Consider the following 142,404-nt stretch of genomic DNA (forward strand, 5'->3'; position numbering starts at 1 on the left):
AACTATCAAATTAGTCCTGGCAGTGGGTGACAGTGCCCGGTTTCCTACATCCTCAGCAACACAATATCAAACTTCATCATTTCTGCCAATCTGATGGTTGAAAAATATTACCTCATTGTGGTTTTAAATGTGTTGCTCATATTATTAGTGAGATCATCATTTTGAAAATTTTTTTTTTTGGTCTTTTTGTATTTCTTTTTCTCTGGATAGTCTGTTTAAATATTTTGCTCTCTCTTTCACCTTTTCTTTTTCTTTTTTTTCAGTATATCCTGGATCGTTAGCTCTGTATGTTGCATTTCATTTTTCTCTCTTCTGCCACTTGTCTTTTAATTTTACTCACTATACCCTCTTTACTAAAGAATTGTTTTTTAGATTCTTTTCAAAATTTCATTTTCAATAACATACAATATTTTATTAGTTTCAGCTATACGACATAGTGATTACATTTATATACCTTATGATCACCGCGATAAGTCTAGTACCCAGCTGACACCGTACAGTTATTACAATATTATGGACTATATTCCTTATGCTGTACTTTACATCTTCCTATTTTTGTAACTGGCCATTTGTACTTCTTAACCCCTTTATCTTCTCCACTCAGCTCCCCAAGTCCCCTCCTATCTGAGGGGCATCAATTTGTTGCTATAGCTTTGCAGTATTGTTTGATATCAGGTAGCATACCTCCAACTTTGTTCGTTTTCAGTATCGCTTTGGGTATTTGGGGTCTTCTGCGGTTCCGTATAAATTTTAGCATTATTTGTTTTAGATCTGTGAAAAATGCCGTTGGTATTTTGCTGGGCATTGCCTTGAATCTGTAGATAGCTTTGGGTAGAAAAGCATTAAGTTTTGATGTTGTGAAATGCATTAATTTTTCACATTTTTTCCTTTCATTTATGTTTTGTTAAAGACAGGTTTGCCTACTCATAGTTTTAACACGTTCTGATACAGGTTACAGTTATTCATATGGAAAATAATGCAATAACTAATAAATAACACAAGAATTTCATGCACCCAAAACTGTAACCTACTTTTGCCTCACCCTGTATGTTATGAGACTTCTATGGTTTTCACATGGCTAGTTCCCTAGGATATGTGGAATTTATTGTTGTGAACGTGTGTGAGAACTGTGTGAGGGGGGCAGGATCTAGACCAGGGGTGGGCAAACTTTTTGACTCGAGGGCCACAATGGGTTCTTAAACTGGACCGGAGGGCCGGAACAAAAGCATGGATGGAGTGTTTGTGTGAACTAATATAAATTCAAAGTAAACATCATTACATAAAAGGGTACGGTCTTTTTTTTTTTTTTTTAGTTTTATTCATTTCAAACGGAAGATGTAAAGTACAGCAAACTACGGCCCGCGGGCCAGATCCGGCCCGTTTGAAATGAATAAAACTAAAAAAAAAAGACCATAGCCTTTTATGTAATGATGTTTCCTTTGAATTTATATTAGTTCACACAAACACTCCATCCATCCTTTTGTTCCGGCCCTCCGGTCCAGTTTAAGAACCCATTGTGGCCCTCGAGTCAAAAAGTTTGCCCACCCCTGGGCTAGATTTTTTTTTTCCCACGTGGATATCCTAACACCACTTATTTAATGGTTCTTCATTTCTCAGCTGGTTCGAAGGGCTCCCTTGATCCTACACGAAGACTCCCCCCCCCCCCCCCCCCCCCCCCCCCCGGCGCCCGAGAATGGTTTCTGGTTCTCTGATCTATGCCAGCTGTTCAGTGTCTCTGTTCGCACGCCAGCTCCAGCTACACTGTTCCCTGCAGCCTTATGACACAGTTTGAAAAGGCCAGCTCCCTCATTGTTCTTTCTCAAAATTGTCTCGGCCGGCCATGGCGCATTTTCTCTCCCAGGTGCATCAGCTTTTCGAGTCCCGTGAAAAATTAGCTCAGAATGTTGGCTGAGAGGACACGGAAATGACAGATTAATTTGGGGGAATCTTTTGTGATATGGAGCCTTTCCGTCCATGATCGGGGTATTCCTCTGCATTTATTCAGCTTCTCTTTAACGTTCTCCAGTCAAGTTTACAGTTTTCTTTGTAAAGGTCTCACCCATTTCTCAGTGGAGCAATTATTGTACCAAATTCTTTCACGTTTAGAACCTTCTCTCATCCCTCCCTCCTTCCGCGGCTCCTCCACCCTGACAGGGCCTCTGCTGCCCCCTTTACCCACAGGTACTGTGTCAGGTCGCACACAGTTCCCAGCGGTTCTCAAGTTGCATCTTACCAGTGTTTCCAATTCCTAACTGCACGGTAAACCCCTCAGGCCAGGCCGGGGACATGCATGAGCTGTGGGGAGGTCTAATGCTAACAAGGGAGGAGGAGGAGGAGGAGGAGGAGGAGGAGGGGGGCGGGGGGCTCCACAGCAGGGAAGCTTAAGGAGCCCGTTCACTTGGTCTTTGGGAAACAGGAAAAAAAATGCCGCCCTCTTGGACCTTCAGCCTGTGTGGCAACCTGGCAGGTGTCAGGATCCGAGGCTTCTGCTCTGGGAGGAGGTGCAGCTGGCCTTGATGACACTGCGGGGGGGGGGGGGGGGGGGCGGGTAGGGTGCCCCCACTAGCCCACAGATCACACACCACCCTGAGAAGGCACACACTCAGTCACGTGGCCCACGGTACAAGTACTTTATTTCAATTACAATAGTGCCACACCACAACTACAGTAGCACAAGACGTTAAGAATACAAAAACCAGATTCCCAGCCCCAAACCCACGTCCATGTACCTGCAGACAAGCCAGCCCAAGGGCTCCTTGGGCTTCAGGGCCAGGGTCTCCTCCCTGTGCCCTCCCCGTCCCCCCCTGCCACTCACAGTGCACCAGGGAGCAACGGGTGCAAATGACAGTCCCTCTGGCTGGACCCTCGGCTCTAGGACACCTGTTTCGGCTGGGAGGTCCCAGTCCTTGGTGCTGACAGACACTGGACTCACAGGGAAGGCTGGAGGACAGGGGGGCACCAGGACTGGGACAGCCTGCTCCAGCTCCTGTCTGGCTCCCAGGCCTGCTGCTTGTGGGGCTAGAAACCAACTCTGGGGCTGATCTGAAGTGGGCGAGGCAGTGGCTGAGCTGTGGTTTCTGCTGGGCAAGGACGACCTGGCCTCCCGGGCCAGGCGAGCGCCTGCGGGAGCGGGGCCTGCCAGGCGGCCTGGGCTGCGGAGGTGGGAGAACCGTGGCGGGCACCGGCTGCTCCTGCCTCCGTCACAGGCACTGCTTCCCCAGAGGGCCAGAGTGGGGCTCCCATGAGCTCCACCTGGGGGGCTTCTGAACTGTGGCCTCAGGGAGGGGTCAATATTCCTGCTCCCCGACACCACAGGCCAGCCTGACCAGGTTGGGGGATGCCCCCCAGCACAGCCTCCCACGGCTGAAAGCATTTCCCAAGAAGGAGTCCAAATAGCTACAAGGATTGTCTGGATTCAGCCCAAGGGGCTGAGGGTGCGACGGCACTCGGGGCAAGTCCAGGGGTTCCTGACCCGGACCCGGTGCACTGACCTGTAGGCAGAGCTCTGTGGGCACTGGGAGGGGGGGTATGGCCTTGTGTTCCAGTCAGGACACTTGGGGGCTTCACTGAGGAGGCCAAGGGACCCTGGGGGTGAGGGCTGCCTCCTTGGGGTGTGCCCAGGGTCACAGCCTCCGATAAGGCACCAGAGAACAGAGGGCGGGGGCTGCGGCCGGGGTGGAGGATGGAGCTTAGGGGAGGGTCTGGGGCCTGGGGGAGAGAAGGGCTATTTCCTTTTCCTCCTCTGGGGTGGGGATGCTGGAGAGGCCACGGGCCCCCAGGACAGACATGGGGGGGGGGCAAAAGAGGGACAGGAGCACATCTGATGGGGTGCGGGGTGTCACAGGGTCCTGTGGTCCAGATCCAGGTGTTTGGGCACCGGACTGGCTTTGAGGGCCCTGCCCTGGCCTCATGCTGCTACAGCTGTCAGTCCCCTGCTGCGACTTGGGGATCAGACCTTCCTCACTGGGGTTCCCGCTGTCGGGCTCTGGGGACAGAGTCAGGTACGCTAAGAGGGGTGGTGCCCATGAGCTGGGCCCCCCAAAGCTGGCCCCTTCCTGGCTGGCCCCCAGGCCTCTCCTCCCTACACCAGGCGATGGAGGCGGAAACGGTATACTCCAAGGGCTGAAGACCTGCTCAGGGGCCCGGGCGTCGCTGCCCGGGCTCAGCCTTGCGGCCAGTGAGGCGGAGAGAGGGGTAGATCAGTGGGGCTTCCCTTGTCCACAGGTTATTTAGAAAAACACAACATAATAAATATACCAATCCTTTCCTTAAAAAAAAAAAGAAAATGTGTTTTAGATGCATTATTTCCCTGAAGATTTCCAGTGTATTCCACAATGCTTAAAAAATAGTTTCCCCAAAAATATATATTTAAAGCATTTGACACAGTGGCATATCTGGCGCTGGATGTGGGCGTGGGGCTGTGCCCACTGCCCTTGTCAGCAGGGGGCCCAGGCCTGGCGAGCCACCAGCCTGACACCCAAATGCCCTTCAGAGTTGGTGCAGGCGCGGCTGGGGTGACAGGGTCTCCGCAGGGGGTCGAATCTCGGGTTATGCCGAGAACCCACATCACAGGCTCAGTTCCGGCTGAGAACCCTCCAGTGCGGGGGCGGGGGCCCTGGGCGGCCGGGGGGGCTGGGTGGCACCCTGGGCACTGGACGGAGGGGGCAGCCTGCGGGCTCCACCCTGCGGGTCATCTTCAGCCCCGCCCCGCGCCGCCTCCATCGTGGCTCGCGGTCTTCGCCCCTCACCAGACTTCGCACTTGTGACGCGGGTTCATGGGTGAGCCCAGCGGGCAGTGGAAGTGTTCCGAGAACTCCTTGGAGTTGGAGACGGAGCCGATGACCCGGAAGCGGGAGGGGCTGTGGGGATCCGTGATGAGGCCCTCGTGGGTGCTCTCGGGCGTGCGGACGGAGCACCAGACCTTTGTGAGGGCAACAGGGGAGAGGCCGGGTCACTGTGGGGTCCAGAGGCGGCCGGGCTGCCCCGTGTACAACAGCAGAGCAGTGAGCCCCCGCCTGGTTCTAGGAGCCCCAGGGGTCAGCCAAGTGGCCGAGAAAGAAACAATGGACTGGTGTGTCCCCCGTCCCAGCATCCTCTGCTGCAGTGTCTCCTACTGTGCTCCTGTCCGTGCCGGGCGTCTGTGCTAGATTTCATCTGAACAGAGGATTCGGCCCCCAAACCATTTGGAAAACCTCGGACTGAGTCCATGTCACTCACTTCCCGGACAGAACAACTGCCTAATGGCCTGGCAGCTCTGAGTGCCAACGGAAGGCTCTATCCTGAGTGCCGGCTCCAGGACAACCGGGGGCATACTGAGTTTAAGAAACTTCTGGGGGTTAGAGAGCCACCAAAGGACTTGTACGCATGCATATTAGCATAACCAATGGACACAGACACTGGGGTGGTGGGGGCTTGCCCCGGGTGGGAATGCCTGGGCCGGGGGGGGGGGGGGGGGGGTCAATTGGGGGAAAAGGAGACGTATGTAAAACTTTAGACAATAATAAAAAAAAAAGAAACTTCTGGAACCCAGAACCAGAAGCACCCTTAGTGGTCACCTTGTTCTCTCTACCGGAGGCAGCAGTGCCTTTGCTAGCACGCCTGGCCCGTCCCTGAATCTCTCCAGTGAGAGGAAGCTCGCCTCTCACCGGGCAGCTGCCCCTGGGCGGTCCAGTGGACTGGGGGGGTTCTCCATGTGGGGGAGCTTGCCTTTGGCTCTCAGAGCCCCCGGAACGGCGAGACGCCCGCGTTTGGCTTTTTCCTAACGAACTCACCTGCGCGAACCCCAGGAAGAAGAGCTGGTCGTTGGTGAGCCCCAGGGTGGGCAGCGTCTGCTCGGGCCCGTTCCGCTTCACCCAGTTCTTGTAGGCCTGGGAGGAGAGGACACAGTTCAGGCTCCCAGAACACGGAGCTGGCGGGGCGGCGGCGGAGGGGCCAGCGCGGGAGATCTCGGAAGTTCTACCCCTGACAGCCGGTTTCTGGGCTCTGGCGTCGGCTCTGCCGGCCCAGCTCAGCCCAGGGGTGCCGGCTCCTTTCCCTGCACTCATTCTGAGGCGAGCACATCCAACCCCGTGGCTTTAAATACCGTCTCCATGCCAAAGGCCCCCCGGTGCATCCTTGGTATATTCAAGTCCCCAGCTGGACCTCCAAGACGCATCTCCAACTTAACACGGCACAGACAGAAGGAAAGGGTACACACACACACGCGCGCACACACACACACACACACACACACACGCGCACACACTAAGTGATATTGAGGCCCAAACCCCAGAACTCTTCTGATTTTTCTTTCAACCAAAGCAAACACCCCAAATCTGACCGTTTCTCACACTTCCCATTGCTCCATCCCATTTCGGGCCTGGACAACCTCACACAGCTTTCTAACTAGCCTCCTTGACTCAAACCAGTCCAATTCCACCCCCCCCCCCCCCACACACACACACCTGACACAGCAACCTAAGCCATCCTTATAAAACCGGTTGGTAGGCTTTTTCTGTGAAGGGCCAGAGAGTGAACAGTTTCAGCTCTGGAGGCTGACTGGCCTCTGTTGCCACCCCTCAGTCCTGCCCCCGTAGCGTGAAAGCGGCCACAGACAACGTGGAGATGGATGGGCCTGGCTGCAGCCCCCCAATATTTACAAAACCCCGCTCAGGGCTGCGTGTGGCCGACAGTCTGTAGGTTTGCTGACCTCTGTTTTAGAGGATGAATTGGCCCATGTCATTCCTCTATTTAAAAACCAGGCAGCGACTCTCACTGTAACCAGAATAACACCCCAGCTCCCTGCCCTGGGCCCAGCTGCTCCTCCAACCTCCCCTCCCCCACTCGCCCTGCTCTCCCTCCACCTCCCCCTGCTTCCTGCCCTTGAACTTGCCCAGCTGTGTGTCCATCTCGTGGGCCCTGCACTCACTCTTCTTTCCCTGCCTCTTCCTCATCATTTAGGCCTCAATTCAAATCCCAGCCCCCAACCACGCTCCCCACTGTCCTTGATCGCGGAGCTCTACTTGAAATGATCTTATTTGTTCCGGTGGGTATGGCCTTTCTGTCCCCTCCCTGTCCCACTAAAATTGTGACTTTATGAGAGCGGGACTCCTATGTTTTGCCACAGAAACACCAGTGTCCACAACAGCGCACGGTGGGGGAAGGCCTGCGATACCTAGTCACTGACCAGTGCACGTCACACAAGCCACCGAATGTGTCTGGGCTGTTCCCTCAACTGAAAAATGGGGGCCCTGAGACCTACCTGTAAAGGTGTGGGGGCACACAGTAAGGCCTAAGCAAACGGCACCTCTTAGTATTTCTGCTCTTACTACCTGGTGAGGAGGAAGCGGTCGCTCTCTGGTAAATGCCTCCTCCTTTTCTCCCGTGACCTGTTGTCTCTCCCACCCAATCAGCTTCCATTCCTGAACTACGCCCTGGATCAGGCCTGTCCCAGCTGTCACATGTCACACCCCAGGGACGCAGGGTTCAGCCAAGCACCCCGAGGCTCGGAGGTCAGGCGACTTACTCCAGAACCAGGACTCAGGCGGGGACTGGCTCCATGGCCAGGGTCCCTGCCCTCCCTTCTGGGCCCACTGCTGCCTGAATTAGCGGCAGCCTCCCCTGCGCAGGGAACAGGCAGGACGTCGGTGGGTCCAGCCAAGCCCTTTCCTGACTCTCTCTGTTGGGCTGGACTCAAGAGCAGAAACCCTAACGTGTGCCCAGCTCTGTGCCAGGTGCCTTCACGGACACCCTCTCCATGAGTCCTCACTATACCCATTTCACAGATGAGGGAATGGAGGCTCACAGCGCAGCTGCAGCTGGCCCCAGCTCGTCTGCAATGACCCAGACCTGGGCGGGCCCGGGCCGTGTGTGGGGAGTGGGCCTCTTACCCGATAGGCCGCCTTGAGGCCCCCGTTATCTGCGATGTTCTCCCCGAGGGTGTGCCGGCCGTTCACCGGCTCCCCGTTCACGCTGTAGTTGCCGTACTGCTGCACCATGCACTCGGTCTGCCGCTTGAAAGCCTCCACGGACGAGTTCTTCCACCAGGGCCGGAGGTTCCCGTCCTTGTCATACTCCCGTCCTGCAGGGGCGGAGGGAAGCGCCAGGTCAAGGGGAGGCGGCGGTGGACTGGGACCTGTTGCTGCTGCTACACATGTCCTCCCATCTGCCACTTGCGCTGGGGAGATGTGCCGCTGAGCCTAAAGAGCCGGGCGAATGAACCAATCTGGGTGGGGGCGGGGGATGGAGGAAGGTGATCCAGGCAAAGGACCAGCATGTCCAAAGTTTCAGTGGACTCGCTGTCAAGGCTGCTGAGGGCCTCTGACCCTGAGCCACAGCCTCCGAGGCCCTGCCTCCTCCTTCTCGGCCTTGGGGTCCCCCAGGCAAGAGGCAACGAGGAGGATTCTGAATGTTAGTTGGTGAGGAGGGAAACCTCAACTCCTTTGGCTGTGGTCAGACCAGAGAAGTCTCTGGAACAGTGGACAAGTGTACGCTCCCACTCACTACCCACCCCTGAGGACCGGACACCTCCCTGGAGCAGGTGCTCCATGGTGCGCCTGACACAGTCCACAGTCACCATCATGCCCATTTTACAGACAAGGAAACAGAGGCCCGGAGAAACGATGGGACTTGCTACAGTTCATGCAATCGGCAGGAGGATTTGAAGCTAGATCCTCTGTCTCACGGCTAAGTGAGACCCTTAGAAGTGAAGGAAGCAAAAGCAGAATCAGTGGGGCCAGGAAGCTGAAGGGAACCCCAAGGAACTCATACCTTGATCATCAAAAGCATGAGTCAGCTCGTGGCCCACGACGACACCGATGCCGCCAAAATTTAAGGCCCTGGAGGGGAGGACACGAAGGTGAGAGTGATGCCCTGGGGGGTGGGGGGTGGGTCTTCCGCTTCCCAGGCCTGGAGACACAGCAGAGGCCCACAGTGCTCTGCGGGGACATGGCCGCAGCCTGAGCCTGACACCAGTCAGAAGCTGGGTGCGTCGGGTGTGGCCAGCCTGTGCCCACTGGGCGCCAAGCACTGGGCTAGATGCTCCACAGAACTGCACTGTCCTCTTTGGTCATCGCTAAAGAGTTAGGAGTGAGTAACCAACTCTACAGATGAGCTAACCAAGGCCTGGGACAGTGCCCTCACCCTTCCCAGTGCCCCGGCTGCAACTGCCCTAAAACACCGTTAGAGGCACATCCCCCCGAGTTCCCGCTGTGCAGGGGCTTCCAGAACCAGGAGACCCTGGAGGGAAGCCCAGGGAGTGGGTATGTTCTCTCTGAAACTTCTCTGAATGTCCCAAGCTCCCTGGTGAGTGGGGCAAAGGGCGCTCAGTGAGACCGGTTTGATTGTGCGGTCAGCTGTGGGCCACGGGGCTGGGCTGGGGGTCCGGTGAGGGGCGGGAGCACCAGGAGCATTGTCCGTACATGGGTGAAGAGCGGGTGTAGAACGGGGCCTGCAGGATTCCGGCCGGAAACACAATCTCGTTCTTGGTGGGCGAGTAGTAAGCATTCACCATGGGAGGGGTCATGCTCCACCTGCAAGCAACATGCACATGAAAAGTCAGGACAGCCTGGGGGAGGGCACGGGGGGAGGGGCAGCCCACCTGGAGGATATCAAGAGCCGTGAAAATGTGGATTCCCTTGACCCCAGGCCCAAGTGCACACAAGTACAGGGACATCCATAGCAACACTGGTTTTGAGAGGGAAACCAGAAAACACCTAAATGTCTATAAATAAGGGATCGGCTAAATCTAACATCACACCACACAATGCAACACCGAGGCTCTTACAAAGAACATGAGCCCGGCCGGTGTGGCTCAGTGGCTGAGCATTACCTATGAACCAGAAGGTCACAGTTCCATTCCTGGTCAGGGCGCATGCCTGGGTTTCGGGCTCGAACCCCAGTGTGGGATGTGCAGGAGGCAGCCGATCAGTGAGTCTCTCTCATCATTGATGTTTCTATCTCTCTTTCCCTCTCTCTTCCTCTCTAAAGTTAATAAAAAATATATTTAAAAAAAAAAGAACATCTTGCCCTAGCTGGTTTGGCTCAGTGGATAGAGCATCGGCCTGTGGACTGAAGGGTTCCAGGTTCGGTTCCGGTCAAGGGCATGTACCTTGGTTGCGGGCACATGCCCGGTGGGAGGTGTGCGGGAGGCAGCTGATCAATGTTTCTCTCTCATCGATGTTTCTGACTCTCTATCCCTCTCCGTAAAAAATCAATAAAAAAAAAAAGAACATCTTTAGTGATGTAGCCACATCATTAATTTAATTAAAGCCAGACCCTTGAGTACGAGACCTTCAATACTCTGTGACCACATCTGTACCCGAGAGGACAACTGACAAACTGACATTTCAGACGTGGGTACTCAGCAGACGTTTTCTTGAAACTGAATAAAATGAGCTTGTCACCTCGAGGAAAATAATTGACACCATTTGACGCCAACAATAAAAATTCAAGGTTAAAATATAACTAGATGTTTCAAGCAAAAATTAAAATCCTAGAAAGCTTGTCTCAGTCAGCTTCCCGGCCCTTAAAGGCTTTTCTCGGCAGCTCAGTGGTGTTACTATCAGATGTGGTTTTTTTTGGATATTGTGTCATCAAAATGTCACTATTTGGAAGATCTATGAAACCCAGCGAGTCACTGTTTTCCAAACGACCAATGTGTGATGTTAAAAATCACGGGTGGGTAAAAGACGGATCAAAGTGCCAGACAGACCGATGACTTTTGGTATAATGAAGTCTGAAAAGTTCATGGAGAGAGTTTCTGATTCCGCAGGGCAATTAGCCTTTAAGAAATTACCACTTCATGAATCTTGGTTTAATGTCAATAAAGAATGTGCCCTCGTCTGAGGAAAGACTATTAAAATACCCCCTTTCCAACTACATATCTGTGTGAGACTAGATTTGCTTTATATAGTTCAAAAAGCAATGCACTGTTATAGGTTGAATATAATATAGAGTTAGATTGTATAAGCAGATTGTATGTAATAAAGGAACAGATATGAGAATCCAGATGTCTATGATTAAGCCAGAGACATTAAGAAATTTGAAAAAGTAAAACAATACCTCTTTTTTCCTCCTTAAACTTATAAAAGTCCCCCCCCCCATAAAATGTGCATAAAAATTGATGTAACTTTTATAAAAAAGCTCTCTGGGTCCAGTAGTTTTGTAAGAGTGTAGAAGGGACCCTGATGGTATCTGGTACTGAAACATTCGGCCCCTGGATGATGTTTCTGGTGTGAGGGGAGGGGACCATGGGGAGCAGAGCGAGAAAGGAAGGACAATCTCTCTAAGGGCCTAGACGGTCACTCTGTCCCTCCAGGTGAGCCCCACAGAGATGTGTTTAAGGGGCACCCCATGAAAGGAGACGGAGAACCTGAAAACATCATATTTGTATCCAAATAATCATGAATACATAAGTGAGGTAGGAAATGACACTTCAGTGAAAAACTGTAGCCTAATTATAAAAGACCAGATAAATTCAGGGCCTTGTGGCAGTACCTGTGTCTTATTCTGGAGAGAAAAGACTGCCTTCTTGTGCATTTTAGAGGTACCCTGGTTGTAGAAGGGAAATGTAGAAGAAACAGATGCTCAAAGCCCTGCTGTCCACGAGGGGGCACCAGAGGCACAGCGAGGTTGCTTTTGCCTCCTGGTAAGCTTTATTCTGCAGAATGTGTTAGGCACAGCGGGAGATCAGTCTGAGAACTAGCACTGGGCTGACTGCATCTGAGCTTTCTGAGGAGACTATTAAAACAACAACAGATACCGGGTCTCACTCCAGGTGATGGTGGTTTAAGAAAGTCTGGGGGACAGGCCAGAAAGCTGTCTTTTATTTTATCCTTTTACTTTTTAATGTTTTAAGAGAGAAATAGAAGGGAGAGAAGAAGCGGGGTGGGGGTGGGTGGGGAGAAACATCAATATGAGAGACACATCAATTGGTTAACTCCCGCATGCACCCTAACCAGGGCCAGGGATTGAACCTGCAACTGAGGTATGTGACCTTGACCAGGACTCGAACTCGCAACCCTTTGGTCCATGGGCCGATGCTCTAACCGGCCAGGGCAGAAAGCTGTCTTTAAAAAAAAAACTCCCCAGAGACTCCTGATGTGCAGTAAGGTTTGGGAACCACAGCTGTGGGGGCCTATCTAGAACCTTCCCCAGCCTCTGGGGAACTGCCCTGGGATCCACCGCTCCTGCTGGTGGGGAATTGGAGGAAACGAGCCCTCTCGGAGGGCCTCCTCTGTGCGGCGCCCCCAGAGGTCCTCACACTCGGTGGTCACACCAGCTCCGAGTGCAGAAGTGGTGCTGGGATGTGATGCCAGGGCTGCTTCCCTCGAGGCCGGGCTACTCTGCCAACAGCCTGGCGCCGGGGGCACAAAGACCGGCCGAGCCCAGCTCCTGCCTCGGAACACTTCCTTCATCCTTGGGCTCCTCGTCCGGAAAGTGGATGAGGGCCCTTAGGACAGTTATATCGGCACCTGGTCCACAAAGGTGAGCTCAGCCCTGAGCACCCCACATGCTAGGAGCCGGGAGCCAGCACCTCCCCCGAGGCCCGGACTCACTGGTCTCTGTTGGGAGCTTTCCTGAGCTGGTCGGCAGTGACCCTCCAGGAGAAGTTGGAAAAGCGCATGGCGTTCTCGAAGTAGAGGTCCGGGACTGCTGTGTACTGGACGAGAGCAAAGCCACAGGATCAGAGCGGCCAGGCCGAGGCGCTCGGACCCTGGAGCCCAGACCTCTTCTGAAACCGAGGAAACAGAGCCCGCGAGGTTAAGGGATTGGTCTGCAGGTCCGAGGCCAGAACGGGCCTCCCTCGGCCCTCCCCCTGCTGGGGCCTGGCACCTTCTCCCCACAAGGACACAGAGAGCCTGCCCGGGGCCCCTGACACCAGCAGACACCCCGCGGCGCCGCAGGCCCTGCAGCAGCGCGCTGTCTGGCAGAGCAGGCTGCGCTGATGGGCACGTTTGTGTCTGTGCTTTTCCTGTTAGACACTGGCCACATGTGGCCGCCGAGCGTTTCAGATGTGGTTAGAGTGGCTTTTAAAGTTAATCTAAGCTTTTTTCCTTTTTAAATTTAATTTACTTTTAAGTCATTAGGTTTTGATGAATTAGCCATCTATGGCTAGCGGCCACCATACCGGACAGCAGAGATCTGGTAAATCAGGCTAGATCCAGCTCTGAAGCGGCGGGGACAGGCATTGCTGGGCATCTTCCTCCCCCTCGGCCCGGCCTTCCTGCTCCTTCCAGGCTGGGGTTCTCCCTCAGATCCCTCCGGCTTTCTAGCTTTACAACGAGGATCTAGGGGAACGCTGGGCCCTGCGGCAGGCCTCCGTCCTCAAGTCCCGGAGCCCCTGTCTCCTGTCTGGACACGCTGGAGCGCCTTAAGTTACTCTCAGGAAAAAAGGCTGCAAAAGGCACCTCGCATTCTCAGAAATGATCTCAATATCCTTGGGTTTTAAATATGACCGTGATGAGACGTTATTATAATTGCAAAAGTGCCTGAGTTTACGAGTTTCAATCACAAAGAACATAAAAATGGACCATTCAGGGCAGAAGCACGATGCGTTGAAAGGAGCAATTTGTAAAAGTTCTAACTACCAGGGACACGCCAGCTACCTCTGTTGCCTAAATGAAGCTTCAGCGTGCCTTTGAGATTTATGCTTCCTTTTTCCTGTTAGCATTTCAAGGGCCAAACCAGGGGTCAGGTTCCTCTGGGAAGGTGGGCAGGATCCCGGGACAGGAGGTAACTGGAGTAGGGAAGGAGGAGGCAGTACGAGGGGTTCACGCTGAACTCCTCTGATGTTTTAGGGGGTGTGCCAATGCTCTCTGCACCTTCTAGGGCAGTGGTCGGCAAACTGCGGCTCGGCAAACCGCGGCTCGCGAGCCACACCCGGCTCTTTGGCCCCTTGAGTGAGGCTCTTCCACAAAATACCGGCTCTTCAACAAAATACCGACTTCTGTGCATGGGCCACTAAGTTTCAATCGCACTGTACGTGCGCGCCTGCACGTGGTATTTTGTGAAAGAGCCACACTCAAGGGGCCGAAGAGCTGCATGTGGCTCGCGAGCCGCAGTTTGCCGACCACGGTTCTAGGGTGTTTCCTCCCACTGTCAGCGGGGCACGTGGCACTGTTCTGGCACTGACTGCGGGGCACTGGCTGCTGGTGGCTCCAGGGAAGGGAGCCTCGGGCTGGCCCAGGAGGCCAAGGAGCAGGGAGCAGCTTCCTCGTGCCTGGCGCATCCCCAAAGCCCACAGCTCACCATCTCAAGATGTCTTCACAGTCCCGGTGCCTCCAGCGCCCCATCCGGCCCCAGCCTGCCTCTCCCCTTCCCCAAATGGGGGCCCCGGGGGCAGCTGGGAATGCAAGGGGGCAGGCAGGAACCACTCACATCGTTGAACACTTTGTCGAGCTCCTTGGGGTCCATGATGAAGTTGGGGTAGCCTATCATGTTGTAGATGGCGTCCGCCTGGACGGGGAAGACACAGAGAATAGGCAGTGAGTGCCCAGCCATGCTCCGTGGGGGCCGGGCTCAGGGTCTGGGCCAAGGGGACACAGGGCCAGGCGCCTCCCACCCCGGGGCTTCCTCATCTCTTTCTGGAAAGACTCCTCTCCTGTGTAAATTCTACTTATCTCTTAGGTATCACTTAAATGTCACTTCTTAAGGAAAGCCTTCCCTGGTCCTCGCCCACCGACCACCTCAGGCCCTCCACTCTCCATCAGACACACAGCATCTCCCTGCACGGCTCCCTCGCACCCTCAGCATGTCATTTCCACACAGTCGTGAACGCCACCGCGTGTTCAGGCTGTCCCTCCATCCCGCCGGACTGTCCCCCCGAGGGCGGGGCAGCATCCGGATGCGGTCTCTCCTTCCCCCACCCCCCCTCAAGCTCCTGGCGGGCCTCGCCTTCTCCTTGGCTGATTTCCGCGTGTCTTCGTCCATCCACTTGAGGGTGCTCAGGCTCTCCTCAAACGCCTTCTTGATCTCCAGGATGATCTCGCTGGCCTGCGGAGACAGAGCTGACCCTGAAGGGCGGGCCGTGGATGGGTACCCCACGAGGGAGGACGGCGGCAGGCAAAGACTAAACTCTGGTCTTGGCTCAAAGCCTCAGGCTCTCAGGTGCTGGGCTGAGGGGGGAGAGTTTTAGGAATGTTCTGCCCAGGCTGGAGAGGAACGGGCATTCTCAAGGGCAATGTCACAGGCAGACCAGGCGGTGGAAGAGTCCGGACCAGGGGAAGGCGGAGTTTGCAGCAGGAAGAGCAGAAGGGCTGATGGCTGGTAGAACTGGACTCAGATTCTGCACCAGGCAGGCCACTTCATAGGGTTGAGTCTCCGCTTGCTAACCTTTGACTGCAGGTAACATCCATGTGTTTAATATTAATAACAGAAACGATGCAGCAGCTACCTCTTATGGAACCCTCACTTTGTGCCCGCTGCTCTTACATGTAGCATCTCATTCATCGCCCCCTGTGGGATGCGCACATTACAGGTGAGGTGAGGATATGGTTCCAAGCACCCCCCCGCCCAGGAACTGGCAAATCCAGGGTCGGATTTGGTGCCTTCACATGCTTAGCCACGATGCTCCTCTGCCCGTCCAGAACACACCTGCCGCCCTCGGAGTGAGGAAAACGTCAACCCTCGGCCTAGAGCTGCTCTCCCAGCCTCATGTCCCTGGCCCTTCAGACCCTTGGGAGTGGAGAGGGCGGGACCGGGGGAGGGTCAACCGAGATAACACAGCTAAACGGCCTGCACTCAAGAGCAGTAACACTCACGAGTGACTCTCATGATTTAGGGCAGGGGTCCTCAAACTTTTTAAACAGGGGGCCAGTTCACTGTCCCTCAGACCGTTGGAGGGCCGGACTATAGTTTAAAAAAAAACTATGAACAAATTCCTATGCATACTGCACATCTTATTTTTTTTTTTCATATCTTATTTTTAAGTAAAAAAAACAAAACGGGAACAAATACAATATTTGTATTTGTATGTGGCCCGCGGGCTGTAGTTTGAGGACCCCTGCTTTAGGGCTTTAGGAGACGAGGCCTCGGAGTTAAGGCTGGAGCCCTGGGGAGGGAAGGTCCAGACCAGACCAGAGTGGGGCTGCCAAGCTCACGAGCGGCCATCGCTGGCGTGAAGCCACAGCCTGCGCCCTCGGGGAGGCACTTACTATGTTCTTGCTGTCCTCGGCGAAGGTCTCTTTCACAAACATGGGGCCCAGGGCGAACCCCAAGTTGTTCTCCGTGTCACTCACGCACAGCTTCCAGCGAGGAAGGCAGGTCTGAAACAGAGGGAGGGGTTACCGGGCCCCGGCCTCCCTCCCAACCCCTGACTGTCTGGGAGGCAGCAACAGCTGGGGCCCCTGCTTCCTTCCAGAACGCCAGGGAGACCTTTTCAGACCCCGTAGGAGTTCTTTTAGACACTAAACCAAGAGGCCACAGAACGGCCCTCATCACGGCCATCTACTCTTTCCTGAATGCGGGCTCCGTGCACAGCACTTCGCAGGTGGTATTCCGTGTGGCCATCAGAATGACCTGGGAGGCAGGGGCGGGCCCTGGCCAGGCGAGGAAATAGACTCAGCACAGAAGAGTCTCTGGTCTAGGGTCCCAGTGACCAGAACTCGGTCACGCCTGACCCCACACCCGACGCTCCCCCCTGCCCTATCTCCTGGGGGAGGATAGGAATCCTGGTGACAAAGAACCTCGGGAAGTTACCTTGTCAACCCTGAGTAGCAGGAGGACCTTCCCAGGAGGCCAGGACCCAGCCCCACTTAGAGCCTCCCGAGAAAGAACTGTCACGGCGACGCTGCCAGACTCTGAAGCATCCCCTCGTGCTGGCCTCACCCTCAAGCCCAGTGGCCTGCAGGACGCCTGTGCCGCTGAGCCAGGCACCCGGCTGCAGCCTCACAGAGCGCGGCTTGGGGAGAGCATGGCTCGGGAAGAAAGCACCGCGGCTAGTTTTGGCCCCACCCGCTCCCCTGCCCAGCAGCCCTCTGGGGACAGTCTGTATGACCTAAGTGGGGGCCCCACTCCCATAAATCCGTCGGCTGCAGAGAAAGCCAAATCCTCTCAAGCCTGGACAACAGGTGGCAAAACCCACCCATGTCAGGGCAGCCTCCTTCATTACAGCCCTCAAGTGAAAACCACCCAAACTCCCACCCGCAGGCGGAGGGAAAACAAAAGGTGGTGTTTTCATACAACAGCACACGACTGGGCAACAACAAGGACCAACCCCTGACACATACAGCACAGATGCACTTCACAGACACGCTGAGCAGAAGCCTGACACAAAGAGCACCTCGTGTCTGATTCCGCTTCACCCTTCTGCACCCGCCTGGGGGTGGGGGTGGGGGCTACTGTGAAGGGGCACAGAGAACTGCTGGATAAATGGGGCGGTGGTTACACGGGTGATTTCATTTGTCAAAACTCACTGAACTGTGTATTTCATACATTTCATTGCATGTAAGTAATACCTTCATTAAAACAAAAAATATTTCTTTCAGGCCAGAAGTGAGAAAGGAAGGCAAAGGCACTGTAACCTTCTCTAAGTTTAGTCGCCCAAGTTCTTTTACGCTTTCCCACCCAGGTGTCTACCTGGACATCTCCCCTCTCCCCCATCCCCACCCAGCCTTCCCCGGGGTAAGGCCTCCTGCGTGCTCAGGGACACCTGGGCAGGCCTCTTCAGTGGCCCTCTTTATTCTCTGCCTCTGCCCACCTCCCTCATGAGTTCCATGCCCCTGGAGGGCATCGTGGTCATGCCAACCCCCAACCTAAGGCCTGGCGCACGGTAGGTACTCAACCTGTGTTTGGGGGTGCATAGTAACAGGCTCACCTTCTTGGTTCCATATATGATTTCCATCAACTTCTCGTCGGCATCCTGAAAGCGCTGATCAAGGAAGCCAGTTGTCTTCCGCACCAGGGTCCAGATCATGTAGTTGTTCAGCAGGCTAGGGCGAGAGGAGACAAGACATGCTCAGAAGCGCCTGGGGCTGGCAATGTTGCAGCACTCCCCCCACTGACCTCTAGGGTGCGCTCACATCCAACATTCAGATCCCACCTGCTCTTTCCACGGCCCGTCTGTCAGGTAATGAATGCTCTCTAAGCACATGGACTGTCACTTCCAGGGCAGAGCCTCGGTCTGAAAAGCCCTCAGTGCCTAGTGCAGTGATGGCGAACCTTTTGAGCTCGGCGTGTCAGCATTTTGAAAAACCCTAACTTAACTCTGGTGCCGTGTCACATATAGAAATTTTTTGATATTTGCAACCATAGTAAAACAAAGACTTATATTTTTGATATTTATTTTATATATTTAAATGTCATTTAACAAAGAAAAATCAACCAAAAAATGAGTTCGCATGTCACCTCTGACACGCGTGTCACAGGTTCGCCATCACTGGCCTAGTGCATTAATCTGTACACCACAAGTGCTCAATAAGTGCTGTGAGCCTCCAACTGGAACCAGCAGGGGAAGGGGTGAGTGAATAGCCATCAGTTTTCTCAGTGGAATACTATGTAGCCATGAAAAAGGAGGTCTGCAGAGTGTTTGGGATGACATGGATAAAATGCTTATGATAAAAGTCAAGGGAGTCCTAACCGGTTTGGCTCAGTGGATAGGGCATTGGCCTGCGGACTGAAGGGTCCCAGGTTCGATTCCAGTCAAGGGCATGTACCTTGGTTGTAGGCACATCCCCAGTAGGCAGCTGATCGATGTTTCTCTCTCATCGATGTTTCTAACTCTCTATCCCTCTCTCTTCCTCTCTGTAAAAATCAATAAAATATATTTTAAAAAAAAAAGTCAAGGGAGGCCCTGGTCGGGTAGCTCAGTCAGTTAGAGCGTCATCCCCATATGCGAAGGTTGCAGGTTTGATCCCGGTCAGGGCACATACAAGAATCAATCAGTGGATGCATAAGTAAGTGGAACAACAAATTGATGCCCCCCTCCCTCCAAAAAATCAATTAAAAACTAGTCCAGGGGAAAGCAGACCATACCTCTAGTCACAATGACGGGGAAAAAAGGGATGTGCATTAGAAACCCATCTCTGTCCTTCTCTCACATACATGCTTTCTCTCTCCACATGTGCACACCCACAAACACACACATCCCATAAGCTCTACATTCGTATTTTGGGTAAATATAATTTTTTTTCTGTAGCTTTCAAAAATTTCTACAACAAATCTTTAAAATGTAAGAAAACATCATAAACACTAACACGAGCTAACCTTTCCTGGGTCCATTTCGTGTCAAGGCACTACACGAAAACACGGCACATGGGTTATCTCACTCAAGTCTCACCACAGCCCCACAGGGTAGGTGCTACTTGTACCCCCATTTTATGGATTCGGAAAATGAACCCGAGAAAGGGTAAGAAACGTGCTCGAGGCTATAAAGCTGGCAGGTGGGGGAGCTGGGATTTGAACCTGCGTTCATAACCACGATGCCCTGCTGCCTCTCATCAGAGCCAATGCCAGGGCCCACTTTCCTGAGTCAGCCTGTCACCGCTCGGCCATGCTGCCTGAGAGGAGGCCCGTCCCAGGCCGCCCAGCGCCCTCACCACTTGTCAGTGTTGTTGATGAGGGCGGAGACCTGGCTGAGGTACTCCTTGTCATAGACCACGATAGGCTCGGACGCATTGATCTCCACAGGGGAGAAGATGGCGTTGAGGAAGGGCAGCCAGTTGATGGCGGGCGCCAAGGCCTGGAAGAGAAGAGAACAGCGTGATGCAGAGCCCAGGTCTCCAGAGCGTGTCATGGTGCCTCCATCCTTGGACAAAGCAGAGAGCTGGGAGCTGTCCCACAATGCACTGGGCAGATGTCAAACGAAGGCTGCCTGGCTTCCATCAGAGATGCTGTACGTAGAATTCTTTTTTAGAGAATATACTCACGGGATATTTTATTGACTGACCTCTCTGAAACATGTTAGAACTCATACGGCTAGTTGCTCAATGTGACAAATTCATAACCAAAAAGATTTTAATGTAGGAAATGAACATGTGAACATTACATTTAGGTGGCAAAATTCAAGATGAACATCAACTAGAATATTTCTGGTTTAATGGAAAACAACAGCATGAGAGTCACGCTTAACACCTTGGTTAAGTAAAGAGAGAAATGCGCAGGGGTGTCAAAGAGGTATGTACCTAGGATCCTAAGGGCCAAAAACTGAACGTGATGTGAAACTAGAATGGGATAGAGGAGACTCAGCAGCAGCAGCAGCAAGAAGCTACTGTTGTCCTAGCCAGCTTGGCTCAGTGGATAGAGCGTCAGCCTGCGGACTGAAGATTCCCAGGTTCGATTCCGGCCAAGGGCACATGCCTGGGTTGTGGGCTCGATCCCTAGTAGGGGGTGTGCAGGAGGCAGCCTATCAATGATTCTCTCTCATCATTGATGTTTCTATCTCTCTCTCCGTCTCCCTTCCTCTCTGAAATCAATAAAGAAATATATTTTTTTTTTAAAAAGAAGCTACTGTTGACCAAGCCCCTCCCATGCCAGGTGCCATGCTCATCACTCACACATCTCCCAACTGGTCCTCACGACAAGCCTAGGAGGCAGGTACTGTTATCCCCAGTGTATTGATGAGGAAACTGAGCTCCGACGGGACTTTATGGGTAAATGTGTAGAATCTGGAACCCAAGTGCCTACGTTCGTACTCCAGCTCTCTTACTTATGAGCTGTGTGACCCTGAGAAAGATGAGGAACCTCTCTGTGCCTTGGGAATCTGGAAAGTGGGGATCATCATAGTAACAGAACATACGTCATAGGGTTAGTGTGAAGATTACATGAGTTAAGATTGTCTGTTAGACTCAACATGTCGAACACCGATTGTATTCTGACTGGCCTTCCATACAACCGGTAAATTCAGGAATGACAGCCGTGCCCCGGCCGGTGTGGCTCAGTGGATGGAGCAGCGGCCCAAGCACCAAAGGGCCTCGGGTTCAATGCCCGGTCAAGGGCATGTACCTGAGTTGCGGGATCAACCTCTGGCCCCGGTCAGGGCGTGTGCAGAAGGCAACCAATCAATGTGTCTCTCTCACAATGATGTTTCTCTCTTTCTCTCCCCCTCCCTTTCAATTTTTCTAAAATAAAAAATCATGTGTAGAATGATAACCTTCAGCAACAAAGGAAAAGCCCTTAGCTCAGCTGATGCGCCACAGGAAGCCCGGCAGCTCTATTTCAAGATAATTTAAATTGAGCACCTGCGCAGGGGCTCCCTCCCCACAGAGGCACAGCCAGCTCTGTGCAACTCAGCTCTTGGCAGGCTGCACTTGCTCCTGGCCCACCTTGCGCTCCCCCAACCCCCCCCCCCCCCCCCAAGCTCAGAGCTACCGTTCATCTGCAGGGTCTTTGTCCACAGCCAGTATTTCCGCTTCCCACCAGGCAGCCTCCAGCCAAGCTGTGTGATCTCTCCAGGTTCCAATGATTGTTTTGTGAGTGTTCTGATTACAAAGTTAACTCAACATTTTTTAAAAAATTGTGGTAAAAATACACATCTAAAATGAACCCTCTTAACCTTTTTTTTCAGTGTGCAGTTCAGTGGCATCGTTAGGCAACCATCACCACCACCCATCTTGCAGAAATGAAACTCGGTACCTATTAAACAGTAACTTCTCCCAGCTCCTCCTCTGGCCCCTGGGAACCACCACTCCACCTTCCGTCTTTATGCATCTGACTCTGACTGCTCACGTAAGTGGAATCACACAGTATTTGACCTTGTGTGACTGACGTATTTCACTTAGTACTGCCCTCAAGCCAAGCTGCACAACTTTTGAGTGGTCTGCTTTAGACCTGTTTTCCCATATGTCTTGTTATTTTTAGTTATCTTTTTGTCCTGTAATTTTACAGAATGCAACGTTTTTTGGGACTTCATGTGTGTCTTACAGCAAAAGTGCCTGTATGTGTCAATCACCTAGGTCCTAGGATGGTATCTGGCGCTTCGCAAGAGCTCAATCGATGTTAGCCATTGTAATCACTGCTCCAGGTCTCCCACGAGCGGGCCTGGGCTCATTCAATTCCAAATTCTGTTTTGTTCCCTCGAAAAAGTGCAAAATGCAAGATGTAGGAAGGTGAGAGAGGCATCATAAATGGCCTTCGTATGGATCAATAATGTGAAATCTGCCCAGCAGGTGTGGCTCAGTGGTTGAGCATTGACCTATGAACCAGGAGGTCAAGGTTCGATTCCCACTCAGGACACATGCCCAGGTTTCGGGCTTGATCCCCAGTAGGGGGTGTGCAGGAGGCAGCCAATCAATGATTCTCTCTCATCATTGATGTTTCTTTCACTCCTTCTCTTTTCCTCACTGAAATGAGTAAAATATCTGTTTTTTAAAAAAGGTCTTCTTTTAAAAAATAATGTAAAATCAGTCTGTAACATCAGCTGAATCTATAACCTGTTGGAAAATACCTACGGAGCCCTCCGTGAGAGAGGCAGCCGTGAAAACCCGCCGTGTAACGGACACTGAGCGACAGTGACTTTCCTGAGGTCACAGGGTGAGCCAGTGACTGTGCAGGTCTAAAACCGGGGTGTACTCATGTGTCTGGTTTGAAAGGGCAGCTCAGCTCAGCTGCTGGGGAACAAGGACCTCAGAGGATGGAGGAGGGCAGCTCCCGCAGGCCAGGGCTTGACAACTGGCTCTCAGTGTGGCTTGTATTTCCACCGTGACCTCCTGCAGACTTCCCACAGAGCCGGGAAGAGCTGTGCCCTGTGGGCTCCTGCAAATGTCTGCCTGCCCCACAGCGAGACGGCGGGGAGGAGCCCTGTGCTGGCCTGAGACGACCCCGTCTTTCTCTAAAATGGGGACAATCCCCACCTCCCCCTCCAGGGTGGGCTGCTCTGTGCCTCTCGGGACAGCGTGCTCAACAAACCCGAGTTTCCTGTCTGCCCAGCTTGTTCGTCCTGCTCTCTGGTCCTGGCAGGAGCCCCTCGGGCAGGCAACCTCTGGGGCGTCCCCTTAACATTTGTGGCTGCAAAACTTGGAGGTGTTTAGGTGAGATGCTCAAAGAGGGCTCAACACTTAGAGCCACCTGTCTACACGACCTGCTGGCAAAGACCCCTGGGAAATTGGCCAAGTTTACAGAGCATCATTGTGTACACAGTAACACGAGCTTCACAAACGGCAGGCGACTGGACACTCCGATCTGGGCACAGCCACCAGGAGATACACCTCTACCTCCTTAACACAGACCTGGCCCTGCAGGGCACAGGTGCTCTGTGCAGGCCCATTCCCACAACTCTGCGGTAGGGTGTGTGTTGAATACCAGGATTTCCACATTTCCAGCCTCTATTCCTGCAGAGAACGCTTAACTTGAACATGCGTTCCTAGGTCTGTCTCTAAGGAGATGGCTGCTTTAACCAACGAGGACACTCCACTTGTGACACAAATCCTTTGGGGCGCACCCATGAGCTCTATTTTCCATACCCGCAGCCAAAGAGTACTGCCGGTCAGGTCACCGGCCAACCGGCTCAAGTAGGTTTGCAAAGAGGGAGAGAAAAGAAAGATGCTATCAGGCTTTGTCTCAGCTGGAGGGTTTAAAGGGGATGGGGCTCGTTCCCAAACACCTTTTGGTGTGGAAGGTCCTGGAAAAGAATGGGAGGGTCCTCAGGCTCCCAGAGAAGCGACAGAAGGATGTCGGATTCAGCGCTCTGAATTCAGACTCTGCTGGGGGCGAGTCTGGGACCACTGCACTCGGCGGGGCCAGCCCCACACTGTGAGGGCTGGAGTGCCTGCCCAGTCACCAGGAGGATGGGAAGGAAACCAGTTTCCAGTAGCCAGCAAACAAGGCATTCTCTACCCAAGGGTGGAACGAATCAAATGAGTTCAGCGCTGAAGACGTGGCTGGGATCACCCGTAACAAAGGAATAATACTAATCATGATGACGAAGATCTATCTGAATTGCACGTATCAGTTTACAAAGTGAAATCTCATCCCTTGCTTCATCGCACCCTCTCGCAACCCCGTGGGCAGGCCAGGCAGAGATTCTTATCCGGGAGACAGGTGTCAGGGGCCCGGGACGGCTTTCAACGTAATTATTTCTTATGTCCATGGGCCCACTTCCTCTGAGAGACACTGCACAGGTTTTAGCCTGTTCCCTAAGGGGCCTGTCACTTCCAGCTGCCAGGGCAGGGGCTGTCACTCATTTGTCTCCCTGGCACACAGCAGGGGTGAATGAATGAGCAAAGCCCCATTTTACAAGAAAGGAAGCCAAGGCTCAAAGAAGGGGTGTGTGACTTGCCCAAGGTCACACAGCTGGTGGGGGGCTGGGCCAGAGCAGTCTTCTGACCCTGCCCAGGGCTCACACCACTCCAGGCTGCGGCCTCTGCCAGTCCTCCCCAGGGGAAAGCTATGCAGCTGGGAGGGAGGAAGAGGAAAACAAGAGCAATGGTGACAGGATGCCTGGGGGTAGAACCTGATAGCCAGGCTGGGGCTGATGTGCCCAGGGCTACTGTGCCTTCTCTGCCACTCCTGGTGTAGTCAGTTGGCATTGTGGTCACTGTGTGTGTGGGGGGGGGGGGGGAGGGGGAGCGGGGGGCTGAGGCCCCCCCTTGAGCTGAGAACTGGGCAGCTTGTGCAAACCAAATTATGGTGCATAAACAGCACCTCCCTCGACCTGGCCTCGGAGCGGAAAAACAGTGCCAGATGGCACCGATCACAGGCTGTTGATCTTCCTGACCCCCTCGCCTCCGCCCCCGCCCCCAGCACCACTCACCCTGATGCCAGCTTCTCGGGGACCTAGAGGGCAGCTGGCACCCAGGAGGCCAGGTCTGCCTCCACCTGGGCAATGCTCACCCACTCTCCAGGTTCACCTTCCCCGGCTTCGCCCTGCCCCTGCCCTAGTGCCTGCCCTGCTTCTTTTGCTCAAAGCACTTAGCGGCGAGTTTGGGGTTGTTTCCTTGTCGGTGGCCCCATGTACACCTGTCAGAGGGAGGGACGGAGGAGAAAGGGGCAGGGACCTCAGTGTTCTTCCGGAAAAGAGAGTAAATGAGCCGAACTCTAATGCACGGGCAGGACTTGGCTGGTCAGCGGGTAGAGAAGGGAGGAGACATTTTAGCCTGTCCCCGACATCCTCCCCAGAGAGCAAGGCCCCGCCAAGCGTTCCCGGGTGATGGTAGGGAACAGGAAGATGGGCTGAGGCCACTCGGCTGGCTTCCTCCGTGACCCTGGGTGGGGGGCGCGGGGTTGGGGTAAGGCTGGACACTAACACCCCATGCACTGGAAAGAAGGAACTTGGCAAACTCGTGACCTGCAAGTCCCGGGCAGCCACCAGGGGGCAGCCTTTCACAAAGGCTGAGCTGTGGAGGGAACTTGCTTCTCAGATGGGTCATGCTCAGTACAGAGCCTCACAGTCCTGACCCTTAACCTGATTCCACCGGGGTCACCGGGGTCACGGTCAGAAGCAGAGCTTCAGTTAGCCAAGCCTGATTCCAGGGCCAAGCTCCCCTGTCACGCAGGAGCCTCATGGCCTTCAACATGTCCCCTAACCTCCAGGCTTAAGAAAGGGTGTAGTGGCCCTAGCTGGTTTGGCTCAGTGGATAGAGTGCCAGCCTGCGAACTGAAGGGTCCCACGTTCGATTCCGGCCAAGGGCACATGCCTGGGTTGTGGGCTTAATCCCCAGTAGGGGGGCGTGCAGGAGGCAGCCAATCAATGATTCTCTCTCATCATTGATGTTTCTCTCTCTCTCTCCCTCTCCCTCTCCCTCTCCCTTCCTCTCTGGAAAAAAAAAAAAAAAAAAAGCGTGAAGTGTCGACAGAACCAGTCCTCACATTTACTGTTTGCTGTGTACCAGGCTTGAAGAGCTTGGTGCCTGAGAGATCGGCAATGCCCATCAGTGTGAGCTATTATCATGACCACAACCTCCCCGGGCAAACGCTGTAACCGAAAAGCAGCCTGGTGCAGGCAAGAGACTAGCTTTGGAGTCTCTAGCCGTGCGGCCTTCAGCTGGGAAGTCCACCTCTCGGAGCCTCGTCAGTCTTCCCATCTGAGAAGTGGGCAGAACCACCCGCCCTGCTTCAGAGGGTAGTTCTGAGGACCTGACGAGGTGGGTGTAAAACCCCGGCCCAGCGCCCTCCGTCCTGAAGCCCCGTGGCTGCCCCAGACGGAGCTCACGTTACCTGCAGCTCGGCTGCTGTCACTTTGTGGTAGATGAGCTCCTCGTCCCGGCGCTTCTCCTGGGGGATGGTGATGTTGGCCAGCATGGTCTCAAAGTCCAGGATCTGCTGCATCTGGGGGCGCACGGCGTCCTCGTCCCCTCCGCCCAGCAGCTTCCCCAGCTGGACCATGTAGTTCAGGTAACCCGTCAGCACCTGTGGGACCCCCGAGCCTATCAGTGGCTGCCACCACTGCCCCTGGTGGCCCGGCGCAGGGAGGGAGGGGCTGGCGCTTTCCCCGGGCACCCACCGGAAACAGCTTCTAGAATCAGTTTGGCAGTGCACCGCTTCACGGCTCCACATGGCCGTGGGGACCAAGGTCACAGGTCCCCAGGAGGGCCGGTCCCTGCTGTCCAGGTCCTCATTCCCTCCCGCATGCTCCTCCCAGAGAGCCGTCTTTCAGGGCCTGGAACTCACTTTTTCTGAACTGTCCTCTGTGGCACCCCGACCCCCCCATCTAAATTAGGTCTCCAGGTTACCTTCTCAGTTCACCTTCACTTATCACCATTTGTCATTACGCCTCTAATTGGTGGTTAATTAACAGCAGGGACCAGGCGGCCTTGTTCACCACTATCTCCCCAGCATCAGGCAGAGCAGGCACTTGCTCAATACACGTGGGTGGAATGATGAATGGATAGACGACGACCCTCAGGCCAGGTCTCCCCGGGACACCACGGATGCAGCCAGGGGATGGGAAGGCGTGGGTTTTAGAGTGGGTGGGTCTGGATAGGCATCTCAGTCTCTGCTAAGTGACCTTGAGCAGATCACGTACTGCCTCTGAGCCGTATTCCCTCCCCTGAAGTAGGCAAGGTAAAAATGATACCCAGGGACAGAGGAGGCGAACGAAGGTGGGAGGAGACGTTCGGTATCTGCAGGGTCACTGGAGGGCCACAGGTGCTGTGAGTATAAAAGGCCCAGCACCCCCAGAGGGCAGGGCGGTACCGCTGCATCGCTCTACAATGGGGACACATGACACCTGCTCCTGCCTATTGTGCCCATGATGCCTGGATGTGAACCAGCCTCACTCTGGAATGGGGCCATATGACAGCCTCCCTGCCAGGGACTGCGTGTCACCTATCGGGTAAGTGACACCTCCGGGTTCCTGTTCCTCCAGCTTCAAAGACCTGAACACTCGGGGGACACGGGGTGGGGGACAAACCACGGAGAGCTGGGGGCGGGAGCCACTCCCTTTGCAGAGGCCCACTCACCTTCTCATTTTCCGTTTTGTTCAGGTAATAATCCCTTGAGGGCAAGCCCAGGCCACACTGGTCCACCTGGAGAGAAAGGCGGGAGTGAGAGGGAACCTCCCGTGTCACACGCACCCTGCAGGCCTCCACCCACCAGGAGGAACAGACAGAGCCCCCCTCTTCTCTCAACACCTCCGAGGCCCGGTAGAGCAGCTCTACTTCATAAAACACTGCCCAAGGCGGAGCCGTGGTTAAGAGCCCCTCACAAGCTGTGTAACCTTGGTCAAGTCACTGACCCTGCCTGATCCCCAGGTTCCTCATCTGCAAAATAGGGGGGAAATAGCTCGCCCTCAGGCTGGAAGGGGGATTCAAGGAGACAGTGACAGTAAAGGGCTTGGTGAGTGGGGGGCTGGTGAGGACTGTCCATTCCCGATAGTTACGGCCACACCTTGTCAGACCTAAGTAGGTGTTATTATAATGCGTTTGATCTCTTCTCGGCCATTTGGTTAAGATCAAGTGTACAGTTCGTTTCATTGGAAAGAAAATTGAAGCTCAGAAAGGTTGAGGCACTTGCCCCAGGTCACACAAGGAGTGAAAGGCAGAGATCGGTGGGAACTCAGCCTTCATGGAGAGAGAGATGGACTCAAAGCCATTCCAGGCAGAGATACAAAGGCTGGAGACTGAGGCGGGGGGACCAAGACATGGCTCCAGCTGAGCCTAGGGCAGTGGTCGGCAAACTCATTAGTCAACAGAGCCAACTATCAACAGTACAACGATTGAAATTTCTTTTGAGCCAAATTTTTTAAACTTAAACTATATAGGTAGGTACATTGTTATTAACTTAATTAGGGTACTCCTAAGCTGGCCTTTGCTAAAAACGTCCTCAATCTGATTGAGGTACGTTCGCTGAGGTCGACCCCTTCCAACTCTCCCATCCGCACTCGTCTTGTATACTTGTTTCGTCTATCTCCTTTCCGAAAACCGACTTCTGCGCATGGGCCACGAAGTTTCAATGGCACTGTACGTGTGCGCCCGCATTTGGTATTTTGTGGAAGAGCCACACTCAAGGGGCCAAAGAGCCGCGGTTTGCCGACCACTGGCCTAGGGGTTGACCTCATCCCTGGAGCCCACGGTGACATAGCAAAACCCTGAAGATGCCTTGGTGTTGCAGCAGCCCACCTACCCCAGGAGGCAGCCTGTCCTTTCCAAACTTCTTGCCTGTCAAGCTCTCCCCACTGGGAGCCAAGACTGTCTCCCAGGCCAGGGCAAGTCCCCTCCCCAACTGCCCCAAGGCGGTGCTTGCTAAACTCAGAACAGGCCATGAGGTCCTGCCCCCTCCTTCCTGGAATTCCAGGTCAGCTCACCTGGATCACGTTGCTGTTGGAGTTTTTGGAATCGGCACTGACGTAGACGGAGAAGAGGGCTGAGGTGCGGTAGCGGGTGGTGACCACCTCCAGGATCTCCTGGAAGTTGTCCTTGTCCCAGGGCCCTGTGATGTTCCAGCCCCCGAGCTGTGCGGAGGGAGGGAAACAGGGAGGTGATGAGATGGCGGGGAGACCCGGGTGTGAAACGCGCTTCTGAGGCTGACAGGCTCTGTGACCCTGGTCAGCCACCTGACCTCTCTGAGCCTCAAGAGCAAATGAAAGGGAGGCCGTCATTAGCCAGAGGTCCCGGCTGGAGCAAAGATGCACCCTCGACAAGGGAGCCGTGGGTCCACGGGGCGGCTGCTCCCTGGTGGCTGGGGGCGGGGCCGGGAAGAAGACTTTTCCGGTTCTCTGTTTATTTTTCTAGCACTAAGTCACATGGATGTCATTCCTACTGAAGCATAAATTCAATTGTGCCTAAAGCAACATATTTCATTTATTTGTAAGTTGTACTTATTTATTTTTCCATTACAGTTTACTTTCAATACTATTCTATATTATTTTCAGGTATAAGGAAAGCTCTATATTTTTTAAAAGATTGTATATTTTAGTTTCTCTCAGAGTTAGATTTTTAAAAATCTCCTTGGTGTTCCTGGTTGGGCTCATGCTGGAGAGGGAGGGACGGTACAGTCCCCGGTGCCCACAGCTCCCCACCCGTCCCAATACCTCCCCCTCTCCCCCCAGCAGAGCCGGGAGGCGGGGCCTGGAGGGAGCAAGGGCAACTAGAAAACACCCTCGGCCACCCCTGTGTGTGCACCAGGCAGCCTGGCAGCCCCGGGCCAGGAGGCCATCCAAGGCTGACCGGAAGGTGCCCAGGAAGAAAGACTCTTTCTCCTGGTCAGGGGGAGGGCTCTGCTTCTGCTGCAAGACTTCCTGTTGCTCCTTGTGGACACACCCCTGTCACACACAGACACTCTCTGAGGACAAGGAAGCAGCAACACAGAGAACATTTTATCTGTAAATACAGCCCCTGTCCCACACGCAGATGCAGAGGCACATGTGTGTGACAGACCTCCCCACACAAATACACACACGGATGCCCAGCCGGCGTGGCTCAGTGGTTGAACATCGACCCCTGAACCAGGAGGTCATGGTTCGATCCCCGGTCAGGGCACATAGGTGGTGGTGGTAGGGGTGGGGTTGGGGGTTGGGGCTTGATCACCAGTAGGGGGCGTGCAGGAGGCAGCCAATCAATAATTCTCTCTCATCATTGATACTTCTATCTCTCTCACCCTCTCCCTCCCTCTCTGAAATCAATAAAAATATATTTAAAAAAAATAACAACAAATACACACCGGACAGTCCCACCCACAGAGAGATGAGCATGTGCACACACACGCACACGCACACGCACACAACCCTGGCACTGTCAGCAGACAGGCTCCACCATCCACGGCCGGTCCTGGTGGCAGCTGGGCGCTGGGACAGAAGCCAGAGGGGCAGGCAGGTGGCACGGACGGAGGAGATGGGGAAAGTCTGCCGCAGGAACTCACCCTCTCAATCAGCTCCATCAGGGGCTTGGCCTTCAGCTCCTCGATCTTGGTTTCGTTCATACACGCGCGATAGTACACTTGAGCCTTCTTTTCTGCTTCGCTCACACTGGCTGTGGAATTTTCTGGAACGACAAGAGAGCCGTTTGCGACATGCCCCCCGTCCCGCTGGGAGCCCTGGGTGGTCCTCCACAGGCCTAGGGCCCTGCCTGTCAGGGCAGCGGTGAGGAGCTGTCAGAGCAGGTACGGGACCGCCCAGGGCACAGCCTGGCAAACGGGAGGTGCCCCTGCTTTGAGCTGCCCGCAAACAAGAAGAGAACAGATACACTGCTTCCCCGGCCCTGGTGGTCGGGTGTGCAGACGTGTCCCTGGTTGGCAGCGTGGGCGCCCAGCTGGGGGCCGGTCTGCTTCCCCACCGGTCGCAGGGCCCCAACACCCCCGCCTGGTGCATGGGACAGAGGCCTGTCTAGGCTTCAGTTCCCAGGTGGCCTTCCCTGTGATAAAGACTGGAGTTGGGCGGCAGCCTTAAGGCCTCATTCATTTTATGAATTTACTTTCAGCTTCTTCCTCCGAGAGCCCGGGCACGTTCCGCAGACTAACAGCAGACTCAGGGGCCGTTTGCCATTTCCCTTCCCAAACCCGGCGGGCAGCATCACAGACTCTTACGCTGGGACACCCGAGAGACTGTCCTCCTCCCTGTCCTTGGGCCCTGGTCCAGATGCCACCTGCTGAGGGCCGTGCTCCTGTATGTGTGAGAGCACAGGGCAGGGTCCCAGCGGCACCCGGGGAAGGCGACCGCTTCCTGCTGTTCAGGCCACAAGGACCTACTATGTGCCTGAGCTTTCGTCTCAGGACCCCGACCCCCTCATTTCCCTCTGTCCAGCTTGCTCCCTGGGGGGCTCCTCGCTTCTCTGGCCACTTTGCCTCAGTTCACATTTGTCTTTCCTGGACCCTGAAACTCCCTCCTTTGCTTCCTTCAAAAATATCCCAAACCCCACATCCTCCATGAAGACTTTTTTGGCAGAAGGTTACCCATTCATCCACTAAACAGATGCTTACTCTGCACAGGCTTTGGGGGTGCAAAGACAACCTCCCTGTCCTCTGGAAAAAAGCCAGGTGGGGTGAGGGACGACGAGAGTGGGCTGGAAGAGGTTTATGGGGGAGAGGAGGACTACGTAATACTTTCAACAATAAAGATTAAAAAAAAAGAGAAAGCCCACCCTGGGCCTTCTGCATGGGACACTGTCCAACTCTCCTCGGCCTTCAAGGCCCCTTCAGGGGGTTCCCAAGAGGTTCATTCATGTAGGCTCTCAGCACTGAGCACCTACTGGGTGCCAGGCACTGGGCTGGGCACCAGGGTTTACAGCCACGAATAAGACCTGCTCCCACCCCCAAGGAGCTCACGGTCTAAGAGTACACACAGGCGTACAAAGATGTGGACCGCAAGGCACCGAAGTGCTTTAACGCAAATGGTTCTGGAACCCAGAAAAAAAGTCACACACTTGGGTGGGGTGGGGCTCGGGGGCCTCCAGAGGGCGTCCTATTTGAGCTGCTTCTGGAAGGTGAAAAGTTACTCACCAGGTAGGAATGAGGGAGGGGGGCACTGGGTTTGCGGGGAGTTGGAGAGTGTGAGGAAAAACAAGCATAAAAGGGCATGCAGTTTGCAGAAAAGAAATCCATTCGCAGCCAGTTGGTGCAAAGGACACGAGTCACTTCCTGGCTGGTCTAATCAGCTTGCCCAGCCCTCGTCCTGAAGCTTCCCGCCCCCAGTTCTTAGCCTCAACAGCACCACGGTTTCCAATGGTTGCAGAGCATCAGCCCTGCCTGGCTGAAGTCAGGGGACAGTCCGAGAGGGAGGGGTAGTTTGCAGGGCGACAGGGTGACAGCGTGCCAGGGGGCAGTGATGAGGAGCTATGGGGGCACACAGCCCTGCAGGGCAGCACCAGCATGTCCCCGTGCCCCTCCGAGCAGGAGGAGAGCTCCCTGGAGGAAGGGCAGGGACTTGTCCATGCTCCTCACACTCAAAAAGCAGCAAAGCAGGAAAATCGAAGTGTTCCCCACCCCCTCCCAGGGGCTGCGTTTCTACGACAACACCTCCCAGCAGCTAGGCTCCTGGACAGGAAAGCAGGCATCCTCACTGGCTGGCCACATCTGGCTCTGGCCCTGACCCTGAAATGCCAGGGCCAGCGTCAGGGGAGGTACACTCTGTGCGCTCTGGCCCATCAGGGGGCCGGGCACCTCCCTCCCCCAGTGCCCCAAGGCCACCCAGATAAAGGCCCACAGAAAGGCTCCAGGGACAGGCTGGCTGGCTCATGACAGCAACTTCCAGGCGGCCCCCTCCCCCACCTGTTTGCAGTCCCCCAGGGACCTCCGGGAGGGGCGGGAAGGCAGCCAGCCTCCTCCTCTCCTTCGGGGTTCAAACTCCCGCTGAGCTCCGCGCCCTGGGTGTCACTCCACCCATTTCCCCACAAATATTACCAAGTTCTTATGGTTTGGTGGCCGCCAGGCTGGGTGCGGAGGTGGCATAGGCAACAGGACGGGAGTCTGACGTCATAGGGCCCCCGCAGCCGCACAAGGGCCAGACAGACAGCCAGCCATGACAGTCACAAAGGCCTGGGATTAGACAATGGGGCACATGTGATAAGAATGACCCGAGGCCTTGGGGGAGGATGGCCCGGGAGGCGGGGATCCCTGTGAGCTCTCGGATGAGCTCCACGTGGAGTGGACATGGGCTGCCTCGCCCACCAGTCTGGGCGCTGGTCGTGCCTGCTCCCCGGCGCCAGTGGGCACATAGTAGCCACCAGCGACGTCTGCTGAAAGCACAGAGCCCAGTGTCTGCTGCTGCTAAGACGGGCACAGCATCTGGGGGGCGACAGGGTGATGAGGTGCAGCTTGCACACCGCACGGCGAGGAAATGAGGCAGGTGGGGCAGAAAGGGACCGGAGTGAGGGTCCCACCAGGAGTCAGTGTTCATACCCCGATTCCCTGGCTGACCTGCCTGGGGCGGGAGCCCTGGAGAAGGGGAAGCCCCTCCCCTGCTCACCCACCTCCTCACAGGGCACCTACTACCTGGCAGGCACCAGGGGGACAAGAGCTGAAGGGAGATGGCCAGGTGGGAGCCACTGTAACAGTGAGTGGTGAGGGCTAGGCCAGGTGGCAGCAGACAAGGGGAGAGAAGCAGAGGGAGCAGGAGGGAGAGGAGTCAGTCCAGCATGCTGCCCAGGTTTCTTGGTCTGAGCAAAGAGTTGCTACTGAGGTTCGGAAGGCTGGGGTGGGGGCAGGGGTGGGAGTGGAATAGCTGTTCAGATGTCTATTTAACCTGAGATGTCTATTAGGCATCCAAGTGAACCTCTCTCTGGGTGGGAGTTTACAGAGCCGTACCTTGAACTACTTGGAGTCCGAATGGACCCTAGAGTATACAGACACCTTAAACTTGGCTGAGCCCCAGACCACTCATTTACAACACGGGCAATATTGCCCCCAAAAGGGAGAGAATTAGTTCTTAGGGGGTAGAAACAACTTACTGTTTTTATTTTTAAAGGAGTTTTTTTTTTCTAATATATTTTTATTGATTTCAGAGAGGAAGGGAGAGGGAGAGAGAAACAGAAACATCAACGATGAGAGAGAATCACCGATCGGCCGCCTCCTGCACATCCCACACTGGAGATCAAGCCCCAAACCTGGGCATGTGCCCTGACTGGGAATCGAACTGTGACCTCCTAGTTCATAGGTTGATGCTCAGCCACTGAACCACGCCAGTCGCGCCCAACTTACTCTTTCCATGTGTACATACAGTACGTAACAGGTGTACAGTATATCTGTGGCATTAAACTGATCTGGGCCCTGCACCTCCCAGCTGCCACCTGCTACCTGCCGCCTGTCTCCTCCTCTCCTCGTGTCCACGTTCCTGCCCCAGGGCCACGGTGCTCACTGCTCCTCCTGCTTGCCACACTCTTCCCCTCACATCCATGTGGTCTGTTCGTTCACTAAATTCAAGTTCCTACTCAGATGTCCCCTCCTCAGAAAGCCCACCCCTTCTTTGCCTCCTCTTCCCTCTCAGGCCACACATGTTCTTTGCTTTTTTTCAAAGCCCTAATTCTTCATAATCATATTATTTACTCATTTATTTGCTTACTGTTTGTCTCTCCTGCTGGAATGAACTTCCACAGGAAAAGGCTGTCATATTCCTGACGCGATGTCTGGCACATAGCGTGCAATACAGAGTCACTGAATGAATGAATGAGTGAATGAGTGAATGAATGAGTGCGTGCTCTGGCAGCTCCACAAAAAGAGGTGTCGACCACTTCGGCCTGAGGGAGGAGGCTTGGGTTCAAAGTGAAAGGAGCCACAGACAGTTTCCTCTCTGGGAAAAGCGTGGTTTCCTGTAAGACACCCTAGCCGAGAAGGTTCCATGGGACCAGCAGGGAGGAATCAACAGGCAGTTCCCAGAACTGAGTCGGGAGGTGGTGGCACTGCCAGGGCCCCAGTGGAGATAATGTGGCTCCCAACTGCCTGGGTCCTTCCTCCTAGCGAACCCGAGTTCCAGAAACTTCCTCAGTCACTTCCCCAAAGTCCCAGGGAAGAAAGACAGCACACCATTTAATCGGCCTGCTTCTTCCTCTGGGAGTTTATACTGGCACAGCCCCTACCTCCCGCCTCACTCCCCGGGAGGAAAAAATGCCCAGGCAGCTGGGCGGCTGCAGAAACGGGGGTTACTGGGAATTCTGGCCAGGAGCTTGTGGGGGAGGAAGGGGGCAACTCCACATCAGAGCAGGACCAGTGTTTGTCTTAGATAAACCCACAGACTCAGCTCAGACAATCCCAGCCCTCAGGAGCCCCATCCTGTGAGGGGATGTGGGGACCTGATAAAGGAGTGCCTTTTGCTGCAGAAGAATCAAAAGAATAATAACACGGCCACCACTTCCCCTGCCCACTTCAGCCAGGCCCTGTGCTGAGACCTGTTCATCAGCACCGGCACCCTGGGGTGCACAGGACCACCTCCTGTCAAGGCACCTGCCTAGGGCAGCAGAGCGAAGGGGCAGCACGCTGGGATTGGATGGAGCCCAGGCGTCGGTCAGCCTCCCTGAGAAAATGAGCTGCTTCCTGTGTGTGGGCGTGGCTGTGTGTGCATCTTGTCATAACAATCTCCACCAGTGGGTGTTAGTATCACGCCCAGTTGATAGGCAAGGGGTGGGGGAACCGGTCCAAGGTCACACAAGTGAGTTCCGAGGCTGCCAGGACAGGAGCCGGAGCTCTCTCTGCTTTCCCGGCCTTGCCTGCAGGCCGGACACCCCCTCCCACCCTCGGGCCAGGTCATCCATCAGGCCATTTAACCATTCCCCAAACGGGAGGGAAGGGCCGGCGGCTGCAGCCATGGTACTGGACAGAAAGCATTTCCTACAGGTTCCGGATGACGCAGGAAGATGAAACTACATTAGACAGTAAATACTGGAAAAATAAATCCGAATGAAAATACAAGAGCTGTCACAGGTGACAGGATTAACTGCCCAGTTACTGACATGGACAAATGTAATGCTACAGGAATAACCCTGTATGTGTTTCTCGAGGAGAGGTGTCAGGGGGAGGAAAAAGGAAGGCCGCTAACTTTTTCTTCATGGAATCTGTATTGCCTGAATGGTTACAACAAGCAGGCATGAATTTTTTTTTTGCGTGTATTACTCTCATAATGTAAGACGTCGTAAATGTGACAGGTACACAAAATGTAATTGCAGCTGAAGCCGGAGAGGCCCTTTGGTAGCCATGGGAGGCAAGAGGGAGGAACAAGTTTGAGAAAAGTCTCGCAGGACTGAAAGGGGGTGGGGTAGGGACTCTGGGTGGCAGAACAGTCTGTGCTAAAAGCACACACTGGCAAGCCCAGGGCAGGCCCAGCCCAAGGGGCGATCCTTCCCCTGATAAAGGGAGGACACACTCTTGTCTCCTATGAGGACAGCCCAAGCTGGCAGCTGGGTGGGCGGCAGTGTCTCATGGACGAGGCATCTGTCTCATGCAGCTGAGGTCACTGCCCTCCAGCCAGCAGGCTGCAAGGACATGCCACGGTGGCACGAGGCCTAGTTCAACCCACCTGCTACAGATCTGCCTGGATTTCCTGTGAGGGGCTAGGGTGAACTCACTGTCAGACAGGGGAGGTCTGCCCAAGGTCACGTGCAAGCTGATCCTTACAGCTGCTCTGCATGGCCAGCTGACAGTCCTCACCGGCACTCTGCCTGTGCCCTCTCCTCCTTCCACCTGGGGAAGCTCACCCCAGGCCAGCTGGGACAGCCTGCCCCCCGCCGCCCCCCCCACCCCACCCCGGTCCAATCCCCATCAGCCTCAGCTCCCTCCTGAAGCCCGCTGGCTGACCCCTTTGTCTTGGGGAAGCTGAAACCAGCTTGGCCTTAAGCCCAAGAATGCACTGGCCCACGCTCCTGGATTTTTTGTCACCCACTCACCTGTCTCCTGGCTTTTCAGGCATTTCCAGGTACCAAGGCCCGAAGGCGAAGGGCCATTTCCAACTAGTTCCCAGGAATGGGCCTGGGGGCGAGAGGACCCCAGGATGTACCTCCTGGTCAGTGTGACATGGGGGTGGCCCCTGCTACTGTGCTCACCAGGCCTGGGCCAGGCCTTGCCCAGCCTGGAGCTCAGCCACACAGAAGCTTGAACCACTGTGGCCGCTCCGCAGCCTCTGCGTGGTGAAGGTGACTCAGCAGAGTCAGTAGAGAAAGCATGTGGGTTTGAGGCCCCACAGCCCTGGGGCTGAACCCCAGCTCCACTATTTCCTAGGAAATACGTCTCCTCTGTGTTTGTGAGCCTCATCTGTAAAATGGGCAGATACAGCCTACGCCATGGCTTTAATGAAATACAAGTAAACAGCTCAGCACGATCGTGGGCTGATAACTGGTGCAGTCCGGTGCTTCCGTAAGAAGTAACAGAAGCAATAATTATTCTCCAAACCCCGATGAACCCTTAGGACATCTCTCCTAATGCTCTGAGCTAGTCCCCACTTTCTAGGTGGAGAGCTGGGGCCCCGAGGGTAGAGCAGCCGCTCTGCAGTCACCCGCTTGCTAGGAAGAAGTCTGGGCAGGAAGTCACTGCCACACCCGCAGGTGAGCGCACCTCCTCGGTGCAGGCTCTGCTAAGCACGCTGACCCTCACATGCAAGTCAAACCTCACAGGGACTCTGTGTGTTCGGTGGCATCGTCGCCCCCTTTTTACAGACCATGAAACGGAGCTGGAGAGAAGCTGGTCCGTCTGTTCGAGGCCACACGGGTGATAGGCTCGCATGCCAGGGCTGCCTGACCTCCAAACCCTGCAGTGTGGCCTCCTGATACCACCAGACCCTGGGCCGGGGTCAGGGGCTTGAACGCACGGCTCTGGCTGTTCCGTGCCCAGCTCAGTGCAGCCCCCCGACCCCCATGCCTGACCTTCAGGGACAGGGTGGATGTAAGGCCAGAGCCCAAGGCTGCAGGCCACTCCTCATGGGCCCTGACACCTGGGGGTGGACTCAGTCCTGGCACAGACCCAAGGTCCTCCTGATAAGAACCAGCCCCAGAACAGCAGGGTCGGGACCACAGGCACCGTACACCGTACACAAGGTCCAGTTCTGGGCCTAACTGGGGAGTTAAAGGGCCTGCTCATCCGCCTTTTTCCCCCCGTCCCCTCTGGGGGCTAACGGCTCCCCGGAGCTGGAACCCCTCTCCATCCTGACTGGCAGTGTGTCCTTGGTAAAGTTCCCTAAGACTTCTAAGCCTCAGTTTCCTCATCTATAAAATGGGAACCACAGTGCCTATATCCCAGGGCAGCTGTGTGGACAAGTGGGGGGTGGGGAGTAGTATAAAGAGATTGGTACAGTGCATAGCATGTAGCAGACACTGAGTAAATGTCGGTCTCTTTCCCTCTTTCCTTCACTCCCTCAACGCTCTGAGCTGTCTGCCTGCAGGCTTTCTCCAAGGCACGAAGGAAGCCACACTTTCCCTTGTACCTGAAGGAGGTGGTGTGGACAGGGGAAAAGACACATGACCCAGCAAGTCCCAGCTCTGCCACCTACCAACCTATCTTGGGAATCTGTTTCTTCATCCGTCAAGCGCTTCCTAGCTTCTACCCTGCATGATCAAATGGATGATATCTATAAAAAGACCTCAGTAAACTCTAACGTGCTGTGCAAAGGTCAAGGGTGAAAAACAGTAACACCGTCATAAACAGAGCCTCCGTAATATGCGAGGCCGATTCAAACAAAGCACTTTATATGTATTTTCTCATTTGATTTTTACAACCTAAAGGAGGCATAGTTCCCATTGTACGGACGAGAGATGAAGCCCAGAGAGGTTACGTAATTGACCCAAGATCACACAGTAAGAGGACGAGGCAGCATTTGAACCCAGAGGTCCTAGCCCATCTTGTGCTCTTACCTGGACGATTCCCCCTCTTTGGTTGCTAGTGCTTGCCCAGCTCCTGGCTGTGTCTTTAGGTGCTGGGAAAGGGCATCCCTGAGTTCTAGTCTGGCTACCACAGACAAATTTGCCTTTTAAGCTCCTGCTTCTGAAGTGAAAGCCTGTGTCCCTTTCAGTGGCACTTGGGTAGCATAAAGCAGGCAGGGGCTTTGCTGTCCTGACATACAGAGCGGCAAACCCTGTTCCGATCCTCAGGAAGATACAAGCAGGAGGCTGTGTTACTAAGGGGTCTACCTAGGGGCCCTGCCCAGGAGCTGCTGGGGGCCTAGAAGGAATGGTGGGTGGGTTTCACCCAGCAGCAGCGGCGCCCCCTGGGGTGGGAAAGAAAGGAAAGGTCTCCTTTCATCTAAAAGACATAATTGCCGCCCTGGCCAGGTAGCTCAGTTGGTTAGAGCATTGTCCCAAAAGGCCAAGGTTGCAGGTTCGATCCCTGGTCAGGGCACATAGAAGAATCAACCAATGAATGCATAAATAAGTGGGACAACAAATTCATGTTTCTCTCAAATCAATTAAAATAGTTAGAAAATAATTTTAAATTAAAAGACACAGTTGCCTGAAATTCATAACCGTCAAATTAGAATCCTTTCTTATCTTTTAGAAAACTTTCCCACCGGAAGATTTCTGACCCTTTGAGATGTGTCCCCTTTTAAGGCATCTTCTTCTATTTTACCTACTTTTAAAATTTTTATTGTATTCTACCTACTTTTGAGTATCTCGAGGGTTGGTTGTTTTGTTTTTAAACTTAATATGTATTTGTCGAATTAAGTTCTCTTATCGATGGATTAATTGACTGGCTTTTCATGATCTAACCTCTCCCACCATTTGGGGCCCCAGGATGGGGTCAGCGAGAGAGGAAGATGGCCAAGATATCGGCTGCTAAGGGGTTCAAGCCGGGACCTCTATATGTGACAGCACGGAGCAATGTGATTTCACGCAGAAGACGACCCCAACAGGCAGATGTTAATTCAACACACATTATCTAGGGATACAGCTGCCAACAAGACAGACATGGGATTCTAATCTAAGCATAAAACCATCAGCACCAAGGTCAGCTAGAGGTGCTGAAAGCCTCACAGGGAGCAAAGAGAAGAACTTTAGTTAGAGGCTTATCCATTTTCAGGAGGCCAAGGAAGACTGCTGCCTTCAATGAGTAACTCTCAGATAAACTGTTATGACTTTTATCTGCTCACGGCCTTAAAGTCTAACCTCGTGTGCTCGGCCTTGATTCCTTTCACTCACAACTTGCAAAAAAGCAGTCAAAACTAGTCAACAACTAAGTTGCGGCTGGAAGTCACAAAAGCAAAGACCACGCTGCTGGTTTTTGTGCACCTACTATGTGCACACATGCCATGCTAACACTCTACATGTGTGCTCGCTAGTTCTCCAGACTCTGCAGTTTGGGTATTATTAGTCCTGCTTTACAGATGAAGAAACTGAGGCTCAGAGGTAAGTAACGTAGGCACACAGTGATGAGACAGGTATTCTAGCCCACTCTCACATACTCCAAAGCCTCTGTCTTCCCCTCCAGCCAAGCTCCTCCGTTGACTGGCCTGGCCAGGTAAGCCCTGTTGACGGCCCTCCTGCAGCCCATTCATCGGTCCCCCTGCAGGGTGCTTACCGAGGAGGTGCTTGATGATGGCTTGGTTGTGTTCCCAGAGGTGGCTGAATGTCCCCCAGCGCGAGTGGCCATCAGGCACAGGGTTGGTTTTGATCCAGCCGCCGCAGGCATAGGTGAAGAAGTCCTGGCAGGGGTCCACCCTGGGGTCCATGGAACTCAAGATGGAGCTGGTCACTGAGACGCAGCCCTGGCTGAGGCACACCGAGGGCGTTCCTGGCAGGGGACAAGGACAGGAGGCTAGTGAAGGGCGGGCGGGGAGGAGGCTACAGGAGTATCGTGCAGTGACCAGGGGCCCTGGTGCGCCATGCCCCACCCTGGTCCTGACCACACAGATGAGGAGCTGCATGGTCCCTAGACCCCTCCAGAGAAATTATCTCAGTAGGTTCTCTATTTCTTGGCTTATAAAATAAGACTTCTGTTTAGCTGCCTAAAATCCTTTCTATAGCTTAAAAGTACCCCGAAACAAGTTCTTCCCTCTACAAATATTTATTGACTTTTTAAAAGTATATATATTTTATTGATTTTACAGAGAAGAAGGGAGAGGTACAGAGAGTTAGAAACATTGATTAGCTGCCTCCTGCACACCCCCCTTACTGGGGATGTGCCACAACCAAGGTACATGCCTTTGATCGGAATCGAACCTGGGACCCTTCAGTCCACAGGCCGACGTTCTATCCACTGAGCCAAACCGGTCAGGGCTCATTGACTTTTTATTGTTCCCTGGTGTTCAACAAATTCATTCACTCATTCAATGTTCAACAAGATAATTACTGAGTATCTTTCAGGTTTTTGCTGTGCGCAGTGTGTGTGTGTGTGTGATATGAAAGGTGTAACCCTTTCCTTCAAGAGCTAATAAGTTAGTTGGGGATACACATCATAAAGGAAAAGTCAAAAGACAACAGTAGGAGAAACATCTGTCATTCATTCTACAAACATAAGCTGAGTGTATTTAGTATGTGCCACACGGGTGGTACAGACTCTATGGTGCCAGGATTCAGGAAGAAGAAAGACTTTCAAGAATAGAAGGAACTATAAAAAAATCATCCCCACTGAACACGAGGCAGGAGGGTGACCTCATCGAATCCTCAAAAGAACCAAAACCGAAACAACCCTGAGATCATTTTGCTTACGGCCATTTTCACAGAGGAAACTGAGGCACAGAGAGGCTTAGCACCCTGCTTAGTGGCCACCGGGATCTGAGGCTCACTCTCTCTGTCTGCTCTGGGCCTAGAAGGGAGCTCTCCTGGTGAGGGCCCCCCTGGGGCAGCCCAACCTGTCAGGTGTGGCCTAAGGAGGGACAGCAGTTGGTGCAGATGGGCAGTGGGCAGGGCTGCAAATCCTACCAGTGCCCCCAAAACACAACGAGCAGAGAAGTCAGCTTCCTCTGAGCTGGTTTTCACAAACTCAGGCAGAGGTGTGAGGGCTGTCTGAAGGCCAAGGGCAAGAGGAAGGGGCCGGATCCCTGCCTCAAGTTCGATCAGCGGGCTCTAGCGAAGGAACCCGAAGTGTGGACGGCCTCAGCTGTGGCCCAGCCCGAGGTAGGGAGATGAATCTGACAGCAGGAGCCAGAGGCTGGAGCTCCAGGCTGGTGACTAAGAACGGGCTCAGCGGAATCATCTGTTGACACAGCTGTGCCGGCGACAAGAGGGACTGTTTCCTGAACACAGCTCTGCACCGGGTACTTCATGCACATTCATGATCTCATGTAGGCCTCAGAACAAGCCTCAGATACAGGCGTCACAGCCCGATTAAAGATGAGGAAACTGAGGCTCTGAGCGAGAGAAGGGGACAAGGTCACGCAGCTGGCGGGCAGAGCAAGACTGAACCCAGCCCGTCCTGCTGCAGCAACTCTATGGCTGCGGGTTCCCGCTTTCCCTCGCTGCCTCTGTGCCAGGAACACTGGGGGCTACTACGACCTCTGGTGAGTTCATCTCGCCCCTATACAGGGAGGAGTGAGGCAGGGCAGGCACTGTGAGCGCTCAGACCCGGGATCAATTCCCAGCTTCTGCTTCTGGCTGTGGGCCTCGCACACGTGACCTCATCTCTCGGAGCCTCAGTTTCTCCATCTAGAAATGAGGGAGAACGGCAGGACCAATTTCACAGAGATGATGAAACGACCTCACGGCCGGGCACGGGGGCTCAGCTTGCTAGTCTTAGGGTCCCAGGCTCCCAGGCCGATCTTTAGAGAGTAGAAAAGAACACACCAGCTGGCCGGGGCAGAGCTCACCTCTCTCGGAAACAATGCCAGCCGGGGTTGAGTGGCCGGTAGGCAATTAACATCTGATGAAAACGCAAAGGCCTCCGGGTTGAGCAAGGGCTCGGAGAAGCTGCGCAACAGCACAAAAATCAGGGTGACTTTATTTTGAGGTAATGACTTGTTTTGAGATGCCTATACAACAATTAAAAATCATTGAGCCACTAGGCATGAAAACAGAGGAGAAAACGGTAGGGATCTCTCTAGATTGATCGTCTTAAGCAAAGTTGCATGCCCCACTCCCCACCAGGGAAGGCGCCGGAATCTTTACGGGAGGTGGAGGTGGGCAAGAGAATTTCCGTGTAGTTTGAAAAAGCCTATTCACTATTATGATATAACTTCATATTTGGAAAAGGAAAATAATACTTATTGTTTTTGTACAACAAACTACAGGAAGTAAAGCCTGACAAAATCTTGGCTGCTGGGAATACCCGGAAGACAGCGTGAGAGGGTGATCCTCAGAGAGCAAGATCCACCAGTGTGAGTGTGTGTGTGTGTGTGTGAGAGAGAGAGAGTGAGTGTGTGTGAGTGTGTGTGTGTGTGTGTGTGTGAGAGTGTGTGTGTGAGAGAGTGTGTGTGAGTGTGTGTGTGTGAGTGTGTGTGAGTGTGTGTGTGTGAAAGAGTGTGTGTGTGTGAGAGTATGTGTGTGTGTGTGAGTGTGTGTGTGTGAGAGTGTGTGTGTGTGTGAGAGAGTGTGTGTGTGTGTGAGTGTGTGTGTGTGAGAGAGAGAGTGTGTGTGTGTGTGAGTGTGTGTGTGTGTGAGAGAGAGAGAGAGAGAGAGAGGGAGAGAGAGAGAGAGAGAGAGATTGAGATTTATAGGACTTGGGTTTAAAACAAAGTAAGAAAACAGGAATAGCCTGAGTTAATCACTAAGCACTTTAAGCACCTACTCCACTAGGCACAGGGCAAGGTCCCTCGGTGGTGCTTAAGCAATAAGCTTTGATTATGTAACTATTCGATGGTTTGTAGGTCCTTTACCAACCATTCCTAACCCAGAAGGTACTTAATGCACATTTGATTAATTAGTTTCCAGCCTCCCCCCCCACCCTCATCTAATGTCAAGGTCAATACTCAAGGCTCCATCTCCTTGGGGAAACCTTCCCAGACCCTCATCCCTCCCTGGCTACCTGGGTGCTGAGGTCTGACCACGGACTAAGGGGTGTCCTGGCCGTCTCCCTGTCTACCTCCCCCACTGGAATGTGAGCGGGAGGGTAGGGCAGCATCTTATGTGCTTTTATATTTATTTCCTTTGCTCAGCATTGTATATGGCACCTAACACTGCCCAATACATGCTTGTTGAATGAATGAATGAATGAATGAATGAGCGAGCTTTGTCCAGCACTTGGTCACCACCTGTGGAGGCAGAAAATATTTCTCCCCTTTAGGACGGGCATGATCACTCAAGAAAGCAGGGACAGGTCCCGGGCACTTGTCCGGACAGTGCCTGGCCTCCACACTGAGTTTGTTCTGCTGCTGCTGTTTGAAAAGCACCTGCACGTTTCTAGAAGGGAGGGTGCAGCAGGAAGGTGAATAAATATGTACTTAAGAGCCCAGACATAACGTATAGGTGGGTCTTTCAGAACCCTCAGAGCATTTGCTTTGTCTGGCCTTCTGTTTGCTCAGATGTGGCCGGTGCCAGCACCTGCTGCTGGGTAAGGAGGTAACTGTCAATATCCGGGGTGGCCACTGCTTTCCCAGGCCTGGGCAGCTAATGAAAACACATGGGTTGGCTCAGGGGTCACCTGATCCTGACCCAGCTCCACCCAGAGTTCCTTTCACCCAGGTCCAGGCTGGGAAAACCCTTCTACGTCCCTGAGAAGGCTGAGGTTGAGGCAGAAGCAGGATTCCTTCCCGTGGGCCCCTGTGTGGCCCCATCACAAGGAGCCACCCTTTGGGGGTCCCTTCTGGTTTCTGGTGGAGAAACATCCTGGGAACTCCTGGGCCAGTCTCAGGGCGACACTGGCTGCTGGAGCCTCGCCTGCTCCCCAGGCACAGGACCAGGAGCTGGGCAGAGGAGGGTGGGCAGAGTCCACACCACCCGGCAGAGTGTTCTGAATGGAAGCTGATATTTAGGCAAGATAGTGCCTCCGGCAAGATGGCGGCTACAGGACAAGAGTGATTGGTAGAGAAAGGCTGTTCCCAGCTTTTCCTCCTTCTTGCTCGTTGTATCCTTTATTTATTCAATTTGCAAACGACTTGCACACCTATGGCAATGCAGGGATTATGCTAAGTACATATGCTTAAGAGCGTGGAAATCTTGAATTAATTAATCAAATGTGGATTAGCACCTGTCGGATGAATGAATGAATGAATGAATGAACAGATGCTTGATACAGGAGGGATTAGGGGAAACTCAGATAAGCCCTGCCCTCTCTCCAGGCCCCCAAACTTTTTCCTCATCCCAATCCAGCAGGGCCACCCAGGAGGGCCAGCAACTTCCCAGTGGACAAGGCTCAGTGAAGCCTGGGTGGCAGTTCCCAGATCCTGTAAAGGTTCACAATCTCCCCGATGGGATGAGTGACCAAGTGACCAAGTCTGTGGGGTTGGGCCCCTTGGGTCAACCGAGGCTGTTCAACGAGGTGGACAATCTGCCATCGGAAGGCTAGGCGCTGGGGCACAGGGAGTGAGAGGCTTTGAAATCAGCTGGACTCCCCACCCTCGTTTTTCACTTGGATCTGCCCTTTCCAGCTCCATAAATGCCTACCGAACACCGAGTCTGTGTGAGGCACTTGGCTAGATACTCTCGGCCACACACAGAGAACCAGCCTCAGGCCCCGGGCAGCAGGATGGGAAAGGCCCCGATCATATCGCTACACAAGATAGGACAGAGAAATGCAATTACAGAGGTACACACGGGTCAGCTGGGTGACGGGAGGACAGCTTTTCTGGGAGTCCTCACACTGATGCACCCAGATTAGAAAGGGAGGCAGAGCCTGGGCTCTGGGGCCCCAGGGCCTGTGGTTGAATTCCACTTCCCCGTCCCTCCTGTAGTAACCTCGGGCAAGTCGCTTAGTCTCGCCGCCTCAGCTTCCTCACACGGAAAATGGGGCCAAAAGCAACCACACCTCATGGAGTTGCTGTCAGGAGGAAATGAGACTACATTTGTGAAGATGAGATGTGGTACTTGGTCCATGAAAAGTACTAAGTAAACGGAAGTCATTATGGCTGTTTTGTTGGAACTAAGGATGGTGGACAGTGCCAGCCTGTGTGAATCACCAGCCCACACATCCTAACGACAACAGCACCCACCGCTAAGGTTAAGGAGTCCTGGTAGGCACCAGGTACGCGTACACGTTATCTCTGACCTCAAAGCCACCCCCAAACTGGGCACCATTTCCCCTACTAAAGTAGAGAAGACACAAACTCTGGGAGATTAAGTGACTAGTCCAAGGTTATCATACAGCTGTAAGCTGCTGGGCCAGGATTTAGACTCATGACCTTCTGACACTGAAACCTTCACACCACCCATTCCGCCCGCCCTCCAGGTCCCAGGCCATCTCAGTAACCAGAGTCCGCCGGACTTGGCTCTCTCTGGGGTCTTGGAGGCTCTCTCTGTCCCTTGCACAAGTGGACAGAGCTGAGGGGAGGAATGAGTCAAGCCCACAATGAAACACAGAGGCACCTACTTGTCCGGTACTGGACGCCCAGCACCGCCACACAGGCCACCAGTCCTGCTGCCAGAAGTGCCACCAGCACCACCAGCCGCTTCTCCACCTGGGTCCGCTCGGCCCAGCATCTCTGGCCACTCCGGGGGCTGTGGAAGTTCACCTGCAGGGAAGGAGGCAGGAGGGGTGGGGAGGACATGAGCCCAGGACCCCCCCTCCCCAGGAGGAAGGGGCTCCGGGGCAGGCCCAGGGGAGACATTGGGTGGCCCTCCTGCCTCAGGGGTGGTCCGGTTCCCACGGCCTGGGTCCTAATCCAGGAAAGGAACCGCCACCCTGCTCGGCAGCTCAGATTTGCTCCTAAACTTCTGAGAGTCAAGCAGCTCAGCCCAGCTGGCTTGTGTTTTTTTGTGTCACCCGATATGGGCAGGAGGAAAAAAAAACCCCAGCTTTCCCCTGTTTTTCCAGTAAGGAGCTCGAAAAAGAACAGGATGTTTGGACTTGCAGGCATCCAGTGAGTGTCCAGCTTGGCTCTCGCGAAGCCCCAGCATCGTTTGGCTGGGACGACACGCCACAAGGAGGGCAGCACCACGGATCACACTTCCCAGGAGCGTGGGCGCCCTTATTTAGCTCATTAACTCCCCACAACCCCACGAGCGCTATTATTAGTTCTCTTTTCACAAATGAGGACGTGAAAGTCCCGAGAGGGAAGACCCTGCTCTCATCACACGGCCGAGTGGGCGGCGCTGGAACGGACCCCGAGTGTGTTGATTCTGGAGCCACCAGCGGGTCAGAGATTTGAGTTTTGGGACGATGTCAGGAGAGGTGCAATGGAGAAAGAGCTCTCTCCAGGCAGGTCCCCAAAGGGAGGAAAAATGTCCCCCGCCTCACAGTTTAAACAGGAAGGGAGGCACAATGAGAGGAAGTGGAGGGCGTGGCGGGGCCCTCGGGGCTCCCCTCTGTTCAAGGGCCACCGTGCAGGAGGGGTCCCCTGGAGGCGGGGCTTGGTTCAGTGACCTTATGGCTGTGTGCCAGCAGCTGGGCGCCAACTCAGGGCCGTGCTGGAACTATTGGGAGGAAGACAGACTCCCTGGTGTTCAGGGGCTCACAGCCCAGAAGAGAGGCAGAAAAAGACACAGACTGGGGTGGGCAGGGAAGGCTTCCTGGAGGTGGGGGCTGCCTGGGTGGGGTCTTGAAGGATAAGTAGGAGCTGGTCAGGTGCGTGAGGAAGGGAACTGGGGGGGTGGGGGGTGGGGGGTGGCAAGGCCGAGATCCTAAGGGGCACCTCTAAGCTGGTTTAAAGAATGCAGGCTGGAGTGACACGATTGGATCTGCCCTTTGGAAAGGCCCAGGTGAAGGGAACAAGGCTTGGTGGCAGGGACACCCACAGCCTGCCAGGGGGTGGGGAGGCAAAGGAGTCGCCAGGGGAGATGGGGAGACCCAGCCTCTGACCTGCAAGTGCTCCACCAACAGCCAGGGCACCCAAGGGCCTCACACTGGCACTGGGGGAATCTAAGGCTGGCCACGTGGGAAAGGAAGGGCACCGAGTGTCCTTGTGGTCATCGTCGGGTTATTTTCTGGCCAGGAAATGACGAGGAATTGCCGCACCAGAGAAAGGGGAACACAAGAACTTCTCGTGAAAGGAAAACTGGTTTCTGAAAACGAGAAAAGGAACTTGGGGCCCCATCACATTTTCCACGGAGATCCAGGAGGCTCAGAAACCGAAGCAGATGCATCAGTGGGGGAGGGGTGCCGCCCTCTAGAATCCTTTCAGAACCTTTTTAAAAGGTGAGAGATGAAGATTCTGACCACGGTGCTGCCATGAAGTTAACACTGGGCTGGGAGGGCCTGGTGCGCAGACAGAGCCTGGGATGATGCTAACACGTCCGTCCGTGGCACTGGAAAATTAGGAAGTGCCTCTGCCCAGGCATCAATTTTCTCGCACAGTTTACCTCATATTCAAAGGGGTCCCGATGGATATGAAGCAGGCGCTGACACCTATTCTCAGTCCTGCTGTCCTGCCCCCGGACTTGTGCCACATTCTGCCTCCTGTTCGAGGCCTCTCAGTGCCCCACGATCACGGCTTAGCTCGTGGGGGAGGCGTACAAAGAGGCGGGGAGCCCTGTGCCTGGTGCGGGCTCTAAAAAGCTGGGGAGCACAGGCATCAGGCTGGGGGAACAGGAAACCTCCCCTTATGTGGACAGAGCAATACTGCGGGACAGGTGGAGAATCTGAGGAGGTGCAAGGCGAGGAGAAACGAAAGGAACAGAGCGAAGGAGGAAAGGAAAAAAGAGTACTAAGGCGGCTAATATGTCAGTGCTTTCTGTGTGCCCGGCATTGTGTTAATTCCACTGTGTTGCTGGGTGGTGCTATTCTACCTTCACAACATCCCTAAGAGTAGGTACTAGTATTAGGTTAGAAGAAACACGGGAAGTGGCGAGGGTGGAGGAGAGAGTCGGCGAGAAAGGCCTCCTCTCTCCAGAACCCGCCGCCTCTGCCGAGGGCTGTGCTGGCCCAGGAGCAAAGTCGAGCCTCGCCTCGCTGTTTAATGACAAGCATACAGACAGTGTTCACTGAAAAACTCAATTAGAATTCAGTCAGAATTAAATTAGAAATTCATAGTGCCAGGCAGAAACGGCAAACGGAATTTGAAAATAGTTTTTAACTTCTGTAACGGTCTTTGCTTGACTTGCACAGCCTGGCTGAGGGCCTCCTGGTTTCTGGACAAGCCCCAATCCCATCTCTGAGGGCGGAAGGAACCCAGAGGCATCCCCTGGGCAGAAGTCACCTGGAGGCACTGGGCACCGGGCCTGAGCCCTCTCCAGGAGGGGCTGTCCAATTCCTGGGTGTAAATCTGAGCTGCTGGCCAGTCCCTTCTCCTCGCTGAGCCCCCGGGGTCCTGCCCCACCTCCTGCAGAGGACCCGGCAAGACAGTTCACAGCCAGGGGAGGAGGCGCGTGGTTTCTCAGGCTCCTTTGGGAAAGGAGGGCATGTCAATCACCAGTCTGCGGCGACTGGCAGGGTAGGAGCATTAGTGGCGGGCAGCCCACTCCACCTGGGGTACGTGACCGTCGGCCCTGGTGCAGAGATGATGCTTAGAAGATGGAGCTGAGAATTGCTGTAAATGCTCAGCTCCTTGGTGGGCTTCACATCCCACTTACTGTCGTGTGAGGCAGAGAGAGAATGAGACAGAAAGAAAAGGAGAGAGGAAAGGGGGAGACAGAAGGAGAGAGACAGGCAGAGCCAGAGAAACAGAATGGGAGTAAGAGAAACAGGCGAGCCATGCAGCCCGGGTTCCCAGGGTTTCCACAGCCAAGGGAACAAAGCCCTAATGAGGGATAAATATTCAGTTACAGAAGTGAGTGCCTGGCTCACCGGGGCTCACAGCAAGAACGAGTTCTGCAGGCAGTTCTGCGGGCAAGGACAGGCCACCACTGCCCGGGGCCCAGGAGACAAGCCAGCAGCAGGAGTGGGCAGGCGGGCAAAGCCCGCTTTTCAGACAAAGCAGGGGGTCAGGAGAGACGGCAGTGGCTGAACAACACCAAGCCCCCCAGCGACCTGGGCTTCATGAGCAGAAAAGAGGAGTCGGTCTGGCCCTGGGTTTGGCAGGGAGCCCACCCCCTGCAGCCCAAGAGCTTGGCCACCCCATGAGGGCTGGCAGGGCGGCCAGGCTGCCTGCCTCGGAGCCAGCCTTTCAGAGCAGACAGACCATGACAGCTTGGCCCTCTGTGGCACTCTGCCTCCGTGAGGGTGTTAGGTTGGGGAGGTTTCTTCTAGAAGTTTCCATATGGCAGGCTTCTGGCTGAGGACACTGAGGCCAGTCCGGAGCAAAACTGTAAGTCCTCTGGTCCTCCCCATCTCTGAGCCCCACCCAGCCCCAGCTCCCATGCCTGACTCTTTCAGTGACTGATAACAGCTTAGAGGAGCACCTGTTGCAGGAGACAGACCTTGCATCTTAGACAGAAATCGAAGTCTGGTATCCAGAGAAGCATCCCCAGTTCCCTTTGCTTCCCAGAAGGAATACCAGGATGCCAATGGAGCAAGAGAAAAGGTTGCCCTGGACATTATCAAGACCCCACGGGCGTCACTGGGCAGCCTCTGGGACTTAGTCTCCTTATCTTTAAAATGAGTACGCCAGCCCGGCCCACATGGCTCAGTGGTTGAGCATCAACCTATGAACCAGGAGGTCACGGTTCGATTCCCGGTCAGGGCACATGCTCGGTTTTCGGGCTCGATCCCCAGTGTGGGGCATGCAGGAGGCAGCCAATCAATGATTCTCTCTCATCATTGATGTTTCTATCTCTCCCTCTCCTTTACTCTCTGAAATAAATAAAAATATTTTTTAAAATGAGTACACTGGAGGAGGTCCCAGGTCTGACCATCTCAGATTTTAGAACTCTAAGGCCAAGAGTGTGAGTCTCTAACAGGTGGACGGAGTTGAAAGAACCTCCTGATAAGCAGAGAGGTCGTTCAAAGTATTGAGTGGGACTGCCCCTGAAATCACCTTTGAAAGATAGACCTGTATGTGGCAGAAAGATGAAAGTGAAAACCGCCACTAAGAATTAAATATAAAATATAAATATTTTAAAAAGCTTTTCTTTTTTTGTGAAAAAATGGATTTTTAGAAGCCACTGGATGAGTTTCAAAGGTTTTGGTGAACAGTCATGGCCAGCTGCTCCCCAGTTGAGGCTGCAGGAGTAACTTTTCTCCTTTTAAGCCACTGACGTGGAACGCGCTGGGGTTTGGGGAGGCCGGGCAGCCAGTCGGAGCAGAGCACAGGCTCCCAAGAGAAAAGCTACTCTATCTAGGCCATCACTGAGACATCATGCCTGGTGAGTTTCGATGATAATCCTGATAACAGCCAAATCCATGTTCTGTGCACTATATAAAGGCTTTACTTGCACTGTCTCGTGTCAACCTTTGCAACAGCTCTGAGAGGTGGATTAATAATATTAACCCATGTTGCACCAAAAAAAAAAGCTGTCTAAGTGAGTAGATTCCAGGTCTGAGAGCCCACGAGAGGCAAGGCTAGGGCTCCGTGTCAAAGCTAGCTGACTGTACATTCTGCACGCAGGCCTCAGTGACTGATTTTGGTGACTCGCAAGGAACTTGTGACTAAAATATGAGATAAAGGAAAAGTAAACCCCTTTAGGTGAGGTACAGGGAGAACTCGGCTCTGGCTAAATTCAACATTTTGTTGGAATATTTTTGTGAATATACCAACATGTCATAGTCAGGGCACATTTTTGCGGGCTCGATCCCCAGTAATGAAGGTGTCAAATTTGGCTGAAAGATGGAAGTTTTCATTTGCTGGTATCAGCATCAATAACTGGAGTTCGTAGAACCAATGGGCTTCAAAATCTTGAAAAATCAAGTAGCTTATTTTTCTAGCTGCCTGTCAAGAGAGAAAGCTTTGGGAAGGCTGGGTCCATTTTAAAAAGCCTAAACGGGAGGGTACAGTTGTGTTTCTAGCAACCAACTCATAGGAAATTATCCAAAAGGCTAAAAGATGGTCAACAGTAGTGTTACAGTGTTTGGGCCTATTGTCCAGCTATAGCGATTGACTACATTTTTATATATTGGTGCCATGAGGTACTATGGTTTTTAAAATATATTTTTTATTTTTAGAGATAGAGAAAGGGAGGAGAAAGAGAGAGAAACATCGATGTGAGAGTGAAACATCAATCTGCTGCTTCCTGTACGGCCCCTACTCGGGACTGAGCCCAAAAGCCAGGCATGTGCCCTGACTGGGAATTGAACTGTCAACCTTTTGAGCCACACTGGCCAGGGTGAGGTACTATATTTTGTAATGGCAGCATGTTTTGGAGGTTTTTAACAATCTCCAAATAGAAAAAATGCTTATTAAGTGGCATTACATGAGAATAGCAGGATGCAACAGTGTGTCCTCAACTATGTTTAAAAATATATACATGCAAATATAAATAACTAGAAGTGGTTATCTGCGAGCAGTGGGATTACTGTTTATTTTAAAATCTTTTTTAATACTGGACTCCCCTCTGCCCCACACAAAGGAGCATGTAAAGTTGGTATACTGAGGAAAAAACCCAATGACTAAAAACATAAAATTAGCCCTAGCCAGTTTGGCTCAGCGGATAGAGCACTGGCCCGCGGACTGAAGGGTCCAGGGTTCGATTCCGGTCAAAGGCACGTACCTTGGTTGCAGGTTCCCCGGCCCTGGTTGGGGTGCGGGCAGGAGGCAACCAATCAATTTGTCTCTCGATGTTTCTCTCTGTCTCTCCCTCTCCCTTCCACTCTCTCTAAAAATCAATGGGAAAATCCTTGGGTGAGGATTAACAACAACAAAAACCCCCCAAAAAACAAAAACCATAAAATTAATAGAAAGCTCTGCTTTGTAAGAGGGGCTGGATAGGTTCTCGGCTCTTAGGAGAAAAAGCGCTGGGGATGGGGGCAGTGGTGGAGGCTTAAGGCAAGCCAGACTGGGTTCCCACAGAAATGCCCCAATCCTTGGGGCAACTTTTTCAGCTTTTCCTGTATAAGAAGTGGGCAGTGCATGCGGGTTGGTGTAGGGGCCCCAATACTGCACTCCAACCCACATGGTAGCTCTGTGACCACTGGAATCTCCCTGATCTCTCTCAGACTCAGCTTTATCATGTGTAATATGCCGCAGGGGCCCTTACCTCATAGGTCATAACATCAACAATCATAGCAGGCCCCGTAATCTGCATTACACCCACTTTCTCTAACTCCCATTTTACAGATGAGGAAGTTGTGGTTTAAAGGGGGTAAGCAACTCCCCCAAGACCTTGAGTGGAGTCAGAATTTAAATCTGCACCCCTTCCCCCGTCCCCTACCTTCAGGGACTGAGCTGCCTTCACCGGGCCAGGCAGCCTGGCGGGGGGCGGGGGGGGGGGGGGGGGTGGACGCACTCTGGGACCTGAAAAAGGCTAGGCCCACGTGGGCTGCTATTGTGACGATAACAACACGGCACATTATTTTGTTGTGAATTCCACATGCTTTTGTGCTGATATATTTAGAATTCTGTGGAAGATGAGACTACAAAGATTGCTGATTAGATTCTGTTTTGATTGGTGAAGGAAAAAGTGCCGGCCACAGAAATCTCATTTCCTGCTGGATTTAGCCTTTTACGAAGTGTCCGCAGGGAAGAGGTGCTAGACAGACTGGGTTTGATTTCTCACTCCCAGATTTCTAGCTCTGTGACCTCCGGCGAGTAGGCTTCCCTTTCAGAGCCTCAGTCCCCTCACCTGGAAGTGGGAATAGTAACCCCTAGAGCTCATGGGGTGGCCCTGAAGGTTAACTGGACAATGTAGGGAAGGGTAGGGTCATGAGTTCGGATCTCCCTGGACCAGTGGTTCTCAAGCTTCTGGCCCTTTAAATACAGTTCCTCATGTTGTGGTGACCCCCAACCATAAAATTATTTTCGTTGCTACTTCATAACTGTAATGTTGCTACTGTTATGAATCGTAATGTAAATATCTGATATGCAGGATGTATTTTCATTGTTACAAATTGAACATAATTAAAGCATAGTGATTAATCACAAAAACAATATGTAGTTATATATGTGTTTTCCGATGGTCTTAGGCGACCCCTGTGAAAGGGTCGTTCGCCAAAGGGGTCTCGACCCACAGGTTGAGAACCGCTGCCCTGGACCTATGTAACTAGCCTGGAGGAAAGACTCAGTCCCTGCAGGGAAAGAGCACAAAGCAGCCCTGCTCACTGTTGAGCCACAAGGCAGGGGGTGGAGGACTGACTGGCTTCTGGTAGGTGAAGACCTTAGGCTGAAAAGTGGCAGGGAAAGGAGGCAGAAGATGGTCCCCCCGCCCCCAGACTTCAGGTATTTGGGTGGAAAGAGGAAGAATAGAGTAAGCCTACCAGGTAGGGCGACCAACTGCCCAGTGTGCCCAGGACTGAGAGGGGGTTATGCCAACAGTTTCAGCCTCTGCCAGTAACAACAGGCTGTGTGGCCCAGGGCAAGTCCCTCAGGGCCCAGGAACTGCCTCCCCTGTGAAAGGGAACTGGACCAGTTAATTCAGCGCCAGAGGGTAGGGAGAGTGGGCTTCAACTCTGCCCCCTGGGCTGTGGTCCCCCCAGTTGGTGGGGAGGATTCTGGAGGATTCGGGGAAGGGCAGAGCTGGCGAGGGGAGGCTGGTGGGGAAGCTCAGCGCCAGGGGCACTTTTGCCCCAGGAAGGCATCTTCCCCACGGAGCCCAGTCTGCCTGGAGCTTTGGACGGGCACAGACCCCTCGGGGCTGGCAGGATGGGGGCGGAGGTGCGCGGGAGGGGGAGGGTGGGAGGAGGGGAGCACCAGTGCGCATGCCCAGCCTCCCCGCACTCCCCCCCCCAAATCGGGGGAGTCTCACAGAGGGCCGGGCTCCTACCTGCAGGCCGTTTGGGTACCCGTCGCCCTCGGAGAGTGAGTCCACCAAGTCCTCTTCATCCAGCGTGGCCCGCTTGTAGGTCGACATCTGCAAGGCCAAGTGCAGCACGGACTCCCTCAGCGCCTCCATGGCTCTCACACCCGAGTGGGGGAAATGGGGAAGCGCCGGGCGCCGCTGCCACCACCGCCACCGCCACCTCCGCCACCACCGCCTCCGCCGCGCCCCGCCCCAGCCCGGACACCGAGACCAGCCCACCGACCAGCCCGCCGCGGGAGAGGGTCCCGCCTCCCCACCACCCCGCGCCTCGGCCACCCGCCCTCACCCCCAGCGCCGACAGCGCGGCCGCCAATGCGCCCCGCGGCCACCCGCTCGGCATGCTGCGCCCCGAGACGCCGGGGTCCCCGCCGCCGCTGCTGCCGCCACCGCGCACCCGGCAGGTCTGGGCGGGCTGGGCAGCGGGCCGCGGGCATTGCGCCACCTTCGCAGGCGGAGCCAGGTCAGCGCACAGCGCAGGTTCCCTCCCTGGAACCCCCAGGAGACCCCAAGCCTTTAGGGGCGGCGGGGGTCCCCCATCTGAGCTGCAAAGACGAGTGGGCAATTAGAGGTAGAATAAAAAAGACAGGCTCTCCCCTTCCCCCTTCCTCTAGCTCGAGGGTCTTTAAGCCAGAGTTCGTGAATGATTTCAGAAAACTCCAGAGAACTCCCCTGACAGAAAGAGAAAATGCTGAGTGTACATGTGGGCGGCTGGAGGGGACCCAGTGCTTGCCTCCAAGCTCAAAGTGTGACTTCCCCCAACCCTCAGCTTCAGGTCTCAAAGGATCAAAGCCTCCAGCCCCCGAGGCCTCTCAGGGGCCCTGTGACCTCGGCTGGAAAAGGGGGCTCTCTCCGAGGTGGGGTGCTCAAGTAAAGACTCTGGACACCCATTTTCCCTTGCACCCAAGACCCTAAACCAGGGGTGGGCAACCCCTGGCACGCGCGCCAAACATGGCACGCCAGTAACTTTTGCTGGCACGCGAAACCCTCTCATATTCTTCCATTTACAATTTTTTCTTAATATCGACTTTTTTATTTTTCAGATAAATTCAGTGTAGGTGCATCTTAGATAAATAAATAATTTTACATAACATGTATACATTAAAAAATAAATGTATTTTTCATCATCATATACTGTGTTTTTGTCGCTCGAATGAGTTTTATTTCTTCAAGGTTCTTCACATATGTACACCTTAAGAGATATCAAGTAGGCGTAACATATTCTCAAAAAATTAGGGTTGGCACGCAGAAGAATTTTGAGTCAGAGATTTTGATGGTTTTGGCACGCACTCACAAAAAGGTTGGCCACCCCTGTCCTAAACCCTCCACTTCAAGTGAGACCTGGACCCCCCTACATTTTTCCAGCTCCCCAAAAGCACTTCTGTTCATTCCCCTATTTGATGTTTACAGCCCAGATCTGTGTGAAGCCACAGGCTCAGAGAGGGCCACAGCCACAGTGACAGCTCCTGGTCCACTGCTGCCCTCAGGACCCTCTCAGCAGCCACGGCGAGTCTTTAGAGAGGGAATGCGGATCCTGTCACTCCTTTGCTTCAAACTCTGTAGGGACAGCCCCCACCCGCCCGATCCTCACCTTGGGCTGCTCCCCACCTCACTCCCCTAGACCTGCGGTCGGGTCAGCAAACTGTGGCTCGAGAGCCGCATGCGGCTTTTTGGCCCCTTGAGTGTGGCTCCTCCTGAGCCAATGATGGCGAACCTTTTGAGCTCAGCCTATCAGCATTTTGAAAAACCCTAACTTAACTCTGGTGCCAGGTCACATATAGAAATTTTTTGATATTTGCCACCATAGTAAAACAAAGACTTATATTTTTTTATATTTATTTTATATATTTAAATGCCATTTAACAAAGAAAAATCAACAAAAAAAATGAGTTCACGTGTCACCTCTGACACGCGTGTCATAGGTTCGCCATCACTGACCTAGACCCTAACTGTGTGGCCCTCACTCGGTTGTTCAGATTCTCCAAGTTTCTCCTCCCCTCCACCCAGACATTGATTGATTTAATATGTTTTTATAGATTTTGTAGAGAGGAAGGGAGAGGGAGAGAAGCATCGATGTGACAAACACCTATCGGCTGCCTCCTGCATGCCCCTACTGAGGATGGAGCCCGAGACCTTCTGGTGCATGGGACTTCGCCCAACCAACTGAACCACACTGACCAGGGCCAGACCTTTATTATTATTGTTTGTTTGTTTTTAAAGATTTTTTTAGCTCTAGCTGGTTTAGCTCAGTGGATAGAGCATAAGCCCCCTAATTAAAGAGTCCTGGGTTAGATTTCAGTCAAGGGCATATACCTCGGTTGAAGGCTTGAACCTGGTCAGGGCGCATGGAATAGGCAACCAATTGATGTGTCTCTCACATCGATGTTTCTCTCTCTGTGTCCTTCCCCACCCTCTACTCTCTCTCCCTCTCTCTCTAAAAAAAAAAAAAAAAAAATCAATGGATAAATGTCCTCAGGTGAGGATTAAAATAATAAAATAAAATAATTTTTTAAAGATTTTTTATTGATTTTTTTAGGGAGAGAGAAACATTGATGTGAGAACAAAACATCAATCATCTGCCTCCTGCACACTCCCCACCGGGAATCAAGCCCACAACCTGGGCCTGTGTCCTGACCAGGAATGGAATGGGCATCCTTTCAGTGCACGGGATGGCGCCCAACCAACTGAGCCACACAGGCCAGGGCGACCCAGACCTTTATAGCCCTGTTCCCTCTATCTGGAACATTCTCTTCTCATCTCTACTCCTCCCCTGGTCAGCTCCTGTTTTAGATCTCAACTGAAATGTCATCTCGTCAAATGTCCTGACTGCCCTAAGTAGCCCCTCAAATTCGGTATCACAGCACCCCATTATTTCCCTTTTAGTATTTATTGCAGCCTGCTACTACTACTTTTTTTGTTTTTGTTTTTTACATTTATCTCCTGCCCCTTCCCCAGAATTGTGAGCTTCATCTGGGCTGGGGCCTGGGCTGGCAGAGAATCCCATCACCTGGCTACTGTTGGTGCTCAATAAACGGTTAAAGTGAATGATGGAACAAGTGGAGGGGAAGTGACAAGTCCTCGCAGTGCCTATACACCCTTCTGCATCTAACTCTGCAATGCCCAAGGACAAAGGGCACTTGTGTAAGGGGCACAAGTCCGGCGCAGTCAGAGTACTATGGCAAGAATTTTTTTTTTAATCCTCATCTGAGGATATTTTTCCACTGATTTTTAGAGAAAGTGGAAGAGAGAGGTAAAGACAGAGAGAAATATCGATGTGAGAGACGTGAGAGAAACACATGGATTGGTTGCCTACTGCACGAGCCCCAACCAGGGCCCAGGCCGGGGTGGAGCCTGCAACCAAAGTAAGTGCCCTTGACTGGAATTGAACCTGGGACCCTTCGGTCTGCAGGCCGACGCTCTATCTACTGAGCCAAATCAGCTAGGGCTTTATGGCAAGAATTTTAATTCCGGAGCCTTCTCCCTCACTCCCATTGGGTGAAGGAGAGAAAGGGCTCCTAGGCTTCTTCACTTCACGCTGGGTTACAGCTGAGCCTTTTCGGAAACTAGGACACTTGGTTACACTACGTAACAGGTGTCAAACACGCAAGGAAAAGGCCCTTAAGAAAGAAGTTCAGGCCCTGACTGGTTTGGCTCAGTGGATAGAGCGTTGGCCTGCGGACTCAAGGGTCCCAGGTTCGATTCCAGTCAAGGGCATGCACTCTGGTTGTGGGCACATCCCCAGTAGGGAGTGTGCAGGAGGCAGCTGATCGATGTTTCTAACTCTCTATCCCTTTCCCTTCCTCTCTGTAAAAAATCAATAAAATATATATAAAAAAGAAAAAAAGAAAGAAGTTCGGTTCACCAAGCAGCTCCCTTCCTGGCACAGCAGATACTATTTCCTGGACACCTACGGGTAGGAGGTATTTGCCCGTTCTTTTACCCATCATCTCCTTGAAGCCTCTCACCCTTCCCTCTGAAGCAGGTATAACTGGCCCCTTTCACAGAGCCTAAGACTGAGGCTCAGGGAAGAAACCTGCCCAGGTGCAGTAAGGCAATGGCTCCTCCCGCCTCGTCTCATTTCAGAGGTCACCCTTTCTGGGAAGCTCGCCTGTCCACCCTCCCCTGACCCAGGCGGCCTCTGATCCCTGCTCTGTATTCCCCCCGACACGGCCTCCACCGCATGTTTCCTTCTATGGAAGAACACAGCACTTTAGACCCTAAATGGGAGAATTCTGAAGGCAGGGATTGAATCTCATGGGGGCTGGGGGTGGGGGAGCGAGGCCGGGCTGCCCCTGCCCTGTGCCCCCCTGCAGTCTGTCTGCAGACAGGTGAGGGGAGTCACATACCTGTCTGCAGACGAGGAGGAAAGCTCACATACCTCCCAAGCAGAATGCAGAGATGGAGAGCTGTTTATTTTTCAACACACAAAAGACGAGGGGCCCTTCCTGAAACGCCTGCCCGGGGCCCTGAAGTGAAACTAAACCCACCGCAGGCGTGGGAACGGCTTAGAGGGCTCTGGGCTCTGTTAGGTGGGAGCTCCGTAGGCCCCAGCAGGTGAGTGACATTCCAGCAACAATGGCAGCCCTATCTTTGTACCCGCCCACAGCCAGGGCAGGGCCTGCCAGTCCTGGTCTTGGATCCCCACACCCACCTCGCGCCTCCGCCTCAGCAGGTATCACTTCCATTTTACCAGAGAAGTGGCAGGGGGTGGAGGGGGAGACCCCACACCTACTAAGTGCAGCTTGACAAACTCTCTCCTCACCCCACAGCACTCTGCGAAGTGGGCATCAGCACCTCCACTTTACCGACGAGAAGACTGAGAATTAGGGAGGAGACGGGACTTGTCCTCTGCACTCCTCCCCAGGCCCCACCCAAGTCACCTGGCTAGACAGCCAGGGAGCCAGGAGGTGACTCCTTGCACACTGACTTCGTGATTCTGCCACCAGAGAACCCCAGCAGCATAGCTAGTCGATGGCAGAGCTGGGCCTGGAACCTGGGTCCTGTCTCCTGGTCCCATGCTCACTGAGGAACTGGGAGCTGCTGCTTCGGGTGGCACTGAGCGGGCAGGGCGGCCAGCGATTTCCCTAATTGCCTCATTTGTGGCTGTGGGTGCCACGCCTGGCCGAGAGCTTGGGGGGAGGGGGTGACAACCTCTGCTTTGTGGAGCCTGTACCTTGATCTGCTGGTTCCTGTCCCGCCCCACCCCACAGAGCCCAGAAGGATAATCAGCCTGATGTTCCCGAGAAGGGCTCAGTGAGACCAGGAGGAGGAACCGCAGCAGCACAGGAGGTGAGGAGAGTCAGATGCGGTGTGACGGTGCCGGCTCTGGAAACCCCACCCCGTGGAAATCACAGGCCTGGGGAGAACAGAAATGAGAAATATAGATGCTCCCGTAGCTCTGAGGACAAAGGCCTGATGGCTCTTGTGGTTGGTTTGCCCAAGGCAGGGGAATCTTCAAAGAATTTCGGAGCATGTCAGAGGCAGGAAAGAGCAGCTCCTGAGTGAAACTCACAGGCCTGGGACTCCGTGGCCACACCCTCCAATCTGTTTTCAGGGCGGATTTCTAAGCCTCAGCTCCTTAGGGATACAGCCCTTTGTGGCCAAGGGCCCTGTCGATTCCTGCCTCGCTGGTGCCGGTAATTAGCTGAGATCTGTTAAATCCTTATATGTCATCTAGTACAACCACTCACGTTACATGTTAGTTAAATACTTGCATTTAATAGACACAATAAGTAGTACATAAAAGCTCTAGTAGATCCAAACCTCAGTTCAGATCGCCGCTCTGCCACTTCCCAGCTGTGTGACCTTGGGCAAGTGACTCAGCCTCCCTGTGCCTCAGCTGTCTCCTGTGTAAAACAGGGATGATAAGAGCAGTACCTCCTTCACAGGACTGTTGTGATGCTCAAATGAGTTAATATGCGTTTAGAACAGTACTGGGCACACAGCAAGTGACTACTACGGGTTAGCCATTATTATTTGTATAATTGTTTCTTATAAAACACAGGCTCAGAAACTTTCAATTGACCCCCACCTCCTAACGAACAAAATCCAAACTCCTTAGCTTGGCATCCAAGGACTCCCCTATCTAGCCCAAACCGACCTCTCTAGGCTCACCCTCCACAGACCCTTCAGGTGTGTGGTCATCACTCTGACCCCAGATCTATCTCTGTGGGTGTTGAGGGCTCAACAGTTCACCCAGGCCTTGATGCTTGTCAAGCCCTGTGCTTCCAGCTGAGGTGGGTAGCCCTGCATAGGATACAGTCCCCACCCTCAAGGGATCTGCACCTGATATTCCCCCTCTCAAGACCATGAGTCCTCCACCCCAACTATTGTTTTCCATCTCTGGCCTACCTCCTCCTCCATGAAGCCCTCCTCTCCTCCCCAGTCTGAAGGAATTATGCCCTGCCTGCTGGTGGGCCCCTGGCATAGCACCTGCATGACATTCAGGCCTTTGTCTAGGCGTCTTTATCCTGGAATAGAAAGGATCTGGGGGGTAGGCAACAATCATCTTATTACCCTCTATCCCTGGTGCCCAGCACAGATCTGGTACATAGGTAACTGGTTAATCTGTATCCCAGCTTGTCACGAGGGCATAGGCATCTGTGACTTCCACAAAGAAATAGAATTTAGTTGCTTGATAACAATCAAGTAGGGTTCAAATAGGATAACCATGGCTAAGGGGCAGGATAGTAAAAATATGGCCATCACTCCTGAGCGTGACACCTTGTGACATCTATTACTGCTATCACATTATCCATTACATTGCTCAGTGTCTTTCACATGTGAAATTTCCATGTGATTAATTTCTTTTTAAATGTGCCACAAAGTTCCTGAGAGAGTAAACTGCTTATTTGCTTTCTGATAACAGGAATCATAGGAATTGGCCCTATCCCTTTTTTCCTTGGCTGCCAGGAAGCTCATAGCCAAATCAGAAACTCACCTATGGGCATTTTCCTGGTCTTTATGTTCAGCTTTTTCTTTACCCGCATTTTCCACTGTATTTTCTCTTATCCTGTTTTCTATTTCTACTACATATCATTTTATGGAATGCATTTTAATCATCGCCCATCCTGAATAAAGTGAATTAGAAAACAAAATGTGTTAGGAATAGCCCTTCCCTGATTGATTCTCCTGGGAAGGGAGCTTCAAGGTACTTACTCAACACTGGGAGACCAAGGCCGTAAAGACAGACCCAGGTTTGACCCCAGGTTCCCTGGCTCATGCGACCATGTCATTTTCCCTTTCAGGCCTCAGTTTGCTCATCTGTAAAAGGGGTTGTTGTAAAGAGTAAATGAGCTGAAACATGAGTTTCCTGGTAGGTAACATCCCATCCCAAAGTGAACTGGTACCTGAAGGACACGCTGAAGCATCCACCTCATCCCTGCTTTTCTTTATTTTCCTTCACTGCTTTTCCACTTGCTTCTGCCCTTGTCCATATTCTCTGACCTTGGCCTTAGTTCAGCCAGCACTTGGCATTCATCTAGCCCTGCTGCTGTACTCAGGGCAAAAATAACAGGCTTCCCAGGCGATCCAGGTGAATGTCAACAGGGAGAAGCCCAATCCAACTCACCAAGAGCAAGTATGCACTCAGGATAAATGTGATGTACACGGTACTTTACCTTCCGCCTAAAAACACATTACCCCAATCTAATCACAAGAAAAACATCACACACATCCCAGCTGAGGCACATTCTACAAAACAGCTGCCTGGCACTTCGCAGAACTGTCAAGGTCATCAAAAACAGGGCAAGTCTGAGACTGTCTCGGCCAAGAGGAGCTTAAGGAGACATGATGGCCGAGTGTGATGGGGTGTCCTGGATGGGATTCTTGAACAGAAAGAGTATAGTAGGTGAAAACTAAAGCAATCTGAATAATGAAAGACTTCGGTTCGCAATCATGTATCAACAGCAGTTCATTAATTGTGAGAAATGTACCATAAATACAGGGTGAGGCAAAAGTAGGTTTACAGTTGTAAGTATGTGAAACACAGTTTATTCTTGTATTATTATTTATTAATTCTTACATTATTTTCCCTACAAACAACTATAAACCTACTTTTGCTCCGCCCTGTGTAAGATGTTAGTAACAGGGGAACTGGGTGCGGGGTGTAAAGGAAATCTCTGTACTACCTTTCCAACGATGCTAAAACCCTAAAACTGTTCTGAAATAAAATGTTTATTAAAACAAAACAAACCTGGCTGCCCCCTAAAACAGAAAACAGAGTCATCAACCCCAACACAAGCCCAGCACTGCCTGTTTCTCAAGGCTCTTTTATACACTTATCTTATTTGTGTCTCACAATTACCCTGTGGAACAAGCCCTGGGATCCCCATTTTACAGATGCAGAGACTGAGGCCAGAGAAAGGAGGCAGCGTGCCAGCTGGCGGCAGAGCGGGGTTCAACCCAGATCTCCCTGACCCTCTCAGGGCCCTGCCTCTGTTCTCATGCCACCTGTGAGCCTGGCTCTCCAGCCAGACCTCCTTTGGAGACGACAGGCTGCCCAGTGGAGATGGGGGGAACTGGGAGGGTGTGACAGAGGGCGGGGGAGGGAGACTCCACTTTGTGCCACCACGGGGTTGGGTCGGATGGAGCTGGAGGCCTGAGCATGGAAGGGGGAAGGTGGGCAGAAGTTACGGAGAGGGATGGCCTGAAGGTGAGACTGGAAGGCCAAGAGCACGGAGCGCACGTGGGAGGTCAAGGTTGCTAACTGCCTCATCGGGGAAGGTGGCAGCCCTGCCAGCCAATGAGTCAATCACTCTGGTCTGGACCAGAGTCCCGGGCTGGGCTCCCCCTAATGTGTGGGCAGTGGGAGACTCGCCCACACACGCAGGGAACTGGAAAACACTCAGCCACTTGGCCAGGTGCTGACTCACCTGCCTGGGGGGCCCCGGAAGGCTCTGAGAGCCTTACCTAGTGCTGCCAACTGACAGCCTCAGGGCCCGCGGAGGCCATCCTACACCCACAGCCGGCCAGCAAGTCTTCCTTTGTCCCTGACATGGCCACTCATCACACCGATGACCGCCCAGCCCCGTGTACAGCTCCTACCATGCCGCTCTCCATCCCACCCGCCTGACAGCCTCCATCTGTCATCTCTGCCCTTCTGTCCAGGCCCACGGGCTCTGTCCCCTTCCCCCGAAGCCTTCCCTGATTAGCCCTGGACCCCCCACTTGATCTCCAATTATCATCCCCTGCTTCCCCCCCGCCCCCCAATCACTCCCCAGTCCCTCACCTCCCAGTTGGCTCCAAGCAGAACCTTCTAAATTGCCTGATATGATCCTGTCAGTCTCTTTCACACGCTGGCTCCCTAGAACTGGCAGAAGAAAGCATGCTTCCTGGCCTGGCTCCCAACCCCCTCCTCCCACCCCCAGGATCTGGCTCCTGGCTCCTCTCCAGTCGCTCTCTCACCACTTCTCCCTCACATGTTCGAACCTCAGTAAAATATGAGTGTGCTTCCTGCTTCCAGGCCTTTGCGTATCTACTGCCCTCTGCCTGTGAGGCCTTTCTTCTCATCCTTCCCCTGGCTAACTCTTCAGCTCAGATGCCTCTTCCTCCAGGCAGCCTTCTCAGACTTCACTGTGACCCGTCCTGCTAGCTCCCCAGCAGCAACCTGCGTGGCCTCCTAGCACCTCATCCCAACAGACCGCAGCCCAGTGCAACTGTGTGACCTGCACAAAGGCATCCCACTTCCTTTCCGGGCTTTGGTTTTTTTGTTTATCAAATGAAGATGATAATGGTACCTACTCCTTGGGGTCTGTATATACATTAAGTAAAACAAGACACATAAAGTCCTCAGCCCGGTGCCTCACAGAGAAGCAGCACTGAGTAAATGTGAGCGTGTGTGGTGGTGGGTTCAGGAAGGGCTGGCTCTCCCGGTCACACTGAGCATGAAGGAAGACGGGAAGGGAAGGAAAAACTAGGAGCATGCCAGGTGCTGAACCTGGTACTTGCTGACACATGGCATCGCTTTGACTCTTCCCCGTTGCATACTGTGAAACAATCGCAATTTCGGGAGGGTTAGTAACTTGCCCAAGTCATAGATCTGGTTAATAATAAAGCCTGTATCTATCCCCAAAGCGTGTGGTTTTGCCATTACAACAAATGAAATGGCAGCCCCAACCCACTCCATCCTTACCACCCGAGGCATCACCACCGGGCCAGGTTAAAGGGGCTGAGTTGTCCACTCTGATCTCCGAGCACCAGGTTGGAGACAGAGCAGAAACCTGCAGCTGGCCTGAGCTGTGGAGGACAGCCAGGTAAGTCCTCAGCTGAGGGGACCAAGTGTGCCAATTTGCCGACCTAATCACATAAAACTGAGGACGTTAATCCGTCTCACTTAATGATATTTATGAAGATGACGATGACAGCGCTGCCCAGTAATTAGGCTCAACCGGGAAGCAGTTCATGGACAGGGTTGTAATTAGTATTTGTGTTGCAAAGAGGCAGGTGAGGGCTGGGAAGAAGGAAGAGGGGGGAGGAAGCAGGTGGGGCAGGGAGGGGACTCCATGGATCCAGAACTGAGTGTGGCCAGGGCCCTCACAGTTTGTGCCAGGCCCTCTGCCAACCAACTCATGTGGACAATCCTGCTGAACGTCCATGATAACTCCGTGATGTGGGCCTGTTACCCCTTTTCTAAGGTGAGGAAGCAGGCTCAGAGACGTCCGTTCACTTGTCCAGGGTCACACAGCCAGTGAAGAACAGAGCCAAGATTCACAAAGAGATCCCCCTCCAGCCCAGGTGATGTCCTGGACAGTGGGAGGTACTCAGGGCTTGGGCTGGAAGGCACATCTCTATTCTGGTCCCAGCTCCACACTGCCCTACCCTAGGCCTCAGCAAGTGACTTCCCCTCTCCAGAACACAAAGAGGAGGTGTGGCTGTCAGACTGGGCGTGGCTAAGAGGGTGGACTTGGGAGCTAGGCTCCCCGGACCCTAATCTTTGGGCCAGCTGCTTCACCATCTGAGCCACTAAGGACACTAAGTCCTTATCCGTAAAATGGAGGTAAGTGTTGCCCTCATAGGGTTGGATTGTTAAATACGTTTAAAAACTTAGAATAATGCCTGAGTATTACTATGATTTATGGGGAAAATATGGGCTTTGGAGTCAGTTTTTCCATCTGTAAAATGGGAAGGCAGTTGCTGAATTAGACAGTGGTTCATAAGCACATACCTTTTAATCTCATAGAGCCCTTTATTTTAAAAACCTAACATGGCAACCCAAATAGAAAAGAGATATAAGTGGGGCCCTGGCTGCTGTGGCTCAGTTGGTTGGAGTGTCATCTCATGTACCAGAAGGTTGAGTTTTGATTCCTCTGGTGGATTTGATCTCCTGTTGGGGCGTGTACAGGAGGCAACCGATCGATGTTTCTCTCCCTCTCCCTTCCTCCTTCTCTAAAGTCAATTTTTTTTAAAAGAAAGAGATATAAGGGGGACTGCCGCTTATGTATTCAATGACCCATACCTTAACCCCAAACCTGGCCTCCGCAGAGGTTCCAAGGAACCGAGTTTGAACATCACTCCTCTACACCCCTCTCAGAGCTAATTCACGGCTCTAAGGCTCTGAGAAGGAAGGCACGGAGGATGCAGGAAATGGGCGCCTGAGCTGGCTGGGATTGCGCTCGCCCAGCGGAGGTGGAGGTGGGCACATGGAGGCGTGGGACAGGCCTGGCCATGCCCGTGGTGGAGTTCTCTGGGCCTGCTGGCGGCCACCATTCGAGCTGGATAACCATCTCCCCTAGAGGTAGCTGACGCGTAAAAGGAAGAACAATGGACTCGGGTCAGGTGATGGACCCACATTCTAGCCCAGCCACATGGCCTTGGGCAGCTCCTGCCACCTCTCTGGGCTTCCCTGTCCTCACCTGTAAGGTGAGGATGACGGGACAAAACCCAGTCACGTGCATGTACAGGCTGCACAACTGTGAAAGACTGCCCCAAATCAATATTTTCACTTATTCTAGTAGATTATTTTCCCTCCCTAAGAGCACAGAGTTTAGAGCCAGACTATGAAGTTCAAGTCTCAACTCCGCCATGTACTGGCTGTGCCAGGGTTCAGTTATCGAACCTGCTCCCTCCTGTGTACAGGGAGGAAAAGGGCTTAGCATGGCGTTTGCTGCTCTTGGATCTGGGGGACCCAAGGGTAAACTTGCTCCCCAGTGCCCTTGTCCAGTGCAGACATAGCTGACGAGGGGCGAGTGCTCCTGGTCCACTAAAGCACGCAGGTGCAGAGGCAGTGGTTGGGATCTTGTTGGTTCTGTGCTAAAGTGTGGCTGCAGCTTCCCTGGGCTACACTGGGGATATGTCTGTCCGGTCCTTAAAAGACCAATTCAACTCCAGAGCTGCTTCCTGGAGGTCCTGTGATTCCTGTTTACTGAGCACCTATCATATGCCAGGCCTTCACCATAACCCTGCATGGTAGGTAGCACTGTCCCCATTTGCCAGATGAGGAAACGGAGACTCGGGGAGGTGGTGTGACAACCACAAGGCCAGGGTGCCCCTTCACAATGTGCAGGATCTGGAGCCAGGCCCGGAGGACTTCTCCGGTGTGGAGGCCGCTGACGGGCTGGTGAGGACCCTGGGGGACCAGCCCACATCACTTGGAGTTCTGGCAGAAAGTGGCATCCTCAGAGTGAGGAGACCCAAATGGCATTAGGTCTTAACTCAAAACAACCTTGACCTGAGCAGAACCAGCAGCCCGAGTGGCGGAGTCATCCAGGGGGTCCTCCTGGACCAGTCCTGCCACCTCATCGCTTCTCTGGCCCACGGTCCACAGCCCTTTGCTAGGCACCAGAACACTCTACATACCTCACTTATTTAATCCTGCCAACCACTTTCTGGTTGATCTCTACTTCTCTGAGCCTCGGCTTCAAAAAACAACAACAGTAATAAGTGCTTACTTCCTATGGGAGCCTGGCTAGGTGAGACAGATAAGATAAGGGCCGAGAGGAGTCTGGCCTCTCTCTGCCAGGCTCTGGAGCTGTCCCTGCCAGTGACGGCAGACCCTCTGTCCCCACAGCTAACTCCTGTCCTGAGGAATGCAGCCAAGGGCAGCAGAAGGAGCAGTGGAGTGGGAGCCAGGAGCGCAGGTTTGGGTCCTGCCTGTGCCCTCTCTGGGCCGTTCCCTCTTGTGCCCCCACCCCCAAGGTGGGAGGGGAGGATGGAAATGCAGTCCTGTTTTGCCAGGTGATCCTTATCTTCTCCTTCCCAAGTGATAGGCTTGTCTGGACCAAACACCACGGGGTGGGGATGCCCCAGCCACCAGCTCCCCTGGCAGCCGCAGCCTGGCCCTGGGCCCTGCCGGATGATTCCTTCCCTCTCCCCTGCCACCCTCCTGGGCCTGGGCTCTCCCTCTGCCAGGTTCCTGCTACTTCTGCCCCTACTTGCCCAGTGCTTGCTGACATCCTCCTCAAGCATCAGCCGGGCTTGCACCTTCCCAACCTCACCCCTGGCTGCTTTCCCAAAATTGGGCTCTGAAAATCCCCAGGCCAGGGCAATTACAGGGGTAGGGCCGAGGCTCCCACTGCTTGTCCAGATCGGTAGCACCCTTCATAGCTGGCAAATCTGCACCCCAAGCAGCATAACCATCCCTGGCAGCCTCACTCTCTCTCCCCAGGGGGAATATGTGTAGTGGTTAGGAGCACGGACTCGGGAACCAGTCAGGGTTCAAGTCCCAGCCAAGCACTCACTCTATAACCTTGGGCAAGTCACTTAATCCCTCTCTATGGCTCAGCTTACTCATCTGTAAAATGGATTATTAACAAATTGTTAGGAGGATTAGATGACTTAATAACACCGAGCACTTAGACTGGGACCTGAAACAAAGGACCCACTCAACAACATCAGCTATTTCGACTCCTAACCCTCTGATCAGCCCCAGGCAGGACTCCCAGCTGGCAGGCCACAGGTCGGGTCTGGCTCACAGAGGTGCTGTCAAAGGTGTTGAAATGCCGACATCGAGAAGATTGGACACCAAAACCAGCATTTTCAGCTTTCCTTAACAAACAAACAAACACCAAAACAAAACAAAAAAAACACTTGACAATGCTGGGCCCACATTCTCAAGTGGCAACCACCAGCTGGAGCCGAGGAGTGGCTGCCCCCCCCCCCCCCCCCCGAAAGGCCTCGAGTCCCCAGGGCACCATGGCCACCCCACCCCAACTCCTCCTTCCCTCATGCTGGTGCTGGTGCTCACAACAAAGAGAAAAGAAACCTTTTCTGTACCCTCGTCTCGGCGGGAGATGAGTTGTGTGAGGCTTAAACACAGGCAGCACTCGTGTGTGGTGACCGACATCAGAACAGCAATCGCCCTGCGGACAGGACTTGCTGGAAAGGGGCCTGCGGGGACTTCCTGGGGAAATGGAAATGTTCTGGAAATGTCCTCTATCTTGATGCCCCTGTGGTGACACGGGTGTGTCCAAACTCATCGAACTGCTTGCTTCTGGCCGGTGCATTTTATTCTGAGTATGTGACACCTCAATAGGAGAAAAAAGGTGGAAACGTGACAAATAGGTCAGGAGGGTCTCATGCTTCAAACAGAATGCCTGTGAGCTTAATACACTGACAATCGTGAAAGAAGACAAACCTCCAGGGCCCCTGGGAAATCAGCCCAGTTGCCCTGCCCGCGTTTGAGTTTGAGACCTGCAGTCTAAGGCCGCGAATGACTGCTCTCCAAAGAGCTGTCTAGATCCACGAGGTCCAACACAGAGGCCATCGGCCACAGGGGGTTATTAAAATGAAAACTAATTGATTAAGAAGTAAATTCCTCCTTTGCACCAGCCACATTCCACGTGCTCCACAGCTACACGGGGTTAATGGACAGCACAGATGCAGAACGCTTCCACTTTCACAGAAAGTTGTACTTGTCAGCGCTGGTGAACACGCCAGCTACAAACGTGGGCGAACTTCTGGGTCCGCTGCCAGGGCAGGCACCATGGTCACGGCCGTGCAGCGCCTGACACAGAGCAGGTGCTCAGTGAACACGAGCTAATGAATGACCAGAGGCACACGAAGCCAACAGTAAAACCGGGGCCTCCCGCACCAGCGCCAATTGTGGGGCCCCAGGGCTGGTCTCTCCTCCCTTTCGGAGGAGCGCTGATGTGCCAGCGGTCCTCCCTGAACCCAGAACAGCACGGCAGCGGTGGGAGGGGTAGCTGGGGGCATTTCTGTTTGTGAGAGTAGCTTTTGAAAAGGGGGGGGGGGGGGGCAGGGGCAGGTGGTGAGATAAAGCAGGCTGGGCCCAACTCTGCGGGTTCAGGAGGGAGGGCTGCTGAGCACAGGGAAAAATCTACGTTAGCCCCCATGCCTGGCTGCTGGAATCTGAGCTGGGCAACAGCATCAGACACCCACAGACACTGCGGTGGTCAGAGTGGCTGGGGCAGGGAGCCACCTCGATCCCCAAAGAAACACTCCCATCCTGTAGGGCATGAACGCCCTATCAGGGCCGGGCCAGAAGGGGACCCACCATGGGGCTGCTGGGAGCCCAGAGGGCTGGATGGATCCTGAGAAAGGAGCTGAACCAGGGCTGTCTTCCCAGTATCCATCCTCCATATCCAGCCCTAAGAAGCCTCTTAGGAGTGTCACTGCCCATCTGTCCATTCATTCACTAAAAATATATGTATTAGGCACCTACTGAGTGCCAGGAAATGAGTTCCATGCCTGATACACATCGGTGAACAAGACAAAGTCCTTGCTCTCAGGAGCTTGAACTTTAATAGGGAGACAGACAATGTTGCTAAGAGTTATAATAACAATAGCATTCAGCATTTATTGAGAGTTCAGTGTGTGCTGAGCACTGTACTAAGTGCTTTTTAATGCATTTCTCATTTAATCCCTACAAAAATAATATGTATTATTATTGACCTTATTTTACAGGTGAGGAAACTGAGGCACAGAGAGGTTATGGCCAAGATCATCCGGCTCTGAGTGGTAAAGTTTGGGATTTGAACTCGGCTAATTTGACTCTGGATCTATTTGTTATAAGAAAGTTCAGCAGGGTGGGGTGGTAGAGACGGCGGGCCAGGGGAGGAGTCCAGGAAGGCCTCTGTGAGCAGGTGACATGTAAACTGAAACCAGAAGGACGAGGTGTCAACCAGTGACAAGGACACTACAGGGGTGGGGATGGGGGTGAGATGGTGTGTGTGTGGAGGGGGGGCAGGGGAGGGGTGGACAGCAGGAGCAAAGCCCCCGAGGTGGGGCCGTGTAGAGGGTTCAAGGAGCAGGAAAAAGGGCAGTGTGGTTGGAAGGGAGCGAGACAAGGGGATCCCACCTCACCCCATTCTAGAGATGAATTAACTGACACCCAGAGACGAGAAGCCGCCTGAGAAAGCTGAACCCGGGGCCCTGCCAGGACCAGAAGCCTCTGGACTCTGTCTAGGGCTCCTTCCAAAGCTTGGCCTGCTTGTGCCTGAATGCGAAGGGCTCTGTGGTGAGGACTCCGCCAGCTTGGGCTGAGGATGACTGAGGGCAGCTGGTGGACTGTCGTCTCCCTGCACCCAGATCCCCGCCTTCCTTCTCGGTCCAGTGTCAGCTCCGGGACTGGGTGCTGCTCAGGACTCCTGTTTCCCCAGCCAGGGCCGCATTCACGGACTGCCCCTCATCACTCCCGATGCAGGCCCCTCCCCTGATCTCGCTTATTGGCTGCTCGGAGGGGTCGGAGTGAGGACTTCCGTGTCATAGATGAAGGATAGATTTTGAAGACCGATACACGAGGCTTAGCTGTTTAGTAATTACGACACTGAGTGAGTCACGTCATGCCCTTGAGCCTCAGCTTCCCCCTCTATACAAGGAGGACAGTATGGCTTCCTGGAGAATTGCTAGTTGTGTCAAATGAGACACTGTGGACAGTGGCGAGCTCAACTGGCCTGCCAGGGCTGGGGCTCTCTGAACCTCTGATGAGAACAGCCAGGGGCTGGAAACGGCAGCTCTGCCTCGCCAGCCAGAGCCCACACCTGCTGCCGTGGCTGTGCCCACGTTGGGGGCTGCCGCTCCCGGGCACTGGGCCCCCGACAGGAACTGGGAAGGGACAGATGAGCCTTTGTGGAAGGCAGCCAGGCAGGCTGAGAGGACAGGCCCTGGCCCAAGTTGAGCCTGAGCCCCCTTGAGCCTCCTTGTGGGGCAGATCTGGGACAGGGTAGAAGAGAAAAGCCTGGCTCCGTGTTTTCCTAACAGCCCAACGGGTCACAGCCCTTCTGGATCCCCCACAGGGTCCAGGTGGGTCACTTCCAGAAACCTGCCTGCTCCACTCCTGCAGGGACGCATAACCCAGCTCCTCCCACCCTCCTGGGAGCTGTGCTCTGGAGCAGGCGTCCACTTCTCTACCCCAGGGCCTTTGCTTATGCTTTCTTCCACCTGGAGAGCCTTGTCCCCTGCTCTGTTCTCAAGGGCTCCCTCTCTCACGTATCCCGCCAGGGCTCAGACACAACCTAAAGCCTTAGTCCTCAGCCCCTGCCGCAGAGGCCGCTTGTATAGAACTCATAGGGGCTGCAGGGCCTTCTCTTAGAGGAATGGAAAAGACTCTCTCACTGGGGGGAATCCCTTCTGTGGGACTGGTGTTAAGAAGAGGAAAGGTGTCTTGTGGGAAGGGCCAGGGGCCTGAGGGAGCTCTGGAGTGTGTGCCAGAAATCCCTCAGATCAGTCGAGGTTGAAGAGGCAGGGGTGAGGCTGTCCGGAGCCTGACACTTAGACCAGGAAATCTGGCTGTGTGACCTTCGGCAAGTGACATACCCTTGCTGATCCTCAAACTCCCCACTTATAAACTGGGGCTGCTATTCCCTAGATCTGTAAACAAGACACTGGGAGGGGGTGAGGGCATGTGCTGGGGGGTAGGGGAGACTGGGGGAAGGTCAATTGGAGAAAAAAAAGGAGACATATGTATTAATATTTGTAATACTTTAAAAATATACATTTTATTGATTTTTTTACAGAGAGGAAGGGAGAGGGATAGAGAGTTAGAAACATCGATCGGCTGCCTCCTACACACCCCCTACTGGGGATGTGCCCGCAACCAAGGTACATGCCCTTGACTGGAATCGAACCCGGGACCCTTCAGTCCACAGGCCGACGCTCTATCCACTGAGCCAAACCGGTCAGGGCTATTTGTAATACTTTAAACAATAAAAAAAAAAGAGGGGAAGGGCCTAGGCACACAGGAGGTGCTTGAGCCTGGGGCAAGCTGGAGCCATAGACTGATGCTGACATCCCCAGGGCTCCACTGGCAAATGCAGCAGCTCAGAGCACCCCTTCCCTCCGGGCCTCCCTCACCAGGAGCCGTTTTAAAAACTCCCCAGCACCTGGCTAGAAGCCAGGGCTTCTTAAAGTTACTGACCTCCCACCGAGGGCTTAGCTGGACCCAGCCAGAGCCCATCATTCACAGTTTCTGGGGATTATCACAGCTCGCAGAACAGCAGGGCACCTGGCAGGAACCCGCCCGGCTCCTTCCTAGCCTGGCTCGGGGCTGAAACTGGGCCAGGAGAGCACCCACTTCCTCTGAAAGAATCCAGAGCACTCTCCGTTCCCCTCCGCATCCTCCCGGGCCACATCCTAGGCATGGGCCTGCAGTCTCGCCCCCTCTGGGCAGTGAGACACGGTGCTCCCCGTGGAAAGAGCTCAGGGGGTGCTCACCCCCCAGCCTGTAGTTTAGAGAATAAATATACCACTAGGAAAATAAACCTCTAGAGCCAGACTTCCTGGGTTCAAATCCTGGCTCTGTCTCTTAGCAGCTATGTGATCGTGAACAAGTTATTTAAATTCTCCATGCCTTTGTGTTCTCACCTGTAACGTGGTGAAATTATGGTGCCTACCTCACCAGGTTGTTAGAGGATAGAATTAGTTCTTTGTAGAGTGTTTACAACAGTGCCCGGTGCACGGTGAGTGCTGGATTGGTTGGATGGATGGATAAATGGATGGAGGATGGATGGACAGATGGATCCAAGCTCTGCTCCGGGGCACATGGGGCCCTTCAAGATCTTCCCGACACCAACACCTACCACCCCCCCAGGCAGGTTATGATCATGCCCTTCCCAGGAACCTGCTCTGCCTGGCACAATCTTGCCACTGCTGTTATCCTGAAGAACTCCTTCAACATGTCGTGGTTCAAATGCCACCCCCTCTGTGAAGCCTCCTTAGTCAGGACCCTCAGGACTGTAAGTGACAGGAACTCAGCTCTAACTGGGTTTTGTCACAGAGCGAACACCCTGGCTTGCACGGCCTAACAGAGAGGGAGGATCAGGCCTCAGGCAGGAGGAGCTCCAGAAGTTCTGATGATGCTGCTGGGTTCTCTCCCCTCCCTGACCCCATCCCTTGCTTCCCCGTGTGCGTCACCCTTACTCGCATCTCCTGAGTTTAGACGTCCTTCATGCCTGGAGAACTGGGCCCGGCTTCTTACCACCTGGCAGCAGAGAGCCTTAGAGAAGAGCCTCTCTCTCTCTCTCTCTCTCTCTCTCTCTCTCTCTCTCTCTGTTGAATTATAAAGTCCCAGGGAAGAACTCTGATTGGCCAGGCCTGGTTCATATGTGCCCTGTGAAAAGGAGGGGTGAGAGCCTATGACCGGCACCCCACTAATACCATGAGGAGTTGGGGAGAGGCATTACCCAAAGGATGGGGCTGCTGTTAGTAGGAGGAAGGGAAAGGGCAATTTGACAGACAGGGCCCGTGTCCATGACAACCCCCTGACACTCAGCATGCAAATTTTCCTCCCGCTGCGCTCCCACGGCACTCTGCACACCCCTCCACCAGAGCCTACTGGGTAGGATGTGGCTGTCCTGCCCGCTGGCCCAAAAAGTCTTAAAGAGTCAAGGCTCTGGGCAGCTTGGCCCTCAGCACTCAGCTCTGCTCCCTGGTCATAAACTGCTTTTAATAAATGAGGCAAATGAGGCTCAAGAAGTAGAAGGGGGCCAACTAGGACGAGAATCTTAGTCTAGGCTCTTCGGACCCCTCCCTCTCCCCACAATCAACAAAATCATCCTGTAAAAACTCTTTGATGGCACCTCTCTACCCATCCCTCAGGAAGCAGGAGACAGGCCCCAGGCCGGCGCCCCGTGGAAGGGCGCTCTGGCTTTGCAGTCAGTTGGACACATGTTCAAAACCAGCGTCTTTCAAAGACAATGTGACGATCTTGGGCAAGCAGGGCGGTTGTGAGGATTAAACGAGAACGTGGACAAAGCGCGCACGTGTGTGTGTGTGTGTGTGTGTGTGTGTGTGTGTGTGTGTGTGTGGAGCACAGTAGGGACTTGAGGAATGGAAACTACTGTTTTCAGAGTGGGGCTCCCTGGCCCTCTCAGGGCAACAGGGGGTCTGGCTGGCTGCCCAGCCTGCCGTTTGCCCATTTATAAGCCTGGCGGCCCGTCCCACATGCCACCAAGAGCACAGGCTTTGGGGCAAGCAGCATGGCCAGCTGACACAGCACTTTTCTCAGACAGCGCCACACAGTGTCACTGACAGGCAGGACAGTGTAGCAGTAGGAGCCTGGTGGGCCTGGGACTGGGCAGCCTGGGTTCAAATCCCAGCTCTGGCTGCTACTCCGTCTGACTTGGCAAGTGAACGATCACCCTGTGCCTCAGTTTATCGGTAAAACAGAGACAACAGCAGCAACAGTCTCACGGGGCTACGAGAATTCAGAGTTAATGTGAAGCACGTCGAACACTGGCACTGCTGTCTGACTTGCTCACGCACGTGATTACCTGGGGACCATCACTGTCTCCCGTTTTGCAGAGAGGGGCAGAGACCTGCCCGGGTTACCAGGCCGGAGAATGGCAGAGCGGGCCTGGACGCAGGGTCTGTCTGGCTCTGAGCTTCCTGTTGGCACTCTGCCCCCGCTATTCCCTCCGGGGCTCTGAACCCCTGTCTCAGCAAGAGTGCTCATCCCCACCTGCCACCTCTCCCCGACCTCAGGGAGGACCACTCTCCACGTCCAGCCCCAGCCAATCAGGGTGGACCCTCGGCCAAACCAGATGCTACGGAGCTGGCGTTGCCTCAGTGACCAGGAATGTTCCCCTAACAAAGCCCAGCCAGGGCTCAGCTTCCCATCTGGTCCCCATTACCCCTCCTCACCACACATGTCATGCTTGTCTGGGGGCCTGGGGGAGCCCGGGAAGATACGCCTGGCGGGGAGAGGAGTCAGGAGGCCCAGAGTGGTCCCCAGGTGCAGAGCAGAGCCAGAGGGGGTTGGAGAACCAGGGACAGGGGGACATGACCGAAAAGGGAGTGGAGGGGTAACTAAAGGGAAGGAGGTGCCGGGCTCAGATTTCCTGGAACAAGCCATTCCCATCTTTGGGGAAGAGCAAGGGTTTTGGAGCAGACAGACCTGGGCTTGAATCCCTGAGTGACCCTGGGAAAGTCGCCTCACCTCTCTGCACGTTTCCTCGTCTCTAAAACGGGGACATGAGAACTTACATCAGAGGGCTGTGGTGAGAATTAAGGAGGTAAACCACGGAAAGGCACACAGGAACTCAAGTTCCGCCTCCTCCCAAGAGGAGCACTGAGGGTACAGGCTGTGATGCTGGACGTAATGTGATGGCACTGGAACGTCCCGGCTAATGGAGAGACGACACCTGCGGCTGGAATGACCCTGGTGTTCAACCTGAGCCTCAGCGGGGCCTGGAGGTGGTGGCAATGGTGGCATTGATGGTGGGGCTGCTGCTGCCGAATGACGAGGGCAGGAGTGACAAAAACCATCACCTGAACAATGACTTCATTCCGGGCCCTGTGCCAACTGCTTTCCGATGTAACCATCATAACAACCCGATGGAAGAGAGTGTGGAAGTAGAGGCACAGAGAGCTTAAGTAACCAGTCCAGGGTCACACAGCTGGGGAGAGGATATGATTCAAACCCAGGTCTATCCAACTCCTAGGTACCACCCAGTGGAATGGAAGCTCTGGGAAGAAAGGCCCCACTAGGCCAGGCAGGCGTCCCTGCCTGGGACACCCACAGCGGCATTCCCAACCCCCTTCCCGAGCCCCTGAACTCCTGGCTGTAGCCATCCAGCCGGGCCTCCTCCTCCTCCCCTCTCTAGGACTTGGCTGCTCCTCAGCCCAGCTCAGGAGCCAACTGCAATTGCACAATTAACAATTAGGAACAACTTTTCTTCTCTTCTGAGGGAGAAAACAGCGTAAGACTTGGTGACAGGGACACAGCAGGATCTGTCCCAGAATTCATGAGGTCTGTCCTCAGTCCCCCGCCAGGCTGGGGAGGGAGGCTCCTTTCCTGACCCAGCCCAGTCCAGCCAGGAAATCCAGAACCAGGCAGCCCCTGAGCCTCTAGTCTTCCTTTCTCATTTAAATCCTACCCACTCCCTCACCTTCCCCCCAGGGAGGCTTACTGGCTGCCCCAGCCCAGTTTTCACATGTCCCTTTGACCCCAATACCACTGGTTGATTCTTTGTCTATTTAGCCAGCACCACCTTCAAGGAATTGTATCTCTATCAAAACTGTAAGCAACTCGCATTTGCTTTAAAATTTTTCTTTGGTAAGCAACACTATGCTATCCATCTCATCACCAAGCCTAGTACAGGACACATAAAAGCTGCTTGATCCATAGTCTACTCCTTGGCTTGGAGAACTCCTATTCACCCTTTAGAACCCAGGTCAAATGTCATCTCCTCCATGAAGTCCTCCTCCGTGTCCTTAGCTGCCCCGTCTGTATGTATCTCTGGTAGAATAGCCTTCCCTCCTGCTCTGTGATTAATAACTACTAGCCAGGCAGGTACTGTGCTAAGACTGCTACACTCAACTCTAAATCCATCAATAACCCTGCCAAAGAGCGTCACTCTCTCCAGTTAACGGACGGGGTAATAAGGCTCAGAGAGGTTGAAAAACTTACCTCAAGTCACAGCTAACAAGTGGCCGGCCTGGGATTTGAACTGAGGTCTGTTCCTGCCCCGAGCAAATGACTCTTCAATTGGGTCAGGCTGACTCCCCTGTGACGGGTCTCTCCCACTGACTTCATCTGAATCCTGAGCCTAGCACGGTTCCAGGCTCTGTGGTTCCCTTACAGATCAGCCCCAGAAGTGAGATGTCACTCATCCCCAACCCCACGGTGGCATTCCAGGCCAGAGGTAACTGACTAGCTGGCCCAACCTGTCTACCAGCCTCCAGGACAACCGCAAAGGCTCTAAGTACTTGTATCCAGGCCACTCCCCTGTCCCCTTTCCCCGTATTCCAGGCCTCTGTGAATCCGTTTCCTCTGTCAACAAGGGCAACGGTCAGAGAGGCCAGGGCTCAGGAAGGAGTGCAGGCTCTGGCGTCAGCTGACTTGGGTACTGGCTGTGGCACTGGGGGAACATGACTTAACCTCTTCAAAGCCTTAGTTGTCTTAGCTATGAAGTGGGAAGAACCCTCCTCACAGAGGACTGATTAAGATCTCGAATGTCACCCTAACCGGTTTGGCTCAGTGGATAGAGCATCGGCCTGTGGACTCAAGGGTCCCAGGTTCAATTCCAGTCAAGGGCATGTACCTTGGTTGCGGGCACATTCCCAGTAGGGGGTGTGCAGGAGGCAGCTGATTGATGTTTCTCTCTCACTGATGTTTCTAACTCTCTATCCCTCTTTCTTCTTCTCTGTAAAAAAATCAATAAAATATATTTAAAAAAAAAAGATCTCGAATGTCAAGTGCCTTCCATACACGTCCACTCATTCAGCCAGTAGATATTGCTGTGCACCTACTATGTGCCTGACATGGCGTTTGATGCTGTTCACAGCAGCAAAGCAAACAGAATAACATTTCTGTCCTTAAAGGTTTTTAACTCTGAGCAGGAACCCCTGAAACTGTTGGTCAATCCTTTCAGCAATCTCAAGATACAGTGGGCTTATCGGATTCCACTCCTTAACCTAAATAACACATATACACATGGGGAACTCTCCTGGGGTCACCGGGAGACACAGACCAGGAAGCCCCACAGCTCTGTTTAAACAGTGAACGAGAAAAACCTAAATGGCTGGTTCTAGCAGCCTGGATATAGCAGGATAGACCCATAAGGTGGAATACTACACAGCACCGACAATGAACTGGATGCAACTCAGACACAACATGAAGAGAGAAGAGCAAGCTTCAAAGCCTCCAACCAATCACCTAAAGTTTTAAAACTCCTGAGCAATACCATAGTATTGTTTGGAAAGCAGAGATAGCTAATGAAAGTAGCAAGGCGGTCATTCAAGAAAGCAGGGTGTTTGTTTGTTTTTCTGGAAGAGGGGGAGGTGGGGAATGGGGTCAGGAAGGGACATGTGTGGGAAATTCAATTGCATTTGGAATGTTCTGTTTTGTAAGTTGGATGGCTGGTTCACCAGTGTTTGCTTTTACCGAACTCTATGCTTTTTATATGTCTGAAACATGCTGCCACACACCCAAAGAGGTGTGGGCTTTGGAGGCAGAGACTTGGATTTCAAACCAGACCCGTGCTTTGCTGCTGTGGAAGCTGTTTTCTCCTCTGTGAAGTGGGGATCATTAATACCTACCACTAGCTCCCAGGACTCTTCTGAGAATCAAACAAGGTAACGTCTGAAAGGAGCTGGCGCACAGTAGGGCCTGGAGCACAGGGAAGGGGGCCTGGTGTACAAGTGGGGGCAGAGAATGGAGGGGAGGGGGAGATGGTGCACAGCAGCCGCTATTGTTCTTGCTGCTGTTGGAGAAATCTCCCAAAAAAGAACAGAGGGAGAAGGAAGGCCAGTCCACAGGCCTCCGATTACGGGGGAAAGGGTTTACTGGTTCCAAGGCCAGGCTGGCCTTCAGTGAAACCAATGACACATCCGGGGCCCTGGCAGTTGGGCAATCTTGGTCCCTCGACCAGAACACATGAAGTCATGGCCAGGGCTGGCTGGCCTCCCTCCACCGCCCCCACCCCTTCTGACTCCGTGTTGCGGGCCTTCCCGGGACCCTCCCCTGCCTGGAGCTGGGTGGGAAAGCTGGGCTCCCTCCCTGCCCAGTGCTCCTTGCCTCTCCTGAGACCCTGGCTCCTCATTCTGAAGGTGGAGGCTTAGCTCCCTTGCATCCGAATGAATCTGTTGGAGACGTCAGCAGGTCTCAGGCTTCAGCAGGTGTGGCTGAGAGTGAATCCCAGGCTCAAATCCAGGCTCAGGATGTGACCTCAATATTCTTCTCTATGAAGTGGGGATCACAGAGAGAATCAAACAAGGCACATCCCGCTCAAAGTGGTGGTGAAGAAAGCTGCAGACAACAGGTTCTGCACCTGAACAGGGCAGGGGCATGAGAGGGCACGTTCCAGGTACTCAGGCATGGACTGTTGTTCTATTTAAATGATTCCTCCCAGCTTTCGCACAACCCAAGCGGCAGTTCTGCTGGACTTGAAGATGACCCAGGGTGAGGGGGAAAGTGTGGGGACAGAGCAGGGCAGACCTGGGGTGAAGAGCAGCCGGAAGTGGGAGCAGGGGGCCCTGCCCAGGCTCTCAGCCACCCAAACCCTATGAAAACACCCAAAAACACCCTGCTGGCAGGAGCACAGGAATCTGTCAGTGTTCCCGAGGGCCCAAGGGCACTTCTGGGGCACAGCTCAGAGAGGGCAGCAGCAGGGCGCGGGGCTGGCTGTGACATTTGATTTCAGATCATGACGCATCTGGGGAACATTCCTGTCCTTTCCCAAGCCCGTCCCACCCCCGTTAACAAAGGTCGGCCTGGACTAGGGGTGTCCTTGGAGACCGGGCCTCAGTTCTGCCTCAGCCACCCACAGCGAGTCTTTCCGGGAGACATTTCCCCTCTATGGGCTTGAGTTTCTCCATCTGTAAAAGGAGTGGGACACTATCTAAGGTCTCACCAATCTGTGAGACACGCTCTACAAGCCTATGTCACTAGCAGCCAAAGTCCCTTCCCTGCAGGAGAAGGAGGTCAGCCTGGCCCCCCAGCCCAGCCAGTGCTAAAAAATAGACCAGGGAGTAACTAACAACAAGAACTCCAGCTAGCCTTAACCGGTTTGGCTCAGTGGATAGAGCGTCGGCCTGCGGACTCAAGGGTCCCAGGTTCGATTCCGGTCAAGGGCATGTACCTTGGTTGCAGGCACATACCCAGTAGGGAATGTGCAGGAGGCAGCTGATCGATGTTTCTCTCTCATCGATGTTTCTAACTCTCTATCCCTTTCCCTTCCTCTCTGTAAAAAATCAATAAGCCCTGACCAGTTTGGCTCAGTGGATAGAGCGTCGGCCTGCGGACTCAAGGGTCCCAGGTTCGATTCCGGTCAAGGGCATGTACCTTGGTTGTGGGCACATCCCCGGTGGGGAGTGTGCAGGAGGCAGCTGATCGGTGTTTCTCTCTCATGGATGTTTCTAACTCTCTGTCCCTCTCCCTTCCTCTCTGTAAAAAATCAATAAAATATATTTTTTTAAAAAATCAATAAAATATATATTTTTTTAAAAAGATCTCCAGCTACAGGCAGGAGAGAAAATGAATGAGGGTCCCAACAGCGTTTGCCTGGAAAGTGTGGCATCAGCAGAGGCGGATGCACAGGAATATGGTCTAAGTTACGCTTTCACAAACTCATCCTCTCGGCCAATCAAATTCCACGGGCTTTTGACGGAGCCAGCTCTGTGCATTTCCCAGGGTTCAGTCTCCTCATCCGCTAAGTCTCCTCATCCGCTAAGTAAAAATAATAAAACAGACCAAACAGGTCTATTTGTTGTAAAGATGTGATAAGATGTTGTGTACACACGACTTGGTACGTACTAGATGTTCAATAAATGCTGGCTCCACGCCACCTCCCTGCCCATCTGCGGAACCTCCAGCACCAAACTGGCACCAGGAGGCCCTGGTGGCTGGTCCCCCCAGCTTGCCTCAGCCCCCCGCCAAGCTGACAAGCAGCCCGGATGTTTACACTGGCCAGTCAGGGCCCCCTGCCTGTCTGGTACAGGCTGAGTGAGCACAGGCAGTGCCTTGGCACTGCTCCCCGTTCCGCGTCCTGCAGACCACTCGCCTCCCAGGCTGGTCTTTCACTTCCACGGCACCATCACCCACCCCAGATCCTGTTTACAGATCCTCCTCACAGATTATACTGGTGTTTGCTGAGTCCCGCTGGTACCTGGCAGGACACTCTAACCCAGTCCATGTTGCTCTCGAGCAGGGGCAAGGTGAGGGCGGGCCAGACACTGGCAGTCCACAGCTGGGTGGGCTTGGGCAGCTTCCTCGTCTATAAATTGGGGTGATAGCAGCAGGACTATTCCACGGGGGACTGTGACAGTTAAATGGGGTGATATGGCGAAGGCGCTCAGTGCCTGGCTCATGAAAGGCTTTGGGGAAATAAATTCTTAAAAACTTGTATTAGTGTTTTATGGGCAATTGAGGAGTTTGCCCAAGAAATCAGTGGGCCCTGAGAGCACATCCTAAAAATAAATAATACAAAATTCTTGGCCAGATTGTACCAAACACTTTCTACGTATTATCTCATCACTTCTGCAAGGAAACCCAGGAGATGTGATGCATCATTATCCCGTTTCACAGGTGGGGAGCAGAGGTTCAGAGAGGTCGAGCCACTTGCCTGGGGTCACACAGCCCCTGTTAGGTGGAGGAAGCATGTGCCTGATCCAGAGCCTGTGCTCAAACCTCCACACTGGCCCATGTCCCTGTAGGGGCCTCATCTGTGACTTCCCTCCCAACCTCCCTTCTGGGCAGGCCTCCTGAGGTCCTAGCCTCCTCTAGGCCATGAGGGTCCTGGGAGCCGCCAGCAGCCTGGGGCTCAGCTGTGTGGCCCCTCCTGCCCATTGCCTGGGTGGTGACTCAAACTCAGTCACTGACTTGAAGCCACAATCCTGGCATTCACCAGGCTGCCCCTGTCTCCACAGAGGAGATAAGACGCGACACAAACAACCTAACACAAACCAGAAATCAATTTAAGGGCCGTCAGGAAGGCCAGATAACAGGCTGGGACATTTACAGTGAGGCTCGGCCTTCCTGGGTAAGTCTGTGGCTGAATAACACAGGAGGAACTTCCCATGGGGAGGGGCACGGCCTGGGGGTGCCCAGCAGCCATGCCAAGGAAAGGGTTTGTCGGAGACGCAGGCCTGGGCAGGCGGGACTGAGCGTGGAAATTCCCTGCGGTTGTGGCCGGTCGGTGCCTTCGAAGGGGACCAACACAATGGATTATTTTTATTTTAGAAAAGGAAAAACTGAGGCTCAGAGGGAAGGGTGCTTCCTTAAGACCACGCTGCTTGAAGGGGCAGAGCTGTCCGATTCCCAAGTCCGAATGAAACAGTTGTGTCTCTGGCCACTTCTCATTGGTCTAGTCCTGCTTTCCCGCTCCTCTCTCTCTGGCTCCCAGGATGGCTTCCCCAGGCTCCCTGACCACTGCCCCCACGTGGCTCACGCAGGCTCACACCCCCATTTTACAGATGAGGACACTGAGGCTCAGAAAGAAGTCACGGGTAGCTTCCCAGTGAGATGGAGTGTACGGATGAAACCAGGAGACTCAACACCTCACCTGAGCCCAGAATGCTGCTCCCCTCTCTAAGGATTGGGACAGGTCAGTGCTGCCAACCTCTGGCCTCCTGACAGATGCTTCCTATGACTGTAGGCACCCTGTGGGGAATTTGGTGGCCCTTCACCCAGCAGAAGCCAAGGGATTCTGGCTGCACAGTTGCCATGGAAACACCAGAGGATGCTCTGAGGGCAGGAGACCAGTCAGTCTTCCTCACCTGGCCAGTGCAAAGAGCAGGCCAAGGGCACAAGCTGGGGCTGTGACAGGGCCCCTCCTCCCATATGTCCCACCCAAGCCCCCAGATCTTAGGACAAATAAGGCAGTGCCAACTGTTGGCATAGGAGACAAGGAGGTGGTGCCATTTTGGTCCCAGGAGTCAAAAGCTGATCTAAAAAATTTTTAAATTGTTTTTTAATTGATTCTTTTTTTCGAGAGAGAGAGAGTGAGGAAGGAAAAGGGAGAAGAAAAGAGAAACATGGGTTTGAGAGTGAAACATCAATCGGCTGTCTCCTGTACACCCCCCTCCGGAGATCAAGCTCGTAACCTGGGTATGTACCCTAACAAAGAATTGAACTGGCAACTCTTCGATGCACAGGACAAGGCCCAACCAACTGAGCCACAACAGCCAGGCCTGAGATTATTTGATAAAGAATTTTCTTGCCCCCACACTGCCTCGTATGGATTAATAGGTATTTATCATCCACCTACTATGTGCCAGGCACTGTCCAAGGTACTGCAGGGACAGTGGCGGTCAAGCCAGATAAGGACTACACTCATGGAACACATTCTAATGGCAGGAAACAAACAGAGAAGGCACAACATATACAAAGGGGTGAGGTGGAGAGAAAAGTGAGCTGCACTGGGGGGGATGTAGTTTGGCTGAAGCAGAGAAGACAGGACCGGGAAAGGCCAGAGATGAGGCTGGAGAAACGGACAAGACTAGAGTGTGAAATGCCCTAGAATTGCTATGGAGGAGTCTGACTTGCTCCCAGGGTAATGGGGAGCCATGAGGAGCCAAGAAAACGTACATTGTGCAGAAAATGGAGACATCAGAACAGTGTGGAGTTTAACTGTAATGTACCAACGTTGGCTTCTTCGTTTTGACAAATGTACATGGTCATGTAAGTTATCAGTGTTCGGGGGAACTGGGTGAGGGATATATAAAAACTCTGTAACATCTTTGCAATTTTTCTGTAGACCTAAAATGATTCCAAAACAAAATGCTCATTTTAAAAAAGGTTGCAGCATTCCTGGCCCTGGGTTGACTCTCCTGAGAAAAAGAAATGGGGAGGGGCGTCAAGAAGGCGAGTGGGCCCGGGCCCAGGATGATGTGCCGGATCTGGACCCTGGCAGAACCGTGCACGTGTGCGGAAATCTCTGACGGGGGCTCAGGAGGGAGGGCAGGCCTGGCGCTGAGGCTGGGATCACTTCCAGGGTTCCTTGCACTTTCCCAAAGGTTCCCAGAGAGTGACTGGTACCCAGGGACATCTGAGGACACAGCTAAAAGCCTTCACTGAAGCCTCGTTTATTTTTATCTTAAAAAGTTGTGCCAATTCTGCATTCTACTCCGAAGCAGTACTTTAAATTTTACAACTCCCACTACATCCCCCAGGGCAATCTCATGTACTAGTATGAAATGCCGAAATATAAAAATTAAGCGTGAAACCTCAAGAGTGCATACACTGACCTTGAGACAGTGGGGAGGAGAAAGGACTGAACCCCCAGAATAACAGCTGAAGAGGAGGAGGAGGAGAGGGAAACCAAAGTACTAGTATACCTGGTTCCCGTGCCAGGTGCTCGCTTCATGCTTTTGTTGTTTTTCTCACTTACTCGTTATTGTCTTTTCTTTTTAGAGAGAGTTGGGGGAAAAGACAGAGAGAGAGAGAAAGAGAGAGAGAAAGAGAGAGAGGGAAAGAGAGAGGGTAAGAGAGAGAGAGAGAGAGAAACATAGATGTGAGAAACATCAAATTGAAAGAGAAACATCGATCAGCTGCCTCCCATACACATCCCAATCAGGATGTGCCCTGACCAGGAATCGAACCCATGACCGTTCGGTGTACAGGACGACACTCCAACCAACCAAGCCACACTGGCCAGGGCGTACTCGTGCTTTTTACACATATTTACGTGCCTACTGTGTGGCAGCACTGTTCTAGGTGGGAATCCTAGGGAACAAGACAGACAGAAATGCTTATTTGTTAGTGGGAGGAGACAAGTAAGAGGGGAGTAGCTGGACTGTGGTAAGTGCCAAGGAGAACAGTCAGGCAGGGAGGGAGGACAGAACGCGGGAGGGGCAGTTTTCAGCAGGGAGGCAGGAAAGCCTGTCTGAGAAGGTGACACCTGAGCAGAGACTAGAAGGAAATGAGGCTGCTTTGCAGATGTTGCCTCATTCATTTTTCACAGCTGGGGGGGTGGGGGGGGGGGGAGATTATGATGCCTGATTTCCAGATGAGAAAAGTGAGTCTGAACAGGTAACATGGTTTACTTAAAGTCACCCAGAAAACAGCGGGGGAACTGGGGAGAGTGTAAGGCTGAGCCCAGGCCATCAGTTCCTCTGGGGAAGATGACTGGGAGCACCTCTGCCCGCCCCCCCTGCACCCCTGTCCCCAGCAGACATCACTACTTGATCAAATCCATCCGCTGAAGCCAGATTTCCAAGTCCTCAGAACAGCCAATCAATAGGGTTGGCACATGCCCCCCGGAGGTGGCTGAAAAGACCACAGGGGACTTAGGAGGAGAGGACTGGGGGGCAGGGGGGGGGGGGCACATCTTCCAGGTTATAAGGAGCACTTTGCTACCCCCACGCCTTCTTAAGTTGATCACGTTTAAGAGATATCAAGGCGTAGAATGGACCCTCTCGCCCGACTGAGGGCACCAGGTGGGCAGAGGAAGAGGGCGGTTGGTCAAGGGGATGGACCCGCTCCCTGATCAGCCCAGCACGGTTCCATCCAGGGTGGCCCAATGGCTGTCACAGCTGAGGTTAGTGACTTGACTGGGCCTGGCTGCCCCCCGACAGTCACCCCGGAATCCCTCCCTCCGTGGCCAGAGTGTTCTCCCAGCTGAGAAACAAGTTTGGAGGGGCCAGGAGGGGCTCTCCCCCGACTCCTTTCTCCCTTCTTTCCACAGGGAGAGAAACAGTCAGGGCTGAAGAAATGACTCGTTTTCCCTAGAGAGGGCCAGGGCCGGGCTGAGTCAGGCTGGAGGAGTTTGCGGTCACCACCGCCTGCGCTGGCTGAGACGGCTCTGGGCCCAAGAAGGCAGGGACAAGTAGAAGCGGAGCGTGCCCGTCTCTCCTTCCCCAGCCCTGGCGTGTCCCTGGGGTCAGCCAGCACCGCTACATGGAACCTGGTGGAGAAGAAAAACCCACTGGCCTTTCCTGACCGCCTGCCTCCTGGGGACAGCCAGGAAACCCCAAGTCACAGGGGTGGGAGGTCTGTGAAGAAATCTCTTCCAAGGAGGGATCAGATCGCCAGCAGAAACACTCACATGTATTTTGTTCTGGGTCTTGTTCTTCTTTCTTTTTTGGGGTGTGTGTGTATGGGGGGTGGTTCTTGTTATTTAAAGAAACACTGCACAATAGCTAGGGGTCAGAATGGGTTGCAACGTGCAGCTTTCTGTATTAAATTTTATTTCTCCATTAGCTGGCACTAACGCTGACAGAAGTGTCCCTAGTGAAAATATGAACAATATACCGACTCCAGGACTTCCCAGGAAAGCCTGTCCTCCACCCCAGTTCTAGCCCTGAGGTGCGCCCTCCCTCCACGCACCTGCCGGGCAGCTGCTGGGGGCCGGTATGCCAAGAACACCATGGTCTGCCCTCGAGGACGCCCCCACCAGGACAGAGAAGTAACAGTCACACTTAAAGGACATCAGTGTCCGGAGGACAGAACAGTGCCAGCTCCTCATCTAGCTGGCACCCTGCCCGACCCCTCCCAAAAGGGTACCACCTGCTCCCGCCGGAGAGCCCTAGATAGGGTTCCAGAGCAACCTTCTTCTCACCTCCTGGGCTGGCCTCCTCTCTCCTTGCTGCCGAAAGACAGCCTTTCTGAGCCCCTGGCGCACCCACCCCTCCACACAGAGGTCAGACCCTGCGCAGGACCCTGCAAACACTGGCTCGAGTCAGCCCGAATACTGGCTCGGAGCTGTGTGGCCTTGGCCCCGTACCTTGCCTCAGCAAGGCTCAGCTTTCTCATCTGTTAAATGGGGACACAACTGGACCCATCCCTTTAGAGTCGACTCTATGAAATGAGTCAATGCACAGGCTGCTCCCTGCACTGCGGTTCCCGCCTCCTGCTCTATGGAGAAGACAGGTAAGAGAACACGAGGGCGGGTGTTAGAAAGCGCCGCACACGAACACAGGGTCCTGGTCTGTGCTGCCATCAGCCAGAGGCTCCAGGAGATCCCAATCGATCACCAAGCCCTGCAAGTCTGCCCTCAGTATCTCCATCTGCTCCTCTGTGAGGCCATCAGCGGCTCTCTCGCCCGCCTACCTCGTTTCCAACCTGATGCCCATTTCCTACCAGTGCAATGGCTTCCATAACTGAGTCCCCTGCTCTGACTGGTCCCAAATGTGCCCCACCCTGGCTCAACGGGACAGAAGGCCCAGGGGGCTGAGCCGGCAGCACTGGGTGTTTTCCCGCCCCCTCTCAGCCCTCATCTTTCTCCCTTCCAATGCTCTCAGCCAACGTTAGCCGCGTCCCAGTCTCCATTATCACACAGCACACAGCTCCCTGAGCAAAAACACCCACGTGGGAAGCTGAGGAGGGGCCACGGAGTTGGGGCTGCGGGAGGGGTGGCAGGAGGAGGAGATCACATTTCTTGAGTACCTAGTATGTGTCAGGGTGAGAAGGGCTCAGTGCTGGGGGGGGGGGGGGTACAGAGCCTCAGGAGACTGTGGTGGTGGGGGGGCGGGGGGGCCTAGTCTCCAGGGGACCCAGTCCCAGACAGAAGTCAGGCCAGGGTCCAAGGTTTAGGGGCAATTCTCAGGGAGAAGAGTCCTGAGGGAAAACAGACTCTGGACCCTGAGGAGAAAAGGGGGGGCCTGAACCCCAAAGAGGAAAATAAATGTGGACCCAAATATAGAGGAGAAGTTCATGACAGGGAGCCGTGTCTATCTTGGATCCCAGGAGGGGATGGCTTAGGCCAGGAGGGGAGATGGGGAGAGGCCTGCCGAGCTACAAGTTTAAGTAAATGAACATTTCAGGGTCTTATTTGCCAGACAGGGTTAACGGGGGGGGGGGGGGGGGGGGGGGGGCAGAAAGGACATCTTCAATGGCACCAGCAGTTTCCAGTTCAAGAGGTTTGGAGGAGGGGGCCTCTCCCTACTCCTGGGGAGACCCCATTGGCCGAGGCCCAGGCGTGGCCCAGTCTCCTTTCTCTCCAAGGCAGGAGTCTCCTCAGATCCTCGGGCTGTCCCCCACCCCTGCCAGTGAGGGGCTGTCTGTGCACAGTGGCTCCAGCCCCCACCCCAGCCCCACTTCTGTGGGCTCCTTCAAAGCCTGGGGAGACCCTCAAGGCTCAGAGGTCACAGAGAAAGAATCTGAGGTCAGAGCACAGCCCCTCCCTTGCTAGATGCCTATAAAGCCTCCTTCCCTTGAAGCCACCAGACCTCGCGGGGTGTGTGTGTGTGTGTGTGTGAGTGTGAGTGTGTTAGGGGGCGGGGGGGTTGAGAGGCACGGGGAGGGGCCTGGAAGAGGGATGCCACAAAAGCAGTGACCAGGAATCTGGGCCTGGGTCAGAGCCTTGCTGGAAGCCCTGGGACGGGAGTCCCTGCCACTGACCAAACACGTGCCCTGACCCCCATCAGCTCACACACCTTTCTAGGCTCTGTTCTCACCTGTCAGAGCAATGAGCTGGGTGCCCTGCCCCGTCCCCGTCCATCGCCAAGCCCTGGGGATGCTTCCCCTCAGTATCCCCATCTGCTTCTCCCTCGCCACCACCTGCCACCCGCTTCTCGCCCCTCCCCAGGTCCCTCCCCACTCAGCAGCCAGAGCGAGTTTATCAGAAGGCAAGTCAGATCCTGTCATCTCCCCTGCTGGCACCCCTTCCAGAGCCCTCCACCCTGCCAGCTGTAAGTGACTGCCTTTTCTTCCTGTGCGGGCTTAAATGGTGCAGAAGAAAACAAAACCTAAAGTTTACGGATTTGAACACACACACACACACACACACACACACACACACACACGGCTTTCCATTGCTCCTGGGATAAAGTTCAAATCTCTCGCCTGGTCTACGTGGTGGGTATCCAGTCCCTGGTGACCCCTCAGCCTCACCTGGCGCACTCCTGCCCTTGCTTCCTACTCCAGTTACACCGAGCATGCTATAAGTCACCCATTTCAGGCCTTTGCACTTGCCATTCCCTTGGCCTAGAATCTTTCCCGCTCTATCTTTTTACCTGATTAACACTTAACCCATCCTTGGTACAAATCCCTAAGACACCAATCCCTTCCAATTCCACCCCTGCCAGGTGCTGGGAAAGCCACCTAGTAGTAAAATCTAGTGCCAGGTGGCTACTGTGTGGTAGGCATGGGTCCCAGCACTTTACAAGAATTATATTGCTTGTTTAAACCACTCCATGAGTTTGGGATTACTAGTATTCCCATTTTACTTATGTAGGAACAAATAATTAAGGCATTTGCCTGAAGTTGCTTAAATAAATGGCAGAGCTGGAATTCAAACCCAGGCAGGCTGGCGGGGGGTGGGGGGTGGGGGGTGGGCTCAAGCTCTTGATCTATGTCAGTGCCCGGAGACAAGACAGGGCAGGGAAATTCGCCCGAGGTGACCTATGCTCTGACAGAAGGCAGTCTGGGGGTGAAGGGGGTGAAGAGGGCAGTGGGAACGCAGATGGGTGGGCAGGGGGGTGGTCAAGAAGGTTTCTGAGAACAGCTATGGGACGAGGAATAGGCCTCGTGGTTTGGGGTGCATGTCACTGTTGCTGTTAGCGACACCGCCTCTTAGAGTGGAGAACTGATGTGCACACTCGTGCCGGGATCAGATCTTCTCTCGTTTAGTGTTTGTGACCATCCTGAGAGGGGGCTGCTATCCCCACTTTACAGGGGGGCAACCCAAGCCTCAGAGAGGAAATTTTACCTCCTCAAAGGGCCTTTACAACAAACAAGTGGTGGATCCAGCGCTCAAGTTCAAGTTGCTCCCACAGCCCCTGCTCTTAACCCCCAGGCCACACTGCACACACAAGAATCAGTGAGTGTGTGGTAAGGATCTGCTGCAGAAGGTGGGGTCCTCCTTTCCATCCTGGGCCTGCATTTAGTGCCTGGCTGCCCCATGCAACCTACCCAAGCCTTGCACGCATGTGTGCATCCTCTCTCTCTCTCTCTCTCTCTCTCACACACACACACACACACGTGTAAACAGCAGTAGAGGGGCTGAGAGAATTTCCTCGCCTCCCTGCCTAACTGCATTCACCAGAACTGGAAAGCCACTTAGGTGAAGGCTAGCACTCAGGTGTTCTTTCCAGCTCTTCGAAGGCTCAGAAGGACAGACCCCAATAGCAATAACGTTAATAGGAGCTCCCGTTTACTGAGAACCTATTATGTGCACCGTCCTATAAGCTTTAGACTCTAAAGTTTAGAGCCTCACACCAACCATTCCAGCCACTCTTCATAACCACGCCACGAGAAAGGGCTGCCCTCATCCCACCCACACAGGGGACCGAGGCTCAGAGGTGGTCACTGCCCCAAGGTCGCCCATCTGGGACTAAGTGCAGAGCTGGGACTAGGACGCCGACTCCAAAACCCACATTTTCACCAGAAGGAGCACGAGATGAGGAGCCCCAGGGATCAGGGTCTAAGTCGTGCTGCTAACCACCAGTGTAGCCCGAGGCAAGTCTCTTTCTCTTTCTGAGCTGCCCGCTGTGTCCCTGCGAGGAGGTTGGTCTCGATGCTGTGATGATGTCTAAGTCCCACCTCCCCCAGACCGTCGGGTGGCTCTGTGAACTCCCTTGCCCTCCCCTTCTCTCCGCCCACCACCCCGGGAAGCCCAGCAGGATGCTAAGTAACCACCCACTTGACACTCAGGGGCACGGAAAGATGAAGTGCCGCCTTCTCATGGCTGCCTCCTGCCTCGGTTCGGCCCGGGACACCCAGCAACCACAGAGCCACAGGATTCCCTGAAGCCAGGTGGTGGGAGCCACAGCCCAAGGGGCGGAGGAGCTGGGCATCCCCCGTGGCCATCACTTCCTCTACCCTCACTTCTCAGCTGTGAGGAAGCGGGGGAGGCAGGCTTTGGCTCTGTGCCCTCCGCCCCATTTCTCTGGGTCGCAGGGCCTCGTGGTGGGAATGTGGTCACCCTGGGAGTCCTAGGCTCACCCTGGAAGTCTGAGTTCAAGCGGAAGTGTTAAGACAGATCTGACTCACTCCACGGGCAATCTGTGCCCACCACGCTCTGCGGCCAGAATGTCCTGCAGCCTCTGCGGTGCCCTGTCCCCGTCTCCCATCCTCTGAATTAGCTGCTAAAACCCTAGATCCTTGACTAACATAAGCCTCTTTGCTCTCAGGACTGGTGAATGGACTGAGCTCACTCTCACCCGACACCAGCCTCCCTGCCTCACTCCTGCCCCCTACAGCCCATCCTCCACACAGCAGCGGGGCCTTTATAAAACAAACCAAGTCAAATCCCCCTGCAGTGCCTTCCATCACTCTTAGGAGGAAATGCCAGCATCACCATGCCTGACAGGGCCCTGAATGACCTGGACCCTCCCTGCCCACCTCTTCCTACACCATCCTCCCTTGCTCCCTCTGCCCAGCCACATCGGCCTTCTTGCTACCCACAATATGCCAAACCCCTCATCCTGTCTCAGGCCCTCTGCACTTGCTGTTCCTCTGCTCAGAACTCTCCTCTCCCACATCTTTGCCCGACTGCCGTCTCCTCAGCCTTCAGGTCTCAGCTCAGATGTCACTGCCTTCCTTGTCCACCCATGTAGGGTAGCTCCCTCCCCAGCTCACAGCCACTCTACTCTCCACGGCATCGCTCTTTTATTTCCTTCCCTTTCTCTGAAGCGATCTTGCGGTCAGTGGGTGGTTTGCCTGTGTGGTCTGTGGCCTCCTCCCCTAGAATGTATCTCCTCAGGAGCAAGGATTTGTGCCCCATCCACGTCGGTGCCCACAGCGAGGCTGGTCCTCAACCCTGCAGATGAGGATGCAGGAGCTCAGAGAGGTGGAGTGACTTGCCCACGGTCACACAGCCAGGAATTGGCAGAATTCACACCCAGGTCTACCTGGTGTCAGGGCCAGCTCTGCGAAGCCTTCTCCATGGATGGGGTTCCCACAGCCAGAGGCCGAGCTGGGGGGCTCCCACAGCCAGAGGCCGAGCTGAGGGAGGACTTACTCACCCTGAGGTTCTTAGGGAGGGTTCCAAAAGAGAAGAGCCTACCGCTTACTCACGTGGTCCTCCCTGGGAGATACGGGACAGCTGGGGCTCACCATTGGGTGCCACCCTGGAGGTGGGGAAGCACAGAGCAAATGGCTCCCAAATGAGGGGAGATCACCAGAAACGAGGAAACCATCAGCCTACCCAATGTTCCGCAGAAGGGGAGACTGAGGACCAGGGAGGGGAAGGACTTGCCCAACATCACACAACCAACATGGCCTCAGGGCCTGGGAGCTCCAGGGCCAGAACCTCCTCCCAGCCTTGACGAATGCCAGGAGAGACCCAAAGCCCAGGGTCCAGGCAGAGGGCCCGCCCATGAGGGCAGGGGCAGGGCCCACCAGAGAGGATCTGAAGCCTTAAGACAAAGAAAACACTCAAATTCCTTCCTTCAAAAACACTCATCAAGGACTTCCTGTAGCCTTGGGTGGGCGGGTGGGCAAAGAGGTGGACAATATACTCTGAAAGTGGAGCCCCCCCCCACCAAGACGCAGTTTCTGTGAAAGTTAAACACACATGACCCTCTGACCCAGCAGCTCCACAAAGAGACACGCAAGTGACACTGCAGTCCAGACTGAAATCCGCCCAGATCTCATCCATGGACACTGACAAAGTACCCACCCAGCGGGAGGCAAGGCGGCCTAAGAAAGGAGCAGATGCTGGTCCCGGCAGCGGCACGGACGAACTGAAAAATATTCAGTGTTGACTGAAGCTAAAGAAAACCAGACCAAGCCCGGCTGGCGTGGCTCAGTGGTTGAGCGTCGACCTATGAACCAGGAGGTCATGGCTCAATTCCGGGCAGGGCACATGCCCGGGTTGGGGGCTCGATCCCCAGCAGGAGGCAGCCGATCAATGATTCTCTCTCATCATTGATGTTTCTATCTCTCTCTACCGTTCCCTTTCTCTCTGAAATCAATAAAAATATTTCTTTTTTAAAAAAAAGGAAAAACCAGACCAAGAGTATATGAATTCATACAGATCAAGTTCAAAACCAGGCAAAACCAGGGCGACAGACAGCAGGTCAGTGGCCGCCTGGAAGGGGGATTAGTGGACAGGGCACACGGAAGCTCTGAGGAGGTGAGAATATTCTCCTTTTGGATCGAGGTGGCGGTTACACGGGTGTGTGCATTTGTAAAAATCGAGCCGTACAAGGTATGTGCGTCTTACCCAAGTAAATCGCACCACAACTTTTTTAAATGAACAGTCTTGCTCTCAAGAGGCACAGAGTAGAACCCGGACTGGCGTGTGGTTCTCTCTGTCACGCTGGGAAGAGCGGCTGAGATCCACTGAGCCCCCTCTGTGTGCGGGACGGAGCTGGTCCTTCTGAAACAGCACCTGGTGAAACTCCCAACTGCAGTACAAAACTCCCCGACGGCTCCAGATTAAAGCGCGGAGAGGTGGGAATACACTTGTCCAAGGAGACACAGCAACGTGACGGAGCCGGGATTGAACCTGGGCCCCCGGGTCTCGAAGGCCCACTTCTGCTGTATTGGCAGCCCCACCTCCCTGCCCGCCCCCACCCCTTCCACCCTCCAGGTTGCCAGGCCCTGCCCCACGTCCCCTCCTCTGCCTCCTGGAGGAAACCACACATGTCCTAGATGTGGTGCTTCTGTGAAAGCTCCTTAGGAAATGCCTCCTCCCCTCCTTTCCGCCTCCGCCACCCTCCCTCAGCCCTGTCACTGCCACATCTCTGAGGTCATTTCTGCCCTGGGCCTCTGCCCAGTGAGAAGGAACCCCAGAGGCTGTGCGGCTGTGTGTGTGTATGTGGGGGGGAGGGGGAGGGCAGGTGAAGGGGGTGAGGCATGTGTTGACCAAAGGGCTTTCTCAAACCCCAGGCTCCCCCAGCCCAGCCTGTGACCCGAGCACCAGAACTTGAGGTTGCAGTCCCCACCCTTGGCTCCAGCTCCCAAATGACGCAACGCAGTGTCCAGATTCAGGGAGTCATAAAATGTCTACTTGGAATAACCACCACCACCATTTATTCAGTTCTTATCCTGCGCCAACAACCGTCCAGAGTTCTCTCATTAAACCCACCAACGACCCTCCAAAATAGGTTTATTAGGCTCTCGTGTTATCGATGAAGAAACCAAGCTCAGAGGGAGGTCAGTGACTTGCCCACAGTCCCACAGTGAGGAAGTGGTAGAGCTGGGATTCAAACCCCGGCCTGGCCAACTTCCAGGCGGAGCTCTGAGCCAGAGAATTATGCTTGTAATCCTACATGCCGCTGCTGGAAAGGCCCCTTCGGTCAGTCTGTTCCAGGCGAGTCATTTCACAGAGGAGAAAACCGAGGCCCAGGCAGGGAGGATGTCCTGCTCAAGGCCAAATGAAATGCTAATGTCAGGGCTTGGGCTGGAAACTCAACCTCCACCCTTGGCCTTGCTTTCAATGACCAGATCATAGCACCAGAGTAGGCCACGGGCACCTGGACGGGCAGCCCCGTGGGAGGCTCTGGTTCCAGGCAGAGGTAAATATTGACATTCGGTGTTTACACTGTAACCCTACTCCTCGCCTGGCTGTCACCCCACGCCTGCCCTCCAGTCTTCCCCTCCAAGGAGGCAAGGAGCCATGGGGAGGAGGATGGGGGAGAGGAGGGTTCTGGGCCAGGGGCGGCTCCTCATGCTCAGGGGGGCATCTCCAGTCAAGGAGCTGGGGAGATGGGGGTCTGGCTGGGAGTGACAGGCTTGGGGTTAAGTCCCAAGACCAGTCGGTGGTGAATGGGGAGGAAAGGGCTGTACTGTCAAGTGCTATGTAAAGGTGAAAGACAAAAAAAAAAATATCAGTATTTCAACCTGGCCAAGTCCAGCCCCAATCAGCAACCAAGGCCTTTGGCTACCGGCTAATTGGTCCATCCCTGTCCCCGGGGCCTTTCTCGGAAAGGCAGAGTTCCTGCGAGGCTGAGTGGCAGCTTGGGCCTGAAGCCAGAATCTGAAGGAAGCAGGGGCCCCTGCCAGCTGCAGTCCCTCCTTCCCTAAGTGACCCCGGAGACCCAGCTTTTACAACTCCGTCATGGGGACAACCTACTCCCGCAGTGGGTGTGAGGGTCGGAGAGGCTACATTTAAGTGCCAAATGCTGGGTGCTCCTTTCACCCTCAGTCTGCCCGTCTTCATTATGGGGGATGTGAATTAGGTGGTTATGAATCCATCCCTCTTTTACATTTCTATTTATTGACTTTAGAGAGGGGAGAGAGGAAGGGAGGGCGGGGAGGAGGGAGAGAAACATCCATTTGTTGTTCCACTTATTGATGCATTCATTGGTTGCTTTTTTAAAAAATCTTTAAATTCTTTATTAGTTAAGGAAGTACAAATGTCCTCATCCCCCCCCATTAACCCCCATCCTCCCCGCCCCCCACTCATGCTCTCACCCCCCTGTTGTCTATGTCCATTGGTTTGGCTTATATGCATGCATACAAGTCCTTTGGTTGATCTCTTCCCATTACCCCCACCCTCTCCTACTTTCCCTCTGGAGATTAATAGTCTGATCCCTGTTTCTCTGTCTTTGGATCTGTCCCTGTTCATCAGTCCATTGGTTGCTTCTTGTATGTGCCCTGACTGAGGATGGAACCTGCAACCTTGACACATTGGGATGATGCTCCAACCAACTGAGCTACCCAGGCCAGGGCCTGAGTCCCCTTCTAACGCAAGCGCTCCATGGTTTTAAGAAGACCTAGCAGCCCGGCCCACCTCCCTGTCTCTGGGTCCTGAAGTTAGATCCTCCCTCAGATAATTTCCTGAATGTTCTCCAGAAACGTACTCCTTTGTTGACATCTCCCCCTCGGAAACCCCCAGGAGCCCTCAGTGAGCCAAAACAGGGCAGCGGGTATCCCAGCCACCCATGCCCTTGGAGTCCCAGAAAGGACAGAAACCCTAGACCCTAGACAGTGGGGTGCAATCAGCATTGAATTATTAAAATTTTGTCCTCCCCCGCCCCCAGACTATAACTCTTACTAAGGAGAATATCTCCTTATTTTAATTTCTCCAAACCTTGGCTCCTAGGAAGCATGTCATTCCACTAGCTGAAGCTCGAAGGCCATCTCTTCTGGGAAGCCTTCCCTGATACACACCCACTGCCAGGGTGACTTTGGATCTGCATCCTCAGGTTGATACTTGTCATTTTCTACCTTGTTCAGAGGCATTTAGGACTGTGGCTTTTTCTCCCCTAATAGACTGAAGCTCCATGAGGCCAGGAGCCCTGCTGGTTATTTTGTGAAAGGGGGCAGGGAAGAAGGTCAGTGTCCACAGGGAAAGGGACTTGTGGGATCTCTGGGGACACAGCCGCCTTCTCTCTTTACTGCCCACTTTGGGCAGCACGATGGGGGTGTGGTGTGGGGTGAAGAGGGCAGCGACTGGAGAGGACAGACCACCACGTCTCTCCCAGGGCCACTCCAGCAGTCTCTGAACTGGTTTCCCAGGCGGCAGCAGGCCCCTCCTCTCCTCCAATTCTCCACAAAGCAGCCTGGGTGACCATCTCAAAATGCAAATCTGGCCCTAACCGGTTTGGCTCAGTGGATAGAGCGTCGGCCTGCGGACTGAAGGGTCCCGGGTTCAATTCTGGTCAAGGGCATGTGCCTTGGTTGCGGGAACATCCCCAGGAGGTGTGCAGGAGGCAGCTGATCGATGTTTCTCTCTCATCGATGTTTCTGACTCTCTGTGCCTCTCCCTTCCTCTCTGTAAAAAATTAATAAAATATATTTTTAAAAATGCAAATCTGCCACATCACTGCCTTCACTCTGAACTCCTGAGTGGCTCTCTACTGTCCTTAGACGGAGCCCCAAATCTTTAAGACCCTCCCTGTATACACCTGCCCCTGGCCACCTCCCAAGCAGTGCCTTCAGAGCCTCCAGATGAATTAATTCTCGAATGTTCTGGTCAATCGTGCACATAGCTGCTCCTGGCAGGTCCCATTCATTCTCTAGGCCACAGCTCTAATGTCATGTCCTCAGGAAGCCTCTTCTGATCCCGGGCCTGATTCACCTATCTGCGACACAGCACCCTGTCCGTCTCCTTGGTAACAGTAATTGCACTTGCAATTTCCTGCTCCATATCTGCCTGTCCGCCAGACTGTGGAAGAGAGACCTGTCGGTCTCATTCACACTGACCGCAGCCCCAAAGCCTTATATTGTGCCTTGTTTGGTGAATGAATGAATGAATGAATGAATGAAGCAGTTTGACTATAGCAGGAGTGCTTACCTAGTTAGCTGAAAAGAAAAAATGAGAGGAAACACAAAAAGTCAAAAACAGTCGCTGATGGGTCCTCCCTCACTACAGACATCGAAGTGTGGACTTTGGCCAAGCTGGTTATCTTGGCTGATGCCTGCAACTCTGCCAAACCCACCCTGTAGCCTTCTCACCCCTCCTCTGACAGGGCCTGGTCTCTCCAATTCTTTCTGGGAAACAATGTCTTTATCTTTAACAAAAGCTGACAATATGCCTGTCTGCCAAAAATCATAGCAATGCAAGGAAAAGCTCTGGGACCCCCAGACTGCCACGTGGCCTCATATCTTCAAATAATAGCACTTTCCCTCAAGTTCTCCATGGTCTGTATTTCTACATTGTATCCTAGATTGTATCCTCATGCTATCCCGAGAAAAGAGCAAATCTGCCCGCCCTGGTAGGAAAGGAAGTAGGTGGTCCATCCAGTATTCAAACCTAAGTGCTGGACCCTGTCCCCAACCGAGCCACTTGCAGCAAAGATGATTCCCACCCCTCAGTGTGGCTCTAAGCTCAGTCCCTAGCTTGGAATGTGAAGGAACATTCTCAAGTTTTCCCTGGACCCCGGGTCCCTAACAGGACTCGTTGGTGTTCTGTTTCCTGTTGTCTTGGCTGAATCTCCCTGATAGTCCCCAGCTCCCCACCCAGGTCTCTAACCCCTTGGCAGGTAGTCAGCACTGTTCTTAAAGGCCTCAAGTGGAACCTCCCCCTCCACCTCACTCCCCACCCCCATCCCACCCCTCCCACCCCCATCCAGTGCAGGCTTGGGGTGAGGGTTCCAAACAAGCTTTTTATATCTTCTCTCTACAACATGGATAAACACAATAGCGTGGTGCCACAAGAGCAGACTGGGGAACACCGGGTGGGCCTCTTTTCCTGAAACCCATCTGCTTGGTAACCTCCAAGCATCCAGGAGGTTGGTGGCCTCTCTGACACTATCTTGCTGTGTGACCGTGGGCAGTGTCCTTCATCTCTCTGTGCCTGCTGCTGGGTGGCATAAGGACAACTGGAGACAGAAGATATAAAAAGCTTGTTTGGAACCCTCACCCCAAGCCTGCACTGGATGGGGGTGGGAGGGATGGGATGGGGGTGGGGAGTGAGGTGGAGGGGGAGGCCTTTAAGAACAGTGCTGACTACCTGCCAAGGGGTTAGAGACCTGGGTGGGGAGCTGAGGACCATCAGGGAGATTCAGCCAAGATAACAGGAAACAGAACACCAACGAGTCCTGTTAGGAACCCGGGGGCCAGGGAAAACTTGGCCATCCTGGAGGGGAGGGAGTGCTGGATTTGTTTAAAACCCATGGAACAGGAGGTCCAAGGAATAAACACTTTTGCAGCCCTCGATCACCCCCACCTCAGGAATGAGCACAGGGACTAGTGTTTAAGGGAAACCACAGTAAGGGAAGAGGCCTGATGTCAGCCTCCATCCCACCACACACGGGTCAACAACCCATAGGGCAGCGCCAACTCCTCAGCCAGCCTAAGCCTTTGCCTATCTGGCCCCAGCAATGTCCCTGGCCCACTCTCTCTACTCTTCCCCGGCTCTCGCATGCCCAGGCGCCAGGCAAGCCCCGCTCTGGCTGTCCCACGGCCCTCTGCTCACACAGGTCTTCCTACCTCGATATTCTTTCCAATTCAGATGCCACCTGCTCAGGGAAGCTTTCTCGCATCCGTCCAGCCAGGAGGCATCCCTGGCCTGGCACGATATCTCTGCTCTCCCAGAGAGATGCCACTCAGTCTGACTTTCCATGCAGATATTTATGGACTGGCAGAAGCTTCCTGAGCGCGGTGTTTATGACAGGTTTTTCCTCCCTAGCCCAGGGCTTGGCGTATCGTATGTTGCAAGTATTCCATAAGCCTTTGCCGAATGATGGACAAGTGAATACTCTGGTAACTATCACTGTCTGCTTCTTCTCTCTACAACATGGATAAACTTTCAGATTAACATATGTCAGGCGGAACTTCTCAACTAGAGCTCCAGGCTGTACAAGGAAGGAAACTGGGCAGCATTTGAGCATCAAACTCTCCCTGGGTTATCTCACCGAATCCCCACACCATCCCCATGAGATAAGACTTATCTCATTTCGCAGATAAGGAAACTGATACTCAGAGGTGAGGATGCAACTTGAAGTCTCTGTGGGGAAGTGGAGGAGCTGGAATTTGAGCCTGAATTTGTTTGATGCCAAAGCCTGGGGTCTTCCGGCCAATCTGGGGGGACCCTCCGGTTGTAGGGCTCTGGGAAATGTCACCAAGGCCAGGTGACCTCTCTTGGGGGGTTTTAAGGAGAAAGACCCCCTTTCTTTCTGAGCAAACAGGTTAGGCTGGACTTGGAGGCAGAGTGGGTAATATGACCTCAGAATCTCACCTCCTTTTATTGCCCAAATCCCGAGACCTTAAATCAAGGGCCGGTCCACAGGGAGTGAGCTCTGTGCCACCCAAACTGTCCAAGCAGAGCACCCCAGGGAGAGGTTCCAGACCAAGGAGGGAGGCTAAATCCAAAATGATCTACAAGCACCTCTGGGTGTGGAGCCAAGCGTAACTTCATTATTACTGACTCTGAGGCAGGTCGTGGTGGAGGGGGAGGTAGGTATTAGTGAGGCGAGGAGAGAGGAAAGGGATGTTTAAGGGGACCCCAGCTCTGGGCAGGGCAGGAGTTGGCCCTGAGGAGTCACTGGGGGATTCTTCATGTCTACAGGGGGTCCCATCCTGCCCCCACCTGGGCCCCCTCAGGCTTGGCAGCATTGTCACCGAAAAGTGGCTGCATCCCTAGAACTGGCACATGCCCTCCTCAGGCCCTGCATGGTGACTTGGGCCACTTCACAGGGCACAGAGCAGGACTAGGAGGGAATCAGCCTGGCCTGTCCAGGGGGAAGGAAACCAAAGAGAAGTAGGTGGCCTTGGCCCCCATGATGGAGAGCCAGATGTCAGGCCCTAGAGAGGTGATTTAAAGGTCTTGGCTTTCCTTCCAGAGGCAAGCTCCCTCCCTAAAACAGCCCCAACAAGCCCGGACCAACGGGTGTCTACCCTGGGGCTTCAGAACGGCCCCCCCCCCCCCCCGAAATCTCCCTCCCCAGCTCCCTTCTCCTTGATGCCCAACTCCTCCTCCGCGGACCCATTACTGGAGATGCTGGGGAGACCGGACTGCTGGGCGCAGGGTCCCCAGGTGTCCCCCGGGGTCTCTGGCAGCAACCAGCCTGTCTGCCCAGCCTCCGCCTCCACGCCTTGGGCCACAGCAGGACCGCATCCCCAGTATCCCGACCATGCCCTCCGAACGCGCTAGCTCGGCCACCCACGATGCCCCCAGCCGAGCCTCGGTCCAGGCCCACCCGGCGTCCCTGGACACTCAGATCCGACTGGATCCAGCCGCTTCGGAACGGTCCCCGACCCCGGCTCGGACCCAGCCTGGATAACCGGGTCTCCAAGCCCAGCCGGGTCCAGGAGCTTCCTTCCGGACGCCCCAGACCAGAACTGCAACCGAACCGACTCGGCCACCTCTAGCCCTCCGCCCTCGGCCGGGCAGCTGCCCAGAACCAAGTTCGGCGTGGCAGCCCCGACGGAGCCGAGCGCGGCGCCGCCCGGCGAGCCGAGCCTGCCCGCGCGCCCCGGACCCCCCGCCTTCCCAGCGCTGCAGCCGGCGCCCAGCCCCTGGAGCCGGGCGTCACGGCCCGCACCGTCGAGGCGGGGCCGCCGCGCACTCACCATAGCGCGCGCTGCGCTCCGCGGGCTCCCTGCTCCTGCTCCCGGCCGCGCTCCGCTCCTCCGACTGCGCGGCTGGCTCCCGGCGGCTCTCGGCTCCCCGAGGACGAGCGGGGCTCTGGCGCCGAGACCCGGGGGCGGGGGGCGGGCCCGGCGAGGGGCCAATAGCGGGGCGCGGGGCCCGGCCGCGAAGCCAATCACGTGTGGAGGCGGCCTTCGCCCCCGCCCCCTTCCCGCCACCCGCTCCTTAACCCTGGGCACGCCGGGGCTGCAGCCCGAGCGGGGAGCGGACCCCACGCGGGCGGGGTCTCCTGCTTCCGGGGGCCGGTCCCGACCTCGTGCAGACGGGCTTTGGGGAAGGCGGATCCCGGGGAGCAGCCCGCTGTGCCCGGTGCGCGGCGCCGGGAGCCTCGGCGACCTTTGTCTCCTGCCTGGCGCCAGCACCCGAGTGTGACCAGGGCGCTGCAGCTTCGTGTGTTTGTGTAGCGAGAGAGAGAGAGAGAGAGAGAGAGAGAGAGAGAGAGAGAGAGAGAGAGAGAAAGCAGGGGAGGGATGGATCCCGCGTGCCTGCGTGTTTGTGTGTGCCGGAAAGACCGGCTGACTATATTTGGGGTTTGTTACTGCGTGCTTGTGTGTGTGTGTGTGTGTGTGTGTGTGTGTGTGTGTGTGTGTGAGAGAGAGAGAGAGAGAGAGAGAGAGAGAGAGAGAGGAGAGAGAACGTGGGAGGGAAGGAGGGAGAAGGGCCTGTGTGTTTGCATCTCCAGGGGACAAACTCTCGCCACAGGTATGTCTGTAAGTGCGCTGAGCGGAGGAGGAAGGTGCAGAAAGGAATGTGTGTGGATGTAGTGGTTGTATGATGTGTGACCTGTACATTTGGGGCCCACTGTGCATGCATGTTGGTGTGGTGGAAAGAGACTCTGTGTCCCTGATGTGAGCAGGTAGAGACCCAGTCCCTGTGGCTGTGTGGTGTCCTGTGTGCATGGGCAGGTGAGCACACATGAGGGGCGGCTGTGACTCGGTTTACTGTGCATGCAGCCCAGTGTGCAAGGAAGAGAGACCCAGACATCGTGTGCAGGGAAGGTGTGTGTGTTTTGTCTGTGTGCCTCTGCAAGCATCTATATTTGTTACGCTAAGAAAGAGAAACTCGCCTGGCCGCTGTGGCTCCGTTGGTTGAGGGTCACCCATGCACCAGGAGGGTGCTGTTGATTCCCAGTCAGGGCACATGTCTGGGTTGTGTGCAGGGGGCAGCTGGTCGGTGATGATTCTCTCTCACTGATGTTTTTATCTCTCTCCCTCTCCCTTCCTCTCTCTCTAAAAAATCAATAAAAACATATTTTTTTTTAAAAAAAGAAAGAGAAACAAATGTGTAATAAATGATTGTTCAGGAGAGACAGAGACATGTTGGGAGAGGTGGGGTTTGGGCCTTGACAGCCATGGGGGAGGGGCTGTAAGAGTGAGTGGAATCGGCTGGGGGCAGAGATGGATTCTAGGACAAAGGGCACCCACTGCCAGGAGGGGAGTAGGAGCAGCTGGCACACCCCCTTCTCAGAGCTGACTTAGGGTGACTGGGTTTGCAGAAGAGAGGTCTAGGCCCACTGCGCCAGGTGCCAAAAGGGACCATGTGCTCCTGGGCAGTGTGTGCGGCAACCTGGAGAGCAATGAGGGGGTTCTGTGGGCATTACTCTCCCCCCCTTCCATTCACCAGCGCTCTGAACTCTTCAATGTGGAGGAAAAGACACAGGGAGGAGGGTCACCTACCGAAACCCACAAAGCGTGTTGCATGCGAAACAGGGAAGCGGGTGGAGAATGGAGGGTTGGACTATGCCCTGAAGGCGACAGATCGTCTCTGGCAGAGACACTCCAGCTGCCCAGACCAGGGCTAGTTTCAGATTCCTGACTTTTCCTCAAGTATCTTCCTGAGAACCTCAGCTTGACCCCTGGGGGGACAGTCTGAGATCCAGGAAGACACGAAGATGGAACCCAGTTATCCTGCTCTCCATTTGCTAACAGTGTGGTGGGGAGCAGTTACCAATCTCCAATCTGAGCCTCAGTTTTCTCCTCTGTAAAATGGGATTTGTAATGCCTGCCTACCTCCCAGTACTGACGGGGAGATTTGAGTTACTATACGTGTGGGCCCTTGGTAAGCTTCAAAGCACTGGAAAACATTAAGCATCCATCCATTTATATAAAGTTCAAAAATAAGCAAAGCTAAGTTACGCTATCGGAAGTCAGGCTAGTGCTATCTTTGTGGAGGGAATGACTCTAAGGGGGGCACCAGGGGGACTTCTGGGTACTAGTGAGCTTGTTTTGCGGTGGAAGGGCTGGGTACAAGGGTGTGCTTAGTTTGTGGAGTCTCCTTAGAGCAGTGGTTCTCAACCTTCCTAATGCCACAACCCTTTAATACAGTGCCTCATGTTGTGGTGACTCCCAATTTCATTGTTACAAATTGAACATAATTAAAGCATAGTGATTAATCACAAAAACAATATGGAATTATATATGTGTTTTCCGATGGTCTTAGACGACCCCTGTGAAAGGGTCGTTCGACCCCCAAAGGGGTCGCAACCCACGTGTTGAGAACCGCTGCCTTAGAGCCTGTGTGTGTTTTTCTCTAACATGTTATAGTCCAACCTGTTCCCCAAAGAAAAGTCACATGTCCTACCCACATTTTATTCACTCACACAGGGGGCATTCTGAAATGCTCCATCAGCAAGGCTGGAACTGGCCTGAGATTTGGGGATACGGCAGTGAACAAGATGTGATCCAGGCCCCGCTGGTATGGCTCAGAGGTTGCGTGTCAACCCATGAACCAAGAGATCACTGGTTCAATTCCTGGTCAGGCACATGCCCAGGCTGTGGGCTCAATCCCCGGTAGAGAGCGTGCAGCAGGCAGCCGATCTATCGATGATGTTTCTTTCTCATTCATGTTTCTATCTTTCTATCCCTCTCCTTTCCTCTCTCCCTAAAAATCAATAAAAACATTATATATATATTTCAAAGATGTGATCCTGGCTCTATGAAGAACACAGGAGAGAGGTGTGGCTTTCTCCCTTCTGAAAGAGACATGGGAGATTAAAAATGGCGGCAGAGTAAGTGGATGGTGCATGGACATGCTCCCAGGAACAAACTGGAATCACAACTAAAATACAGAGAAACTTACTGAATAATCAAGGAAGACTTGCAGGAGAAAACCCTGATACCCGAGGACCAAAAGTGGGGACCACATAGAGACTGGTAGGAGGGGTAGAGGCAAGAAAGGGCTGGCCAGGCACCCACAGACGGCAACTGAAGTCCTGGAGAGATAGCTCAGCTGTGGGGGGGGGGTTGCCACTGAGAACTCTGGGATCTAATCCCCAAGCTGAGCCCCAACCCCCAAGCTTGGCCCCCCAGCAGAGAGCACCACAACTGAGAAGGGTACCCACATAACCTCTGGCTGTGAAAAGCAGTGGGGTGCTCTGTCAGGGAGTGACAGCTGAAAACTCAGGCACCCTCTTAAAGGGCCAATGCACAAAATTCCCTGTGGAGCCACTCACCTTGTGTTCTGGCAGAGGGAGGACTGGAGCTGTGTGGCAGAAGCCAGGACTGGGGATTTGGGAGCTAGAGCTCAGAAGGCAGACACCCCCAGTTTCCTGGGCTGAGTCATTTCCTAATGCAGTGGAGGACATCTTTCTCACACAGACATTTGCCTTGCCTGGGGGGGAAGACAGTGGACCCAACCTATTGGAAAACACCTGGCCTTGGGGCCACTTAAGAGATTAAAAGTAACAATTAGCCTCCAGGCAAAAGCAACTACCCCACACTGTTAAAAAAAAAACAAACAAAAAAAAACTCTCGCCACACCTGAGGGTGGTTGCCTGGAGGCCATTCTAGTTGGAATCCTATCAGTCTGTAGGCAGAGGTGGTCTCTGGAGGCTTTGAGTCTTTGCCTGATCTAATTAGTCAGAAACAGCGTTTGACACTGTCCTGCACTAGAGATTGAGAGGCGTAGAGGATATACCTAATACATAGTCACAAACCCAAACAGACAGCCAAAATGAGGAGACAAAGAAACAACCCCCAAATGAAAGAACTAGAGAATTCTCCAGAAGAAAAGATAAATGAAGCAGAGATAAGAAATTTATCTGAAACAAAGTTCAGAGTAAAGATGCTCAACAGCATAAAAAAAAGATATAGTAATTATGAAAAAAGAACAGTTGGAGATAAAGAGTGACATAACACAAATAAAGAACACCTTGGAAGGAATACACAGCAGATTAGGGGAAGCTGAGGATCGAATCAGTGAATTAGAAGACAGGGTTGAAAAAAAATCACTCAATCAGAGAACCAAATGAAAGAGACATGTTGTCAGTGGTGGGAGGAGCTTACCCAAAGCCACTCCCTGGAGTTGGCATGAGCACTAGAACTGAGGCCTCCCGATGTAGGCTGAGTCTTTTCCATCGCACCAGTCTGCCCCAGCAGAAGCCATCCCTGGCCTTAATGCTCTCCAGGGGAAAACAAGTGAGAAGGTTGGCTGCCAACTCTGACCCAACCCCCAACTCCTTAGGGATCCTCATAGCTCGCCTCCTCCAAACAGCCTTCTGGGAACAATTCTATGTAGTAGGTCCCATGATTCTCACCCTGCCCCCTACCGCAAGTGAGAAAAATGAATGTTCAGAGAGGGAAAATGACTTCCCTAAGGAGGCACCACTCATCTGAGGGGATTCACTCCTGGGCTGGCATCATGCCGATTCCTGTTGGCATTCGTGGACTCTGCTTTCTGGCAAAGCTGGTGGTTGTGTGGCAAGAGAACCTGTTTCCCTTGTCAGAATCCTAAAGACTGGGTGGTGAGGGGTGCTTCTTCCAAATGCTCAGGTCTCATGGGGGAGAAGGGGTGGAGGGACCGGAAATTGCTTAGTTGGAGCACCAGGGCTCAAACTGGCAGAAAATGCAACTTAAACTGGGAAATACAGGGGGTAGAGCTAGCTTTGGGCATGGCTCCACGGAGGAGCTCAGATGATGTCATCAGGGTTCAATGTCACTCTCTGCTTCTCCAGACTGTTTTCCTCTCTGCTGGCCTCATTCTTTGGCAGGATCTCTCCTCATGGTCACAAGATGGCAGCCCACAGCACCAGCCAGGCATCCTAGTCTCTCAGCAACGCTGCAGAAACGGAGACTGTTTTATCAACAGTTCCAACAACATTCATTTCCCAAATTGCGTCTCACTGGTTCTTACTGGGACATGTGGCTGTTGCTCAGCCAGTCGCTGTGGCCAAGGGTTCTGATTGGCCAGGTTTCAGAGATTGAGAGTCTCAGGGGTACCTGACATTTGAGTCTAGATGTGGTTTCTAGCCAATCCAGCCTCAGGATTCACTGGGGCCCAGGAAGAGCCCCCCAGAATGTGTGCAGAGGTTTACATTGTACAGGCCTTCAGGAAATGGCACGCAGTTTTATTGGGATTCTTTGTTTTGCCTGTGTCATGGTCTTGTACAGAATAGATGTTCAGTAATGTCTAGTAAACAGTAGGTGATTGACTGATATGCTTTTTGGACTGGTGCCATGTAACCAAGTCAGATAGAGTCTGGATAAACCGAGCAGTCCACAGGCATGCAGACCGAACCAGATGCGTTATAAGAGCTATTTAATTTTAAAATTTTGTTGTGTCTTCCATAACTAAACTGAAACTACAGTCTAGAGCAGGGGTGGGCAAACTTTTTGACTCGAGGGCCACAATGGGTTCTGAAACTGGACCGGAGGGCCGGAACAAAAGCATGGATGGAGTGTTTGTGTGAACTAATATAAATTCAAAGGAAACATCATTACATAAAAGGGTACGGTCTTTTTTTTTTTTTAGTTTTATTCATTTCAAACGGGCTGGATCCGGCCCGCGGGCCGTAGTTTGCCCACGGCTGGTCTAGAGCAACGGTCGCCAACCTTTCGGACCTCATGGACCACCGGTGGTCCACAGACCACCTGTTGGCGACCACTGGTCTAGAGCTCCCAGGGGCTCTTCACCATCTCCAGGAATAGCTTACACACACACACACACACACACACACACACACACACACCAGCCTGTCTAAGAGAATGAGGTCAGGAAGGCATCAGAAGGAGCCCATTAGGGGGCTGCTAGGAAGGGGGCAGGCAGCTTGTCAGACCCAATTAGACTATTGCTTGACTCATCCAACCCTGCAGAGAAGTCACCTCGGGTGAAGCTGGGGACCAGCATGTCTCGACCTGAGCTCTTTCCTGTTTGGTTACCAGTGACTCTGATTCAGTTGGGCAGTTTGAGTTTCTGTGAGGGGTTGAGTGAGGCTGGTTAAGCCCTGCTCAGTACTAGCTGCTGTTTATCAAGTGAGTGCCAGACCCCATGCTGGGCACTTTACATGGTATAAACACAGGACCAATGGAATATATTGTACATACTCCCATTATCCCTGCTTTTGGTTTACTTTTCCTACTACTTCCTCTCTTTGCCCTGATTTCCATACTTACATCCAAAAGTAAACTAAAACAAGTCTGTTTATTCTCTGATTTCAAATGCAATTGAGACATGCTCACTGTAAAATGATGTGAACAATACAGAAATGAACACAGTTGGAAAAGTCACACTCCTCAGGTAGTAGCTGCAGCTGAGTCCTTGATGTGGTTCTGCATTTAGCTGTATTAGCGGATGTGTCTGTTTTGTGAGAGGAAAAGCACTTTTAACTGTGTCTAGCCCCCCTGCCCTTCTTTGAGGAAGCAAACTTTCAGAGCAGGCAGTTTCAGCTGGGCTTTGTCCCGTGGATCTGGGTAATGGGTGGAGGGAGGGGACAAAACAAGTGAGGAGAGAAAGGGCAGAGGTCGCTGGTGGAAAAAGACAGGAGAGGCCGGGGGAGAGGACCAAGGAGGTAAGAGCCAGTGCAGGCTGAGCTCCGAGAGCTCTTGAGGGACTCAGGACCCAGACTTGGGGGCTGCGGTGCTGTGGGCAGAGGGTGGGAGGGGAAGGCGAGAAAAAGAAACAGAGAGAAGAAAAAGAATGCTAAGAAGTGCGATTGAGATTATGAATGAAACCTGCCTTAACATTTCAAAAGAATTGAACAAATATTTAAATTGCTTTTCAAGGTTTTTTTTTCATTTTTACTTTTGAGGAGAGGTGGAACTGGTGTTTCTAATTCAATAGAGATCTGAGACTGACCTCCAGCTTACTTTTGATAAACAAAATATGAGATTCCATAATAATAGCTACTAAAATGTATTGCCTACTTACAGGCACTGTGCTAAGTGCCCTCCCACATTAATTTATTTACTGCTACAGTAGCCCCCTGGTGGCAGGCACTGCTATATCCCATCTTACAGATGAGAAAGCTGAGGCTCAGAGAAGTGAAGCAACTTGCGGAAGATCACACAGCCAGCAAGCGGGGGAGCTGGGATGAGATAACTCCTACGATTTTAATCTTCTGGTAAATGCAGTTTTATTTGACTTTTGTAAGCAGTTTCAAGTCCCCCTCTGCTTGTGATCAGGTAGGGACAGGCATAAACAAAAGTCCGGCATGCGCTGTCATTGAACCCACCCCTTGTGATCAGCATGGTCACCTTTTCCTACATTAAGAACCCGAAGCCGAGTGGGACGTGGTCACTAACCCGGGGTAATGCCTGGATTTTAAGTTGTGTCGTGGGATTTAAACTTAGCTGTGTGTTCTCCGAAGGACATACCGGAGCTGGAGTGGTGGTAGCGGTCCGGCTGCATCTCAGTCTCCCGGAGGCACATTCAGAGGCTCAGAAGGCTGGACCTGAATGAGATGTGAAAAGTTACCAATTCTAGTTCCTCTTTTGATTTATGAGTTTCTGCAGTTTCCCCCACAGGGGTCACCTGGCCCAAGTCTGAACACCTCTGCTGATGGGAGACCTGCTACTTTTGCAGAGCCCAGAGCTGGGGAAAGATAGTGAGAAAGTAGGCCAGGCTGGAGCAGCAAAGCAGAAAAAATACCTGAGAATTACCTGGGATGAATGCAGGGGAACCGCCGGAGGGGACAGGAGTACAAAGAGTGTGGAAACCCGTTTCCTTAAAGGCCTTTCCTGCTAAAAGTAGCTGTTTCATACCAAGCTTCTCTCAACTAAGGGAATACGGATGTGTTTTTTTTTTTGCAAAGGACCAATTCACTTTAGAACCAAATTACTCTAACAATGTATTTCCCCTTTTGCCATGGCTGCCAGGAAGCTCTTTGATAAATTATTCCACCTCAGTAATTAATTTAGTACAGATGCCTCATAGACTCCTTCCTCTTTTTAATGGCTTTCAATCTCTTTTAAAATTGATGTCTTATAATGTTTGCTTTAACACCGAGCATTTTTGTAAATGGAGGGGCTGTTGATTATAAACAAAAACATTTTGTAGTGTGACTTTGTTGGCTGACAGCTAGAGTCAGGTCATAGAGGAATGGGCTAGGCGATTGAAATTTCTTTTGAGAGCCAAAATTTTTAAACTTAAACTATATAGGTAGGTACATTGTTATTAACTTAATTAGGGTACTCCTAAGGCTTAGGAAGAGCCACACTCAAGGGGCCAAAGAGCCGCATGGGGCTCACGAGCCGCAGTTTGCCAACCATGGGGCTAGGGCATAGGACCAGGCCAAGGTGGGGAAGGTGGGTCAGGCAGGAGGGAAAGGATGTCAAGACCAACTTGGCAACTGTGATTGGTCACATGGGGGAGAGGTGCCTGGACTGGAGATATCTGAAGTGGTGGAGGTCAGGGGTGCTAAGGACGGGGTAGCTGAGTGTGAAAGATGGCATTGCCCAGATCAAGAGAGAAGGAAGAGTGCTCCAGGCGATGAGAACAGCCTGTGCAAAGACAGGGTGGCGGGGGTGGGGGGGGGGGGGCATGGGGAGAGAGCAGGAGGCAGGCAGAAGCTGTCAGTGGCTGGAGAGCCTAGGGCAGTGAGGACAGGGGTGAGCTGGGCAGGTGGCTGGCAGGGCCTTGTCATTCAAGGAAGTGGTTTTTATCCTGAGGCCTGAACCTTCATGTTCTTAGGAGCTCTCCTGGGGAGCTGGCCTCAGGGCAAGGCTGCGCCTGGCAGTCCCAGACCAGGGGCTGCTTCCCCGTCCTGGGCTTCTCAGACAGAAGCAGCTACACTCTTTGGGGTGGGAGTGCGGGTAAGGGCATGGGAAAGGCATGGAGGCAGATGCAGAACCAGGCTGCTCAGCTCCACTGATCCAAGTGGGACTGGCCAGGGGCTGCCCAGACAGTCAGGGCCAAGGGAGAAAACTCAGGGCTTTGACCAGGCCAGTGGGTGGGCTGAGACCCGCCCCCCCCCCCCCAGAAGACCCCCCATCTGACTAGGGCTGGGACCGTGGATGAGCTTCCACTTGGGTCAGATTCCCCAAGTCAATTCTGGCCTCAGCTGAGTGAGCCTGAGCAAGGCTCTTCACGTCTCTGAACTTGGTCTCTACAATGGAAGTGATAGAACCCACCCTGAACAGGGTGTTTCGAAGGTCAGGTGAGTGAAGAAACGCATGTCCTCACTGCCCTCACTCCAACCACTGACACCTCCTGCCTGCCTCCTGCTCTCTCCCCACGTTCGCTCCCCCCGCCCCCCGCGTCTTTGCACAGGCTGTTCTCATCGCCTGGAGCACTCTTCCTTCTCTCTTGACCTTGTGCAACGCCATCTTTCACACTCAGGTACCCCTCCTTAGCGCCCCTGACCTCCCCACCACTTGGAATATCTCCAGCACCAGGCACCTCTCCCCCATGTGACCAATCACAGTCACCAAGTTGGTCTGGACATTCTTTCCCTCCTGTCTGGCCCACCTTCCCCACCGATTTAAAAGATTAAACATAAACGAGTTCTTCAACAGATTCCCAAGCCCAGGTGCTAGGAAAGATTCCCCCTGTACCCCACTCGCCCTGTCTTGTCACAAGTCTGACCAGGGTTCCCACAGCCCCTGCCCCCTGTATGACTGCTACGTAGCACCTCCCACGCTGCCTGGCCCAGCTCTGACCCAGCTCCATAGCCCCAGAAACAGGGACTAGTTGGTGCTCAATGAATGTCTATCGAGCTGCACTGGAGGTCTGTTCTAGGGGCTGCAGCCTGTTTAGGGAGCACCTTCTCTCTGCTTCCACTGTCTTGTTTAGCCTTCACTTAACTCGTATTCTCACAGGTAAAGAGCCCGAGGGTCAGAGAGGTGAAGTGACTTGCCCCAGGTCACACAGCCCCCAGGAGGCAACCCAAGCTTGACCCCACCTCTAAGTGGTTTCAAAGCCCCTCCTCTTAACTGTGGCTTTATTTGTCCTCACTGCAGTTCTTCCCTCAGAAGGGGCAGTTTGGAGACCACGGCTGCAGCTGGGGGCTGGGGACAGTCACTCAGAACTTCTGGCCATCAGTTTCCTCTTTTATAAAACCAAGGGGGTGCATCCATGATTCTCAGCCCTGGCAGCCTATTCGAATCAACTGGGGAGCTTTTATTTTTATTTTTTTATTTTAACTGGGGAGCTTCTAAAATCAACCGGTGTCTGGGCCCCACCTCAGGTCAATGGAACCTGAATCTCTGAGGGTGGGTCCCCAAGTTTGTAAAGATCCTGGCTGATTTGGATGCACAGACAGGACCAAGAACACTGAACTAGGAGGACCTCCCACGCCACCTGGCACGGTGGAAAGACTAGGGCTTCCGAGCCAAGAGGCTGTGGGTTCTAATCCCTGGTCTGCTCTTTCCCATACACCAGCATCCTCCTCCAGCAAATGAGGAGAAGGCTCAGTGAAGTCCAAGGTCACACAGCTAGGAAGTGGCTTTGTGGAGGTTTGAATCCAGCTCTGCCCTCGGGTCCTGGACAGGGAGAGGAGGAGGAGGTGTGGTCAGGCAGGTCCTTGGACGGCCTGAGCCTGGGTGGGGCAGGCGTTGGGGCAGCATAAGGTGTTGGGGCAACACCTCGGCTGCCTTCTCACCTAGCACGTGCCCAGACACCTCTGCCATCCGCTGTGTCCCAAGCCCTGGGCAGAGGCAGGCCAGTGCGGACATGCCAGTCAGCGGGTGTGTGGCTGGTGTTGGCCTCGGCTACAAGAACATTCTGGAGGAAGGCTGATGCCAACTTAAGCCACAAGCAGACCTTGTTTTAAACACCCGCCCCATCACTCATGTGCCATGTGGTCTTGGCAGATCACACACCTCTTTGAGACACTACAAAACGGATGCATAAGTACAGCTTTCACTGAAGTGCCCACCCCTTCCCCCTTCCTCGAGGCCTCAATCCAAATGTCACCTCTTCAGATAGGCCTTCCCTCGCCGCTGTCTCTAAGGAGGTTCCCCTTTCTACTTATGCCCTATCATTGTGCCCACAGTATCTCCTTCATTCTATTTGTCAGAATTTAGAATTCTTTAAAATAATTTTTTAATTGATTTCAGAGAGGAAGGGGAAGGGAGAGACAGAAACATCAATGATGAGAGAGAATCATTGATCGGCTGACTCGTGCACACCCCACACTGGGGATCATGCCAGCAACCTGGGCATGTGCCCTGACTGGGAATGGAACTGTGATCTCTTGGTTCATGGATCAATGCTCACGCTAGCCGGGCAGAATTTGTAATTCTATAATTCAGTTGCTTGGTTACATATTTATTGTCTCTCTCCCCACGTAGGTTGTAAAGCCCACAGACATAGGGACTGTGACTTTTTTGTTTTGTCATGTCTCTTAATTGAGGTGTAACTTGCATGCCACAAAATTCGCTCATTTTAAGTTGCACAACCATCACCCCAGAAAGATCCCTCAGTTAATTTCTGCTTTCACCCTCATTCCCAGGCAATCACGGACCTGCCTTCTGTCTGTCTAGTTTAGCCTGTTCTGGAAATGTCACATGAATGGAATCCTAGAACACACGATCTGTGTTTGGCTTCTTTCACGGAGCACAAAGCTGTGGAGCCTCATCCATGTTGCATGTTCAGTAGTTTGTTCCTTTCTACTGCTGACCAGTATTCCCTGGAGCGGATGTCCTATGTTTTGTTTACCCATTCACCTTTTTGATTTTTTTTATTGCTTCCGGTTTTTGTCGATAGAATAATGCTGCTATGAACGTCCACCTATAAGTTATGGCGTGGTCATTCATTCTCGTTTCGCTAAGGTAGACACCTAGATACCTAGGAGTGGACTTGCTGGGCTGTATGGCAAGTATATGTTCAATTTCTTAAGAAACTGATCAACTGTCTTCCCTAGTGGCTACTTCATTTTACATTTCCACTAGCAATATGTGAGGTGTCACCATGTTTTTTACTTACCAAAATATCACCAGGATTTAGCCTGAATTCCCCGCACAAAGTAAGTACTCAATAAAACGAATGCGTAAATAGATGTTGGCTGAATTAGCTTGTGGTTAAGCCCCTACGAGGACCCACATATAATCACAACATGGGACCGTGTATGCAGTGGCTGTCTTCCTCTGGGGCCAACATAAAACCAGCAGAACTCTACACCCAGGCGACGCTGGCATCCCCTCCCTTACTGACTGATGTCTTTCTAGTCTACCTTTGACTCTCCTGGAAGGTCACGGAGCAATTCCCTCCGCCTGTAGCAAAGCATCTCTGTGTTGCCTGTCAAAGGCTGCTACAGAGATCACCCACAATGCAGGGTGACACAGCAGCACCTGTGTGACAGAGGCTTCCTGTACTTTAACAGCAGTTAAGGCTCTTTTCCAGCCGAAATGGTCTTTATTCTTTCATCCTGTGTCAGGTGCCATTCATCATTTTCCCTTTTTGCCTTGGCTGAGAGGAGGCTCAGAGCAGCCTGGGGTTGACTGTGACCTGGAGGGCAGGGACTGGGGCCTCAGGCCTCCGGTTCCCCAGGATCTAGCATAGCTCTTGTCCCAGAGAGCTTTCTCAGAAAATGCCAGGTGGGTGGGATGAAATGAAAAAGCAGTAACGTCATGGACTCGGAATATTTTTATACAATATTTTCCAAGGCTCCGAATGTTTTTTAAACAGTCTGTATGTGTAGATTACTGTGGATATTGTAAACGTTACTGGGTGATGGATAAACTGGGACAGAATAACAACGAAGGAAAGAGAGTTCCTGGTACTAAAACACTAACATCTGGAGGGAAAGATCAACATACACATGCACACAACTGGAAAGGAAATGAGGAAGTGCCAAATGCCATACGGGAGTTGTTAAGGGCTATCGGAGTCCAAAGCCCAGAATTTGGCTGAGGGGGAAGGGACAGGAGCGGCGAGGGTGTAAGGACAGGTAGGATTCTAGAGACAGATGTTCGTAAGGAGAGAGGTGGGCCAGATTTGGGGAAATTTCCACTCAGGTGGGAGTTGGAAGCTGGTGGAAAGAGCAGTTCATTCAAGAATCCCCGGGGTGGTTGGTCTTGAAAACTCACATCTCTTTTGCTCCAGAAATTCTACCTTTAGGAATTTCTCCTACAGAAATAATTAAAGATATTCCCTTGCAGAATAGATTTTAATAAAAACTAATTATACCCATCGTAATTACGTTGAGAAATTTGGGGCACAGTTTCCATAACCATTAAAAATATATTGATGTAGGATATTTATTGAAATGGAAAAATGTTCACCGGTTGGGATTGCATTGAGCAAAAGGAAGGCTATGCTATTGCACACGCCCTGCCGCTCAGCCGTTCTATCTTGGGTGTTTATCCCAGAGAAACTCGCCTCCCCATACACAAGAAGGCTTGTGCCAGGATGTTCTGTAGCACAGTTTGCAAAAGCAATCATCAGTGGGATAGGTACAGAAACTGTGGTCTATTCATTCCACGGGATCCTGAACGGCAGGCAGTGTGGATGAACAAACTCCGATGACAAGGCTCGATATGAACACTCCTCCAGAACATGTCAGTCCCATAAGCAGCTGCAGAAGGATGTGTGCAGAACTATGCAATTCACGGGAAGTTTAACAACAGCCAAAGCAGCAGTGGCAATGATAAACCCCAAACTTGTGAGAGGTGGACCCTGGGGGCAGGGGAGGAATGAAGGGGAGGGATTGTAAAGAAGTATCCGGGGACTTCAACATAGCTGTTGGGTTTTATTTATTTATTTTATTTTTTAAAAAAGAGCTGACGCCCTAGCCCAGCCGTGGGCAAATTACGGCCCATCTGGCCTGTTTGAAATGAATAAAACTAAAAAAAAAAAAAAAAAAAAAGACCGTACCCTTTTATGTAATGATGTTTACTTTGAATTTATATTAGTTCACACAAACACTCCATCCATGCTTTTGTTCCGGCCCTCCGGTCCAGTTTCAGAACCCATTGTGGCCCTCGAGTCAAAAAGTTGGCCCACCCCTGCCTAGCCGGTTTGGCTCAGTGGATAGAGTGTCAGCCTGGGGACTGAGGGGTCCCCGGTTCGATTCCAGTCGGGGGCATGTGCCTTGGTTGCGGGCACATCCCCATTTGGGGGTGTGCAGGAGGCAGCTGATCGATGTTTCTCTCTCATCAATATTTCTAGCTCTCTATCCTTCTCCCTCTCTGTTAAAAAAAATCAATAAAATATATTTTTTTAAAAAGAAAGAAAAAAAGAACTGATGCAAACATGCTAAAAATGTTAAGGTTTGCCCTGACTGGTTTGGCTCAGTGGATAGAGCGTCGGCCCACGGAATGAAGGGTCCCGGGTTCGATTCTGGTCAAGGGCATGTACCTTGGTTGCGGGCACATCCCCAGTGGGGGGCGTGCAGGAGGCAGCTGATCGATGTTTCTCATTGATGTTTCTAACTCTCTATCCCTCTCCTTTCCTCTCTGTAAAAAAATCAATAAAATATATTTTAAAAAAATGTTAAGGTTCGTCAAAACTCAGTTGTAGGATTGTACGTTACAGTAGAAATGTCTGTATTTTTGTTTGCTTACAATACTTTATTTGAAAAAACATTCTTTACATTTTTGTTAATATAAACATATACATGGGGAAAACTGAAATTTAAAGAGTGAAAATATATATTTCAAGTGTCAATTACAGTTATTTTTGTGTGCCAAGATTACTGATTATTTCTGTGGTGTGTTTTTCTTTCTGATTTTTCCTGTAGTGAACATGTGTGACCTGTGTAATGTTTTAAAACCTTTAAAAACAATAAAAGAGTCTGAAAACCAGCAGGGAGAGCATCTGGGGAAGAGACAACAGGAGGCGTAGGGGCTGGCCCCGGACAAGGCCGAGCACCTGTGAGTACCGGGTGGGGCGTGATGGCCAGAGAAACCTCTGGGAGGGGAGCTGGCCCCACAGTGTGCAGGACTTGGGTACCAGGCCAGGGCGCTGCAACTTGACCTGCAAGGCCATGGGGCTTCCAACGGGGTCTCGGGAGCCTCGGATGTGCTCCCAGCCACCTGGCTTCCTGGGGATTATCATGCTTTGGGACTTTTATTTCAGTGATAATCTAGAACGAGTATGAGCACTTGCTGACTCCTTGGGAATGACCCAGGCCTCGTGACCCACACCACCAGCCCGCTTTAGTGCCCGTGGTGGTCTGGGCTTGGGGTCAGGTTGGCGCTGACTGCCCCACTTTCATCGTCTTGGGCTGATGAAGAAAGAGAGAAGCAGGCCCCAGGTTGGCTGGTTTATTTTCCGGTGCCAAGGGTGCACTCTTGGGCCGGGAAGAGTTTGAAGGGCCCAGGAAATGTTTCAGACCTGAAAAAGGAGCCTTTAGGACTCTAAAGCAACAACAACAACACGCACAACCCTATTCACCGAAATCTTTTCAATTGCAGAATTATACAAATAAATCCCTTTTCACTGCAAAAAGTTCATCTTTGATGTGGGGTGTGGGTACATTTCAATCTGCTTGACAAGGGGCGAGCAGAGCCTCCCCAGGTAAGAAGGCTGCGGTCCATGAAGGTCCTTAAAACAGGGGGTGGGCGTGCCCAGAGCAAGGGAGGCCAAGAGACACTCCGTGTGCTCTGGGCAGGCCTCCCCGGACCCAGATGGGAAAAGAAGTGGGCAGGCTGAGTCAGCCTGCTCCGCAGTGTAGGAGCTCCAAGTGAAAGCAAATTGCAACCAAGAAACAACACCGGCACAGCCTTACAAGCCCTGTGAGTGCAAGGCGCTATTTAAAAGAAAATGTATTTTTATTGATTCCATGGTAGCCTTCAAAGCTGAGTGATGGACTTCCACCCACTTCTGCCACCACCTCTCATCTCCTCCCCCCTTTGCTCACTTAGCTCCAGCCACACTCCCTGTACTTGGGATGCCTGTCCTCCAGGGCTGAGCAGGTGGCTCCTTCTTACCTGCTAAGTCTCATCACAAATGTCACCTTCCCAGAAGGGCCTGACGCAGAGACACCACCACTGCTCCTCCCCCCCACCACCCCACCCATGACTCTGCTTCAAGTCTTCAGCACACTCACCACTTCCTGAACTTGCCTGTCAATGTAGCCATTACTCCTTCCACATCTAAATCTGTAGTAGATCTTGAGCCCCCATGAGAGCAGGGCCACTCTATCTTGCTCACTGCTATGTCTCCAGCACCTAGAACAGGGCCTGGCACACAGTAGGCCCTTAGCAAGTTTATTGAGTGAACAATGAAATAACATTTACATCGTTAGAATGGCTATAATAAGAAAGAAAAGGATGTGGGGAAATTAGAACTTTTATACTTTGATGGGGGTGTAAAATGGTGCACTTCTATTTGCTAGTTCCTCAAAAAAATTAAACGCAGTTACCATATGACCCAGCAACTCCACTCCTAGGGACATATGCAAGAGAAATGAAAACATATGCCCACACAAAACATTGTTCATGCCTGTTCATAGCAGCACTAATCATAATTACCCCAAAGTGAAAACAACCCCATGCCTACCAGCTGACAAATATACAAATAACACATGGTTGCAATGCAATATTATTCATCAACAAAAAGGAATGAAGCAATGATGCGTCATACCATGGACAAACCTTAAAAACATATACCAAATAAAAGGAGCCAGACACAAAAGGCCACATATCAAATGCTTTATTTAAATGAAAGGTTCAGAATAAACACATAGAGACAGAAAGTAGATTAGTGGTTTCTAGGGGCTGGCGGGAGGGGAAAATGGGGAGTGACCGCTAATGAGCACAGAGTCTTTTTTGGGGCAATGCAATGTTCTGGAATTAGTGGTGATGGTTGCACAATTTTGTGAATATACTAAGAACCATTGAATTGTATTTTTATTAAATATATTTTTATTGATTTCAGAGAGGAAGGGAGAGGAAGAGAGAGAGATGGAAACATCAATGATGAGAGAAAATTATTATCGATCGGCTGCCTCCTGCACGCCCCCACTGGGGACAGAGCCGGCAACCGAGACCTCTTGGTTCATAGGTCAGTGCTCAACCACTGAGCTATGCCAGCCGGGCTGAATTATATTTTTAAAAGGGTGAATTTTATGATATGTGCATTATATCTCAGTTAAAAAAAACTTGTAGACAAATGTTTAGAGCAGCATTATTCATAGTAGCCAAACAGTAGGAAAAATCCAAATGTCCATCCACTGATTAATGGATAAACCAAGTGTGGTCTAGCCATACAATGGACTACTCGTCAGCAACAGAAAGGAAGTACTGACAGATGCTACAACATGGGCGAGTCCTGGAAGAAGCCAGTCACGGAAGACTGCATGGTCTGTGAAACTTACAGACTAGGTAAAGCTATAGCAGTGGTTCCCAGCGTGGGGCACACACCCCACAGGGGGGCAATTTGTTTTGTAAGGGGGGGCAATTCGAGAATGAGTTATTAACAGTGAACTTTTTGCATTTCTTATGGTTCTAGGGGCCTCATATATAGTGTATGTATATATATATATATATATATATATATATGGTGACATATTTATGCATTTCAGTTTTCTATTATATGTTTTGGAACTTTATTTGCTATTTTTTCATATTGCTTCATATTATTATTATTATTATTTAGCAATTTCTTAGTGGTTTCTTCCTCAGTACTTCAACTGTCCTTTGGTTCTTTTATTTTTCTGTTTCATGGCTGTCATGTTCTTTGGAAGCTTATTTAGACCAAGTTAATGGCCTTTTAGGCTTCCTCCACGTGAATAGGAGTTCACTTTCTGAATAATAAGAATTATATGTGTGTGTGTTGCGGGGGGGGGGGGGGCGGGGGGGGGCATCAGGATTTTAGAGACGCTTAGGTGGGGCGTGGCCAGGAAAGGTTGGGAGCTACTGATTTGTAGAGACAGGACGTGGTGGTTGTGTAGGTTGAGGAGGAAGAGAAACGGGGTGGAGGAGTGAATGAGAAAATAACGGAGGAGGAAGACAACGGAGAAAAAGCAATGGAGGAACTCTTCCCTGCGTCCAGAGCAGGTGAGCCACAGGCATTTCCCTTCCCCTCTTTCTGCTTCTCTCCCCTTCCTAAGTCTTATGTACTGAAAGCCAAGGCCCAAGCCGGGCTGGTAGAAACCTCAGACGGAGCACGACTGCCCCCTAGTGGTGACGTGAACACTTGGGAACGTGGTGGAGGTTGACAGCTTGGGAGAAGGGCAGGCATTAGCCAGCTGGGGAGGCCTTGGGGCAGAAGAAACTGCCGGTTGCCTGGAGACGGAGTGCCAGGGACGATGCCTGGGACCCGTTGCTAAGCTTCTGAGGCCATTAGAGTTCATAGTTATAACTGGGCTCTTCTCTGTGTTGTTTCTTGCCTCCTCGCACAATGATGTGGGCACCAGGAGGGCAGGGATGTGTCCTTCGGTTCATTCACTTCCCCAGCTCCTGGCACTTAATAGGTGCTTAATAAAAATGTGTAGTAGGAAGAATAGACAGAGAAGCCAGGGTGTGGATCCAGAGTTCTCTCTAACCCTGTGACTTTGGGTGAGTCACACGACCTCTGAGGACCACCTGTGACATGAGGAGAAAATCCCTCTCCTTTCAGAGTTATGGTGAGTTCAGATGATGGGCAGCTCAGGACGATGAGGGGGCACTTTACCAGGGTCCGCGGGCCTGGGTGACATCCCAGAGCCGCACTGACTTGCTGGTCTTTCTTGTCTCTGCTCCTTTGACCCCCTTTAGTGAATAGGAACTGAGCACCTACTGTGTGTCAGGTGCTGGGCTGTGCTGGGTTCACAGGGAATAAACAGCCACATAAATGTTCCCGTGAGCGAAGCCATCACCAGCCGGCCATCCCATACCCAAACGTATCCTTACAAAGGGCAGCTGAGGTTTATGAAGAAGGACGAGCTGCTGGGAGAGGGGAGGAGGGGTCTCTACCCTAGGTTAGGTCCAGGGAGCCCCCTCCGGAAACGGGCATCCAAGGCGAGAGCAGGGGGAAGTGAGGCTTGGTGAGAAGAATGTTCCAGACATGGGTGAAGGTCTGCTCATGGAGTCACAAGGAGCCAGGGCTGCCCGAGCCCAGAGGGGGTGAGGTGGCAGAGGTGGGCGGGGCGGACCTACGGGCTGCTGGGCTTCCTTTAAGATTTGGATTTCATCCAGCGTATAACAGGGAGTTATCAGTGTCCTGAGTTGGGTTGAGTCTTGGTCTAACTTAGGTCTTGGAAGACCACCGTGGCTGCTGCAGGGAAACTGGCTTGTTTGGGGTGAGATGCAGGCATCCAGGGGAGCGATGATGGTCGGGGGACGGAGAGAAGTGGACCATTCCCACCTGGAATGTAGACAGAATCGCGGGACTTGGGGAGATGGCTGGGGGGTGAGGAGAGGGCGCTGGGGTCCCTGCTTCAGTTCCCAGCAGCTGGGTGAACAGAGGGGCCATGGACTGAGCTGGACGAGGCGGGGGAAGCAGCCTTGAGAGGGGAGAAGAGAGCTGGGTCTGTGACTTTTCATGGGGGTTAGTTTTGCGACGTCTGTTCAACCACTGAGGAGGGAATGGCAAGTAAGCAGCTGGAGAGCAGGGTCTGGAGATCGGAAAATGAGATCTGGCTGAAAGCCCAGTTGACATTTCCAAAGAACCCTATTAGCTCTTCTTCTTTTTTTTTTTTTTAAATTACCAAAGTAATACATGCCAGTCATCCCCAAATCAAACCATTCAAAAGGGCACAGAGAGATGAAACTCATGCTTTTCCATCCCCTGTGCCTCCTCACTTCCAGGTCAAGTCAATATTGACTTAGCTCAGGAGAGAGGCTCCAACTGGGGCCAGGGGGCTGAAAACTCAAAGCCATTGGCAGTCTGGCCCAGTCCGCCTACCCGTGTTCGAGGCCACCCTCTATCTGAAACAGAGGACGTTTGCTAAGGCAGGCATAGGATGCACATTGCCGCACAACCCAAAGTAACCAAACGCTGATGCTCCCCTTGTGGCCGAGAAAAGAGGATTTGGTTCCATCGGTGGTTGCTAACCCCGGCAGGCCCATCAGAATCTCCAGGGGAAGTTTAAAAAGGAGCAATCCCTGGGATCCACACAAGTCTTCCTATGTCAGAACCTCCTGGGTGTGGAGCCTGAAAGCCGGCCTTTGAAGAGCGTCCCAGGCGTCTGAGGCAGCAGGTCTACTGAGAAAGGAGCGATGCTCTTTGCACAGAATGGGAGGTTTTATGGGAGAAACAATATTACTGAAACGTGCTGACTCTCGACCTATTGTTCAAGGTGAAGAGGAGTTTGCATAATGGTATGTGCAGTGGGATTGTTTTTTCCTCCTTTTGTTTGTGTTTTCTGCTTTTTCACAACAAGCAAGGATGACTTGTGCAATAAGGAAGGAATGAGAGCAATGCCTTTTGGGGGTGGGGGCGGGGGGAGAATAGGTCATGACTCCGATGCTTCTTCTCCAGGCAATTTGTATTGGTCAATATTGCATTGACCTCTCTAGGTGCCCGGCCTGCAGCACAAATGTGTTCCTGCTCAGGGGCCACTTAGTCAAGTAGAGAGACAGACATTCCTCAGGCATCGCATGGACGAGTAAGGAAATTACAAGCCGAGCTAAGTTTCCTGCAGGAGAGAGATCCTCTCCCTGAGGGGGTTAATCATGGAATTTGACCCAGACTCTGGGGTCATGTAGGGTCTCCCTGAGGAGGTGACCTCTGATATGAGATCTAAAGGATGAAAAGATTGAACTGGGTGAGGCAGAGGCAGGAAGAAGAGGGAACCACATGTGCAAAGGTTCTGGGGCGGGAAGTAATCGAAGAAACAGAAATAGGGCCATAGTGGCTGGAGTGCAGGGGGGGTGGGGGTGGGAACCAGAAGGGCCTTGCAGGCTGTGTGAGGTTTGGGTCTTGATCCCGAAAGCAGTGGGGAGCCACCCGTGTTTCAAACAAGATGTCCCAATCAGATCTGCGTTTGGATGTGGCCCACTCTGGCTGCTGTGAGGTGAAAAGATTAGCGGGGGTTGGGGGGACACAGGGACAATAGTGGGAGACCAGACAGGACATTTTTATGAAATCCTGGGCCAGAGATGATGGCACCTGCAGTCATGTGTTGGAAAGATGGTGAGGAGAGAAAATGGGCAGTCCCTGGTGATGGACGGATATTGCGATGAGGGAGAAGGGGTGTCCAGGGGGACCCCCAGGTTGTGGCTCATGCAGCAGGGTGCAGCTGAGGCGACCTGTTAGAGGATCAAGTGGGGAAATCACGCGTTGGACTGGGACAGGTTGAGTTTGAGGGGTGTGTGAGAGACCCCAGTGGAGATGTGGTACAAGCAGTTGGATGTGCCCACCTGGGGCTCAGGCAGAAGCTAGGCGAGAACGAGGTCCTTAACCTCTACATCAGAGACACTTGAGGCCGGAGCACCCTGTGTTGTGGGGACCTGTCCTGTGCATCGTAGGATGTTTTTTTTTTTTTTTTTTTTTTTTTTTTTTTTTTTTTTTAAGATATTTTATTGATTTTTTTACAGAGAGGAAGGGAGAGAGATAGAGAGTTAGAAACATCGATGAGAGAGACATCGATCAGCTGCCTCCTGCACATCTCCCACTGGGGATGTGCCTGCAACCCAGGTACATGCCCTTGACCGGAATCGAACCTGGGACCTTTCAGTCCGCAGGCCGACGCTCTATCCACTGAGCCAAACCGGTTTTGGCCATCGTAGGATGTTTAGCAGCAGCCCAGGCCTCTCTCCACTAGGTGTCAGTAGCGGCCCTCTCTTGTGACACCCACAACTGTCTCCCCACATCGCTGAATGCCCCTTGGAGGGCCAGCTGCCTCCGGTGGTGATACCCTGGGCTAGAGGTACACATCTGGGGGTCATCAGCATCTACGTGGGTCTGGGTGAGATTCCCCAGGGAGAGAGAATGAGATGGAGGGAGAAGAGGATCCGGGAGGAAGTGTTGGGTGCCAGCGTTTAATGGAAAGATAAATTACAACGGTCCATCAACGAGCGAGGGGAGGCCAAGAGCCGGGAGGAGAGCCAGAAGCCAGAAATACAACCGAGGGAGTGTTTCCAGAAGGAGGGGGTGGCCATAGGCATTAGGTGCTGCTGAGAGAGCAAGTGTCCCCAGCCTGAACAATGTCCACTGCGTTTGCCAGGGAAGCCATTCAGGTTTTATAGCCGATTGACCAGCAGGGGGCAGCACGTCATTGCAGGCAAGGACGTGGTGCAAGCCCTCAGGTTTGGTACCCAGGAGAGCAAGAAGGTGGGCTGGAGGGGGAGCCCCAGTTGGGTGGGGAATAGGGTTAGGAGTGGGTGGGGTGCCCCAGCTCAGGCGGGGTGGGGAGCAAACTGGCGAGGACTCCTGGGGTGTCTCTGGAAATAGTCAGGACAGCTGTGTGGGCAGAGGGGAGAGCAGCCTGGATGAGACAGAGGGAAATAGATCAATACTAGCTGTTTCCCTGGACCCAAAGGGGAACTGTGCTGGGTGACCAGAGGGTTCTGGAGAGAACGAGATGAAGAGCTCAGCTGAAGAGTGAGCCTTGCTGAGGGGGGTCCGGGAGAGGGAGAGGGAATTGGGCTGAGTCTGAAAGGGCAGAGTTCAGGCTGGGACTGGGGTTGGACAAAGAGAAGTGGTGAGTAGGGTTTTGCAGGCTAGAAGTTAAGAAGCAGAGTTGCCGAAACCGGTTTGGCTCAGTGGATAGAGCGTTGGCCTGAGGACTCAAGGGTCCCAGGTTTGATCCCGGTCAAGGGCATGTACCTGGGTTACAGGCACATCCTCAGTGGGAGATGTGCAGGAGGCAGCTGATCGATGTTTCTCTCTCATCAATGTTTCTAACTCTCTATCTCTCTCCCTTCCTCTCTGTAAAAAATCAATAAAATATATTTTTTAAAAAAAAGAAGCAGAGTTGGCAGCCAGGGAGCTGGGGCAGAGAAGCAGGGTAGGGGGGACCCAGGAAAGAGGGGGTGGGGAGGACCCAGCAAGCCTCCAGGAGAGTTAGGGCCCCGGATGCAGGCTCTGGGAGTCCCCAGCAGCCGGAGCAGGCTGAGCTGACCCCACCGGCCTTAAGCCCTCCTCTGTCCCGATGAGGCCTCTGGAGGGCCAAGGAGCTGGGGTAGGGCCGGTGCCCACCAGTCTTGACTCTCCTGCCAGCAGGTGGCAAGGCAGCATCCCTTCCTCCCCTCTTCAGGCCCCTTCCCTTCCCTGCTATTGTCTCAGTGGGCACCTTACCCAGAGCCTGTTCCCTCAGACATGGCGATCCATCCGCATGAGCCTGCGAGCATGGCCAAGACTGGGGTGACCAGCCAGGCCCTGGCGTCCTGTGTGGACAGTGCTCTGGCCAGTATTGCCCTTCTTCACCAGGTCCCACCTGTGCCCTGAAGCTTGGCCTAAGCCCCAGGAGGGTGTCTGAGAATGACAACAGCCTCGATCGTGGGGAACAGAACAGTTCTATTAGCCCCCGTTACAGGAGGAAACCAGAGCACGCGGTCAGAGAGGGAAGTCTTATGGCTGTCAACGTAAAAAAAACAAAACATTGAAACCTGTAAAGAATTTTTGTGAGTTTATTTGAGCCAAACTGTCGACATATGCCGGGAAGCAGAACCTCAATGAATTGAGATAGTGCTCCGCAGAATGGCAGGGTTACATCCGTATTTATACATGAAATTCAAAGGAGGAACATAGGTGGGTTACATAAAATTCATTGGTGATAGATTAAGGAGGTGGGATAAAGCAAAGGGGGGGGGGGGAAACCTCTGGGATTGGATAAAAAGTAAAATGATGGACACATACTTAGTGGGGGCAGGATCAATTCACATGATAAATGAAGGGATCTGCTGCATCTGTCCTGGGCCCAGCACACCTGGCTGTGCCCCAGGGGCTTCATAAAAAGGGGAGTCACAAGTTACCCAGACATCCCAAGGATATGTTATCTTAGATGCAAAAAGACAGATAAGGTCAACCTTTACCGTAACTGAGCCTATCAGTGAAGATATCGGCTTAGGACTGTAACTTCCCACCATAACTGCTTTTAGTTAAGGTTTAATTTCAGACCATCCTTTGTGGTTACTTTAGGTCTCCGAGTCTGCAAAACTGCCATGCAGGCCTTTCCTGAGCTTGTCAGGTCAGCATGCGGCCCCTTTCGTCCACATGGCAAAGCGAGGACTTGAACCCGAGACGCCCGGGTTCTCTTTCCTGGTGGGCAGCGTGGAGCGTGATAACCCAGCAGTAGCGGAGCACATCCTCAAGGGGGATCTTTTCAGGACAGAACACGTCACTCACTCTCTGTGCCATCTCTGTGTCTGGGCACCAAAGTGTGGGAAACCTATTGTCTTCACCGGCAGAGAAGCGTAGACAGAGAACCCGGAAGGCTGGTGACTCTTGAAGCCCTTGCAAAGGTCAGGGCTGTGCACCCATTGTTAGTCCAGACAATGGTAGCTGAAGCAACTTTCCCCATTTATTATTATGTAAATCCTTGCTGATGGGCTAGTCTGCCTGTTACTGGAAATTGCCTGCCTAAGGGCTATGGGTGGATCCCAAACCAATAAAAGGTTGGTGCGGCCTGAGCACCAGTGGAAGTCCTTCCTCTTGAGTTGGACTTACCCGCCTGGCCCCCCAATATTTCCAAATTATCTCTTGTCTCTTCTCTTTCATTTGTGTGCGGCTCCTCTTCCAGATCCGGAACCCTGAACCACGCGGGACGTGGAGGGAAACATTTACAACACAAAGTCTCAACTCCAAAGGATCAGAAACAAACGGAGCTGGGGACTGTTTAACACATTGTATGAGGTGGCATCATCTTACTTTCAAAGTTGGAAAAATAAGTAAGACAAGAAAAGAAAATTATAGGCTCATTTCCCCGATGAACAATGAAGATGAAAATCCTAAATAAAGTATTGGCTAACTGAATCCTATGCTTGTTTTTAATCATGGCCAAATGGAGTTTATCACAGATAAGAAAGGAAAATTAACCTCAAAAATTTCATCCATTAAGTTTTTCGTGGTAATAGACTCAAGGAGGAAAAAAAAAATCACATGATTATTTCATTGTAGGGACACACACATAAAAAGCTTTTGATAAACTCAGCAATTATTGATGATTTTAAGTCTTTAAAATATTCTTAACTAGGAATAGAAAAATAACTTACAAAATTTTGTAAACAGCCCTAACCGGTTTGGCTCAGTGGATAGAGCGTTGGTCTGTGGACTGAAGGGTCCCAGGTTCGATTCCAGCCAAGGGCATTGTTATGGGTTGGCTCAACGAGATAGACCACCGACTCAGAATTTAAATTTGAAAGCCTTTTATTAAGCTGGCCAGCTGACCACAGCCCGTACCTTCCCCCTCTGGGAAGCCTCACGGCATGTGGCAAAGAGCAAGTGTGCATTATGATTTTTATAGCAAAACAGTGTTACCTTAGAAGTTCACAGAAAGTTCATAAGCACAAAAGGTGGGGTAAACAGAGTCACACCTGACTGGTCTAAGACAATCTAGCAATTTTTCTTCCATGGTTCCTAACCCTGCAACCCCCCTCCATACGTCAGTCCCTCCTCCCAGCACATACACAATCCTTCTTCATATCCTGGCAACACAATTCTTCCTCATACATCCCCCTCCCTCTGAGCACATTCAATTTCTCATGTCTTATTTCCTCCCCTTAGCACATTGTGTAACATTCTGTAACCCTTCCATGCCGCAGTCCCTCACCCTAACAAAGGCATGTACCTTGGTTGTGGGCACATCCCCCGTGGGGGGGTGTGCAGGAGGCAGCTGATCGATGTTTCTCTCTCATCAATGTTTCTAACTCTCTATCCCTCTCCCTTCCTCTCTGTAAAAAACCAATAAAATATATTTTTTAAAAAATTTTGTAAACATTATATGCCAAAAACTTAGAGCAAATAGATTCTTAATGGGCAAAATGATGCCTCTAAGATAAGAAAAAGCTGCCCAATATCACAGCCACTGTTTAACTTGGCCTTGGGGTTCTAGGTGACATTACAAAGAAAAGCAAAAGAAGCATAGGATTGGAAGAGGTAAAACTGTCTTTACCTGCAGACTATAGTTACCTATACAGAAAACCCATGCAATAATTATCAGATAAAAGACCTACCTATAAAAATAGTAGCATTTCCTCATATTTTCTGTAACCATTTGGAAAATATAAAAAATATTTTTAAAAAATATAAAAATAGCCCTAGCCAGTTTGGCTCAGTGGCTAGACCATTGGCCTACGGACTGAAGGATCCCAGTTTTGATTCTGGTCAAGGGCATGTACCTCGGTTGCAGAATCCTCCCTGGCCCAGGGCCCTGGTCAGGGCGTGTGCAGGAGGCAACCAATCGATGTGTTTCTCTCACATAGATATTTCTCTCTGTCTTTCCCTCTCTCTCTACTCTCTCTAAAAATCAATGGAAAAATATCCTTGGGTGAGGATTAATACATATATATATACATATATATATATACATATATATGTATATATATGTATATATATATGTGTGTGTATATATATATATATATGTATATATATATGAAATTAGCTTCCTCTTCCTTTTTCTTCTTTGCCCTCACCAAAAAATTTAGTCCTAAAGCCATTAGATGGGGTACAACAAAATGACATCTGTGCAGAGGGGCAGGCTGGGTGGGGTGTTGGGGCCCAAGTTGGGTAACAGGAGTGACATATATTTCTCAGCTTGTCCACTGAGAGGACCTGGGCGGGGGGGGGGGGGGGGCGGGGGCAGTGATACTCCAGCAGCAATGAGCATACCTAGTACTCAGATCCTGGTTTCTTTTTTTTTTTTTTTTAAATATATTTTATTGATTTTTTACAGAGAGGAAGGGAGAGAGATAGAGAGTTAGAAACATCGATGAGAGAGAAACATCGATCAGCCACCTCCTGCACATCTCCTACTGGGGATGTGCCCGCAACCCAGGTACATGCCCTTGACCGGAATCGAACCTGGGACCTTTCAGTCCGCAGGCCGACGCTCTATCCACTGAGCCAAACCGGTTTCGGCTCAGATCCTGGTTTCTAAATACCGGTCTCCACTAAAAAGAACCAGATCTCCTTGAATGAATGGCTGATTCTAGGATTGGGGCAGGAAAAGTAGAACTGAGCCTAAATCATCTACACTAATAAAAGAGAAACACGGTAATTAGCGTACGACCGCTACCCTTCCCATTGGCTAATCAGCATATCCTTATGCAAATTAACTGTCAGCCAAGATGGCAGCCGGCAGCCAGGCAGCTGGAAGCAAACATGAGGCTTGCTTGCTTCAGTGACAGAGAACTCCAGTGTTCCCCACCTGCGCTGCCGGCCTCTGAGCTGCAACTCTAAGAAACTTTGTAACAAATATAGAAGCTAAACAAAACCCCGGGATCTCAGAGCTGGAGTTATACATTGTTTCGATTATAGAACGCAAACAAACCAGCGGAAGCCTCAGAGCTAGAGCCAAAGTTAAAGCTGGCCCAGAATAATATAAAAAAAAAAGAGAAAAAAAAAGGAGCAGTTGGGAGCTTCAGTCAACAACTGCCAGCCTGAAAGCAGCCCTCAGCCCCTCACCCAGACTGGCCAGGCACCCCAGTGGGGACCCCCACCCTGAAGGGTGTGTGACCAGCTGCAAATAGCCATCATCCCCTCATCCAGGCTGGCCAGGCACCCCAGTGCATGACAGGGGGCGGCGCCCCAACTCCCCAATCAGCCCTGCTCTGAGCCCGACCAGGGGCTGCACCTAGGGATTGGGCCTGCCCTCTACCACCCAGGAGCAGGCCTAAGCCAGCAAGTCGTTATCTCCCAAGGGGTCCCAGACTGCGAGAGGGCACAGGCCAGGCTGAGGGACTCCCCCCCCCCCCCCTGCACAAATTTTTGTGCACCGGGCCTCTAGTGTTGTTATAAGAGAAAACAAGTAATTGCTCAAAGAATGATGGGGACATGTCAAAAGATCATGTCCAACTTGGAAACGCTCCCTCTAGTAAAAAATGAGTCAATTTGAGAGCAAAATAAATAATAGTAACAGATTAAATGAAATAAAAAACCATGAGTCCATATTACTATAAATAAATACACAAATAAATGGAAAGTTTGATGAAAATAGAATAGTTATATAATTTTAAAGAACCACTGTGCAAAATGCTTTTAATTACAAGGGGGAAAAGTGTAACTTTACAGTGGCAAAACCTGGCAGATACCATCTTATTCGAGGGATCAAAGTAAACTCCATTAGCAATGAGACAAATTGAAATGCTGGGTTTAATTACATCAAAGATTTCTGTTCATTAAAAGAGCCTATAAACAAAATTAACAGATGGAAAACTGATTTATAAAAGATGTTTTAAATATCTAAAGCTGCAGGGGATTAATATCTAGACTATACATGGAACTCCTGCAAATCAACAAGAGGAGGAACCAGAACAGGGAAAATGAGCAAAGGACATGAGTAGGCAACTCACAGAAGGGGAATCCAAACGACCACCAAGATGTGAAGAGATGTTTAGATGCAAACGTCATCAGAGACACATCAGGGCGATGCCATTTCACACCCATCAGGCTGGCAAAAATGAGAGTTGGACAATTCTGAGCATTGGTGAGAGTGTAAGGAGACACCCAGCCTTGTGAATTACTGGTGGCAAGTGCAGCCGCTTTGGAGAACAGTCTAATAGTCTGCAGGTGAAGTGAAGCATGCATATGCTCTAAGACCCAGAAAGCTCAATACTGAGTTAGTATCTGTGTAGATTGAATAATGACCCCAACTTGACGCTCTCTCTCTTTGCCCCAGCCTCAGGATGGGCAGAGAGAATTTCCCCACCCCCAGACTTCGGGCTTGGCCATGCAACTTCCTTTGACCAATAGTGTGTTAACAAGTGAGACATGTAGATGCTGGAAATGTCCTTGTGTTTGTTCTCTTGTCCTTCTTCCATCACCATAAGACCCTCAGCCTAGGCTGGAGAGCCTGCCCAAGAATTGCATGAATACAGAGAGAAGAGGAGAAAAAAAAAAAAAAAAAACACATAAAGAGCCATTCCTGCAGCACCATTTGAACACCTAGAGCCAACTGTTCCTAGAGGCAGAATTCCCCCTGGACTTTTCAATTATGCAAACAAATAAACTGTTTTATTTGCTTAAGCCATTTGGATTTGGTCTTCTGTCATTTACAACAGAATCCTGAGTAATTCATCTCCCTTACAGTATTTTAACTCCAACCTAACTGAATTACTCATCATCCCTTAAACATTCAGTGTCTCTCTGCTCTTGTTCAAATTCAATTTAACTAATACTTTTATGAGCATATACTGCATAAAAGGTATAGGGTTCCAGGAATAAGTCCCAATATCTTGCCTATGTTAGATTTGACTTACTCAATCTAATTAATTTTTTCAAAGAACCAACTTTTAGTATTGAGTTGAATTTACTGTTCTTTTTCAGCTTCTTCAGATGGATGCTTTATCCTTTTCTAATATATGCATTTGAAGGCTACAGATTTTCCTCCAAGAACTACATTGGCTGCATCTCACAAGTTTTACTATCTTCATTATCATTCACTTTAAATATTTTCTGATACCCATTTTGATTTTTTCTTTGACCACTGTAATGTTCAATTTCCAGGCAGCTGAGGATTTTCTAGTTTTCAATTTATAGTTTAGTTCCTTTGTGGTTAGAGAACACAGCCTAAATAATTTCAACCTTTTAAAATGTGTTGAATCTTTTTTATGGTCAATTTTGATACATGTTACATTCACTTGTAAGTATGCGTATTTTGAGTCTTCGGATCAAATTTGTTAAGAAGACATCTCAAAAAAAAAAAAACAAAAAACATCTCCAATTGATAATAACCCTTCTTATATTATATACCAGAGACAACCTCAGAGTCCTTCTCAACATAGGACTCCAAGCAGCCATTATCAACTGACAGGTGTAAAGCAATCAATACCTATTTCCTGTGTAGTGTTCGGATTACAGGCCAGGTATCCGATTATCTGCATTCAGATCTTAACGCTGCCACCTTCTTGCTGTATGATCTTGGGCAAATTGACCTAACCTTTTTGATCCTCAGGTTCCTCGTCTGAAAAATGCTGCTAATAATAGCTCCCCTGCTGCCTATAGTTTTGAGGATTAAAGGAGAATAAAGTGTTTAGCTCTGTGACTGTCATTTAGTAAGCACACTCTAGCTAGACATGTAGGCCCTTGTCTTGGGCTGAACTCCTCCACCCTACCTCACCCCAAGGAATAGAGTGAAAAAAAATAAAATGGAATCACTATCGTCAAGCTGCTAAATTACTAAACGTAGGTTGAAGTATGTGGAAACAATGCTATTCTTGTTTTAACTAGCCTGGGAACTTAAACGACTGAACTGTTCAGTCCTGCGTCAATGCCTGGAGATACATCAAGCTTCCAGATAACCCTCTGGTTACACCTGAAGGACTGAGGAAAGAATGTTCAGGCATCCAGACCTCTGGTCACCTAGAGGATCGCCATCTTGGACCAATGCAGAGGCTAAGAATGCAGGACTGATTCTCTCCAAGAATGTACTTTTTACTATAAGAATTCTTAGCTTTTCTTCCTTCTTCAGGACACTCTGGGTGTTGCCTCCTTGTGTTTCTGGGTTGATCCTAATCATTTATTTCTAGGAAAAGCCTCCAGGCTCTTTCTGAATTTATTCGCCAACCCCTTCCAGCCGGAATCTGATCATCCCTTCATTAAGGCTCAGGTAGGATCAATGCCTCTCTGGTAAGCAGTTGCTATTAAGCCTTTGCCTGTTCTTGTTTGTTTTTGCTGCCTGACAACTGAACCTTTGTTCCTATTCTAGAGAAATCCCTTCCTTTGGAGACATGGCAGCAGGCAGAACTGCCTCCCCCTTTAAAAGCAAAAATCTACAGATGTTTCTTTTCCCAGCTTTCCTTGTAGGCTGGGCGTGGTCATGTGATCTTGGGTCTGCCAATCAGACATTCCCACTGCAGACTTAGAATTTGAAGCAGGGACAGAACAGCTGGTCTGGAAGTGGCCTCCCTCACCTGGTGCCAGTGTGGGTCAGGATTGGCTCTGGGGCTTTGCTGTTCTTACCTGACCGGTCCTATGGGTAATTTTGGTGGCGTCTTCGCCCTGAGGCCTCTAAGCCTGTTTCTTCTCCCACCTCCCAATACCCTGGAATGAACCTAATACCCTTCCATCAAGTTCCTTTGCTGCTTAAATCAGCCAGAGTTGGTTTCTCTTGTAACTAAGACCCCTTCCAGGAGGTCCTCCTCCTCTCTCACCGCTAAGGCTCTTGCAGCACCCAGGGTCTCCCCCACTCCTTGCACCCGGCAAGCCTTGGATTGGACCCCAGTCATATCAGTTTATGCCTCTATCATATCTCCCCACTTCAAGCTGAAAGTTCTTGACCTAAAACTCTTGGGGCCTGAGGTGATTCCGAATTCAGAATTTTTCAGATTTTAGAAAGATGATATGGTCCATATTCGGGGGCCACGCCCAGTAATCCCTACATTCATATATTCACAAACGGTGAGCTGTCCCATGTAGACTATAAATAGCTTGGCATCAGCTCAGATCAGGTTTTGCCATCACATGAGTTTAGGTGGCAAAGTTAGAAAAACACAGTGAGTTTTCAGAGCTTTATGAATTTCAGAACGCAGATAAGGGACTGTAGATCTGTAGTAAAAGCTAATGGCCAGTAGTAACTAGCATTTGAGCACTTACCATGTGCCAGGAACTGTGCTAAGTGCTAACCTTCACTCTCATGCCATGGTTTTCATGCCCATTTCACAGCTGAGAAAACTGAGCCTGAAATGTGAACATTAGAGCGGAAACCATCTGACACTGGGAAGGGATGTTATTTAAATGGATGAGAACGTGGAGGCTCCGTGAGGCGAAGCAACCTGCCCTGGCTCACAAAGCAAGGAAGCAGCTGGACAGGACTCTGAGCCATCCCACAGTCTCCCGTTGAAAGAGGGCAACCCAGTGCCCAGGGGGCCAGCCCAGCCCGTCACCCCTGCCCCTCCCTCTGCCTCTCCTGCTTTGCAGAGCCTCACCTCACCTCACCCTTTCCCTTCTTTGTCCCAAATCTAGGTTTCCAGGAGCAGATAAGCACAGGAAGGACATGCTAGAGAAACAATTGTAAGCGAACAAATGGCTTCTCAGAAACTCACTCCCACAGGCAAATGTTGGCTTTGGCTTTGCTGACTGGCTATGAACATGCAGGTGCTGGGGAATTGACTCCCGGGTGTGGTTCTCTCTTCCCATCATCCTCCCTTTGAATGTCTTTTAAGGCAGTAGTTCCCAGACTTGGGTTTTCACACACCTGCACGGTGTCAAAAGACACAGGTACTGACGTAGAATTACCACATAAAGGTATTAAAAAGCCACAACTCCCAGCAAACCTGCTCCATCTTTCCAGAAATTAAGGGCATTTTAATACTAGCACAGAGGCACACTTAACTTCACGAGACTTGCTCTTTTTTTTTTTTGCTGTGGGCAACATTTAGCCTTTAATCACCAACACAGCTATCCTGGTCCCCCAGCAGTTGGCTGACCTCTGTGGATGCGGGAAACTCCTTTGGGTAAGAAGCCACACAGGTAACCTTCAGCCTCAGCCATCCGTCTCTCCCTCATCCTGGAACAATCCCAGCTGCCTGTAGTCAGCGCTCACTTTGGGCTGGGACCAGAGCTCAGTGCCTTCCACAGCACAAGAGGCAATCCTGGTTCCCAATCTCATTTTCCAGCGGAGAGACCGATGGCTCCGAGGTAACGTCATGTGGCCAAGGTCCTCCATCTAATTAAGCGAAAGAGCAGATATTTAATCTTGAGTCCACTTAGCTCCAAATCCACACCCCGTAATACCTTTCCGAGAAACACGGACGGACGGGGTACAAAGAGCTCTGACTGTGCACAGACTTTAGTTCAGGGAGAGTGTACTGGGAACACCTCCCGGGTGGGACAAAAGTAGGTTTACAGTTATTTGTATAGAAAAATAATACAATCATTAATAAAGAATAATACAAGAATAAAACTCTGTGTGTCGCATACTCACAACTATAATTTTGCCTCACCCCGTATTTGTTAACAAGCAGAACAGACCGTTGGGACAAGGATCTGGAAGTTTCCAAAGAACTTGGATTCACATGGTACTTGGACCCATGGAATGCACACTGGGCCTATCTGCCATGTTCCCATCCCTCTGTTGAAAGAGGATTACAGAGGCCTGTAGGCTTCACCAAGAGTTACCAGTTGCTAACGTTGTACCACACTTGCCTTCTCTCTGTATGTGTCAGTGCTGGCCGATAGAAATTTCGGTGATGAAAGACAGGCTTATGCCAACTGGCCATACTGTAGCCACTAGCCACATGTGGTTACTGAGCACTTAACATGCGGCCGGTGGAACCGAGGGACTGAACTTTAAATTTTATTTATTTTTCATTAATTAAAATTTAAGCATAAAGAGCTCCATGTGGCTAGAGGCCGCTGTACTGAACGGCACAGCAGCAGGCCAATACATTCTTTTATTTTGCTGAACTGCTTGAAAATAAGCTGGCCCTGGCCAGTTTGGCTCAGTGGATAGAGCATCAGCTTGCGGACTGAGAGGTCCCGGGTTCGATTCTGGTCAAGGGCATGTACCTTGGTTGTGGGCACATCCCCGGTGGGGTGTGTGCAGGAGGAGGCAGCTGATCGATATTTCTCTCTCATTGATGTTTTTTGACTATCTCTCTCCCTTCCTCTCTGTAAAAAACCAATAAAATATATTAAAAAAAGAAAAGAAGCTGTATACATCATGAGACTTCATCCCTAAATGCTCCAGGCCCTGTTTCTTCAGAACAAGACATTTTCCTACATAGCCAGAATACATACCACATTTAAGAACTTTTTTTTAAAATATGGTTTTTTATTGATTTTTAGGGAGAGAGACAGAACTATCAATGAGAGAGAAACATCATCGATCAGCTGCTTCCTGCACACATTCCTCCTGGGGATCGAGCCCACAACCGGGCGTGTGCCCTGACCGGGAATCAAACCATTGACCTTTTGGTTCCTGGGTCGACACTCAACATCTGAGCCACACCAGCCGGGCCCAAGAACTTTTTATAACAAGCGTATTGAGCTACAGTTCACGTACCATATAGTTCATCCACTTAAGGTATATAATTCAATATTTTTAGTGCTTTTAGAGTTGTGAAAGCATTGCCACAATCAATTTTAGGATATCTTTGTCACCCTAAAAAGAGACCCGTGCTCCTTAGTAGTCACTCTCCACTTCCCCCGACCCCCACCGAAGCCCTAGGCAATTGCAGTCTACTGTCAGTCTCCATAGATTTGCCCATCCTGCACAGGCCGTGTAAATGGAATCATACACCGTGTGGTTCTTTATGGGTGGCTTTTTCCAGTTTGCACAATGTTTTTAAGGTCCATCCATGCAGTAGCATCTATCAGCATTTAATTTATTTTTTTAAATTATTAAGGTAAAGTTCACATCACAAAATTCACCGTTTTAACCATTTTAAGGCGTGCAATTCAGTGGCTCCCAGTAAATTCACAATATTAGGCAACTATTACCACTATCTAGTTCCAGAACAGTTTCATCACCCCCAAAAGATTCCCCCATACCAATTAAGCAGTCACTCCCATTCCCCCAGCCCTAGGCAACCGCTAATTTGCTTTCTGTCTCTATAGATTTGCTGACCTGGGCATTTCACATAAATGGAACCATATAATATGTGGCTTTCGATGTCTGGCTCCTTTCACTTAGTATAATGTTTTCAAGGTTCATCATGTTTGTAGCCTATACCAGCACTTCGTTCTTTTATGGCTGAATAATATTCCCTTGCATGCATAAACCACGTTTGTTTATCCATCCATGAGTTGATGGACAATTGGGCTGTTTTCACTTTTTGATTATGGTGAATAATCTGCTATGAACACCGATGTTCAAATTTTTGTTTGAATGCTTGTTTTCAATTCTCTTGGATGTAAACCTAAGAGTAGAATTGCTGGGTCACGTGGTAATTCAGTATTTAATTTTTTGAGGAACTGCCACACTGTTTTCATTAGCAGCTGCACCATTTTATATGTCCACGTGGATGAGGGTTTCAAGTTCTTTACACCCTTACACTTGTTATTTTCTGTCTTTTTATTAATTTCAGGGAGGAAGGAAGAGGGAGAGATAGAAACATCAACGATGAGGGAGAATCATTGATCGGCTGCTTCCTGCACACACACACACACACACACACACCCCGGGGATCGAGCCCACAACCTGGGCATGTGCCCTTGACCAGGAATCGAACCTCCTGATTCATAGGTCAACACTCAACCACTGAGCCACGCCGGCTGGGCTATTTTCTGTCTTTTTAATTACAGCCATCTTTGTGGGTATGAAGTAGTATACCATTGTGGTTTTGATTTGCATTTCCCTAATGACTAATGACGTCAGGCATCATTTCATATGCTTATTGGCCTTTTGTATACATATATATCTCTTTTTGGAAAAATGTCAATTCACTTTAAAATTGGGTTGTCTGTCATTATTGCATTGTAAGAGTTATTTCTGCATTCTGGATGTTAGACCTGTATGAGATATGTTACTTGTAAATATGTTCTCCCATTCTGTGGGGGATCTTTTTACTTTCTTGATTGTCTTTTGATGCACATAAGTGTTTAATGTTAATGAGGCCCAACTTGTCTATTTTTTCTTTTGTTGCTTGTGCTTTTGGTGTTATATCTAAGAATCCATGGCCAAATCCAAGGTCGTGAAGGTTTACCTCTATGTTTTCTTCTGGGAATTTTACAATGTTAGCTCTTACATTTAGATTTTTTTTTTTATAATTTTTTTTTTTAATAAATTTTATTGATTTTTCACAGAGAGGAAGGGAGAGAGACAGAGAGCTAGAAACATCGATGAGAGAGAAACATCGATCAGCTGCATCCTGCACATCTCCTACTGGGGATGTGCCCGCAACCCAGGTATATGCCCTTGACCGGAATCGAACCTGGGACCCTTCAGTCCACAGGCCGACGCTCTATCCACTGAGCCAAACCGGTTTCGGCTACATTTAGATTTTTAATCCACTTTCAGTTCATTCTTGTATATGATGTGAGGTAAGAGTACAACTTCATTCTTTTGCCTGTGGATATTGCTATCCCAGCACCATTTGTTGAAAGGCTATACTTTCCCCATTGAATGGTATTGGCATTCTGGTAGGAAAAGCAATTGACCATAGATTTATGGGTTTATTTCTGGACTCTCAACTCTATTCCAATGATCTTTATGCTAGTGCCACATTGTCTTGAGTAGCTTTGTAGTAAGTGTTGAAATCAGGAACTGTGAGTCCTCCAATTTCCTATTTTTTCAAGATTGTTTTGACTATCTTGGGTCCCTTTAGTTTTTATAGGAATTTTAGGATCAGCTTGTCCATTTCTGCAAAAGTGGCAGTTGGAACTTTGATAGGAATGCATTGACTCTGTAGATCAATCTGGGGAGTATTGCCATTTTATAACTATTGTCTTCCAATCCATGAACATGGACATGAATATGGGATATCTTTCTATTTATTTAGGGGACCTTTAACTTCTAAAGAAAGATAATTTTTAATGTGCAAGTTTTATACCTTTCTTGGTAAATTCACACCCAAGTATCTTATTTAATGATAATGTAAATTATCATCAAATTATTTTGAATTATTTTATTCATATTTGAATTATTTTATTCATTTTAATTTTGGATTGCTTATTGCTTGGTGAAGAGAAATACAATATATTTCTGCATGTTGATTTTTGTTTGTGGCCTTCAACCTTGTTGAATTCATTAGTTCTAATACTTTTTTAGTGGCTTCCTTAGGAATTTCTAGGTACAAGATCATGTCTTTTGAGAATTGAGATAGTTTTACTTCTTCCTTTCCAATATGCATGCCTTTTATTTCTTATTCTTGCTGAATTGCTGTGACTAGAACCTTCAGTAAAATGGCGAAGTGGTTAGACATCCTTGTCTTCTCCCCCATCTTAGGGGGAAAACAGCACCAGTATGATGTTAGCTGTGGATTTCTCATCGCTGGCCTTTGTCAGCCTGAGGAAAACCCCATTTTCCTAGTTTGTTGAGTGTTTTTATCATGAAAGAATGTTGGTTGGGTCTTTTCAAATGTTTGTTTTCCCTCATCAGTTGAGATGATCATTTGGTTTTGTTCCTTCATTGTATTAACATGGTGTATTACACTGATTGATTCTCATGTGTTAAACCAGTTCTGCATTCTTCGGTTAAGTCCCACTTGGTCATGGTATATTTGGTTTGTATTCTGGTTTGCTAGTATCTTGAGGATCTTTGATTACAGGATATTGGTCTGTAGTTTTCTTATAAAGTCTTTGTCTGGTTTTGGTGTCAGGGTATTGATGGCTTCATAGAGTGAGTTGGAAAGTGTTCCTTCCTCTATTTTTTTAAAATGTTTTGGAAGGGTTGGTTTTAATTCTTCCTTAAACAGTTGATGCAATTCACTAGTAAAGTTATCTAGTCCTGAGATTTTCTGTGTTGGAAATATTTTGATTACTGATTCAATCTCTTTACTAGTTAAATGTCTATTCAGATTTTCTATTTCTTTTTGATTCAGTTTTGGCAGTTTCTGTCTTTCTCAGAATTTCCCTATTTTATCTGTTATCTAATACGTTGGCATACAATTGTTCATAGTATTCTCCTTTTTTATTTCCTTAAGGGTGGTAGTAATGTCCTCGCTTTGATTTCTGGTATTAATAATTTGAGTATTCTCTCATTTTTTTGGTCAGTCTAGCTAAAGATTTATCAACCTTGTGACAAAGGACCAACTTTTGGTTTCATTAATTCTCTCATGTCCTTGCATTCTCTATTTCATTTATCTCCACTCTAATCTTTACTATTTCCTTCTTTGTGCTCACTTTGGGGTTAGTTTGCGCCACTACTTCTAGTTCTTTTAAAAAATATGTTTTTATTGATTTCAGAGAGGAAAGAAGAGGGAGAGAGAGAGATGGAAACATCAATGATGAGAGAAAAATCTTTGATTGGCTGCCTCCTGCATGCCCCACACTAGGGATTGAGCCTGTATCCCAGGCATGTGCCCTGACCAGGAATTGAACCATGACCTCGTGGTTCATAGGTCAACACTCAACCACTGAGCCACACTGTCCAGACTATTTCTAGTTCCTTAAGGTGCAGGTTGTATTACTGATTTGAGATCTTTCTTATTTTTTAATGTATGGATTTACAGCTATTAATTTCCCTCTGAGCACTGCTTTTACTGCATCTCTTTATCTTTTTATTGTCAAATGAATATTCCATTCCATATTTACCACATTTTACTTTTCAGGTTGAGATTTTACTTGTCTTTGAAAATTATTTATTAATATTATTTCTACATATTTTTTAAAAACCACATTTTATTCATCCATTCATCAGTTGATGGACATTCGTGTTGTTTCCATTCTGGGACTATTCTAAATATGTTACTATGAGCATTTATGTACAAGTTTTTGTGTGCATATATGTTTTCAGATCTCTTGGGCATACGCCTAGAAGTGAATTGCTGGGCGGCATGTAACTTTAAGATTAACCTTTGACACTCAAGATTTAACAGTGATACAATAATATCTGACATACACATATTCAAATTTCCCCAATTGTACTAATCATGCCCTTTACAGCTGTTTTTGAAATGGAGGTAAAATTCACATACGGTAAAATTTACAGATTTTAGATATACATTCCAATAAATTACAAAAAATATACACATCTGTGCTACCACCACCCCAAACAAGATACAGAACATATTAATTGCCCCTGAAAGTTTCTCTTTCCAGCCACTCATTCCCCCTCCTTCTACATCTGTTATTATTTTGGTAATGGAAACTCTGGAGATGGCCATAAAAGACTAATATTATTTCAACTTAAGAAACTGCAAAACACACACTTTTTTAACTTGGAGGAAGACTGGGTAAGGGGGGGATCATAGCATTGGAGCTAGACAAACCCTATGCTTACTCTAACTCTCCCACTTATAAACTGTGTATTATGGGCAGGTTACATAATATCTCTGAGTCTCCGTTTTCTCAAACGTAAAATGAGTCATTGGTGAAAATTAGAACTATATCTGAAGCACCATGTGGACACCTACTAAACATTAATTCCCTCTCCATTTCCTCTTCTCTCTTCCTTATTTGATTCTCAATACAACCTTCATTGACTCATTTATGTACTCAACAAATGCTTATCGAATGCCCTCTGTGTGTCAGCGGCTAATCCCTGGGGAAAATATGTGAATTCAAGCCACTATCCCTGCTTGCATGAAGGTTACGGTCAAGAGGGAAGATCATAGATGGGTGTTAACCAAATAACCATACTAGAGTAAGTCAAGAAGCATATCCAGTGCTCTGAGAAGGTGTAATGAAGGCTCTTTCTGGGCTGCTGACTGGGGAGGGCATCTGAGAGGAGGTGACCTGTTAGCTGAAAACTGAGTAAACAGAACAGAATGAAGCATGACTTCTAGGGAGTAGAGAAGGGCTTTTCGGGTAGAAGAGACAGGACGTGCAAATGTCCTGTGGCAGAAGAGAGCATGGTGCATTCGAGGTGCAAAAGGAAGGCCCAGGTAGCTATAGCAAGGGGTCGGATGTGGCTGAAGATGGTGAGAACTAGGCCTTGCACGGCCCAGACAGCCATGGTTAGAAAGCAGAAGAGTAAGGAGAACCCATGGATGCCTCTTCAGCAGGGTGGGGGGTGGGGGTGGGGTGGGACCGGTGCATGATGTGATCAGATTTGCCTTAGAAGAGAGAGCAGTATCACATCCCGAGACCACAGGCCTGTAGTCATCCTGGTGCTGCCTGGAGCAGGATGGTGGTGGTGGAGGAGGAGGGGAGTTTCAGAATTTAGGAACTCAGGACTTGGAGACGGTCTCGGCATGGAGAGGGAGGGACAAGGAGGACACTCAGGTTTGTGAGCCATGGAGGAAAGCAATGCCAGTGAGATAGGAACTCCCAGAGGGGACCAGGGCTGGGGAGGGGAGGAGTTGGGTACTGTCATCTCCATTTTGAGTTGAAGAAGCTGAGGTTCTGTGAGGTAATAGGACTGGTTATAGCCGGACAGCTGGGAGGGGTGGGAGGGCCTGGCCACCTGCTGCTCCTGAGGAAACTTCCAGCTGGTGCGTGTGTGGCACAGAATGGGGGTGGTGGTTAGAAATGCTCCATTGCTTGAGATCTGGGAGCATCCGTGTGTGGGCATTCTGGAAGCAACTTCGCACCTCGTATTGGAAGACAGAGCCAGCAAGAACGACGCCAAGAAACTGTTTCCTGAGAGCACAAAAATATCCTGGGTGGCAGCCACCCTGCTCACAGCGTCCTGGCACACAGTAGGTGCTCCGTAACCAGTGACCCTCTGCTGAGGCTGGCCCAGTGCCTGCAGGTTGGGGGCCATGGGGGTGATACTCTACCCACTTACTCTTATCTTATGGCTACCTCAGATTCAGGGGCAAAATTAAGAATAGTGGTCTCTTCTTCCATTGGGAAAACCCAGGTGCTGAGACAAAAAGAAAAGGGAAGGTGAGCTTTTCTGAGTACCTACTATGTGCCAGGGACTGTGTTAGGCTTTTATACCTATTGTGTGGATTTAATTCCTAGATTGACTTTGAAGAGCAAATGAATTCCCATTTGAGGTTCAGAGAAGGGGGTACCTTTGCTTAAGGGCACCCAGCCAGCAAGTGGCAGGAGCGAGGTTCTAGCTTGGCTGCCCAACCCCTCAGCCTGAGCCCTCCCCACTACAGCAAGACAGGAACTAGGCATCAGAACAAGGAGGTCCAGGTAGGTTCTGAAGCCCCCAGGTGTCGGGAATTTGAAAATGTGGAATCGATGCAGATATCATGGCCAAAGTTGCATTTCCATTCCCAAAGCACCTTCCCCTCTTGGGGGTGGGCGTGGGGGAGGGGGGAGGGGTGGATAAAATTCTCACGCTGGGTAAACAATGACATCCAATCTAAACACTTAGGAACTGGCTGCAAAAGGTAAATAGGGACTGAATGCTGAAAATAGGGACAGAG

The 142,404-nt window shown here is 51.9% G+C and overlaps 1 protein-coding gene across 3 annotated transcripts; it reads right to left on the minus strand.

The window, feature by feature from the left end:
• Positions 1-2,616: 2,616 nt before the first annotated feature.
• ECE1 (endothelin converting enzyme 1) lies at positions 2,617-101,317 on the minus strand. 3 transcript variants are annotated; one of them, XM_070404284.1, is made up of 19 exons: positions 101,221-101,317; positions 54,507-54,593; positions 46,150-46,291; positions 40,270-40,482; positions 30,208-30,329; positions 28,655-28,801; positions 27,312-27,377; positions 26,068-26,259; positions 19,515-19,657; positions 17,795-17,909; positions 16,134-16,244; positions 14,875-14,973; positions 14,359-14,436; positions 12,537-12,640; positions 9,399-9,509; positions 8,749-8,816; positions 7,869-8,059; positions 5,772-5,867; positions 2,617-4,921 (listed from the first exon to the last, which is right to left on the minus strand). In XM_070404284.1, the coding sequence occupies exons 1-19, from the start codon at positions 101,221-101,223 to the stop codon at positions 4,745-4,747; spliced, it is 2,265 nt and encodes a 754-aa protein (XP_070260385.1). In that variant the 5' UTR covers positions 101,224-101,317; the 3' UTR covers positions 2,617-4,744. The 3 variants fall into 3 exon arrangements, with proteins under 3 accessions (XP_070260385.1, XP_070260387.1, XP_070260384.1); XM_070404286.1 differs by lacking the exon at positions 101,221-101,317 and adding an exon at positions 77,344-77,602; XM_070404283.1 differs by lacking the exon at positions 101,221-101,317 and having other exon boundaries at positions 54,507-54,635.
• Between the last annotated feature and the right edge of the window lie 41,087 nt (positions 101,318-142,404).

The sequence above is a fragment of the Myotis yumanensis genome, unplaced genomic scaffold (genome assembly GCF_028538775.1).
Source record: "Myotis yumanensis isolate MYYU_CA2020_CCGP unplaced genomic scaffold, mMyoYum1.0.hap1 SCAF_2, whole genome shotgun sequence".
NCBI lineage: Eukaryota > Metazoa > Chordata > Mammalia > Chiroptera > Vespertilionidae > Myotis > Myotis yumanensis.

Coding starts and splice junctions, on each gene's coding strand:
- ECE1 (XM_070404283.1), bottom strand. CDS start 54,635: ATGGAGGCGCTGAGGGAGTCCGTGCTGCACTTGGCCTTGCAGATGTCG. Junction 40,483..46,149: donor GGGCGTCCAGTACCGGACAA/GTAGGTGCCTCT, acceptor GTCCCCTGCCAG/GAACGCCCTCGGTGTGCCTC. Junction 4,922..5,771: donor TCTTCCTGGGGTTCGCGCAG/GTGAGTTCGTTA, acceptor GCCCTCACAAAG/GTCTGGTGCTCCGTCCGCAC.